This window comes from Lineus longissimus, chromosome 5, assembly GCF_910592395.1.
Source record: "Lineus longissimus chromosome 5, tnLinLong1.2, whole genome shotgun sequence".
Taxonomy (NCBI): domain Eukaryota; kingdom Metazoa; phylum Nemertea; class Pilidiophora; order Heteronemertea; family Lineidae; genus Lineus; species Lineus longissimus.
The window spans coordinates 19,408,471-19,530,264 of NC_088312.1; the positions used below are offsets into that span (position 1 = coordinate 19,408,471).

Consider the following 121,794-nt stretch of genomic DNA (forward strand, 5'->3'; position numbering starts at 1 on the left):
ATTGACCATGTTTTTACTACTTGAATTGAGATTTGCGAATGTTAAGTGGTTGAGCTTGAGGAGGACAATTTGAGTGATCATTTATATTTGAAATTCTCCTTTGTAGTATGTATCAAGCCTGACGCGGGTGACGTGGCAGTGAAGCGCAAAAGAATTGGAATGAGAATAGGTGACTTGTATGGGACAAGCCTGGTATTCGTGTTAGGTATTACCAAATTTTGCGGGAAAAACTGGCCGTGTTAGATGAGGCAGATGCTGTCTCTTTGAATGACCGTGATTCAGCTCAGCCGAATGCTAATAGATTGGTAGATGAGCTCAATGATGCTATTCACACTGCAGCTATTGAGTCTGGCTGTTCTCAGAAGTGTTGCCGTAGCCTAAGGCCCACTGGTGTGCTGGCCTCTACAGGCTCAGAGGTGCTATGCGGTTTTGGTGGCATCTCTGGGTTTGCAATGGCTGCCCTAGGACCGGAGTAGTTTTTGGGTGCTGGAAGTTCTTGAAGAGGCAATGTCGTAGAGTATCTCCACGCTCTTTGCACCAGGTTTTTTATAAGCCTATAACTAATCTCAGCCATTTTTTCAAAGCTGGCGACTGTAAAAAGTTCTGGAATACCCTGAAGAAGCATGCACCGGCCAATTATTCTATTTTGAGCACAAACAATTTCACCCAACATTTTCGTAACATTATATATGGTGCCGACGATCTGGATCCATTTCAGGCTTCTGTCAGTAGTCATGTTGGCTCTGTTTTTGAGTCTAATTGTGACAAGTACCTCGAAAGCTTTTATACGGCGGAAGACATCCGGTTGGCCATCTGTGTTCTGAAGAGGGGAAAAGCTGCTGGTGTCGATGGCATAACTACCGAGCATCTACAGGATGGTCTTTCCCCGCAGCTTTGTGATATATTCTGTAATTTATTTAATGTGATACTGAGTTGGCATGTTGTATGCCCTGAATTGTTGTTTGGTACTATCACACCAGTTCTAAAGAAGCCAACTCTGTTTCTTAATGACCCGTTTAGCTATAGACCGATTACCGTCAGTACAATTTATTCTAAGGTACTGGATTCTTTATTAATCCCAGAAACTACCATTCATAACTTTCAATTTGGATTCAGAGATGGCTTGGGCATTGATCACGCTTCTACTTTTTTACATAAACTTGTTAGATATTTTAATCAGAGGGGAAGTCCTGTTTACGTATGCAGCCTTGACGCTGAGAAGTGTTTTGACCGGGTATGCCACGCTGGTCTATCTTACAAGCTTTTACCAAGGATACATCTTAATCACTGGCTTATCTTATATGTGAGGTACACTAATCTTAAGGCTGTTGTTAAATGGAAGGGTGTCGTATTGCGAGAGACATCTTCAATGATATTGCCTATGCTGATGATATTTGCCTGCTTTCAGTAAGTGTACCTGGGTTGCAGGCCCTACTTGGCAAGTGTTGTCAATAGTGTATAACCTTTGGGAAGCGTATACTCTCCTGCTCACCGGTCTGGTGTCTTGGTTCTAACCGTATTATTAGTACCGTTTCTATTGACATACTTGGAACCACATTTACCTCTGATCTTTTGGCTAAGTCTTTGGCTAAGTATAGGGCCAATCTGCTTAACTGAATATTAGGACGCAATTCCCCATGTCGGAAGCTTTGTCTGAATGGATATATCCTGGCTCCATTCTTAGGGTACGGTGATTTTGAACATTTAGAAAGAAGGTTGTCATGACCCACTTGATCTAGCCTATGCTGTGTGGATTTGCCCGCAGGGTCGGCCGGGCGGGCGGTTATCTGCCCCCGAGAATGGGACCGTGGACTCCCTGAAGATCCTTATCTTCGGGGGCGATACGGCATAGCCGGCTCGGCGGAGCGAACTCTCACTGAATTATTGGTCAAGGTTTTTTAGCTTTTATTGGCTTTCGGTGTTTCTGATCAATGTACTTTTATGTAAATGTGATTGTAAATATGTATAATTAAATGTTTTATCGGCAAATGTGAAATGTGACTGAATGTTAATTCTCTAATTGAGTCCTTTTCAGGAGGTTTTAATAAATAAATGATAAATAATAAAAAGAAAATAATTTTTCGATTTGCAAAGAGGCTATCGCATCGCCACTAAGCCCACGAAAATGATTAGTGCCCTACGCTGCATTTATAGTTCTCAATAAAAACACCTTAAAAACCACCAGAAAGTGTCCGGTTTTATTTATAAAAATCATATTTTGTAATTTATTGATAAAATAAAGCGTTTTATGAGAGAATGTGGCACTAATTCGGCCTGAATGTGACTTGCAGTTGACGAAAGATTATGAAACACTTGAATCTCAGGTTGCCAATATCCAGATGGCGCAACTGATCAATTCCAGTGTCTCAAATTTTTCATTTTGGTACTGTGCGAGTATGACCGAGAAAACGATGCTTTTGCATGACCATTTTCTTTCTAGGGGCGATGGTGAAGTAATTTCTTTCGATGCTGTCCTGCAAATTATTTCAGGACTTCTAGTTGAGGTTCCTGTTGTGACTTCGCTATATTCATTCTCATATATGTTCTCGACATCTGAAAGTGTCTTGAAAAAGCGTGGATCGTCGCGGAGTCCTATCAAGGAACATGTACATGTATACCGACTAAGGATCATTTGCGTCAAGTTGAGTTTGAAACTACACATATAAGATCAATGTTGACCGAAGGTCTAAAGATGAACTATTCAAAGGATGGCGTCTCCACCGCAGCTGTACAGGACTCCACCCTGAGGTTGATATGCGATGTGCGAAGACTGCTGACCGAGCCAAACCTGATCCTCCTTTCGAAAGTCGATGCGTTTCTTTTGAACTACACATGGTGTTTCCTCATTCCATTATGTTATATAGGGAATGGACTAGCTCTGCTTGGTAGTCTTCCTAGAGCCAGTAAAAGCTCGGCGTATCTTTACATGACGGTGCTAGCCTGCAGTGAAACCATTTCCCTAACTAGAGTAGTATTAAGATTGTACAATTACTTTGGAATTGAACTCACTGATCTATTTTGCCAAATAGACATATACGTAGTAAATTTCCTGAATTATTTCCAGGCATACATTGTATTAATGCTGACCATTGAACGGGCTCTGGCTGTAAATATGCCACTAAGAGTAGCTGGGTTATTTTCGGTAAAGAAAGGAACGGTTGTGCTGTTTTTCATAATGGTGTTTTCCGCCATTGCGCCAATTTATAATCTCATTTACATTGTGAGTTATAATAGGCAGTGCCTATACTATGTAGAGGGTCCATCATGGGAGTCTATTTTAAACGGTATTTACCTGAAAGATAATATATTATTCGTGTACTTGCCATTTTCCGTACTTATGATCAGTAACGTAACAATCATCGTCGGTATGGAGAGATCAGCCAAGGCTCGGAAACAACAGGGAAGAACACAAGACCAGCGAGACTCTCAGATCGCCAAGGATCGTCAAATCACCGTCATCTGTCTATTGGTTTCGTTTGTTTACTTGATCCTTAATGCACCACTGTACATATTTCTGAGCTTCAAGGAAGAGACACTTGTATTGCGTGGTTGGGAATATAGATGGACTTGTGAACGCACCCTGACAACTTATATAATCCATGGGATATGTAATTTACTGGCTAATCTGAATTACTGCCTGAACGGATACCTCTACTGCCTCAGCGGTGCATCATTTCGGGTTGAAGTGAAGACGTCTGTTGTTCGATTAAGCAAGGCGATAAAGAAATGTTTTACTCGATATTATTGATCATAAGTAAAACATGGATGCAAAGCCTGGTCATTGGGCCACGTCGGGACAAAGGAGTCAAATGAATCAAGGGACTCGGGGTCTTCGGTTTCCTCCTATATTACGTTACACATAGCTCAATATTTTAGATGTAAAAGGAATCAGCTACCAAATTGGGGAAGTATCTATTCTAGCTGTGGGTATTTTATTTTGACTTGTATTGAAAATACTCTTTGGGATTCTGCGACCAATAAGAATAGATAATTAAAAACATTTGTTTTAAAAAAAATCATTGTTTTGCTTTCACATATTGGTGCTGTTCAGTTGACGCGTTTCGCATTGAAACGAGCAGATTATGCTGGATTTTCGCATTAGGCTCATTTCACCTCAGATCTATGCGCTAATGACCTATTTTACTTTCTTTCTGTTTCTGAATACCCCAGACCAAGCTGAAAAACATATCGCCACCTCATCAGACCTCGGCTTGTAACATCGATAGTTCGAGAATCCCGATATACAGTACGTCCAATAGAAAACGTATTAAAAAGAGAATGGTGGGGATGTCACTTCATCATTTCATATTCAGCAGATGAAGTCGCGATTGGCTGCCTCGGGAGCGCACTTTACATCTGTAAATCAGGTTTTGAAAGTTTCCTTCATTGTCAGTAGCGTATGGGGCAACCAATGGAAACCTTCACTAGTATGAATATTTGAACACCAAGTACATGACGACTTATTATTAGTAAGGTTCTGAAGAGACACAAGGCCTTTCAAATGTGTGCGGTTCGTCCTTAGAACACCCAATCCTATAGGACATTTTAAACCACTAGACCTGCTTGCCGCGCCCATCGTCGAAGCCCATGCTCGGAAAATCAATACATGTTTACGCGTGATATTCAATTGCATAATGTGCTTAATCTGGTAACTACCAGTATTTTGTTCCTGGATAGGTTAATTAGTGACAGTTACCTCGGGCGGTTCTGTCATTGGTCTGGTATGATGAAAACACGATGAGGATGTAGATAAGGGAGACTACTTGGTGTATTCCAGGGAGTGTATGACGAACCCACTGGACATATACGTGTAAATATAGGTAGGTACAGCTTTTGGTATGGATTACAATGCAATATTCAGGTTAAGATCTGGTGAGTAACTGGTGAACTTGAAGTGGTGATGACCACGGCAATTTTGTCAAAATACTGTTACCCGTGAGACACCAGCAAGACGAATAACAACTGACCAACTTTGTGTGCCGTAATATTGCCACATGAAAGGTACCGGGGTTTTAAAGCGGGCGTTCGTGGGGCAAACTCCTTGGCGCCAAAGAATATGTCTGCCATGTTGGAGAAAATGACGCGATACCATAGAAAACCCTAGACAGAGGGGTGATAGAGTCGCCGACGGTAGGGCACTAATCATTGCATGTGCGTCAAAGTAAGGAGCAGCCGCCTCCATGCATGGACCACATTCGACGTCACCTTCGCCGTCATCTCGGAACATCTCGGACATTTCCGGAAGGTCGTCGGAAGTAACCGGGATTTTCCGTGATGCCGATAATCAATCTTGACACGAGAGGCGCTGATTTCCGTCCTTACAATGCCTCTAGTACTGGTACGTTGCAACGATCTTGAAAAGCAGTACCGCGGGTCCACACCTGGATTGACCATGTTTTTACTACTTGAATTGAGATTTGTGAATGTTAAGTGGTTGAGCTTGAGGAGGATAATTTGAGTGATCATTTATATTTGAAATTCTCCTTTGGAGTATGTGTCAAGCCTGACGCAGGTGGCAGTGAAATGCATATATTGGAATGAGAATAGGCAACTTGTATGGGACAAGCCTGGTATTCATGTTAGGTATTACCAAATTTTGCAAGAAAAACTGGCCTTGTTAGATGTGGCAGATGCTGCCTCTTTGAATGACCGTGATTCAGCTCAGTCGTATGTTAATAGATTGGTAGATGGGCTCAATGATGCTATTCACACTGCAGCTATTGAGTCTGGCTGTTCTCAGAAGTGTTGCCGTAGCCTAAGGCCCACTGGTGTGCTGGCCTCTACAGGCTCAGAGGTGCTATGCGGTTTTGGTGGCATCTCTGGGTTTGCAATGGCTGCCCTAGGACCGGAGTTGTTTTTGGGTGCTGGAAGTTCTTGAAGAAGCAATTTCGTAGAGTATCTCGACGCTCTTTGCACCAGGTTTTTTATAAGCCTATAACTAATCTTAGCCATTTATTCAAAGCTGGCGACTGTAAAAAGTTCTGGAATACCCTGAAGAAGCATGCACCGACCAATTATTCTATTTTGAGTACAAACGATTTCACCAAACATTTTCGTAACATTATGTATGGTGTCGACGATCTGGATCCATTTCAGGCTTCTCTGAGTAGTCATGTTTTTGAGTCTAATTGTGACAAGTACCTCGAAAGCTATTATACGGCGGAAGACATCCGGTTGGCCATGTGTGCCCTGAAGAGGGGAAAGGCTGCTGGTGTCGATGACATAACTGCCGAGCATCTACAGGACGGTCTTTTCCCGCAGTGATATTTTCTGTAATTTATTTAATGTGATGCTGAGTTGGCATGTTGTATGCCCTGAATTGTTGTTTGGTACTATTACACCAGTTCTAAAGAAGCCAACTCTGTTCCTTAATGACCCGTTTAGCTATAGACCGATTACCGTCAGTAAAATTTATTCTGAGGGACTGGATTCCTTATTAATCCCAGAAACTACCATTCATAACTCTCAATTTGGATTCAGAGATGGCTTGGGCATTGATCACGCTTCTAGTTTTTTACATGAACTTGTTAGATATTTTAATCAGAGGGGAAGTCCTGTTTACCTATACAGCCTTGACGCTGAGAGTGAGAAGTGTTTTGGGTATGGCACGCTGGTTTATCTTACAATCTTTTTTTAAGAGGATACCCCTTAAAGGGAAGGGCCCGCCCAAAAATGGGGAGTTTTGGACGGCCCGGTCAAAACCTTAGGCGGGAATAAGGTTTCATTGATAAATATAAGGAGTTTCAAGGACCCCAAAACACTTGCAAGGTTTAAGAAATACTGGTCTGTCATTGGTTTACGTTTTCTTATCATCAACATACTCTCATCTTGAAAAATAAGACAATATTTACGACCGATGCGACCAATTTTTACATTCATTTTGCAACATTATCGTTAACGCGCCCCTTGTAGATTCGTAAGGTACTACATGTATTTGGATGTTTTGCGACAAACTGCCTAGTCTAGTTTCTTCGCTTGCGGATAAACGAATAAGTTACACTGCCGTTCCTTACTGTTGGAATCGAAGGAGAGGGGTATATTCATCTGATGTTGCTAAGTTCTTTTTTGGAGTCTTCAAGGCCTAGCCTTCCACTGTCAAATACAGTAAGCTATCCCGATGAAAACTGATGCGCCCAGGTATGTGTAACGTTACTCATGAAAGCATACATCACATACACGGCGTTTTGTCTGGTATCGCTATATATATCATGTTCGTATCGTAATCAGTCCTCTTTCTAAGGTTATTTGGTTTCCATCGTTTCCACGTCCCCACCCGACTCAAAGTCCATATATATGTAATACTATTTTTTGCATTCTCCATCTTTTCTTTGCTAAAACATCACTTCTATTACAATTGACGATGTAACATGTCCTAACTGCATTCCGCTATCATCGCCGACTTTATTTATATACCAGAAAACTGGCCTCTGTGTAGCCGATTATGTAACCCATAGTGGAAACAGCTGACAGCACCCAGGGGATCCACGTGCTGCTCGCGAATTTTCAACTCGTAGTAAACAAAAAGTTGTAAAGTTATGTAAATAAGCTTCCTTATATGGAACTAGTGACGTCACACAGTAGTTTGTAATTTCGCTACAGATGTCACTACTGCTTTCGGTTGTAAGACGATATCTTATATGTGAGGTACACTTATCTTCAGGCTGTTGTTAAATGGAAGGGCGTCTCAGGCACTCAGTTTGATGTTACATGGGGCATTCGACAGGGAAGCATCCTATCGCCTGTATTATCTAATATGTTTTACTTCAGGATCTTTCTAACTCTGAGTACGGGTGTCGTATTGCGAGATACATCTTCAATGATATTGCCTATGCTGATGATATTTGCCTGCTTTCAGTAAGTGTACCTGGGTTGCAGGCCCTACTTGGCAAGTGTTGTCAATAGTGTATAACCTTTGGGAAGCGTATACTCTCCTGCTCACCGGTCTGGTGTCTTTGTTCTAACCGTATTACTAGTACCGTTTCTATTGACATACTTGGAACCACATTTACCTCTGATCTTTTGGCTAAGTCTCATGTAGTAAAAGGGTCTCCTCTGCTAGACGGCGTGCCTTCAGTCTTATGAGTAATAGTTTTTCTTCTCCGGGGCTGTCTACTGAGGTTAAACGTTATCTCTTGAAAACGGCGTGTGTCCAATTTCAACATTTGGTCGTCATGCTATTGAACAGTCTACCTTGGAAAGTTTCAAGAGTAACATGATAAAACGTACCCTTCGGCTACCTAAGAGGAGCCACCATAGCCATCTGCTTAAAGCCCTGGATATAGTATATCTCGAGTTTCTGATCTTTTGTGTGAGTATAGGGCCAACCTGCTTAACTGAATATTTGGACGCGATTCCCCATGTCGGAAGCTTTGTCTGAATGGATATATCCTGGCTCCATTCTTAGGGTACGGTGATTTTGAACATTTCGAAAGACGGTTGTCATGACCCACTTGATCTATTCTATTCTGTGCGGATTTGCCCGCTGGGCCGGCCGGGCGGCCGGTTATCTGCCCCCGAGAATGGGATCGTGGACTCCCTGAAGACCGGCTCGGCGGAGCGAACTCTCACTGAATTATTGGTCAAGGCTTTTTTAGCTTTTATTGGCTTTCGGTGTTTCTGATCAATGTACTTTGATGTAAATGTGATTGTAAATATGTATTATTAAATGTTTTATCGGCAAATGTGAAATGTGACTGAATGTTGATTCTCTAATTGAGTCCTTATCAGGAGGTTTTAATAAATAAATGATAAAAAATAAAAAATAAAATAATGTTTCGATTTGCAAAGAGGCTATCGCATCACCACTAAGCCCACGAAAATGATTTCTGCCCTACGCTGCATTTATAGTTCTCAATAAAAACACCTTAAAACCCACCAGAAAGTGTCAGGTTTTATTGATAAAAATCATATTTTGTTACTTATTGATAAAATAAAACGTTTTATGAGAGAATGTGGCACTAATTCGGCCTGAATGTGACTTGCAGTCTTAACTGGTGACGTAAGATTATGAACACTTGAATCTCAGGTTGCCTATATCCAGATGGCGCAACTGATCAATTCCAGTGTCTCAATTTTTTATTTTGGTACTGTGCGAGTATGGCCGAGAAAATGATGCTTTTGCATGACCATTTTCTTTCTAGGGGCGATGGTGAAGTAATTTCTTTCGATGCTGTCTTGCAAATTATTTCAGGACTTCTGGTTGAGGTTCCTGTTGTGACTTCGCTATATTCATTCTCATACATGTTCTCGATATCTGAAAGTGTCTTGAAAAAGCGTGGATCGTCGCGAAGTCATATCAAGGAACATGTACATGTATACCGACTGATGGTCATTTGCGTCAAGTTAAGTTTGAAACTATAAGATCAATGTTGACCGAAGGTCTAATTAAGATGAACTATTCAAAGGATGGCGTCTCCACCGCAGCTGTACAGAACTCCACCCTGAGGTTGATATGCGATGTGCGAAGACTGCTGACCGAGCCAAACCTGATCCTCCTTTCTAAAGTCGCGGCGTTTCTTTTGAACTACACATGGTGTTTCCTCATTCCATTATGTTATATAGGGAATGGACTAGCTCTGCTTGGTAGTCTTCCTAGAGCCAGTAAAAGCTCAGCGTATCTTTACATGACGGTGCTAGCTTGCAGTGAAACCATTGCCCTAACTAGAGTAGCATTAAGATTTTACAGTTACTTTGGAATTGAAATCAGTGATCTATTTTGCCAAATAGACATATACGTAGTGACTTTTCTGAATTATTTCCAGGCATACATTGTATTAATGCTGACCTTTGAACGGGCTCTGGCTGTAAATATGCCACTCAGAGTAGCTGGGTTATTTTCGGTAAAGAAAGGAACGGTTGCTCTGTTTTTCACAATGGTGTTTTCCGCCATTGCGCCAGTTTATAATCTCATTTACACGGTGAGTTATAGTAGCCAGTGCCTATACTATGTAGAGGGTCCATCATGGGAGTCTATTTTAGATGGTATTTACCTGAAAGAAAATATATTCTTCGTGTACTTGCCATTTTCCGTACTAATGATCAGTAACGTAACAATTATCGTCGGTATGGCGAGATCGGCCAAGGCTCGGAAACAACAGGGAAGAACACAAGACCAGCGTGACTCTCAGATCGCCAGGGATCGTCAAATCACCGTCATCTGTCTATTAGTTTCGTTTGTTTACTTGATCCTTAATGCACCAATGAACATATTTCTGAGCTTCAAGGAAGAGACACTTGTATTGCCTGGTTGGGAATATAGATGGACTTGTGAACGCACCCTGACAACTCATATAATCCGTGGGATATGTGATTTACTGGCTAATCTGAATTACTGCCTGAACGGATACCTCTACTGCCTCAGCGGTGCATCATTTCGGGTTGAAGTGAAGACGTCTGTTGTTCGATTAAGCAAGGCGATAAAGAAATGTTTTACTCGCTGTGATTGATTATAAGTAAATATGGATGCAAAGCCTGGTCATTTGGCCACGTCAGGACAGAGGAGTCAAAGGAATCAAGGAACTCCGGGTCTACGGTTTCCTCCTATATTACGTTACATATAGCCAAAAATGTTAGAACTAAAAGGAATCAGCTACCAATTTGGGGAAGGATCTATCCGCTAATGACCTATTTTACTTACTGTTTCTGAATACCCCAGACCAGGCGGAAAAACATATGGCCACCTCATCAGACCACGGATTGTAACATCGAGAGTTCGAGAAGCCCGATATACGTCCAATAGAAAACGGATTAAAAAGCGAATGGTGGGGATGTCACTTCATCATTTCATATTCAGCAGATGAAGTCGCGATTGGCTGCCTCGGGAGCTCACTTTACATCTGTAAATCAGGTTTTGAAAGTCTCCTTCATTGTCAGTAGCGCATGGGGCAACCAATGGAAACCTTCACCAGTATGAATATTTGAACGCCAAATACATGAAGGTTCTGAAGAGACACATGGCCTTTCAAATGTGTGCGGTTCGTCCTAGAACATCCAATCCTATGGGACATTTTAAACTATTGAACCTGCTTGCTCATCGTCGAAGTCCATGCTCAGAAAATCAATATACGCGTAAAATGCAATCGCATTATTTGCTGATTCTGGTAACTACCAGGATTATGTTCCTGGATAGGCTAATTAGTGACATTACTTCGGGCGGATCTGTCTTTGGTCTGGTATGATGAAAACATGATGAGGATGCAGATATAGGGGACTACTTGGTGTATTCCAGGGAGTGTATGACGTACCCACTGGACATATACGTGTACATTAAAGTAGGTACAGCTCCGGGTATGGATTCCAATACGGTATTCAGGTTACTCTCTGGTAAGTAACTGGTGAACTTGAAGTGGTGATGACCACGGCAATTTCGACAAAATACTCTGTTGCCGTTGAGACACCGACACGCCCAATCACAACTGACTAAATTTCTGTGCCTCATTCATGGGCCAAAACAAGTAGGAGGACGTCATAGCACAGACGTGATCGAGTCGCCGATGGAAGGGCACTAATCACTGCATATGTATCGATGTAAAAAGTGGCCTCCACGGACCACATTTGACGTCATCTTCACCGTCATCTCGGAACATCCCGGTCATTTTCGGAAGGTCGACGGAAGTAATCAGGGTTTTTCGTGATGCCGAGAATAACGGCCTGAATATATAGGTTTACGCAATTGGGCGCACTACTCACATAGCTTTTTCGTAGATTGAATCCCCGCAGTGCACTGTGGGTACAGTTTGCACATAATATGAGAACATGAAAAGTTTATATATCATTTCTCTAAGATTGAGACAAAGTCAAAGAACGCATCAAAGCCGCGTCGTTTGTTAAACAAGACAATTGGGGGAAAAGGGAAATGTAATTGCTATAGAATACAGTACACAAGCTTTATTCTATCTAAAAGCAGAAGGATATATGAATACAATAAAGTTAACTTGATGCTACCTCTTCCTTTTTTTCTATTTGTTTTCGAAAATACAGAAGAGCAAAAATAGGTCGGGGTGGTACATACAGGCAGAGTCTTTTAAATAAAAGACTCTGATACAACAGTGCCAGACGTAGGGATAGAAAAGGAAGCCGCAATATGATGCTAGCATGGCCATTTTCTTTCTAGGAGCGATGGTAAAGTGATTTATTTCGATGCTGTCTTGCAAATTAATGTTGGAATTTCTAGTTGAAGTTCATGTTGTGACTTCGCTGTGTTCATTCTCATATATGTTCTCGGTTTCTGAAAGTGTCTTGAAAAAGCGTGGATCGTCGCGAGGTCATATCAAGGTATACCGACTAAGGATTATCTGCATCAAATCAACTTCAAGGCGATTAGATCAATGTTGACCGAAGGTCAAAGGATGACCAAATCAAACGATGGCGTCTCCACCGTAGCTGCACAGAACCCCACCCTGAGGTTGATATGAGGTTGATATGCGATGGTATCACAATGGTATTTTGCGCCATTGCGCCAATTGATAATCTCATTTCAGAGTGATGATAATCAGTGCATGTACTTAATTGATGGCTAATAAGGGGAGTCCATTTTTAATGATATTTACCTCAAAGAAAACATATTGCTTGTGTACTTGCCATTTTCCCTACTGATGATCATTAACGTAACAATCATCGTCGGTATGGCGAGATCAGCCAAGGCTCGGAAACAACAGGGAAGAACACAAGACCAACGTGACTCTCAGAATGCCAAGGATCGTCAAATTACCATCATCTGCTTGTTGGTTTCTTTGATATACTTGATCCTTAATGCACCACTGTACATATTTCTGAGCTTGAAGAACAAAAAAAAGTGTATTCCGAGTCACTGTCATCAGATTCTCCACCTTAAAGGAAGACGCGAGTTATGGTCTGACATGAAAGTAGTTTCGGTGAGAATTGCCGAATATGTCTTGCCAAGCTTACATGTACGGTAGACATATTCCCAAGTGCTTTATTCAATATCTTGGTTCTTTGTGTCATAAAACCCAAGAAATTAGGACAATACAAATGACACTTCTTTCTTGGGTTTAAAAGCTAATGTTGTATGTAAGATGGGCTTAAAAGCTAAAGTTGTACGCAAGATGTACAATACGAGATTTTCCTAGGCTATGCTGCTTATGCCCATTTCTCCCAAATGGCCGTTAGGGTGCGCAGGTGAGGTGAACTGAGATGGCGCTGGAGAGGAAACTCTGGACGCAGCCGATGGTGTTCTAGACCTAAACCCGTCCGGTCCGATCTGGGATTGAAGGAATTTCAAATCGTCATCACTGACGTAAAATACTGCATAAAGTTTCGGCACAAACAGCAAAATGAGCACAACGTACGAATTTACAATAATGGCCACGATCAGAAACAACACCTTTGAGAACTCGCTACTGGCTGTGAAATACGTTGGTATGAAAGCTAGCCATAGGATCAATGTTGTATACACGTTGAAGCTGATGAAACGTGTTTCGTTAAAGTTCTGCGGTACCTTCCGTGCCTTGACTGCGTAGAATGTGCAGGCCAGGACCAGACAGACGTTGTAGCCGAGGGAGGCGATCAGGCCCCATCGCGGCAGCGTGCAGCCTAGCTCCACGTAGGGTTTTGTCTCGTTCGGCATGTATTTCGTAGGCTGAGGCGTTTCCAAGATGGCGGAGACTACTGTCAGGATGATCTGAAATGAGATGAAGACAATGTGAAAGCCACCTTAGCAAAACTGCGGAGAAGAAATTAAAATTTTTTTTTATGAATGGCGTAGTGCTATTATCAAGCCGTCAGTCAGTCGGGCATGCGTGCTATGTGATACAGCCACCCGCAATTAAATTGCATTTGATCGATACGTATTCTAAAATTGCAGATGATTTAAGAGCATTATGCTTGGTATTCATCAAGCAATTATTTGGGCGTTGGGCGATATTTTTCAAAACCCACTCCAATCATTTTTGCCATAATGCGACATTTATAGCCAGTTCTCAACATGTCCAACAGCCGCAGGTCATCATATCAAACAGGGCTCCAGAATATCGGGGAGAGAAAGTCAATGCATTTATTTCAAGGGTGTGTAATTTGGGCGCTGAAGGCAAGTGGCAGCCAAGAGGTATGAAAGACAAAACGCCTTTGTCATCAGGATAATGATACCATATCATTTGACCAAGCACTGCACACGACAGATCATTGATTCAAACCGCTATTCTATAGTGATTATCGGATGTAATTTGCCATAAAAGATATACATGTACCATACTTTCACCGCTCTATGGCCCGAGGCCCCCTAAACTATTTTATCGTCACAGTTGTGATCAGCGTGACGTCGGTATCTGCACCAAGACGTCACAGGATAGATCCATGGCTCCAGGAGGCGCCTTGATAGTGCATCGTGCCACGTGGAAATTGTCGATGCGTGGAGAGCTAACTCGGCTCAAATCGGAGTCAACATCAGAAAAGCGCGATCATTCAGTCAGATTAGAATTTTTCCTTTTTTGGTGCAATTTGTTGTTGGAAACTATGTAAAATAGGAGGTGACTGGGCAGCCGACAGCTGGGTAATATTACCCTTAAAAATGCCAATGGTCCTAAGCACATTTAGTTCTATGCAATTAATTTGGAGAGACAATGGATAAGCGACATCAAGTTGTGTAAATAGTCATAAGAAATCCTGTTGATTTTCTCATTCTGTTAACCTAATGGATAGATGTGACAGCCGCAAGTGTATAGTAATTGTGGCATAATATTAAGGGTTAATGTCCGTTTCTTCGCCACTACACAACAGACGCAAACATCACTTCAGATTTCCTCAGGATACTGTTCCATTGATGTCGACCAGTACACGGCGTCGCGGACTAGATATGAGGATTTGAATGTGAACGACGGGCTGATTAGGCAAATGCATTGGAATAGGGCCAAGTGTAACTAATGATTTGTAGAAGTACTGGCCAGGGTATCTCTTGCGCGCCCTTCCGGATATGCATCAATAGGGATGGCAACTGTCCAATATGGATGGCGGCCATATATATCAATTGTAGATGTCGTGATTTGTCACTGATCTAATTTATTTTAAAGCGAAATTTCACCAAAAAGGTTTTGTTCAGAGGATTTAGTTAAAGTCTTAATAATAGAGAAAAGACAACAACATCCATTTGGGCATCATTAATCGAAGGGCGCGGTAGAGGCGTTCACCATTGGCTCATCTTTAAAAAAGAAAGAGACTGGTCAATTTACCGATGCCCTGAGCAGCAAGTATTGATTTCTCAGTCAACTCAACTTTAGGTTATTCGTATGCAATGAGATTATAAAATCATCCAAAACACCAAGGGTGCATGATTCATTTCCCCTTCTCAAAGTTTAATAGCCGATTTAACATGGTTCCGTACAATGTTTGTTTAATGTCCTATTGATGAGTCGTGCTGGTGCACCTGTGACCACACCCAGCTTTATGAGGTCGAAAACAATGCTGAATGGACATAAAATACGAAATCAATAATTATTGCACTGATGAGGCCAATTCTTTGACAATTTAAGGCTGATTATTGATTATTGTCAGTAACCATGGCTGTGATATATTGATAATGCCTGTAATCCGGTTTATCAGCAACAGGACATAACTTGTATGGATTATCTCATGAAAACGAATCGTACATGATCTAAATGAGCAGGAAATAATGCGGTCAATGAAAACGACAGTTTTGATATCATTTATCATTGCCGCATGGCCGCGGTAGGTCTCTCGTTTTACATAACGCCTGTTTCTGTAATACAGCATACAATTATGAGATGACTTTGGGTTCGATGAAGCATTTTTAACAACATGCCTGTGTTCTCGCAATCGCCTTCACTCGAAACCTCCCATAAGACACAAATAAAGAGGTGATTTGCTCTTATGTAAATGCAAAGCAAATGTTGGTATCTCCTCAATCAAACTTACCTGAAACCCGGTGAGTGTCCCACAAATAACAATCTGAGCAGTAAGATGGATGAATCGTGGTGGCACCTTAGACGTCCGCCCCGAGATAAAGATGGCGTATATCCTTCTCGTCTTCGCCAACAGAGGGCAGTACGTTATGGTGAAAGTTATGTTAAAGCCGAAATGCTGGATGTAACAAATGAGTTCAGAGGGTTTGGCGAGGAATATGAAGACTATGACCAGGCCTAGCGTAGACCCTGTTAAGATGAGATACATCAGCTCAATACTTGAAGCTTTGATGAGTTTATCACTCTTAATTTTGTAAAAGAGGACCATCACAACTAGGCAAATGATAATTCCAATTAAAGCTAGTAAAGACATAATAATAGCCAAGGAAGAGGTCCACTTGATGTAATCTGGTTCTATTTCGACGCATTTTCGAAAAGTTCGCTGTTCTGGCCACTCGAATATTTCACAGGGAATGCATTCAGTCGCTGATGAGTTTGTTATTTCGTTGGCACGGCATTTCCGGCAAGACCAGCAACATTTGTTCGATATTTGGATCCGCTGATACCCAGCAGCGCAAGGTTTACTGCAAACAGTCTCCGGAATCTTATCCGAACCTTCCACAAAGTTAGTAAAGTTCGGGTGCCACTGAATCAAATTTGTATCCACAGTCAATGTTTGCGATGCAGTGTCTAACTCAGCAACACGCCTTGAATCGAAGTGGCCGTTTTCAAAGTAAACATTCCTCACTTCATATTTCCCCATGATGTCACCATTTTTATCAAATTGTACCTTCCCCAGGCGTCCGTCGAATGAGACATTTTTCAAATATCCTAGCAGAGCATGTCCCTTGATGCATTCTCTTGCCTTGCCTGGGGCCACATTGGGGCACTCCGCCAGAATGAGTCTATGAAGGGCATGAGCAAAACTGTACACAGCGTCAATGACCATAGATGCTGGTCGATAGGAGAAGAATCCCTCATTTTCAGTCAATTTCAACCCAGTAGAACATCTATTGATGCTTCCTGTCATTTTACAGTTGAACTTATATTCCCAGAATTGTTCAAGTATAATGCTACCATTAACGTCTGCAGTTGAAAGTTGTTTAAAATAGTCATCAAACTTTGGAACAGAGTTGCTGTACTGCGTCACAACAAGGAGTCCATGAGTTAAACTCGCTTTTGTAGAATGTTTCGTATCTTGGACAAGCATTCCAAGTCCGTCTGACCCAACTAACACGAAGTCTCCTAGAACACCGATCTTATTCATTGCCTCCATAACAGCCGAAGCTTGCTCGAATAAACAATAAAATATGACGACGCGGGCATTTTTCTCCTCCACCAACGCCGTCACGATATCATCAATTTCACTGTGCGTTGACTTCGTGGAAATTGTTTTCACGACTGCAAAACAGACTCCGTATGGTTCGACATTTTTCCGCACCAATTCAATCCCATCACCATAACTTCCCTCTTGCCTCACAGCAGACAGATACGTCCAATTAAAGTGCTTGATAAGTTCTGCCAGCGCAAGAATCTGCCATCTATCCGGCGGGACAGTCCGTAAAAAGTACGGATGCCTTTCCTTTACACTCAGAACATCCGTAGTTGCGTAGGCGCTAATCTGAGGAATGTGGAAGAAGGACAAGAGGTGTGACTGAAGAACTCCGCCAGCGCTCATCTGTGGCCCAACTACACCGACAACATCAAAATAAGGATTTGCACACATCTCATTGAAAATTGTGCAGTCGGATTTTGGATTCTTATCCGGGACCATGTATAGCGTCTGCGCCAGTGTGTTACGATCTGAGAAACAACTGTCAAAGATGACATACCCAAGTTTTATATTCGGGAGGATATCACTCCGGGCATTAATCTCTTTGACAGCAAACGGCATTGCCTCTGCCAGCATTACTAATCCGAAATTTGTCACTTTTCTGGCATTGCAATCATCAGCAAGAGGAAATATACCCCCGAGCAACAGATCGCCTTTGCTGTATTGGTATCCTGTTTTTAAATCGGGCAGATATCCGCAGCTAACGTGAGAGATGATTAAAGAGAGCACGGTAACTTGAACAACTCTCTTCATGTTTTCGTATAGAAATCGAATCGTCAACATTGATCTTGTTTTCATGAAAGCATAGATGATATCAATGATAAGAGTTGCCTTTTGAAAGATCAATCGGCGCATTTAATCCTGTTATGAATAGAATCCTGAGGAATACGTGTTCATCTAATGGAAATTCGCCGAAACTTTCTCACTCGCGTACAGGTTACACAAATGTTGATCATATCCCAAATGCTTTTCCATTTTTTTTCTCCATTTCAACTTTTGGTCTTTCACTTCCTCCTCATACTCAGGTTGCCTATTGCACCAATGGATTGGTCCGTGAGTGGTCCTCCGAATTCTATTCTGCAGAAGTCCACTGAATCGATCCACGCGCGAAATGAATGCTATCTACACAGACAGCGGAAATCGACTATTTTTCAAACATGGCGAAAGCATTCTTGGCTCGTATCTCAGACCAACTCACAGGAAATCGTAAGGGGATGATGATAAGAAATTGCATTTACACATGATGGAAAGATGCGAGCTATTCGCTGCTTTATGTGAATTCTCCAGACTTTTAACATGAATTAGATGGTTGAATTCTTAATAGGATGGTACCTCTAGACAAGAGATAATGTGTTTTTTTGCTAATAACATTACAGTTAAACCTCATGCCGTCTTCCCTACAGTCTATCTTCATAAATCTGACGAACAAAAACTACACGAAATATGACGAAAACGTAACGATCGCAATTGAAGAGAATTAAACAAATGCTTCCGTAATGTAGCTTCTCTGTAATCCTCCTGTCGTCCACAACAAACCTAACGAGCATCAAGAGATAAAAGCCGATGATTTGTGCGTGACAGCGTGAAGCTTTCCTCGTACGGAATGATCAATAGCTGCTGATGTTATCACAGAGGAAACAAAGGAGACGGGCTCGGTCTGCAGCGGGTATTAATAAACAGAGAAACAGGGAAACGAAGAAATCGAGAACTTCCCTCATCGACTAGTTAGGCCTCGTCTCCCAATGCATTGCTACACAAAATCAGTACTTGTGTGCCAACAGCCATTTTGTTTTGTTCAAAATGAAGTAGCATCAATACTTGACTTGCCAAACTCAGCTCGACGCCGAACTGCAGCGCCACTCGCGGACAAAGATAGAACAACTCGACATTTTTTTCACCGGTTTTCTCGCTGCACATGCGTACCAGCGTCATCTTTTGTTGATTTCCGCTGGTACGCATGCGCAGCGAGAAAACCGGTGAAAAAAATGTCGAGTTGTTCTATCTTTGTCCGCGAGTGGCGCTGCAGTTGGGCGTCGAGCTGAGTTTGGCAAGTCAAGTATTCAAAACAATTAAGGGGCGTATAGCCATGTAGCAAATCCTGACCTAGTTTGACAGTTTTGACAGTGTATTAGGTTATTAAAACCAAGAAAACAACCACTAAAAACCAATCAACCAAGACTTTAGTTGGGCAATTTTAGACCTGGTAACCTCGTCCCTCCTGCTTGTTTGGTCCTGTGGACGAGGCTTGTTTCGCAAGGCGGGTAGCGTCTGGCAGGGCAACAGAGTCGAGAATATCGGAGATGAAATGCTTTATTTCTCACGTCGGACTACGATCTACTGTTACACCGGGTAGATCTAAAATACAGACTTTGCTAATTAAGACTGGACTATGCTGAATACTCAACAAGGCTGAAATGAGATATGAAGTGGGGGTGCAACTTCGCCGTGCCAGGTGTACATCGGTGCTTTGAGAAGGGACGCAGATGGGAACCATTTTACTGACACTTCTCTTAATAACTGAATGGTTTCATTCTCCTATCCAACCAGTAAATAAACGGTCTTAACTTCTGCACTGGACATATTATACACCTCCAGAAATGCACAATCACTCTGTCTGCAATGTGGAATTAGCATACTAGAAGGGCCTTCTGTGCTAGCATATTAGTCTATTTTCACGCCGTACATTATAGACATGGGTTTTAAGGCCTAACTACTCGATATGGGAAGTTCTCGATTTCTTCGTTTCTCTGTTTCTCTGTTTATTAGTACCCGTCTGCAGCCGGTATCTGTTACATGGGAACTCCCCGAACAAGCAACCTGCTTCTCAGGGCAGTGACATATCTGAATGTTACTACCCTTACGTTCTTGCTACAAAATACGCGCCGGGTGCAAAATACACGTCCATTTGGTATTCAAATGAAATCATTGCGACGATGAGCGAACATTGACCTAAATATACACTTTATACACCAGTACATGGACTAGTCTGGTAGTCAACTGTCAGTGAGTGCAGGTCGATCACTTAGCGACGGCTTGTATAGATTTGGAATACAAATCATGTTCGACTTGATGATAAATACGGAATGATAACCTCCTCAATGACATGATTTCATCTCCTTCCTTTCTTTCCTATGGCCTCTGCTTCGATCTGGTCATGGGTGATGATCAGGTAGTCCGTGCTTTGAAATTATCTCATGCCGGATCAATGTATGTCGATTCGCTTTCATTCTCATGCGCCTGATGAGTTACATTTATTTCCGCATCAACCTTATTCAGGACAGGAATATCAGCCTAATTGGCCTGGGTTAGCATAAGAGCCAGTTTGTAATGACTTTGAGGAGGATTTGTAAACAAGGTGTTTTAGAATGAATCACGTGTTGTAATCAAATTTATGAATTCATTCCTTGCCTAATCTATACTCATCCTTTAGTGTGTGTAAATTTCTTTTTGATATTGTCTTTTTGATATTGGTGTTCCAAGTAATATCAAATAAAATGTCAAATCACACTAGTGATGAATTGGTCCACCATCCTGCTTCTATATTTCCTTAAGCCTATCCTACCGTGCGCCAACTGACACGGACTGACGGAAATATTGTTTAAAACTGTCAAGAATAAAACCCAGATCCAATGATAAATATACATGTACTCCGTGGCACTTAATTGACGGGTACATCACCTGGGACACCTGCAGGCAACGTGTCGGGGACTACATTGGAATTTTTTTTCAAGTTTTCTTCAATTGACCAAAAACGCCTTCTGCACCAAATTTTCAGAATGGTTCGTCATGTCCAAGTGCCTTGTTTAGGCTCATGCGCATTGTCGGCTTGTTATGGACTTGTTCTGAACTTCTTCAATAGTAGGTAGCATCACGGACATGTGTTGTCGAGTACGCCGGGTGAACCTAATACAATACGAAAGTCATACAAACAACTGGCAAAATGACACTATTGTCTATGTTATAGTAAGTATTTTTATTGATCAGCACTTTCATGATATGTACAAAATAATGTAAATGGTTCAATAAAACGTACAACGAGCGAGAATCAAGAAATGTAATCTAACTCTCCTTTTTTATGATATGTGGAATAAAATGTAAAATAGCAAGAAGTGGAAGAGTCACAACTCCTCTTACAATTCTACAACTTGTCCGGCTCCGGGGTGGAGAACACGAAATTATTTATAGAAGTTGCATCTATAATGGTCGCCGCGCGATATAACAAAGGTCTCGACTTTTATTCATTCATGGTCGGACAGAAATCCATTCCACGTTTAAGCCTTTGGATGAGTAGGTCTGGGCACCAAGTGTTCATTAGATGGTGACTTATGCCCATCATTACAATTAATTACCAGAAATTGAACACTCTTCCAAGAAGAAATGCCGCTACCATGTATAGATAAAAATGTATGCCTTTTCTGATTGCGCGCGGCGGCCACTCGGTTTAACTTGTACATTGTGCAGGTGTTTCCTTACACTAATTGGCGTCCCGGAATGAAGCTATCGATAAATGTTCCGGTCTTCCTTCTTCCCTTTTAATTTTGTCAGCATAAAATCTAGTTTTACTTTCATTAGTGATCGCCTTAATCGCCTTAATTCACCTGGCAATAAGAGTGGCAGTCGTGTATGGTATTTCGTTCTGGAACACCATGTAGAAAAGATTTAGAAAGCACGTGAGCCTGTTCTATCTCCCTTGTACATGATGACCTATCATTTATAATTATCGAAAAATATACCAATAATCTAATTGATTGATATGCACATGTAAAACTACGCATCGTTTTCTTTTCGAATGACCTTTACGGAATATCACACCCACACCAAATCATTGTTTGATTGTGCCACTCCCTTTTCCCACACCTTGTACGCCAACGCAGACTCGTCGGCGCTAGCACCTAGTTCCCGATTCACATAATGTCGCTCCTTATTCTGCAACATTTTTCGTAAGTTCCTCATTGGGTTCGTCTAAAATGTCAATGCGTGGTTTGTGAATGTGTGGCTTCCACGCGGTTTTGAAGTGTTTCCTGACGAGTGCCATCGCGTGACTTGGAACGTTCTGTACAACCACCCGTTCGATTGGTTTGACAGTGTCAATGATTTCTTTCACAGGTGATGATGCCTGTTTCTTCAAAATGTTCTGCCTGCAAGGACAATATCAACAAATAAAGACATGTCAAGACAAGAAATATTCTGTAGACGTGACCATAGCCACGGAATTGGGACTTAGCAGCCTCCGAAACGACCGACCGTTCACCAAAAAAGGATTCCGGTTACACGGGTACCAATTGATCTCGGGTCTCATAAGCAAAACTGGTGGGGTGCCATGACTTTTACGCCACGATGTGCCGACTATACGCATGCCTAACACTGCGCCCTCGCTCATGACCCCCGGAGCAAATTCTTTGTAACACACTTCGAACGCTCTCGTGCAACATTGAAACTTGTTGTTTTGAGAACGACTACAACAAGAGCCGAAGACTCTCAAATGATTAGTTTTGAAATTGGTGAGTACTGAGTTCGGACAGCATACGTACCTAACCGTCGTCCTTATGCAGCACCTCCTGGACACGGCTTTACATTTCCTGCGGACCAGACCGTGCAGTCTGTTGCCAATGGCCTTGCTCTTCGCCACGCATGTCGCCCATCGGTGCGAGGTGGAATTCTGGGAAGCCCTCCTGCCGGCCCAACAACATTTCTTCAGGACCATTCGTCTCCGTGGTCTTCGGTGTCCAGCTGAAATAGGAAAACATCGGAGACCGATGAGACAGACGTATCGATTAACCTCACTGATATCAGAGTCTTTCAATACATTTATTGAAAGACTCTGCTGATAGGAATGGCTTGTGAAGCAAGCCGAGAACAATCACACACATTCTATTCAAATCATCATACACAAATAAAATGAAGTTATGGCTGGTGAAAGTGTCAATGAGCTTCAATTCCCAGTTGTCATGGTTGTGAGCCCGCAAAAGAATGATATCACGTAAGAGCACGTGTCACTCAAGGACTCCAGCAGTGTTGTTGACAATGCAATGTTGCTTAAACTTACGTCGTCGTTGACTTGTCTTCACATCAATCTCTTCATCAAGTTCCTCGTCGTCATCGTCCAAGTCTTCATCACTGTAGCGGAAGTCCTCATCGTCCAGGTCCTCGTCAGTGAGGTCCTGATCCAAGATCGCCTCTACCTCCTCCTTGAGTTCGCTGGGCCTGTCTATGAGACCGCGTCGCTTCCAAACGGGCATGGCTATGTCATCAATGAAATCTTTCTTCAATTCGATCTTGTCGGATGTGTCGTCCGGTGTTACTTCTAGTTCTACCTCTAGTTCAACCTCCGTAGGTGGATTTTGTTGCTTTGGCTAAAGAGATCAAATAAAGCTGTTTTTACTGCAGGGACTAGAGCAGAAGTCGGAGTAAGTCGGAACCACGGCGAGAGCTCGACTACACCGGACATTCTCTATATAATGCGTTTTTATTTACCAGTTATTTGTATTGTCTTGGAGATTCCTATTATTCCGATTGTACAACCGTGACAACATATTTCTGTCTTCCCGGCGCGGACTAGCACTAACATGACTAAGAAGGACTTCGACGGTGAAACATCGGTTCAAGAATCCAAAATTCTAAATAGGGTTTTGCAATGTATCCTCTCACCTTATAAGTTCCTATTTGGTGGTTGCCGAGTTCGTCTCTGTCATTATCGATTACAGTTTCCAACCAGTCACCGTCCTCCTCTTCTGAGTCCGATTGATCGTCTTCTACCGATTCAATAGGGCTGGCTGAAGGAGCTGCAGCGAAAGAATATACAGTATAGTTGTAGCGAATGGCGACGTGATGGAGTTCCTGTTCTTGTCCCTTTGTTCTTGACAGAGTGAAGCTATGTTCTTGTTTTTATTCTTGAAGCTTGTTCCCTTGAGTAAAGCTATGCATTTGACATCATGGCCCGATGGCCCGTTTGTCCCTAACGCTGGCGTTAACTTAACTTTCCAAAGGGCTTTACTGAAGGAGATAACGCCAGGTTAAATCAACTCCAACGAAAATGATAGCATTTTTGAACAACCAGAGCCAGATGAACTAACATTTATCTGGACATTCATTTTGTGGAACGTTGAACTAAGATGATGCACATTGCAAGCGTGTACATACCTTGTATATCATATTCCTCAACGCTCTCGCTCTCATCCTTCGGTATCACCGATGTCTCAGCCAGCTCGGCCTCCTTAGTTGGCGCTTGCGTGGTGTCTCTCGACAGTTCCGCGAGTTCTTTCAACTCGACCTGTTTCCCATTACCGTGACGTCCATGATTGAGCACTGGGTGGCCAGCGACAGGGTGGGTGGTCTGGTTGAAGCAGTCGTACCGTTCAATTCCTGCAATAGAAAAAATATGACATGATTGTCTTTCAATTCTTCCTTTTTGTTATGTTTTGTCTTGCTCTATTATCTATCTGATTTGATACCGTCAATCAGTGCCACGGACAACTCACAAGCCATATATCAGGAGCCACATCCCCTTAGGCGGGGACAGAATTTAAGGGCGAATCCGTGACAGGTCTACGGGGGTGTTAAGATAACTAGGTGAGAAACGGGAAAGGCAAACTCAAAAAGGAAGGGAACTGCCAGCTATGGGCGCACATGGTAAACACAAAACGAATGATTCGAATTTCCTTTGGGCGACTATGAATTTGCTTACTATAACTTTCAAAACATTCTGGGGCCTCTCACTGGCCAATCCAGGTTTCCCAATTTTGACTTTAAAATTTCTAGTCAACTACCTGAAAGAAGGGATTTTGGCTTACCTGTCATGCCACAGCACGTATCCCTGGCCTCGGCGATCTTCCATCGGACGAGAGTGGTGGACGGATTGGCGCAGAGGGGTACCTGGAAATCAGGAGCACACACCACGTCCATACGCTGACGGCGGATACAGGCATAACGGGATTCACCAGTCTGAAAAACGGATATATCGTAACCTTTTAAATTAAGACACTTATTATACTAATTATACACTTTTAAATGTATACATCTAAAACGAAAACTTTTGAATCAGAATACATCACGAATAGTGACGTGTCAGAAATCATCAACTGTCGACAGCTTTTGAATTTCGCCAAAGCTGAAAGTGTAATATTATGGCACTTGTGTTGGTTTTACAAGCATCGAAACACGTTCTAACATGTCAAAGGACGACCAATCGAAGTACAAATCGCTTATCAAGGTTTTAAAGGGCAAGCAACTTGAACTCAGCGTTGCACCTTAATTTACTCCCTCAAGATATCTCTAGCGCATTTCAATGATTCAAAGATTGTGACTGAGGTAAACATGAATTAACGGCAACCATCTTGCAACAACCGGTGTTTAAGTTTGAAATGTCCCAGGATATGACGTCAGGGAAACAAAGGATTCTATTGCGCGCTTTAAATCTCTAAGCAGTTGATGGCCAATACCTATAGAACCATTTGCGGTACCATAATTCGTCAGAATACCATAGGGTCAGACACCTTTTCCAGGGGGACATTTTTTACTTCTACACCGGGAGTTGCATGCTGGCGACAGGCGCTGATAATTTATCACATCGGTTCCGATACATACCTTCCCACAACAACTCTTGGTGTGCTGTTTGGTTTCGTGCCATCTCTTCCTAATCTCAGCGTTATCAAACTCCTCAATTCGTCTCTTTGCCTGCTCCTCCTCGTAGCCGGGTGGCCCCCTTTTGCGGAAGGTTGGCCTCTCATGGCCAGTCGAGTCGGGACATCCGAAGTGGGGCATCTGAAACGGCGGTGAGTTCATGCTGTCCTCGCCCTTGGTCTCGTCGAGAATTTTCTCAATTGTAAGGCAGAGTTGGTCGATAAGGAAGTTGGGTGGGCCCTGAAAGTGAAACGATGTTTTGAATCGAAATTACAGACCTTACATGAACAAATGTTCAGCAAACCATATCTAGATAACTAAGCATTCGTCTGCGCCGGAATTTTGAACAGGAAACGAGAAGCTACATTTTTTGGGTGGTGTCAACGTAAGCTAAAGAACTGAAGTAGGCTAACGAAAATGAGGAAGTTGAGAAGAGGATCCTAACCATTAGATGATGCCTGACGAGTCCGAGTGGGTTCTTCTTTCCCTTCAACAGCCCGAATCGCCTGCCTTGGAAGCCCATCTTTTGATCGATCGATTTCTGGATCTGTACTTTCTTTTTCTGTGCTGCAAAGCGGCTGATGACGTGTTGGGGTTTCTGAGGGGAGACATCGGTTTTACGCCAAGGGTGGTTGAAGCGGCCATTAACGCGAGCACCTGCGGGAGACTTCGGGGGCACTCTGTAGTTGAACCCTGGTCGCCTGAATCTTGGTGGAACTCTCCCGGCAATTGGTCGTCTCGGTATTTTGGGTCGGCCGAGATGTCCCCTGTGGGTCATCTTCCTTCCGGGCATTCGACCGCGGCCAACGACCCTCGACCACGGGCGTCTTCTAGCTGGGTACAGTGATTCCTCACTGCTCTCGAGCTCATCAGACTCAGATAAGTCTTTTTCGTATTCCTCACTTGAGCTGTCAAGGTCACTGGAATCGCTGGAATCAGACTCATCGGACTCGGATGAGTCTTCTTCGGATCCTTCACTTGAGCTGTCAATGTCACTAGAATCGCTGAAATCATCATCGTCAAAGTCAACCTCATCGTCATCATCGTCTTCTTCATCAATCTCACCAACATCAACAACAACTACATCATCCAAATCCTCATCGCTATCGTCGTCTACTTCATCCAAAAGTGCCTCATCAAGGTCATCAAATTCATCCTCGATGTCGTATTCATCAACCTCATCACTGCCTTCGTCAATAAGATCAATCAATGATGTTTTCATTGGTGCTTCCTCTTCATCGAAGGGGACTTTAGCGGTGACGACATCTTTTGGCTCGTATTCGACATGATGGACCATTTTCACCACTTGTTTCTTAGGTGGTGGAGGGTTGGTTGCTGGAAAAAGGTAACATCGTTTTGAGAACATTCGAACTTTGTACGACGCAAAACCAAATTTGTGTCAACCCGACGAAAGTCTGCTTGAATCAAGGCAAATGTGACTCGTTCAGTTCACCAGCAATCTCGAAGTGTCATCCTGGCCTTGGTAGAAATCGGCTGGAGATTATTCGGTGCACGTGGGACTTCTGTTTTTGAGGCATCAACTATGAACTGGGATAAGTGGATGGCAAATATATGCAGTGAGATTCAGTTGGAAACAAAATGGAAAAGTTCCTTGTCACACGTAGACCAGGGAAGTCAAAATTGTCAATCGATGTCATGGCAAATTTACTTGCTGAGCGAACATGAACATGAACTTCGTGTAGAAGTTTGAAACGTCTTAGGACAGAATGTCCAGGGAATAAATGGTTCTATTTTGCCCTTTATCATATACAGTAGAACCTCTCTATTAAGGACACCCTCGGGACTGACAAATGCTGTCCTTAATAGAGAGGTGTCCTGATAAGAGAGGTCAAATTGAATGGAAATAACCAATTTGGGACCAACACTAGTGTCCTTAATAGAGAGGTTGACCTTATTAGAGAAATGTCCGATAAGAGAGGTTCTACTGTACCATAATCCTTCAGATTACAATTGGGGCGCTTTATATAGGGTGACATTTTCTACTTGTCCACCGAGAAATGATACCGTACATGAACAAGTTTAAGAAGACAAATGGCGTACCTGGTTCCGGCCAGGGACACAGTGTCAGTGTAAGAGGTCCTTCAAACACACCGGCGGCGTCTACGTAGGCGATGTCGTGCATTGCAGCTATCACCGTAGCTCTGAAAAATACCGAACACCATCGCTTTAGAAAAAGTCCACTTGATGATACAATCGGTTTACATTGTAAGAAGTGTACTAAGAATGGTATGTTTACCACTGAAGATGATTGAGGAGGATGTGTCAACCAGGAAGTAATATGAGAGATGACTATTGTTATTTATAGCGAGGATTGTTTAGGGAGGCTTCAAAAACCACCGCGAAGCAAATTTGACTAGAACAAGTCATGTTCTGACAATTTGCGAACTGTCCAGATGCTGAAAGCATTTCGTAACCGTGGCAACATGTGTGGATCACCAGACTCACTTAATCATGACGCAGCCACATTCGGGCGCCCTGAAACCGAACGCCACTTCGTTCTTCCATTCGTTCATGGCGGACTCGATGACGTTTTGGCACCCAGGACGTATCTTGCCGGCCGAGCGCTGAGCCACCATCTGGCCGTTTCCACATCTTCCGTCAATGGATTTGGCTGTCACGAGGAAGCCTTTCATGGGGCGAGAGGCGACCAAACTGTGCAGGGACACTAAAGTTAGAAGGAGAATCGTTTAAAAAAGTTGTATTATCTATTTACAATGAATCCAACTGATAACTCAAGGTAGTACAATGTACTAGGTAAGGTACAATAAGGTTCTTGACATGGTGGCTCGGTGACTAGAAACCATGGTTCCATGTTACTTTTATCTCATATATATATATATCTTCCGATTATTTTGGCGGGGTGTGGGGGAATTTTCACTTATTTTTATTTGATTCGCTGTCACTATGACTGATAGTAGATGCAAAGATAAATTATTGTTTATTAATCGATACCAAAAGTCTTTTTTATTTGATATACACATTGTACTTACATGTGAGCTCCTGTCCCGGTTCATAGCCATCTCTGACGTCATTCTTCAACAACCTGAATAGAGGGCGCTGGGGGTCAGATTCTTTTAACTCTTCTGAGAAACGTTCATCAAAGTTACTGGGGCACACTGTTGACAAGGCTGAAAGGGACAAACGTATAGGAAATGTTAAAAATTCATATCGCAATGCGTACATCAATAAAAGAATTGAGCAGACGACAAACGCCAAGGGTATAGCCTAGGGACAGAAAGGAGTTTAGACGTTAAATATTCATGTACGAAAATTGTTTCTCAGCAGGTTCGTTACTTTTTTAAAACACGTGATTATTGTGATCATAAAACACGTGATCATTGGCTGTGGGGAATTACAAGTAGTCGAACAGAATATAGCAGTAGGCCTACAGAAAATACGCACTGGCAGTCATCATAACAGCACTGGCGTTTTTGCCAATGAAAAATATTCGCGATTTTTACTTTCGAGAATCTCGGTTATTCGTGAAATCCTCGAAAATGAAACGCCTGCGAAAATATGGTGGCATACACTATTGGCTAACTAGAGACCTCCAAATTGACCCCCTTATATTCCTTATGGTTCGCCTTTGATTGAGCTGTGAGAACATGTGATCCCCATGACATCAAAGTACATTGTACTTGTGATAAACATTTATGTAATATCTTGAGAATATCACGCTTGTCTTTGAAACCGTATTCTTCATGCGAACACGTAGTTCGTGCCCTTCAAATCAGTACATGTCTATAGGTGCTATTAAAAAGAACTTATCTCTGAACTTATGCTAAAGATAATGGTATGTCTTTCCAGTTCGACACTGGTCATTGTGCTCAGCTCGGCCTATTGTCATGATTGTTGAAGGGAAATGACAGAAAATGCCTGTGCTTGTGGAAGACTACTTGACCCTTTAATGGTGAGGGGGTAATATTTCCGGAGTTAGTAAACAAGGCAAATTTAATATCTATGATGGCGCTAAAAAGGGGGTATGGCTCAAATTTACTCTTGTCACAACTTGGGCATAGTGTTACACATAACGCCGACCCTTTGGTTTGAAAGTAACTTTACCGTGTACATTCCAGCTTGGAAAATCAGTTGCCAGTCATATGGTTAATGTCATGTGAAAACTAATATTTCATAATAGCTATCATGACCAGTCTGCTCTGGCTAAATATATTCATGAAGCTTTGCAATTGAGGGATGTTTGAGGAACCAGTTTGTCATCTTTATAATATTCATGGAAGAATTCTAACAGTTCCAATTCATATTGTTAATCAAAATCGTACAGGGTGAAAGTAGGATATTTTCAGTCCAAATTACAGGCAAAACATGTAACTTTGCAATTACTTTCACAAAGAATTCATGGGGCGTATTGTCATCGTTCTCTGTCCCTAGTTTGCCACTACTGCAGGTGTCCCATTTAGACGCCAGACTACAGCAAAACCAAGTGTCCTAAATTTAGAAAACAACATAAAGAAGCTAATTCTGAAGAAACTGTTTCCCTGCTATGTTATTGTCAGAGCTCTCTATTGAGGATACCCTTGGGAGCGACCTACGCGGCTGTCCCCGTGAGGTATTGTGGTTGTTTTGATTGGTTCGCATTTCGTTTCCTTGTTAAGGCGAGACATTTGGATGAATCCCTCTGTTTCCCTATATACCACGACTTTGGCTATTAAGTCAATATATTGTGAAGAAACACTGAAAAATGGGAAACAACCGAACTCTTACCACCGACCTGAATCTTCGACCGGCTGTTATTTTGATATCGACACTTTAATGATCTCGATCATACCCCAATGAAAGTGGATTTATACAGCCTTAATAATCAAACTTGTTGTTTACTTATCCAAGTTTGGCCTATTTCTACTACAACATGTAGTTAACGCGTTGTTAGTATAACTTAATGTTCCAGTGCGTAAAAGCACGTCATCAGCAGACCCTGGACAGGAAGAACGTTCCACTGGCCGAATTCTTTGCTGTATTGGGTGGACAAATGTACATTTTAATGCAACTGGTGTATAGCCGATTTAATGACGTATTCTGAAATACCCTTCCAAACTGTGATCAATGGACTCAGCTTGCCTTGGTCGATTGAACATTCTATCAAAATAAAACTGAGACCAATCCTAATCTCGACACAACACAAAAAAGGGGAGACCAAGCAATGTGTCATCAGTTGGCATACCGTATAGACTTAGACCATAGTAGACGTGGTTCATTGGGTTCGAATCAAGAAAGTTCAAATCAACTTACCGGACCTTGCCAGCAGAAGGCTCCCAAAAAGTATAAGACACGAGGTCTTCATGACTTCCAGTCGCTGCCGAAAGCCAAAATATTTCAACAATCCTTCAGAACTTTACCAAGAAAACTTCACGAAACTTTAGGCTGCGCGATCGTGTTGTCTTTTTATATCACAAAGGCAAATCTCACTATCAAAACCTTTGGCCTAAGTCACGCATTAGTTTTATTTGTACTATTGATAAGAGATCATCACGCACAAGCGATATATAATACTCTCAAAAGATAATGATATTTGCAAACTGTTTGGGTCGTTTATGACATCTTCCTATCTTAAGTATAAAGTATAAAACAATTGGGTAATTTTCATATCATTTGATGTTTGTTTTTGTGCATTGGAATCTTGGAAATGGAAGTTGGTGAATTTAGAATTATACCTAAGCTTTGAGAACCTGCTACTGAATTAGTTGCTTCCGCATCAATTTGTTTTAAATATGCTTTATGTTCTATATACATTCGTCCTCTTTGATCCGTGGAAATTGGAACGTCATGCACGGGTCCCATTTTAAGATTACCCGGAAATGTCAACAAGGCAAGCACATAGCTATTCATCTAATCTTTCCGGAAACGCTTGCTTCGTGACATTCGTTGAAGGCGTTTCTTAATCAGGGCCTATTTTAGTCCCTTCTTGATCATGGTCCATACTACATGAAGCAAGGCAGTCGCGATAATAGGAAAGGTTATGATATCGGGATCAAAAGATGAATGAGTTTCTATAAAGTGGGCGCAACAGATTGATGCATTTTTTTAATTGGCACATCCGTAAGTGGATGCAATATACAGGTTGGAGCTTAATTTTTCACGCGGAGTAATGTACCAACATTGTTGGAAGCGCTCTTTGGCACAATTAAAACACAATGAAATGTTTTTCAATGATATGAGTCATAGTACCACGATGCAACAGTTACAGTTATACGTCGCTTTCACAACTTTGACATTACAAGTTTTGTGATCATAATTAAGTAGAGCTGTCGTGAGAATTCAAGACGGTCACACATTAAACATCATTCTAATTTCGAAAAGAAACCAATAAAGCTGTCGTTCTCCAATAGCAGTCTATCCAACCACTGATGTTTTCATCAGCAAATAACACGATTTTATGTTATATCAAACCCGCCTACCATGAACAAATGAGCGGTGTCATGATTCAGTACTGTCTAAGACACATAGGAAAAAGAAAACCGTGCGATCAATGATTGCATAGTCCGTGACCTAGTATCAAAACACTTCATGTCCTGCTGGTCCCGGATTGAATGCGATCACAAAGGCAATTTCGTGCATGCATTCGCATACGATGCAAATGGACGACAAAGAGGGTTGGGGAACAACTTGTCCGAGTTCAATGGTGCTCTCATTTGGAGTGTAAAGAACGACGTGATCACCTGTATAGTTTAGTAATCTGCGATGTGAAATACATGTAAAAGAATGGTTTTTTTAATAGGTGTCTTAAATTTTTATATTTAGCACGTGAATGTCATGGACAATTTGGGTCGGTCAAAACGAACAAGAGTAAACGCTTTTAGGACAACAAACCATCCAGTGCCGGCCAGCGTTCTGTAACGATTTATAGGAGATTTGGTAAATGTCCAGAAACCTCTTGATATGTGATCGAGACTCGTTTATGTCCATCGTGAAATAAAGGGGGGTTCAACAAATCATAAAATTAGGCCGCCGATGACACTAATTATTGAGTTTGGTAAGTAGTTCTAATTCAGATGGCACTGGCGTTGATACCGCGGTTGGATCGATCAATGGACTTGGGTCATTTCCGCGCCTGAAATTTGGGTGACAGCCACAAACCCCCAAATTCAATTGAGCATGATTAGACAAATGACGATCGTTCAATCAATGGTGCAGAATAAAAAGTTATATCCGGTCATTCCTGATAATCAAGTATAATAAGTCATTGACAATCACTGACAGACGCATGTCAGCTTACGTTATCTCATTCAAAATCACCTTTCAAGTAGGCCTTGGTGAGGTGTCGTTCGAAGAAATTTTCAATACAAGTTATTTGTTTTTTTAATGCGTAATGACTTGTAACACAAAAAGACAGCGTATATGGCAAGCGGAATGTCCAGTAATTAAAAAAACCTAGATTTATTTAAAAAACCTGGTTTTTTACCTAATAAACTAAGTTTATTTGGAAAAAATATAGGTTTTTTTAAAACAACCTCGTTTATTGGCTAATAAACCGAGTTTCTTTAATAAAACCAAGTTTTTTACCTAATAAACCTTGTTTCTATCCACAAATGTCAAGTTTAACAAATAAACTTGGTTTTATTCCCGAAAATATAAGTTTTTCATCCAGTGGTAATAAACTTAGTTTTATAGCAAAGAATCTTGGTTTATTAACAATAACTGGACAAATGGCTAATAAACCTACCTTTTTACGTAAAAAACTTGGTTTTATACAAAACAACTTAGTTTTTTGCAATAAAACCTGGTTTTATTGTAAAAACGTAAGTTGTTTTGAATAACTGGACAAACGGCGTGCAAAAACCTACTTTCTATCGAGAAACTTGTATTTTCTACCTCGCCCCATGTACACAAATCCGCGATGTTATCTGGACGAGGATGGGAAACCTCGGCACCACGTGATACTACTGCCCTGTAGCCAATGCGATTCTTGCGCTAGCGGCAGCACATGTAGCATACAATCCGGTATCACTATTGAACCTCGTTCCTAGTCATCATGATCACCGCATTCATACATGGGAAAGTAGCTGCACTGCACTGCACTCTGTAAACTAGTTAGTGAGACCCTAACCTCATCCCAGATAACTCAATGTAGGTAGGATCGAGGTTTAAAAATGTAAGTTTTCGAATAAACCAGTTTTTTTTTTAAAAACTAGGTTTATTAGTAAAAAACTAAGTTTTTTAGGTAATAAACCAGGTTTTTTAGCATAAAATGTTAGTTTCTGTTAAAAAACCTACTTTATTAGGAAAGAAAGTAAAAAAACTTGGTTTTATTAAAGAAACTCGGTTTATTAGCTAATAAACAAGGTTGTTTTAAAAAAACTTATATTTTTTCCAAATAAACTTAGTTTATTAGGTAAATTGTTGAATAAAACTAGTTTTTTTTAATTAATGGACACTCCGCTTGCCGTACAGTTAACACGTTTTTAAAAGAATTTACTAAAAATCGATATTTCTTGTAAATAAATTCATATTAAAATTTTAGATGACTACTAAATAATGCTCCCTTGCGTGCGGCTGCAAGGCGGTAGTCAATTGTGGGTTTATGATGTCTTCCATTTAAAAGATGTGTTAAAAATGTACAAAGGCCTATTATTGGCCATGAAGTGAGTGAAATACACTAATTTCGAATAATGCAGCCATCTTGGTAATTATTTGTTCAGCTGATTTTTGACAAAATCCTCAAAAACATGCACCTCCTATAATAGATGACGAACTGAACATTTTAAATAAGGACGAGATCAAGGAAATTATTATGTTCCTTTGTGTCAATTAGCTTCATTATTTCCTGTAAATGTTGATATATTAGGTTTACTTTCAAGTACAGTGGTTGGTTTTCTAATCGGACGTACAAAATTGTATTAACTTCACTCTAATTTGCACCTTTTGCACCTTTTACACATTATCTGTACACAGCTTGCTATGGTACGAAATAAGTACATATGTATAATAGAACTTGGCCTTCAGAAACCTTTTCTGACTTTACTCAATTAAGAATTAGAAAATACAATGCATTGTGATCTTGTTATTTTTCGCTTTTGAGGAAAGGTACCCATGATGATAGACTTATCTGAAAAATTAAGGCTGGTTGTGACAATCTTGAGAAGTAACGCAAAAATTATTCAGGACCGCATTAGCGGTCAGTTACAGCACAAAGATAAACAGTCATCAATCTGCGCTTTCTCGATTTCAGAGGATGTGTTTGACATTGTGGAAGTCTGTTAATAAACCGTATAAACTTCATTATATAATGTCAGTTTTTGATGATACATGTACATGTAGTTGCAATATTGCTGAAACTGCCGATAGCAAGAACGCCCATTGTTACGTTTTTGAGTATTACACCGGCGTAAACATTTGTCATGGACCTAAGAGATTGTTTCGGAATGGTAAACCCGTGGATTCGAAACTACTCACAATTCGGAGAGGTAAATTTTATGGAAAGGTTAATTTCAAAAGTCTGATAAATACTGACGCAGACATACACATACATCAGCTGAATACTTACCACTGACGCACACATACACACACATCAGCTGCAGGAATATGTAGCATAAGAGAGGAAGTGTTGAATTCATTCCGGCGGTTTAGCGCGTCTAAGATATAAATCTCCGGTGTGATGTCCTCTAACAGATTGTCAGGTAGGTCCACTGAGCAAAGCAGGTAATGTCTTCGATACGGAAATCCTCTGGTGATGCGACAACGTGAAATTATATTTCAATCTGACATTGTACCAGGTGTTAATTTGTTTGTCGCTCTGTTTGCTTATCGAGGGATTGAACTAATCACGGTGATCAGAAGGCAGGTTAAGTAGTGAATTAATTCGCTAATTGTCCAATCAGTGATGAATTCAGTTAGTTGTCAAATGATCAATGAGTGAGCCAAATGTGTCGCATATGAGCTAATTAACTCTTCTGGACATTTTTACTCCGGTAATTAGAAACTAAGTTTACGAGGCAGGCTTCGCAAGCCACCGAATAATGTAAACGAAAACTTTTGAACGAGACAACATTTCCCCCATCTTTATTTTGGCAGATTACAAAATAATCCACGAAATCCGCAAAAACAACGGTTTATACAGTAGGCCATGGGCCATATCGAGAAGGTTTTCATTCGCGACGAGATTTCGGGGTCAAAGTAATTAAAAATGATGAATTAGGTGATTGTAGCGAGTTTTCACAAAAGGAGGTTCGAACATTTATGCTGTTTACTCGAAAAGTATCGATCTTAAAAAAAAACAGTTTTAAGGACGATGCTCATGACAAAGGGATCTTCTTGATGTATAACATACTTCAAAGTTGAGATATGAACATTTTACCAAGCCATGTCAAGGAATTGTCACAACTTTGGCCTTGCATGGTAGAAATTTGTACAATTCTAAACTCACGAATGTCAAAAATCTATTAATTTCTGCCGCTCTCCAGATTCTATCATATTGACTGGCACAAGGCTTGGTAGGTTAAATTTGATATCATTCTGACAGCAGTCAGTGTCATGCTGATATCAGTTGTGATGTCATGCTGATGTCAGCCGTTACTGATGGCACTGATTCTAGTGACTTCCCGAAAATAATGTTGTTCTGGCGTTTGCAACCTGATGTCAATCTGATATCAATCTGGTATCAAAACATACTTGGCGGCATGCACTTCCAAGTCGGATGGCCGTCCAAATTTGCCCAAGGCATTTCGAATGAAGCACTATCACGAATGAGAAATTCGATGGATGCACCTGAATTCTAATGCAACCGACTTCTTATTCTTTGGTTCAGAGAGCAGCCTCCCATCTTTTGAATTGGACTTCCCTTCATTTTGAAGGCGTTCTAAGGTATATTTTGCATACGAGTTTCAATTTTTTTGCCAAAATGGTAGTGCCAATGGTCAATCTTAAACTTTATTAAAGTTTATCGAGCCTTTAGTAGAATTTTATAGTACATGTACCCGCCTAGCTTTAAGACATTTTTAAAGTACTTTCATGAAAGGTTTTGTAATGTGGGTTCATAAGGGCCTAGCTTGCGCTATACATTGTATTATCAACCTTAACCTATATTTGGGCCCTATTACCAACCAAGCTTGGTGTGTTATAAGCGCCTAGTTTGGCTACTGGGTATGAGGATTGTACGACAGTATTTTGGTCACAAGTGTCTAGCACGAAGAAAACGTACTCTAATTCATGACCCTGTTGGGCAAAAACTGCTGATTAGTCGTGGTCTCACGTAACTGAATTAGTCACATCATAATCAATTCTTGGACCACAGGGCTAAGGTAAAAATGTGAATATCTACCACATATCGTTGCTGGCCTGGAAGAGTTTTGGTCTTATGAAACAGACTCGTGACGTCTGTTAGGTAAAGTGTAACCGGAAAGTATAAAATATAGGCCCATTCCGACTCTGATTCAGAATTGAACATTGGCGCCAAAGTAATATTAGAGGTCACACTGCCTCGATAAATAAAATTTGCGTTAAAAAAATGCCTATCAGTGATGAGATGGAGACTGGATATTCAAATATCGAGGACGTGAGTGGATTCGACTTGAATGGAAATGACAGGAAGAGAAAGGTAAGAATATTACTCTGTCCGGTTAGTGGTTAAGTAACCTCTCTTGTCGTGAAGCAGAAGGCCTCCGAGGCAGCAACGGTACACTCTTAGAAATAGCGGTTTTTCAGCCTTTAAAGACCTCTAAAAAATTTTGTTTGCCAAAACAATTACCCTGTAGGGGTATTTCAGCAAAGTGAACAATCCTACGAGGTGTTTCTCAGTCTCAAAAAAACATTGTTTTCATTTTTTTTACCAAAATACCTCTTCGGAGTGCATGACTTTCCAAAGTCACATTTAAAACTTGTGACCATTTGGTTAGGGATTATAATAAAACATGGACCTGATACATGCACGTGCTGTGATAAGGAAATACTTCGCAGTGCGTAGGAGCGACCATTCATGGAGCCACATCCACATATTATGAAAAGAAATGTTTGCCTCAAATTTGCTCACTTTTTTTTCATAAATGTCAAGCCCAGAGTGCGATTGACGTTATAGCGTTTATGACATTCCAGTAGTCGAAGGCTTATTTGGGGCAATTTCCGCATCTGGTCGTTAATTTTCATAAGCTATCTGTTACAAAATCAGTTGATCATCTGCCTGTCCCCATGGCTGTCATGGGAACGAATCTCCACTAGTAGGGGGTCGGTAGATTGACGGTTTGCTATTTGTTAATTGTGGGTAATCAATTAAGATGGTCGTGTAAAGAGTCGTAAATGAAAGTATTTTGAAACTGCTGACTCCGCGCAATAGGGCTCGGGGTTGATCGGAGGGTGAAGCCATGGCTAGGATTGCATTTCTTGCCTTTTATCGAACTAAATTTCCTGAGCGTTCACAGTCCTTCGAATGAGACTTCAAATCGAGTCCCTGTATCTGGTACCTATATGCCAGGGGAAATATAATACCCCACCAAGTGCGAAACATATTAGTAGCCTGCGACAGACTCGACCTCTGGCCAAAGGCGTAGTTACGACGAAAAAATAGGACATCCCAACCTGATAACGGACATGTACATGCAGTTTTATTCCATTAGTAAACGAAGAGCTTTCCAATTAAAGGGGGACTAAAGGTATAACATAGAGGGTGAAATTGGTGACCTCGAGGTGACTACGCGGTCATTTCAGGCCAGTTGAAAATACTGATTGGCACTTGTCGAGCCTCTCTCTAATCAAGGACCTTCCGATCACAAGGTGAACGGTACTCTTCCGTGCTGTCCAGTGTACTTCCTGATGTACTGTAAGATAGAACTTGATGTACTGTGTAATAGAAGAGACACCTATTGGCTATAGTTCGTATTACTACTTATTCTGGACAGTCTAACTCCTGCCTCCCTTTAAAGGTGAATTAATGGTCCGCAAACACACCCATACAGAATCTTTATAGCTGCGAAGTATTTTAAGAGGTCCCGTGTAGAATTTGTCAGTAATTGGTAAAGAACTTGTTGAATACTTGGTTCTCATAACCATAATTGGTTCTTATAACAGGCAGGTTTCGTAACCCCTGCGAACATACTCACCCTCACTGAGCTTTGGATCCACTTCGCCGACCCGAACTCTGTTACACCATGAGGGGAGGTAACGGACTGAGTACCTCTGATGCGAAGGACGAGGTGCGAATGTCTGCGTTCTCATCGAGACCCGTGTGAATTCTGGTCATTTACGAGACACTCGTCTTTCCTCGAAGAATCGGGTAACTCTTCAAACACCGCCGTCGATAACACACCTCTTGTTCTTTGTCGTCAGCTCTTAGCGTTTGGACACCAGCCCATTATTTCTCCGTTGACTCAGTAAAACTCAGTCAAATATATTGCTAAATTTGTATGTTCATGTCCGTTGCATTCCACTCTCTAGGTGAAATATACGAAGCGCCGGCATTCAGGTTTCGCAACCCTGCTGCAACACTTACAAGAACAAATTTTGAAGGTTTGTGGATGTCGCCCAGTCCTGCACGCACACTCAATGATGTGACCATTGTAAATCATCTTTACTCTCAAATTTTGGATCGACTCCACCGACCCGGACTCCGTTACACCAACGAAGGGAGGTTACGGACGGAGTACTTTCCTGGTGGTTCAGAGTGTTGAGAATCGGCTTTCATACTGTTTCGATTAGTAATAACTATAGAGAACTTTTGATATAGTATAACTACGAGAAATAGGCCACATCTATAAACTGATCGTCAATAAAAGACTTCATACAAATTCATACTACGTTTAGCTTTTCGTAAAATTGCGAGATATGCCAAATGTGTTTCTCTCTGTACGAAGCACATTGTATAGTACACATAGGTTACTGTATATTTAGACTTTGTAGGCCTTTGAAGCCTATAACATGGTCATCCATCCGAACGGTCTCGTTTTGGTGAGACAACCGAATCAATGCCGACAGTGAGGTATACATTTCTATTCTAAAATATCTCAAATTAAATAATGAAAAATGTGGTTTTAAGTGCTTTTTGACGGCTTCCACATTTTGCACTAACCAAAGCGGTTATGGTTGCCCGACCATAACCGCTGAATTCAAAACGAGGCTTTGTTTGCGCATAGTGCATTTGCACTGTAAAGTGCGGTTCGTTCGAAATCCGGGTATTTTAGAATAAACACTCGCATACTTCGTGGTTTGTTGCTCTTCATAAGGGTTGGGACAACTGACTATAATATTTCGGACACCAATGACAATACACAGCACTATGATGTAATTGAACAACTAATTAACTTAACGAGACAAGAATGCCTGTCGAACACCTGTTCAGAACAAAAAAAGCAATCATACATCATCCTCGTAAAACAATGTCAAATCATAATTTGGTGTCCGTATCATCAGCATACCTATTCATCCCCCTCCCCGACACAGGACATAACAAACTATCCCGTGATTCTCATCGATTTGCTTCATGACGATTTGATAACTGACGCTTACCAAACCGATGAATATTTAACGCGTGATCCCGGTGATATCGGGGGACTGATGCGATCATGTTAGTCAGTTTGTTGGACCGTCGGGACGGGAGTAGATCACACTGCCTCAACTTAGTTTTGGTTTTAAGGAATAACTAAGTAATACGATGGACCCCAAAAGTCAAGTGAGTGTTTTGTTTGATTATGGGTATTTTTGCTTTTTAATATCTTCCTTGAAAACTTTTTGTCAGTTTTTTTCTAACGATTTGGTTTTGAGAAGTTGACTGGTTGCCTTTCTTTTTGGATTGAAGCCAACTTTTTCATATTTACTAACTAGCCGAATAACATTAATCAGAGGAATGTCATTACATATCATATTTACTGTATATCGTAATTAGCCTGCTGTTTTAATTGTTGATTTTGACAATATTGTCTGAATGGGGGACATTTTTTTCACTAATAAGATCAAAGACTTGATGTAATTTACTAATAATGAACCACTTTCCTCATTGGGTTGGTGGTCAAAGGTAAACTTTTATATTCCAGCATAATCATCAGAATTCTTCCTCAATCATTATCATTCCATACCCGACCCCTGAATCGGTTCCCTTTTTGCACAATGGACACAATTTAATTGAAGTCGTTTCTATTTTTAAAAAAAACATTTTGGTATCGACACTTTCGTTATACGTACATGTATATACCATAAACCACTGAATTTTGGCGGTCATTTTTTTCTGCAGACATGCGAATAATATCGATTCGCAAAGACTAAAATCGCGAAAATTAAATCTTTTATTGTAGAAACCAGCTATGGAAGTCGACAAAACAAATATCTTATCTTAGTATGTTTAAAAAATTATTTAGAAATTTTCGCAATCGACAAAATTTGATAGGCGCTAAAAAGCGGTAGACAATATCAAAATGTGCCTGATGTGTATGAGCGAAATTATAGGTACTTGGCCTACTAGTTCGCTTGGATGTGACTGTATCTCTTAATTATCACAATCGCTGGTGTCCCAATAATTCTACAAAAAAGTTTCTCTGCTAATTTCCCGCAAACGTCCCAATTGACATCCTTACAAAACAACAAAGTTTCATAACTTATACTATTTCATAAGAATCGTGGTTGAATAATAGGCAGGTTTCGCAATCTGTGGACGAACGACGAAGTTCGAAGGTCTGTGGTGTCATCAACTCCAGTGTGTTCGATACTCGTAGTTCTTTTATACTATAGAACGAATCGGGAAGTCGCATTTGCGAAGTTGGTCGTAGCTCTTCGTAAGACTTTCGAAACCTGCCGCGCCGACATGACGAAGCCATTTAGATTGTTTCTGCGTTTATTTAATTCTAATCAGCTCTTCACATGTGATCTGGTAGGTGACCGAATATTCACCTACCGGTATTGGAATTGGTTCCTCAATTTGTCATTATCAAATCGAAGTTGACCCATAATCATGAAAATGCTGAAAAATTAATCTACATGTATAACATGTAAGTGCATAAACTATGGGGCATGGATACATTATAAGGACGTCCAATGGTAACGTTTTCGAACTTGTTTTCCGAGAAAGAGGATATTTTAATCATTTAAAACTCCATCAAATTATTCAGCTTATTGATGGATAATTTTCATCAGGGTTTCTGCATTCGAATGCTGGACTGAATTCATGACATGACATGACGAGGCGCCATATTTTTGTCAGAATGTGCGGCCTAAAAATATGCAATATCAATTTAACTATACATGTAGTTTGTTTATAGTTTGGGCCCGAAGAGTAGCGATACTTTCACGGGCCTCTCTTGAAAGCTGCATGTCAATTAAGGTTCACAGCGGCTGAGATTTCTCTCAGAAACCTTGACAAACCAAACTTGGTTATGATAAGTGTCTTTTGTAGGTCAGACAAGTTACACAAGTTACAGGTACAGTCGTGGGAAACGCACTTTTTACCGGAAAACTCGCAAAACACAAATATTTATAAACTTTCACCGGTTCACTGGGAGATATTTGCTATTGGAAATCGTTTAAATTATCACCGAATCGACTCTCTGGTTTTCTCTATTGTATTCAAATATTGATTATGGGTAACAATCACCAATGTTACATCGGTGTAAACGTTTGAAATGTCTTGGGATAGAGTGTCATGGGACGAAGGACTATTAGTGCATTCTTACGCGATGTCATCTCTGAGGTACAATGTGCATGTATTGAGGTTCATGGTTCTTTTTATTTTCTATTTCCCTGACCCGTGAAATTAGAAATCTTAGAAAGTCTTGAGGAATAATGGCTGTCAAATGGAGTCCAATAAGTTATGAATATGTCTCTTGTTTTTTTTGTTCCAGAGTTCACCAGTGACGTCATGTATTTTCTCTCTGAAAGATGGAATCGGGGATCTGGTAAAAGCACTGCAGGTTCTTCAGGTAAACATGTTACTTGTACATCTGCCGATTCTTCTAGGTGGAGACCACCGGTAACCTCACGCCGGTGTTCGACGTTAGGGGACGCCATAACGAGACTTTCTTCTCGGTGGCTATAAACACTTTGATTAGCAGAAAAAAACAAGAAAAAAATCCAAAGTCGGCGAAACCATTGCACTTATTCATGGAAAAGAATCTCTGGCCGCGCTGGCGTTCAATAACGAAAATGGCAGCTGATTTCTTTGCAAATCGCTACATCAAGCCTTTTTTCCCGCAGTTATAAAGTTTTGTATTCCCTGAAACTCAGTATCGGGGAGTGAAGACAACAGCAGTGTTTACACCAGTTAGACCACTACCGCAATCTCTGTCACCAAATTACGGCGGGTCTCCCCAATTTGCATATAGAGCGCTTGTCAGTGTGATAACCATCGAATAGCGACATTACAGCGGTGAAGGATCAATTTCTCATCAAGATCGAGACAAACATAACGGAGGACTTAAGCTAGAAATCCCCAGTCATTTTATGGTAACTCTCGATTAGTTGGTTATGCGGGAAATCGGATACCAATAGTTGATCCTTGCTGATTGCTGTCGGGAGGGTTGGGCAGACTAATGCGGAGATGTCGCACCTATAAGGCTATCAATACGGCTTTCTGGGTTTGTTTAATGTTTTAGATTCGTGTCAAACGTGAGCGAGACACAGATATGTCATATTTACATGTAGGCTGTAGTTTTGGATTTGCTTGCTATTTTTATGGGTCCTGAATGGCTAGGCAGATCCATGGTTGTGACTTGCAAATTTGACGCTTGAACTTTGACACGGTGGAGTCGACGATAGAATGTTTGAAACTACTAATGTTGCAAGTAAAACGTTATTGCAGGTGATATATTGACACCCAGGGTTTTGACTTAAACTATACATGAAGATTCCAAGCTTGATACGTGATGCATAACAGTTCATTTTATTAATGGGCAGACTCAAGTTTCCCTTCTTTAAACTTTTCAGAACAGCAAATTAAACATCAAACATATCGAGACAAGGCCCTCAAAAAAATCCACCTCGCAACTGGAGTATTACGTGGAGTTCGAGACTCAAAATGGCGGCCTGAATGATGTCAAGACGCTGCTGAAGGAACAGGTCGCCGATCTAACCATTCCGGAGAATATTACGCCACCGGCCAAAACCCCGAAAGGTGAGTATGATCAAGAATAGTCTTCATAATTTTCGGTACAATGAGGTACTGAAACGGACAATCGATCTCGATGATATAATATCAGGTGACTGTATATGTATTTTGTCTAATAATTACCTCTTTTTCTTCTATCTCGTAGTACTTATCTTAGCTGGTTGGACACGATGAGGAGGTGTTACCCAACCTCCTATGCCAGTTCTAGATATTTATCAAGTTTCTTTTTCAAAAAGTTACATGTACATGTAAAAAATACGCACTTCAAAGATGTGCAATGGGAAACTTGACATATGAAGTGTCATATTTAAACAAAGCGCCCCCCCCGTCAGAAGGTGGCGTTTACCCCTCCCTCTCTCCCATGACCAATGACCAAAATCGTACATAATGACCCTGGTGAGTAGTACACTAAATTCCGTCCGCAGTAACCACTTTCCTTTTCAGCAACATTCAGGATCTCCTGTCGCATTGGCCAATCAAAAGTTTCCAATCCTGCAGTAGTGGCACAGTGTTCAGATTTAAACCAATCACAACACAGAAATGTTGCAATAGTTTGTACCTTACTGAGTTTACCGGTCTCAATAGATAAATTCATCCTTTTCTCTTATTGACATTGCACCCATGTTTGGAATAGTACCGGCAGAGCATTGGCCTTCAACCAAAGGTAAAAAACACAATTTTGAGGTCCTCCCCGTCGAAAATATCGATAGGATTCTTATAAGATTATTACACGTTGTCATATCAGTTAAGGTTGTGTACATTTTCGTATACATATGCAGTTTTTACGATATTTATAAGATTCTTATAATATTCTCAGTTTAAAGTGACAACTCGGGCGTGGGATTCACCTGACCGAGAGGAAAGTAACCCTTGCCACCATGCGGAGCCACTTGTAGTATCACACCAATGCTGATCTCTATGATTTTCTCCAGCGTTACGTGCATTACAGTTTCGGACAAGGCTTGTGAATTTCAGATAGGCTCATGGTTACACCCCATTCTAGTGCATTGTTCATTGCGTGCAGTTCAACGATAAAGTAATTGATGTACATGTATCTTCAAGTCATACGCAAGTTTCTGAATTGAACCCTATGGCATGCTCTGTTGTCTACATGTTCATCAGGCCAATTCAAGCTCACTGATTTGCGCCAGACCTTTCAACAGGAAATGAGAAGGTGCCGACATTTTCACCGCCCGGGAAAGTGTGAAAAGTGGGCTGAATGGCTGGTTGGTGAGAAATCCCCGTTAACTGAGAATCGTACAAGAACCCTGTATAGAAAATTTGATACAATATCAGATAACAATCTTATAAGATCCGATCGGGATTATTTATCAGGTCATCCCCGACTCGTTGTTGAGTTGTCCTCGTTTCATAACTCATCCGCATCGATGTATTACTTTTGTGATTGTTTTGGGATCGTAAGCAAAAAGTGTTAAATTTTACAAAACGTACCGAATTTGATATCTTTCTATATACATGTATTTCTTTAATGAGAATTCTGTCCATCTAGTAAGTTGCATTCATGTAAATACATACAGTGAAAAACAAGTTGATCCTGAAAATATCTGAAATACGAATACTTTTTAATGAAAAATAGTTATTGTACTCTACAAATGTACTCAACTCATTTGATCACGACAGAAAACACTCTCAGCGCTTTTTAATCAGCAACCGACACGAATATGACCTCAAACGACCATACTTATCATCCGAAAATTTGAAATCGTTAAATTTCAAATTTTGAGGTGAATTTCAGATGTTTCTGAAATTTTACAATAGTCCTTGTTTCCGATCCCGTTGTTTTATTTTTAAATTTCTTTTTTAACATTTTGTGTTTTTTCTTTCAATTCCTAATATTTCTTCTTATTTTTTGAACACCTCATTGTATATTGTGCAGTTGTCAAGAAATTGCATATGTAACGCCAATTTAACTTGGTAATAGGATCACATAAGCACTCCAATCCGCTTACAACAAAGTAATGTAGATATAGTATTCTATGTTTTATTACATGTGTTCATCAACAATTTACATGTAGTAAGAATGTGGGATTCGATTTGGTTACGATGTCACTGTATGTAGTTGGATTTCGCGTGATCATACGGGATTTCAGTTAAGTCTTTACACGTATTACATAAACATAGTAATTAATGATTACGTAATCGACAATACCTCTGATGAGTCTGCATTCCAAAGCAAGTCATACGTCACCAGCATTGATGACTCCAGAGAGATATGATTGTGGACAATGACTATATTAGTAATTATCTTATTAATTTGATTTGAGGTATTCTCTGTAACGATTTTATAGCTTAGAATATATATCAAGACCTCTGGCCAGGTGAGGATAGTGAGAAATTGGCCGTTATGCGGCACTAATCTAGCGCTACACAACTGCGGTTGCGTATCTCATCGACTCACATGCACTTACATTTGAATATTCTCTTAACGTGTTACAGAAGTTACAGTAGAAAAAGGGGACACATACCAGCTTATAATATAATGATAAACAAAATATGTCAAACTTGTCACGACATGTATCTTTTTACACATTCTTACATGTTTATTGTATTTCCAGATGAATGTCCCTGGTTCCCTAAGAGTGTATCGGAACTGGATCAGACTTCAAATCGTGTTCTTATGTACGGTGCCGATCTTGATGCTGAGCACCCGGTGAGCAGGATACCTCTTTCCCTTTTGTAAATTTGGAAGCAAAATAAGCAGTGGCCTAAAACCCGGAGGGTCTAACCCATGATACTTAAAGGGCAATCGATATTCTCCTCAGAAGACTTAGAAAAGAATGTCCAAGTTGCTATATGTATATAGATGCAGATGTTTCAATTTTATTGGAAGTGCTCAGTCAAAGCAGAGTCTATGACCGTTTGCCTGCGGTCTTCAGCCAAATAGGCCTACTTGTAAATTGTGAGTTATCTCCGGTGTCTTCCGTGATTTGATACAAGGCACGGGGGGGGGGGGGAGGGGGCTATTAACCAACACTTCGAGAACAACTGGCATCGTCGTCGATACAATGTGATCACTGGAAAAGAATACCGAAGTTGATATAGATACTTGAGGCTTCTATTCTATGGAAAAGGCTCAGTCATATAACATAATCAATGACCATTTGCCAGTCTTCACCCAAAGATTTATTGTTCTGGGACTTGCATATCAATGAGACTAGTGTTTTACTTTACAACCAGTGTGGTTTGTTATCTCTGGTGTCTTCCGAAATTAGATTCAATGGCAACATATTGCATATTTAGAGCTGGCCAACTTTATCATACTCATAACCTTTTTCCAATCACAGGGTTTCAAAGACGAAGTATACAGGAAACGACGGATATTATTCGCCGAAATTGCATTTAACTTTAAACAGTGAGTGATTTTTTCATAAAAGTTAACAAGAGTATTTCTTTATTATCTATTTCTTTTGTAAAGAACTATTGGTCCGAAGTTTGACTCTCCTAGGCCAATTATTGAGGAAACAAGGGGGTATCCTTTTCATAGCCCAAAGCCTAGACTATCGTGGAACATACTTGGTGGAACAAGAAATCACTTTAAACACTTCAGCAACAAGGCAAGCATTTTAAAGTCCTGTCAACTCTGTTGCTTGCACTCTGATCCTTGAAAACGCTGTTTGGAATCAGAAACATGGGCGAGTTGCTAATGGAACACCTCAATTTAAGCTGGCATTTCTTTTTTCTAGCGGTCATCCAATCCCAAGGGTGGAATACACAGAGGAAGAAAACCGAACATGGTAAGCTCCTTATGAGGGTAAACGCCCCAAGGGAAAATCCCTGAACGCCCAACACATCGGTTCCAGATCGTTATGTGACCCGGTGTAACATCTGTGGTTGTTTCCCATGTGTCAGTGTTTCCAAACAATAGGCAGCTAGAGAGACCATGACTTTTCAATAGGGGGAAACACAGAAAAACTTGTCAATCTATCTTTTAGCGTTCCCAAACAATGAGGGGAAACACTCAAAAATAGAAACACTCAAAAACATTACACCGGCCGAAGGACCTTTGCAGGGGCAATCAACTTTTGCTATGTAATTCTGAAATACAGCAATGCTCCTACATGTAAACCAACATCTCGTTACATGCAAACTGATCGATGTAATTTCAGGAGCACCATCTACCGGGAGCTAAGGGAACTTTACAAGACTCATGCTTGCCGACAACAAAGAGAAAATCTGCCGTTGCTGGAGCAAAACTGTGGATACGGGTAAGTCATGATCAGTTACTTTTCGGTAGAATATTTCTCGACTCCCGCACAGTCGCGTATTCACTACGTCATTTAATACATGACTGCCAACACAGGTTGCCATTTTGGATATGATACTCCACAATTCATGGCGTAGATCACAGGTGTTTGGAGATACCAGATTCAGCGGTCGATTAGCCCAGAATACACATAACCTAACTGCACTGCTCTTTTATAGCAATCTATATGTGCGAGGATGTATAGCATACATGTGCATATGTAGCAAATATGCGCTACACACCCGTGATATGTTTATGGTGACTGATCGATCGCTGATTGATCTGTTTATTCAGATAATGTCACGCACCGGTGACACATCCGGAACCTCATGGCTTAGTGAAACTCCGTGTTGGCAGAGAGAATATCATTCCATCTACTTGAAGAATGGGTAATTTCACGAAACTGTGACGATGTTAATGTTATCTGATAATTACGAGGATGCATTTTTCAGTGAAAGGGCATGGGTCGGATCACCCTTGGTCCTGAGGCAGAGAAAGCATTCATTATTCTTTTTTGTATGCGTATTTCAGTGACAAGGCCATCCCACAACTCGACGACGTCTCCCGCTTCTTGCAAAAACGAACGGGGTTTCAACTTCGCCCTGTGGCTGGCTATCTCTCGTCACGTGACTTTCTAGCCGGGTTGGCATTTCGAGTTTTCCACTGTACACAATATATCAGGCACAGTAGTGATCCGTTCTATACTCCCGAACCGTAAGTGTACAAAAGAGCAATAGAGAGCTGCAGGGGCAGCGGGTATATGCGTATTTTTCAAGCATAAAATAGAACAAAAAGCAGTGTAAATTGGAATGATGCAAACTCTGCATTTTGCCAGTTACAACAAGGTCGCGGCGCAGTACATGTTTTCTTCCCTCTTCATCGAGTTTTGAATATGTACTGCAAGACATCTCAAAAACTTAATTGGTCGAGTATTTTTTCAGGGATTGTTGCCACGAACTCCTTGGCCACATGCCCCTGTTGGCGGACAAGACGTTTGCCCAGTTCGCCCAGGAGATTGGTCTTGCTTCATTAGGTGCTTCCGATGAGGAAGTGGCGAGACTGGCCACGGTAGGTACAATCATTAGTGGACTGCTGCGCAGTCCATCGCATTTTACGGATAACCACGACATCATACTACTAATCCAAAACTGAGAATGAACAAGTAAATGTATACGAAGCTGATGATAGGACCACATTTTCAAGAGATTCAGCGCTGTGGTTTTTTCAATATTACTATGATATCGACACGGAGTATTTGTCTTTTTCTTCATTTCAGTGTTTTTTCTTCACCATTGAGTTCGGTTTATGTAAGGAGAACAGTGAGATGCGGGTGTACGGTGCAGGGCTCCTTTCCTCTGTTGGCGAATTACGGGTGAGTTAACTGTAAATGTAGTATCGAATTGCTTTACCGATTCTGATTGTGCAGACGCTCCTATATAAAATCACCTAAAATGACGGACGGTAGTTTCAAAATCAACTTTTGTAGCAGCGAGGAGTCATGCAAAGAAAATTGCAAACTGCACTCTGGCATAATTGTAATGTGATCAATAACGCGGCTGGGAGTGGCGCTATGATCGAACTCCTGAGGTGAAAATGATTGGCATTGTCTTACCCTTGTACACTTCCAGCACGTTCTCTCCGACAAGGCAGTGGTGAAGCAATTTGAACCAGAAGTGACATCCAAGCAAGAATGCAAAATCACAACATACCAAGACTGTTACTTTTCCACGGGAAGCTTCGAGGAAGCCACGTTCAAAATGAGGTAGGGAAGTTAGTGATACATTTGCATTAATGTCAAATGAATCTTAGCCCATTGAAAGGAAGTAGGTGATGGACGATATCAAACTTTACGATAACACCACCTGTAGCCACTCATCTAAACTCGTCTTAGAAATATGGCTTGTTCTCAAGCATGTATATACACGGGATACAGTCTATAGATAGAGAATAGACCCAATGAGAGTTTGTTCATAGGGTATTTGTTTATTTTTGTCCTGAATGCTTTGGGCTCTGCGGTGCAAACTACGTGTCGGATGTATTTGAAGTTTAGTTTTCATGGATTTGTGCATTGCGACAGAACAGGAGTTTATTGGTTCTTTAACCCCTTTTCTGTTTTCAGGGAGTACGCGAAGTCAATCAAGCGGCCTTTCGAGCTGAAATACGATCCTTACACCAACAGTGTCGAAGTCTTGGACACTGCTGCCAGCCTCAAAAGGGCAGTGGAGGAGGTACAGGAAACCCTGTTAGTGATATCGAGTGCTTTGAGCAAGATTACACACTAAAAATACAAAAAGTATTCAACGCGAGCTATACGAGCAACAGAGTTGACCCTCCCGGTCTTCCTCTTCTTGCTGGGCGCCGGTGTAAAAGAAATGCAAGTCCCCCCCCCCCAAAAAAAATAAGTCCGGTCCTTTTGTTAAAGTGAATAGAGTCGCCTAGTTCCTTTGTTGAATATTATGTAGCTAACCCTAAACAAACCATTAACTACATTCGTTGACAATACACAGCTATTGTATGGGGTCATGCTTTCCTAGGACGTCCATTCCTTTTACACCGGTTAAGTGATTCTACCAAGTGTTGTTTATCCCGGAGATATATTGAACTCTTAGGTCTCAAAAGAAACCTGCCTTATAATGATGATAATTATTGTACTAAGTTTTTATCCTAATGAATCTACCATGTATAATGATAATCATGGTAATGTGTTCTACCAAGTGCATGGTACGGCATGTTACATAATTATATTCATTTTAGATACCATTATTTATATTACAAAGTAAGTATATTGTACGCGCATATACGTGAATATTAACTGTTATATTTCATGTTTAATCCATTTGTCATATCGAGAAACGATTTATTCGTGTTACTGCTTACTGTAAAGTATCATATCGAATAAAGTCTATATATTGTTGAAGAGTTGGCATTATTGCTTTTTTCTTGATAACTGACAATAGAAGCACAATGGCGCCTTGCATGGTAGACCCTAGCAGGATTAATAGGTGAAATCATCTCACCACGAAGACCAAATCGATACAACCACTTTTGGGTTTGAACTGAAAAAGGATTCTAGTGCGCTTTAATCTAAACTAATATATTGACCGTTATTGCATTAATAGAACCATAATACCGTTAAACGCCGAGTACCTGGGCCGGACATTTTTTTTTTTTTTTTTTTTCTTAAATTTTTTAAAATTTTTATTTATTTTTTTATTTATTTTTTTATTTATTTTATTTACACCAGCTACAAGACCTAATTTAAGGATGGTTCGGCTGCAATTCTAGGTGCGGCTACATTTCTTGGCAGAGAAAAATTTCAAAATGAAGCCAGTGATAGGGAGCAGCAATGAATAGTTAAGCCTGTTGATTATAGGTAGCAGAGCTGTTCTACGAGGCATTATTGGCTTTTCAGAGCCTAGGAGAGTAGGCTACCAGTGAATATGCCTGAAAAAACATAAAGGAGGGTCACAGATACCCAACAAATGATGAATTAAGATACAAATGGAGGGTTCTTGTCATCGAGAAACGAAAAAAACTTTGAATTCCAAAGGGAAATGATGTGATCTGTCGTCATATGCAATGGAACCTCCCTTAGCGGACACCTCTCTATCAAAGGACAGCCTCTCTATTAAGGACACTGCATTTGGTCCCAAGTTTCTTTTACATTCAATTTGACCTCTGTAATCAGGACACCTCTCAAGTAAGGACAACATTTGTCATTCCAAAATGTGTCCCTAATAGAGAGGTTCCACTGTTTAAATATAACTGATTGAGTCAGCCATGCAAAATAACTCCATATTCAGGCGGAAAATAGGTCGCGCGGCGTATTGTGTTTCTGGCCTGGAGTCTCTGGTGAATCAAAACGATGAACACTGAGAACAGTCAATCAGTCTGGGAGATCTGCGCCTCAAAACCCATCTGCCGTTTACACAGGCTGTACATGAGTCAATGAGAGGTGAGATTCAGTCTCGGGATTTATCAGTCAAAAATATAGTTGTATCAGGTAAGAGGTTGATTTGATTATTCTGGACTCTTTTAAGACGATGATTATTCTTATTTTTTGCTTGGACGATGTACGTGTATGATGTACATAGTACATACATACACTGGTATTTTCCTTGCTCGAAGCTCGTACATTGCTTTGTTTGTTTTCCTCATATTCACGCCAAGTCGCCTTGACAAGGGAGTGCCTAATCTGAGAGCCACGAGCCGAAGAGCCCAAGATCCGAAGAGCCCAAGAGCCACGAGCCAGGAAGGACTTCCTTGCAAATTTCGTGCACCTCATTGTAATTTTAGGCTTAGGCTTAAAGGGACAGTTATGAGTTAGTCATTCACAAGAGCCTGCTGTGAGCCTATTCAACTTTTTCGCCGGGGGGGGGGGGGGGGCAAAAGATCTTTGGAGGGGCTGGGGGCAGTAGCAAGTTTAAAATCAGGCTTTCGCAGGCTAGGCATGCCATTTTCCTCGGTCTACTCTAAACAAGACAGTAGCTCAAATGCATGGAGAATCTAGCACCTCCTCCTCCATTGTTATGTAGGTGATGAGAACCGAAAGGGATTCAGGAAATCAAGACTTCCTATGCAAAGTATGGGTGGGAGAGGAGACCAGTCATAATTTCACATCTATTAATTCCAGGCGGTGAAGAGCGATGACATATTACGTTGTGACTCGTGGCTCTTGGGCTCTTGGCTCTCAGATTAGGCACTCCCTCTTGACAACGGCACTGGCTCGTCCAGTTATATATCGTCAGTCATCCAATCGTTATTGTTCGAGCATCGCCAGGGCTACAGCCTTGGATTTGTGTCTTTCAGTCAAATGTTAATTTTACAACTCTTCAGCCAATCAGAAATAGGATCTGCGTCATGTGATCTACCTGAGGTCATGTGACTTGAACAAGCGGCTGGTATAGCAACTCTCAAGTGAGTGTCTTGCTTCGTAATGGGTGGTGAAACCTTTTCAAGAAGTTTCATCCATTCGTGGGAAGTTTAGGTTTACGTCATAATGTGCTGTTCCATCCAATTTGACACAACCCTTATACCTGGTCATAAATTTGACGGAGTTAGTAATTTTTAAACTCTGCTACGATATGAGGTAAGTGGGATTCTCTCGTATCTACGGTGGATCATTCACATCTTCTTCCCTCAATTCTTGAACTAAAGTGCTATAAGCACCGAATCCAGAGTTTGACCCAGCACTTCCTATTATCCCACCTTATTCTTCGGCTCTGTTGTCTCGAAATATACGCAAAAAGAAATGTGGCAAATGCCCTTCTCTTCCTCTGGACAAGCTCTGTCAGCATATCAACAGTAGCCATCTTTGTATTTTCCCTCCAGAATCAGCAAGGTCATGGTGATTTTATTCTTGGGTAGCCGACCGCAGATGCATGGATTCAATTAAAACAGAGAGTTAGATGTTTAGTCTGTCTGTGCACTGTTTAGATACTTGACCAACTTGGCCACATCTGCCTTCAATGGTAGGTGATAAAGCTTGGAAACAGTGAAACCTTGGAACCAGTGATAAACCTTGGAATCAGTCCTAAAAATGCATAAAAACATTGGAACCTGAGGTGGTTACGAATCAATATTTGGAGCTTATTTTTACATGATCAGATCGGAATTTGACGGTAGTTTAGAAATCAGTCGCATCAGTCTACGATCGATGCCAGGAAGATGTAATTGATATCAGTTCCCGCCTTATCTGATGGCGTCGGTTTGGTATACTGAGTGGCATATATCCGCTGCAAGCAGGTCAGACTCTAATTAGGACACGCTCAATATATATGGGCCGTGAAAACCGCAAAAAATCTGTACATGTTTTTGTAAGCGGTCGTCGCTCGCGCAAACTTGTCTTGCATGTTTTTGTGAAAGAGGACGTCGAAGAACGCGGTCGTATATCAAAACAGACGTTGGGTGACGCTCGCGCAAACTTCCCTCACATGTTTTTGTGAAAGAGGACGTCGAAGAACGCGGTCGTATAAAAAAACAGACGTTGGGTGGCGCTCGCGCAAACTTCCCTCACATGTTTTTGTGAAAGAGGACGTCGAAGAACGCGGTCGTATAAAAAAACAGACGTTGGGTGGCGCTCGCGCAAACTTCCCTCACATGTTTTTGTGAAAGAGGACGTCGAAGAACGCGGTCGTATAAAAAAACAGACGTTGGGTGGCGCTCGCGCAAACTTCCCTCACATGTTTTTGTGAAAGAGGACGTCGAAGAACGCGGTCGTATAAAAAAACAGACGTTGGGTGGCGCTCGAGACGGGTCATCCTATTTAGCGTCCAGTGGCGACCAGTGGCGTCCAACGCGAAATAATAGGGTGTACACGTATATGGTTAAAAATGTTTTCAAGCTCCTAAAACACTTTTAATAAACAAGATTTAGAAGTTTGGTGGAGTTTTGAATAATCATCACCAGAAAACGATCTTAGTATGCCAACCTGATGCCAGATCCCGATTCCGCTTTTTCTATAAACCCAAGGAACGGCAGCTAAAACAAACATGGCGTCCAGTACTTTAGCTGGACGCATACTAAGATCGTTTTCTGGTGATAATTATTCAAAAACTAGGTTTGCAAACTCCACCAAACTTCTAAATCTTGTTTATTGAAAGTGTTTTAGGAGCTTGAAAACATTTTTAACCATATACGTGTACACCCTATTATTTCGCGTTGGACGCCACTGGTCGCCACTGGACGCTAAATAGGATGACCCGTCTCGAGCGCCACCCAACATCTGTTTTTTTATACGACCGCGTTCTTCGACGTCCTCTTTCACAAAAACATGTGAGGGAAGTTTGCGCGAGCGCCACCCAACGTCTGTTTTGATATACGACCGCGTTCTTCGACGTCCTCTTTCACAAAAACATGCAAGACAAGTTTGCGCGAGCGACGACCGCTTACAAAAACATGTACAGATTTTTTGCGGTTTTCACGGCCCATAAATATAGCCATAAACTATTTCCGGGATAGAGAGGCATCCGTGATTGACTGGATAGCAATCCAAAAGAAACAACCCCAAGCATGTTGTCTGTTGAACAACTAACTAGCTACTAGCTCATGCTGACAACAAGGGCTCCATCAATCCATGGGTGAAAGATCGAAAAATTTCATAAATATTATAAACCTATGGAGCTATGCTAAATAATCTAAGTGGACATTTGGGGATATATATGATCAATATGGTATATGTAGTAGTTACTTCAAACTCTACAATGAACTAACTTAACAAATTGTGAAAATGCCCTAGCCATAGCTACCACTACACCAACGCCTAACTGATGCATGCATACTAGTGCAGGGTATACAGAATGTGCATCCAGAAGTATTAAGGTAGTAGGAAGGGTTGGGCGTTTGTGGTTTCTGAGTCTGAGGGGGTTGGTGTCTGTTGACTGTGCTTTAAGAGAGACTAAGCATGGCGCCAGTCTTTCTTAAAGCACAGTCAACAGGCATTTGGTCTCAGTATTTGGGTAAGTACAGAATCAAGCCTGCTCAGAGAGCAATGATTGAACGATGCTGTGGACAAGTCCAACGATACTGCATCAGTCACGACCAACTTCTTATCAGAAAGCGTCACCACCAGCATATTCAATCTTCAGTCCAACCTGTACCAGTCCAATGCACGCCTGTAATGGTCAGCAGTGGTCAGCTTAGCGCGATATGGAACATTCTTCTGAAACTCAAGCGAGGGAAGTCTGCCTATTAGCATATCTCGCGCACTGCTCCTTCTGGTCAAACATCGTAGTGAAATCGTAATGGAAAACGTCTGGCTTTGCGCCAGACTAATAAGTGAAGAACTAATAGGTAAAGAACTTCTACTCGCGCGAGACTGCTGTGATGGAATTATCATTTGCATTTTCATCTGATTTGCAAAATGAGCACTATTTTACATCATGTGTGGTATATTTCAGTTTAAGATGACTATTTTTTGATACGTTAGGACATTATGTACCCATGGATATCATACATCAACTGTCTTGAACTCTAAGCCTCACAGAACATGGCACCCAACATGTGTCTCTCAGCATGTTTGACCGCATCTATCAAGCCACTGTTCATTTGGAGATTTCTCAGAACTATGTTAATTTCAAGTCATCAGACCGCTTGCATCTGAAAGAAGGCATCATTATGTGCCAAGATGTGCATCGATGCTGAGCTGATTGGCTCAGACCACGCTAAGACGACAGCTTTTTTCTGTTGATTAGCATTTTAGAACCCTGCCCCTCATGGCTATAACCAATAATATAGCAGAGACCAGTTGAGATATGAAATCAACATTTTGCATACCATTAGTCAAGATATCAAGAGAGAGGCCTAGAGGATATTTCACCCTCAATGCCCTTTAAGCCTCCCAGAACACGCCCAAAAAAGGCAGCCACACCCTTCAGGATTATTTAGGATTATTAATCTGTCTACAATCTGTCTACTGGAACTGAATAGGATAATATGTTTGAGGATAAATATTATAAACAGTCAGTGAGTAACATATTCTTTCAATATCAGCAAGATTGAAGCAGATGTGGGTGACTGTATGGTCACAGGGGACACTTTTAGAGGCACATAATCATTTGGGTACTCTCTATCAGACAGGTAGTACATTGCAGTACCAATGCACTATCATGCATTGGTACCAAAACGAGGCTGAGTTTTAGCAGATAAGGATATAATATGGCCTAGATTGCAGACTGCATATCTGATCATGTAAAAATAAGCTCCAAATATTGATTCGTAACCACCTTAGGTTCAAATGGCATTATTTCATGTTTTTATGCATTTTTAGGACTGATTCCAAGGTTTATCACTGATTCCAAGGTTTCACTGGTTCCAAGCTTTATCACCTACCATCATGAATGATTCAAGTGTATGAATGTAACGAGGAGCGATGAATGTAAAATTGACATTTGGGTCAAGAATTAAGCATGTTTCATGATTATGTATGCACAAGCGAATGCTGCACGTTAGATACAATTCGTTCTTCCTGCAAGCTACAATTCCGGCATTCATTTGACTTTGACTAGATGAGATATATCCAGTGGAACCTCCTTTGCAGTCACCTCTCTGTTAACTTCGCCCCCTCTCTGGTAAGGACAGATTCGTTCCAAATTTCCAAAGATTTCCGTTAAATATGACACCTCACTATAAACGGCATCATCTGTTGGTGTTAATTTCAGCACTACTATGGCGAGTATTTTCCGCAAAAACCTAAGGTAGCGGTTTTAACTTTGAAATACTTGTTTTCCAGTATTTTCACCGGCTACACTACCACAGTGTAGAATACTATAAATACCACGTTTCAGCAATTTCGTATGCACAGTATGCACAGTGTATAATTGGATTTCTGTAATGGCGTACCCCATTATTACTCGCGGACTCAATAGAAAATTTATGTTGGATGCGCATGCTGCATACGCTATCAAGCACACACGGTCATTCACGATCGATACATTCACATGATTGTATAATGTACAAATGTGACGGATTGGTGCGTGAGAGTCTGTGGCCTCCCTGCACATGAACCACAGAGCGCGTGCACCTGCATGCAGAACATGTCGAAGCGTTGCAATGTTTCGTCGTCGATGTACTAAATTCTCATTGCTGATCCCTCATAGTATGTCGTCCATCTTCTTTGAAGGATTTTGGGTAAAAGTTTGTATTCGACTCCCTATTTTTCGCCTATCGCAGACACTTTATGCCAAGGACGTGAAACATGCTCTTGATTCGTGAATGCAATCTCTACTCGCGATTATTGTAAATTAGTGTGGGTCAACCTACGGCATGCCGAGATTTTTAAACGTTTCTTCTTTAATCACAAATATTTATTCGCCTGTCAAATTTCTCCTTATTTTTGCTAAGATGGTCAGAATTACTTATACATGTACAGTCCTACCAGAGAGTAAATGTCCACCGGTTTTTTTAATACCACAGTGATAAAATAAGATAACTGAAGCTGGAGGTGACAATAATGTTTAAGGAGATCACGAGAAACCGGTTGAAAGCAGTGAAGAGGATGGAGATTTAGAACAACATGTTGGAAAAGTTGGAGAACTCATTGTTGATTTGCTGGGAGCGATTCCACTTGTTGAAGATGTTGAGCAGAATGATGTTAACCCCTTAGAGGCTGATCAGAATGTAGCAGACCCCAATGCTGCCCCAGTCATCCCACCTGTGGCTGGTGTTATGGAATGCCAGGAGCGCTCTTGTTCTCCATGTGTGCTTCAGTTCCCTCAAGGAACACCCACCGCATGCTAGGAATACTGCAATTTGTAAAAAGAAGTTCAAGTTATTCTTGAGGATGCTTGATCAAAGAGGGGCAGGGGAGACGGCGGATATATTTATAAGAAATGGCAGCGGGCAAGGGATGCAAACTTTACTGTCTGGAGTCGGAGGGAAATAATGCCAGATTGTGTAATTGACTTTGTCAGAGGATTGTATCCAAATTTGCCTGGGAGGCCATATACATGGGCAACAGATGAGGAAATATGTATTAAAATGATCTGTATATTTATTTGGATTACATGTGTTTTACTGGACTACATATAGCTGACAGGACAGAAGTTACTGTTGACGTGTGGAGTATTATCACAATGGCTCATGTTTTTTTATATCGATAATACTTTGTGATGATCCTATGACTGATTTGTGGATAGACTTTGGATAAAAACTTTTATCTATAAATGATTTGGATACAAAGTTGGATTTAAGGGTCAGGAAATGAAGGATTTATGTAGGAAATAGATGTTTTAATCATGCTCTCTTGCTAAGCATGGCCTACCGGTATCTAAGTAAGAGAAGAACAATAACAATGTCACATGACATTTTATGTCAATCAAATTTCCAACTGATCTTTGAATTTGCTTATTTTTCTCAAACTAGCGTTATTTTTGAACAATAGGAAATCTTACAACAATTCTTTTTTGGCTATACATTGTACATACTCTAGATATTCACGGAAAAAAGGGGATTGTATAAAATTTTACATATGGTAATAATTACTGAGAAACCCACGAAAAACGTCACAAATTATACAGGAGCTCTGTTTTTAAATTTCCCGACATGTGTAGGTCTATCTGAGTTCCCCTTCTTCTTCTTCGTATAAAAAAGGGCCAATTGCTACTGAGGTAAGAGATATACTCATCAAAGAAAGTTAAGGACCACTTTTTATATTTAACATATTTTTTAACAGCACATACTAAGGACCAGAAAATGCCTAAATATGAATGTCCTGTATGACCTCCAAGACACAGTAATCAATTTCACATGTGGTTTGTTCCAGTTGTTGCATAACTTCTTTCTAAACTTGTCACAACCTGAAAATGGGTGTTTTTGGTGTGTCAGCTGACCACATAAAGTGGTACAAAAGTCCATGCAAGTGCTTTTCCTTGCATTTCCCACCAAGCTCAGGCAGCATTCTGACAAGAGAGATGCCTAGACGCCACTTGAGTGAAGTAGAGGTTGCACGAGCCATAGGGATGCTGGAAGCTGGCTTCAGTCAGTGACGAGTAGCTGAGATGATGGGTGTGTCTCACAGTGTCATCAGTCGTGCTAACCAACGACACCGGGAGACAGGGCGATACTCAGAGAGACCCCGTACTGGCCGACCATCAGCAACAACTGCGAGGGATGACCGCTACTTAGTGACTCTTTGTCATCGCAACCGCTTCAGTAGTGCTCGCAGACTCAATAACCAATTCACTGCTGCAACTGGGGTGACTTGTTTCAAACCAAACCATCCGTAACCGACTTCACAGAACCAACATGCATGCCAGGAGGCCACTGCAATGCATCCCATTAACCCCTGCTCACAGAAGAATCCGTCTCAATTGGGCTCGTGATCATGTGGGATGGACCCACCAGCAATGGCGCCATGTTCTGTTCTCAGATGAGAGCAGATTCAGCCTGGACCACAATGATGGACGTGTTAGAGTCTGGAGACAACAGGGAGAGAGATTTGCAGAGGCCTGCATCGCTGAACATGACCGCTATGGTGGAGGCAGCATCATGGTGTGGGGCGGAATCAGCTACGGTCAACGCACTCGCCTCTATGTGGTCCCAGGGGGAATAATTACAGGTGTGAGGTACAGAGTTGAAATCGTGGAACCTTTTGTGGTTCCGTTTGCAGAAAACGCTGGGGAAAATTTCATTTTCATGGACGACAACGCCCGTCCCCACACAGCGAGGGTGGCGACACAGTACCTGGCGGATCATGGAATTGAGCGTATGGACTGGCCAGCAAAATCCCCGGACTTGAATCCGATAGAACATGTCTGGGACATGATGGGAAGGAGTATTGGAGCGCTTGAGGTGCAGCCAAATGGGTTGCAGCAGCTTGGTGTGGCCTTGGAGGCTGCATGGGATGCAATTGATGTCAGGGATGTTAATCGTCTGATAAACTCAATGAGACAGCGGTGTCAGGCTGTTATTGCAGCAGGGGGAGGCCATACTCGCTACTGACCATGCTGACATTGATGACAAGACATTTAGGCTAAAATTGTAAAAAAGTTGACACACCAAAACACCCATTTTCAGGTTGTGACAAGTTTAGAAAGAAGTTATGCAACAACTGGAACAAACCACAAATGAAATTGATTACTGTGTCTTGGAGGTCATACAGGACATTCATATTTAGGCATTTTCTGGTCCTTAATATGTGCTGTGAAAAAAATATGTTAAAAATAAAAAGTGGTCCTTAACTTTCTTTGATGAGTATATGTTGACAATGCCACATCCTCTCTATCAAACCAATTAATATACTTTTATATGCAAGCAACAGCACAGGGTCCGCAGTGTTCTCGCCAGGATTTCAATCAAACGGGGCGCAGCTGGCTAAAGGCCAGCTCCGATATGCGCCGCAGGCGCATTTTTGGCGGGGGGTCCAAAAATTTGAAACCTAGATGCTCGGAGGTGCAATTTCAGGCCTAATTCTGATGATATAAAACGACATTGAAGCGTTAGTATCGTAGGCAAAACATTTTGCTTCACGGCAATTTGCGGCATCACGTCGGTCGGCGGGAGGGACGCATTGCGGGGTCACTGAAGGTGACGACAAAATTTTCCCACATGTGCACATCAGCAACGAAACATCATATAGGCCTACCTGATCTCTGCGCCGAAATATAGTAATCCACATAAATACTAGTATTCAAACGGCCCGCTCGCTCCCCGGGCCGCCCCCCGACATCGTCAAAGCACATGTGGTATTTTGTAACCAGATAGCGGCGCCAAATATACATGCGCAGTAGCCAACTGCGCATCCCGCAGCCTGCGGATGCGCAGTAACCAACTGCGCAAGCCCTGTGCTTCTTCATGATGACATGATGATGATCGACGATTCCATACATGTACATGATTCTATACATGTACTCACAGGTTTTTATTAGGGTGAACAGCCCTGCACACGCAGTTAGAATTCCAATACGTCGACGAACACAATGGGTGATATGAATAAAGACTATAGCATATGATTTTATCTAGAACTCCATGTACATTAACACCAGGCCTTTCTGTACAAAACTGAAGTAAAAGAATTTGCTAGTTTTTATTCATATCACCAGATGTCTACGCCACGTGTGCTGTACAGACGATTGCCGCCAAGCCGAACTCGTTGTTATACAGTTACAGCCGGCATAATAGCAGTCACCAGCGTGGGGCTCGATACGGGCATCCCCAATAAGGAATCGTGACTTCGCACGCTTTTATTTTCGTTGGTCTTACCGAACGATGCAACAGAATTAGTTGGATTATCGTCCTAATTCATGTAGGATGGCATGCTGAAACTGTTGCAGTCCGTCATAATACCTTTAATGAGGCAGATAAAAGAGCGAAGTGGCTAGTTTGTACGACATAGGAATGGATTTATTTCTGAACAAAATTATAACATATTATAAGGGATTATGTACTGTACAATTTACAGGTGAGTGGTCGATTGAGATTCATCTTCTTCTCTGTATACGGGTCTCTCCGTACTGCCGTGTGTCTTGCTTCTGAGCTCAGAGTACTGTATGCCTGAAAAATTAAACATGCACATATGAAATGACTAGTGATAATTGGTTTAAAGTCACAGCGTAAATCATGAATTCCGTCTATATATTACGAGTCATGTAGTTTGTCAGTCACTAACCTTGATTTTATCCCAGGATAATGCGACGGGGCGCTTTTCTATACCATCTTTCCACTGCCATATCGAAGTCGAAGCTCTTTAGCTCCGGTCCTTCAACTGAGATTGTGAGGAGGCAGTTCAAAATTCTGTTTGACAGCCGGTTTCGTAGCGGCGACTTCACACGTTTAAGTGCCGAGAACCCCCTTTCACAATCTGACCGGGACTGATAAGTTTTGTCTGAAAAGTATTCTAAACAATTTAAAGTCAGCACCTGTACACTCTTACCAGCAGTTGACATCGGCAGAATCAGAGCGATTGCGGCCAGTTTCGCCAGCTCAGACCAGACAGTGTTGAAAGTCGTAGTGACCTCTCCAAGCACCTCCGTCATGGTTTGCCTTGGCTCTCTGCTTCAGTTTTCTTCCTAAGGACCCATTCCCTCATCAGATGGAAGTCACGCTTTGCTTCTTCTTCATCCATTATGTCGCCGTAGTGGTCAAGGTGTTTTCTGCTGAATTGAGATCGGCCACTGTCTGCTCCAATCGATTCATATTGTCTCCAGGCGTCCTGGCCAGGCGCTCTAACATTGAGATTGTCATTTCAACGGTGGGCTCAACCAGAGAAAAGTTCAGTTCCCGTGTCTGAAAAGTAATTGATTTGACATCGATTAGCATGAAGGACACTACTTAAAATTTAGTTGGTGAACCTAAACATCTTCAATTTAAACAGTTTTCTCGAGTATTTTAAACCATAGTATGACGTATTACATTGATTTATAAACTGAAATTAGTCTTCGTATTTACCTGAAATATTGCCGATAATCTAGTGAGGATCGGCAATATGTCCGACAGCATCATTAGTGATGCCAAGAAGTCGTACTTTTGGCAAAACTTTACCAATCCAACGGCCGTCGCATTTGACCTCTCCGAAGCTTCCCTATCAAGAGAAATGAGTACACTACGAATACACTTTCTCACGACTGTCACCGCCCTGTCCAGTGACATCCGTCTTGTATCGGCAGTTCTCTTGATCGTAAGCTTCGGATCATCAACGACATCTTGAATTTCCTTTAGGCCAGCTGTCCTTACAGTCACTCCGGGTCTGTGGACAATTGGTTTAATTTGTCTCTTCGATATGGCCCCTTCGATATTGCATTAGTTTTATTGCAGTTCAATCCTTCGCCCCATGCAATTCAAGGTATGGCCCATTTCAACCTGCCTGCGTAACTGGTATAATACTAGTGGTATGTAACACTGGAATTCAATTAAGATCTCAATGATGCTTTTGATTTGATTTGATTTTCAAAAAAGAAAAATTTTTATTTTGACACTCAGTATACATAGTATATACTGATCAATACTCTTACCACCACGTAATCTAATTTATTTTTCAGGTGAGTACTCAGAATCGAATGCACTAGCACCATCAGTGAGACAAAATTGGCGGAGGTCTTCCTGAGTAGAGCATTTGATTCTTTAATTCTGCCGACTGCACCGATGGATTTAAACACTTCTGATTGGACAAAACGACAGAACGTCTGACTATTTTTTTAGTCTGCTGACGAGAATCCTCGAAAGGCTGGGCTTTCGTGCAGCGCAATGAAAGGAGTGACGTCTTCTCGCCCTCGCAATTACTGCATCCTGCTATTCGTATTCATCATAATTCTCTGCGGCATATACGTGGTGTACAAACCAGGCATACATTTGAATGGTTACAGTTTCCATAGGCATCATCTCCCTGTGGTTTATCTTGACAAGGACATGACAAATTTAGAGAGTACACTGCGAGGGAACGTTACTAAAATCCCTCGCATCATTCACCAGACATGGAAGACGTACGAAGTGCCTCAAGAATTCTCCGAGTACACCAAAACCTGGTTGAAGCTCAATCCTGGCTGGCAATATTGGTTCTGGACGGATAAAGACGCGGAAAAGTTTGTAAAGTTCAAATATCCAAAATATTATGATATGTTTAAAAATTACCCCGAGCCGATTCATAGGGCGGATGCAATGCGGTACTTTATTCTTTACGAATTCGGTGGATGGTACGCAGATTTAGATATGGAGGATCTGAAACCTTTAGACGATTTTGGTAAAATACACAACTGCATCATATCGCAGGAACCCTGGGGACACGTTTTGTTTATTTGGCACCGGACTCGTCTCGCTTGCAATGCATTAATGGCGGCGAGACCGAAGCACCCCTATTTCAAATATGTCGTAGAACAATTGCCAAAGAACGCACCAAAGAATGGGAAAACTAATGCAATGGCGACAACAGGGCCTATAATGATTGACAGCACGCTGTATCAGTATGAAAAAATTATGAAACAAAACAAAACTTTCAAACAAAACGAAACCGTGTACCTCGCTAACCCGGACTACTTTTTGCCGATACTTGCTGGTAACGGGTTACCGTTTGTTAAAAGAGCATGCGCGCAATTACCAAACACTGCCTCAGAGCTCGAGAAATCCGTTTGTGCCAGGTATGAAAAGGAAAAGTGGTCGAATAAACCTCCACAAGAGTCTTATACAAATCATGTGTGGATACACACATATTACCACGCAGACATTGGTAAGAAAACAAATACGTCTATTTTTGAGTTGGTGCCCGGGACAGTTAATGTGACAAATGTTTTGATTAATCTGGAGAAAAAGGCAACGATCACCCAAAATTAAGGTTGCTCAAATAGCAACAACATATTGTGTAAGAGTAATGTATTGGTTAGAGAAATATGATGTAATTATTATTAGAACCCTCAGCCGTCTTCCTCTCACCTGTTTAGATCATCAGCTGAGCTAGCTCAGGTATCAATGGCAACAGGTAGCCAAACCAAAATTTGGAAGCAGTTGACCAGCTGACCTGATACTGGAAGGGTGATTTGGGAACAGGCGAGGAGTTGAAAAAGGATACCGAGAGTATGATGGTGTGCTGATCTGTTAAAAGTTAAAAGGAGGTATATCCCCAAAAACAGTGTGTTCAGACATTATTTCACTACTTTTTGCCGACGCTTTCGGGCACAAACGGTTTACCAAGTATTTCACTTATCGCAGCCTAGATCATATGGAACCTTTAATGTGAAACTTTAACAACCGTGTTCCAAACGATCACCAGATCCGAATGCACAAGTTGCATTCGAACTTCCTCGCGTCTTTGAAGGAGAAGGGAGCGCTGTTTTCCTAGAGTTAGAAACTTGCGCAAAATTATGATATAGACTGTTGAAAATTGCGTGTGCGTTATAAGTCCGCCCTTCATCAGGCTTTTTCGCGGTATCCTAAAATGTGGAATTGCACGTGGGCGATGTTCCCGCATTGACCCAACCGGAAAATGCAAGGTTTATTTGGTACATCAAAACAGAGTCTTCCAAATAAATCTATTTGAAATACTCTGATCAAAAGAAATACGGTTCAACACTGCTGAATGGTATATCAAGGGAGATCAACACGCTTGTTACCTAAAACAAAATTCTTACCTAAATGTTGAATTATTCTGGTTTCAAAATGCTATGCATCAGGTGCACGCGACGGATAAGATGCTGGTTGTTGCATTTTACAGCAGCTTAATTTTGGTTTACTGCTCTTTAGATGTTCCTGTCACACTCCCCGCTGGGGAATTTAGCATGTAGAGGCCGAAACGACCCAAAATGAAGCAAGCCAAATAACTAAAAGAACCAAATGAACATTCCTAATATGAAATTGAATATCATATTGACATTGTAATATGATTTGTAAGCCTTAGGTTTATATTTGCAAGAAGTAAAAATGCAATATTATTCACACATATGGCTGGTGTCAATCGGTTTAATATCAGGTGATCTGCATTACGTTGAGTAACCATGGTAACGATGCAAATCAACCAGTGTATCAATGTTGTAGGAGATGCTGGACGACACCAAGTAATTGATCGGTAGGATCATATACGTTGGGGATTTTTGATGAAGCAAATCATTGGCTATAGTCGTTTATCAGAAGTAAATATCCACGTCCATTTTGGCTATACTTATCCAAAGTGTGGAACATCAAATCCATCAAATACTTTCATCTGGGGAGATGGTGCACTGCTCATAGGAGAAATGATTTAAGGCGTGTTGATTATTTAGTACGGTGTGTTTGTTCTTCTTCTTTTTACTAAACTATATTTAGCTCAGCTGACGAAGTCAGCAAAGCTGGTAATATTACTAAAGGAATGGTGTATGTCCTTCCTTCCGTGTCACTTTTGGGCATTTGTAACCGCAAGGCCTTGGCACTTCGTTGACGCTGCTAAATTAGTCGGATCTTTATTCGTCCGATCTTTACCATATTTTGATGGTAGACAAAGCTAACATAGATACACGATATATCACCCGGGTTTTTAGTTTCATTCATTTTTCTGCCCTATAGGGGGCGCTTCCTGAAAATCATGAAAATTCCCTTCCGCTCTGTAACTTCTGAACGACAAAATATTTTGGATTGAAATTTGGTGTGCTGATAGAGGGCAGGACAAAGGTGTGTCGCGTTGAAAAATCGGCCGAGTTTGATTCTTGATTTGGCCACCAGGGGGGCCAAAACAAAAAACACATAAAGTGTTAGAACTCGCTTAATATTTCTCCGATCTTTACCAAATCTTTATGGTAGACTAGGCTAACAAAGGTACACGATATATCTCTCGAGTTTTTAGTTTCATCCATTTTTCTGCCCCATAGGGGGCACTTCCTGAAAATCATGAAAATTCCCTTCCGCTCTGTAACTTCTGAACGACAAAATATTTTGGCTTGAAATTTGGTGTGTCACGTTACTGGGACACCCAACTGAATCATAAACTTCAGTCAATGACAGCCAACAACACCACACGGATTCAAACTACACATTTTTCAAAAAACACCCAACAGCGACGGGGGACATTCAACGCTATGCTTGTTTTCACATCTGGCTGAATATTTTTTGATAATTTTTCATTTTTACTTGTAATGGAATTAGTTTAGTTTTCACCGCCAGTTGGCGCTACAGGCACATTTAACTGAATTTTTGTCGATTCAAAAGCCCGGGCTATGACGTTTAGTTGCGCAGTTGTATTCTGCACATGGAATTGGCCAAGGAACCAGGCTATATTTCAGCATACCCACTGTGACCAGTCTAAAGATGGAAGATTGATTTTGCAACACGGTAACCAATTTTCTGCTAAAAAGAACTCAAGTAGGCGATATTATCACTAGTTCCTTTCAGTGAGTAGTCATAAGGTCTTTAGGGACTACTTTCAGAAATTAGTTATTGAAAATTTGGCCACAATTCTGTGAAAACGATATTAGAAGTGCACGCTCTGTTCGCGAATTATTTTGAAGTGGAGAATGCCCACAGTATGTGCAGTGAATCGGCATGATTCTGTTTGCATTTTAGTTTTTAGTTCTACGATTCTCACATGAGTAAAAAAGTAGACATTCGAAGCAACACAATAATGTTACTCCCATAAAAATTGATTCAAAATTGACGGAGCTACGGCATTCTGTTAGGCAATTGGCAGCGCTGATAAAATACATTGCATGCTAATGCATGCCAAATGGCACACTTTAAAAAGCACTCATTGGACAACGTAGGGAATCACCAGAAATGAAGTCATCGCTGGTCTAAATAAAAAAATAGATGGGTTCCCGATCGACTCACTAGGGATACGCAGTAGAGCACAATGTCATAAAACGACCCTTTGTAAATTCCAATCACCTGCAGGACAGGTCAATTTCTCTCAATATAATTAATTTTGTTGACTCCTGTAATCTCTACCTTATTAAAAAAAAGAAGACAGTGGTGTTAGTCCCAAACTGGTCATTTCTATTTATTTTGACCTCTGTTATCATGATACCTCTCGATTACAGACAGCATTTTGTATCCTTGGTTGTGCTGTACCACCCAGCCTGGACATACTACAGTTGTCCAGGGAGAAGTCACATCCTCTCTGACACTTCTTGTCTGTAAAGCTACCGATACAACATACTGAACTAGGGATATCTTCCGTTGTCTCCTGTAATACATGTACATGTACATGTATTTACATACCATGGATGATTAGTTCAATCATATTTCATCCAGCTGGCAGCTCTGCATTGGAAATTTTAGTGGTATAACGTGTTCTCTTTACCTTCAAACAGTAGTATAAAGCCGATATTTACTACTTTACACCCCCAGTCCTGTGTTATTAGGTCATCCAGCTGAGCGCCAGGCCCTTGGGCCTCTTGTTCTGGAAGTTTTTTTTCCCATTTTATCCAACATACACAGGTGATTTATACAGTTTATGAAATGGTTTAAGGGTGGGTCCTTGAGGATTTTGGAGAAAGTGACCTTCACATTTACAAAGGTATATATATAATCGTTGGGGGTCAATTAAATATTGTGGATTTGGGCATGCAGCCTCATGCGATTGCCTTTGATACTTGGGCGTGGCCTGCGGGTTAGCCAGAACAAACTCTGCTGAATATATGTATATCTGGTTCAGGAGCAACTACTTTTTTCTCTCCTTTCGAGTGAAGTAAGCAACGTACTTACCACGATAAGAGCAACTTTGCCCCCCCCCCCCCCCCCACCCCACACACGCACACGCACACATTTCATCACGTCTTGAAAATATAAGGCACTTTTTTGTAGGCACCTGAAATGAGTAGGAGACATTAAGTAGACTACTGATGCCAACCAGTAGCACAGACGCCAATGCACAGGCCATGGCGATTTAGCGGATTCTGCGGAATCTGGTCTGCAGTGGATTGGTATCCGGTCGTTTCGCTCCCTGACGTTTTCGCCCACAGCATTTTCGCCCCCAAACTTAGCCTAAAACCATTAGGCCCCACGTGGTGGCACTGAAGGTGGCCGCTGCCGTGATGTAATGTAATCAAGCTAAATCAAGAGAGTGTCTGAGAGTCCTTACAGTATGTCAGTGTTGATTCAGCAGTTGTTTTGGCAAAGACATGTTTTTTTGGAGTTTCTGAAACCTAGAGCGCTGCTCATAGGCGGCTAACAAGAAACTACGCATTTATACTGTTGTTGCCGACGTATGTGTACACTGAACTTGGGATGTGCGTCGGCCCCGTGTTGAAATGCCGTCCAGTGCCAGTTGGTGCGTTTTTCGCTGATTTGTGCAAAATTCAACATATCTCAATAGTTCAATGGTTGACCCTCGATTTTTTTTTTGATTTTTGTGTAGCGTAAGCAACTGTCTTTCATGGGAGAATGGTCGCTGTAAGAATTATTCAGGAAGAAATGTATAATATTTGGGGGTTTTCGTGATTGTCCGGCCCAATTGGCAATATTGCCATTTGGGATGGTGAACAGAGCTAGGAGCAAATGTGACGCTTATGATTTATTTAAAGAAATAAAATGCCCGATTTAACATGCTGCAGAATCAGGGGAATCGGGCGTTTCCAGTGATATACGACACAAATGGGTTGTCCTCATGCATTCACTTTGGAAACGCATTTTAAAATAGATGTTACGTCCTGTTAATGGGGCACGTCATCATCGCGTACATTTGGGAAAAACTCCCCAACGAGACCAATGTGGAAATCGTCCGATAATAGAATGCAGACATTTTTTTCATGCATGTTGGGGTTTTTCCGAAATGCTTGATAATCTTAGCGGTTTAGACAATTTAAAGGTCAAATGCTGAGCTATTATGGAATATTACAGATATTTATTATAAGGATAATTTATCATAATATCGGTATTCTCGAGCTGTTTTTATGCTGATTCCGCCCAGATTCCGCAGGTTCCGCAGAATCCGCAGGATCCGCTAAATCGCCATGCCCCAATGCACACTCTACAAAACTATAACCTCCACCAGGGTGGGAGAAAAATTCTGGCCCGCCCATCGTCGCCGTTGGTGAGGATCATAGCAAGACCACAGGCATGGGAAATTAAGAGCTCACAACAAGATACGGGATATTTATGTATTGTGGCTTTCGCAAGTTAAGCATACATGTATAGCCTATAGACTAATCTATTTTGGGCGAGATTGAGAACCTATTTTTAGTACAGCAGGTATCCCTGGGTGGGGTGAAAACTTCTGGTTGAGTGGATATTCCGAGGAACGATGTGATGAGCACGTCTGAGCTTGGCAACTTTGTCAATGCGCATGGCAACCATAAATGAAGTCAATAAACGAAGTTAATGATATCTTCTTTATCTTCAATGAAATACAGCTACAATTGCGGTGGCGGCGATTAACTGTAAATACATAAACAAAAACGACCTAAGAATTCCCTCAAAGAATAATGCAGTTCAGCTTTAAGGATAAATTTAAATAATAGCTGTAGAGAATCACAAATTTAGTGTAGTGATCCAATAAAAGAGGGCAGCACTGCTGATAGCATAGCAATCAATAATGCTAGCATCACAACGTTATACAAGCATATGCTCTATACAAAACAGCCAAAGACCAAAATACATTCAGGTCAGCTATACCAGCAGACTTCATACTACTTGACGCAAGGGCCCAAAGCGCCGCAGAGCGGCAAAAAAGCGAAGCTGGCGAAACATTTATAACGGGTCACCGTCACTTATTATTGGACTTATAGCGCATTTACGGGGTTGCAACTATTTTGCTTTATAGTGTCATCAGGAAAGAAAAGCATGCGACCTAACGCCGATCTATTTGTATAAAGTGATAATTGGAAGGTTTATAGTTGGAAATATCAATAAAATAATCATTCCATGTCGTCTTTTGAGGGCATTTTTGATTGTAAAAAATATATGTGTACGTCACCGGAGTCTCTGCAATGATCATTTTATCACAGCAGTCTCGCGCAAGTAGAAGTTCTTTACCTATTAGTTCTTCACTTATTAGTCTCAATGTCTGGCGCAAAGCCAGACGTTTTCCATTACGATTTCACTACGATGTTTGACAAGAAGGAGCAGTGCGCGAGATATGCTAATGAGCAGACTTCCCTCGCTTGAGTTTCGGAAGAATGTTCCATATCGCGCTAAGCTGACCACTGCTGACTATGACAGGCGTGCATTGGACTGGTACAGGTTGGAACTGAACATTGAATATGCTGGTGGTGACGCTTTCTGATGAGAAGTTGGTCGTGACTGATGCAGTATCCTTGGACTTGTCCACAGCATCGTTCAATCATTGCTCTCTGAGCTGGCTTGATTCTGTACTTACCCAAATACTGAGACCAAATGCCTGTTGACTGTGCTTTAAGAGAGACTGGCGCCATGCCTAGTCTCTCTTAAAGCACAGTCAACAGACACCAACCCCCTCAGACTCAGAAACCACAAACGCCCAACCCTTCCTGCTACCTTAATACTTCTGGATACTGGTGTTGGCAAAAGTAGATAATAACAAAGTCCAGAATCCCGAGCAGTCGATAAACAATGATACGCCCCCAGTCTCACTAGCGCAACGCACTTTAGAACAACAAACTAATATGATACAAATGTATACCAAGTCCCAAAGCAGCCGAGAATAAAAGCGGTAATAAACTCCGAAATAAGTCCAAGGCCTAACCAACCAATTTAACCTCTGCTTCTACCGTAATTAAACTCTCATAAACTGAACGACTGCGTGCTTTGTTTGAGACTACGCCCGTATACTGGGTCATTGTATTTCTTTGCTTCTCGCCGGACATAGTTAGTAAGGTCACTAAACTTCACTGCAGACTTCCTTTCTCTGGCTTCATATGCAATGTTTCTCCATTTATGATGCATATGATAAGGAAGTTTCTTCACGAGCTTTATCAAATTGTCTGGGTATTCTAAAACTTTAATTGACTCGATACTTCTGACTGCGTTTCACATTCTTTCAGGAAAATGCTGTTATCATCTAGGGCTTTGGTATTATCGGCTTCAATGCTAGGCCAGTGTAAAGCCTTTCTGATGTAGGCCTGGGCAATGTTGTCGTTGTCTCCATATCTTTCCTTCAGCTCCTCCAGTGCAGCGGGGTAACCTGTACTTGCTTCCAGGCAGCTGTAACCAAGGACTATTCTATGGGCTTCCCCACCTGTATACTGCTCAAGGTAATTAATGCGTTCCTCATCGCTAGTTCGCTGGTTCAAACGCTTTGATTCTTTTCCCTCTTCGGAAGTAGTCCGTGTGACTTGGTGTTGACTCATAAGCAAGTTAGGATCGAGTTCTTGTGCTCTGGCATTCACAGGGGCATGCCTGATAGGCAGATGTTCAGGCTGTACAACGCTGTGGGCAGGCTTCTCACCCATTCTAAGGGGTTCATAACTACCCCCATCCTCAAGACGATCTAGTATTAATTTTCTTCCACTGGCAATTGCTATTTGGGTAGACAATTCCAACTCTTCTTCCCTCATTTTGATCTTTGCCTTTTCCATGGCAAGCTTTAGCTTTGCCTCTTCTATGACCTCACGTTCTTTCAGGGCAGCTGATCTTGCTGTAAGTTCCAGCACCCTTTGTTCCTCTTTTGCTCTGGCACTTGCTATTGAGCTAACCTTACTCTGTCACGATTTTGAGGAAGAAGAAACATCATCATGAACTATTCCGTCATGCTCGCTTACCAGGGACTGCTGTTTCACCCACTCTTTCACGCTAGACTTGTGAAAGGCTCCCTTCGCCCTCTGCTGCGTTCTTTCTCGCAAAGCTTGGACATACTCAAGCCCCCTTTCGGTTGGCTGTGCGACTCGCTTCGATCTTGTTGAGGGCATTATTTACTCTTACTTTTCTTGTAAAATGCTAAGAATATATCTATACATACCAGTTATCTTTTCCTAATTCAACTTGCCATCTTACCATGTAGGCATTTCGTTAATGATGTGATGACCACGTCTGAGCTTGGCAACTTTGTCAATGCGCATCATCATCATCATCATCATCATATCCCGCAGCCATGCGGCCTTTGGGGCGACCCTGTTTTATCGACGATTCGGGACCATATGGTTCTGTCTTCCGCGAGGCGGATCAGGTCACTGGTCTTCCTTCCGGTCCAGTCCTTCACATCGTCCATCCAAATTCTCTTTGGTCGGCCGCGTCGTCGGTTCCCCTCTACTGTGCCCTGCCGGATGGTATTGGCTAGCGTTCCCTTGGCTCTGGTGACGTGGCCGAACCACCTCAGCTTTCTCTTCTTGGCAATGGTTGGGAGGCTATCATGGCGCCCGATGTACTGGATGACCAGCTCTCTTACTCGGATGTTGGTGGTGTGGGTGGTATAGTGTATGCCGAGCAGTCTCCTGTAACAGTTCATTTCAAACGCGTTGATCCGCTTCTCGATCTCGCTGTTCATGGTCCAGGATTCTGCCGCATACAAGAAGACTGAGATCACCAAGGATCTTAGAAGGTGGAGTTTTGACGTCATTGCGATGTTTCTGTCGCGCCAAATTATCTTCAGTCTGGCTAAGGCAGCTGCAGCTTTGGCTATGCGTGTCTTCACCTCCTTGACGGACATACCGTCCTCTGTTTGTGTGGCTCCTAGATAGATGAACTCTGCCACTTGTTCAAGGTGGTAGTCTCTGAGGCACACGTCAATCGGTTCACCTCCGCTGGATGCCATTTTCTTTGTCTTCTCTAGGCTAATTTCCATGCCATATCTACCACTGGTTTTGTCAACCTTCTGTGAGTGGTGGATTTGGTCACTTGCTGAGCCGTGTAGGAGATCGATGTCATCGGCGAACCTCAGATCGCTGATCGTTCGACCCGATATCGTCAAAGGTGACTCCGGTTCGACGTGCATGGCAACCATAAATGAAGTCAATAAACGAAGTCAATGATATCTTCTTTATCTTTAATGAAATACAGCTACAATTGCGGTGGCGGCGATTAACTGTAAATACATAAACAAAAACGACCTAAGAATTCCCTCAAAGAATAATGCAGTTCAGCTTTAAGGATAAATTTAAATAATAGCTATAGAGAATCACAAATTTAGTGTAGTGATCCAATAAAAGAGGGCAGCACTGCTGATAGCATAGCAACCAATAATGCTAGCATCACAACGTTATACAAGCATACGCTCTATACAAAACAGCCAAAGACCAAAATAATTCAGGTCAGCTATACCAGCAGACTTCATACTACTTGATACTAGTATTGGCAAAAGTAGATAATAACGAAGTCCAGAATCCCGAGCAGTCGATAAACAATGATACGCCCCCAGTCTCACTAGCGCAACGCACTTTAGAACAACAAACTAATATGATACAAATGTATACCAAGTCCCAAAGCAGCCGAGAATAAAAGCGGTAATAAACTCCGAAATAAGTCCAAGGCCTAACCAACCAATTTAACCTCTGCTTCTACCGTAATTAAACTCTCATAAACTAAACGACTGCGTGCTTTGTTTGAGACTACGACAGACACTACAAGCCGGTAATGTATACTCTGTACATCTTCTTAGCGTCGATGCTGCATCAAATGAATCAATATTAAAGTCCAATAACTGGGGCGAAACTAATAGGAATAATAAATGCAAGTGCATTTTCGCTTACCGAAATGTTTGCCTCCTTTGGGATCATCACTTAATTTCTTGCGTTGGCGTTAAAAACGGAAAAATTGCTTATATCAAAGATAACTAGCTGGATAGCGTATTGTATGCTGCGAGATGTTGATGCAGTGACCTAGATACGCCCCACACGCTAACTAGTGCGCAAACTCCATCAGGTAGCACTGCTAGCGCCAATGTAAACAAGTTTCATTGCGGGATAATTCAGAACTGATAACTTTCATAGGTTTGGCCGTAACATCCATGATAGGGGCATTGTTTAAGGGTACTGTGTTAGCCTTAGGCTAGCCCTTGATTGTGAAGGGAATTTCAAATGAAGGTGACCATGGTCTGTCTGAAGTGCTCTACCACAACTTTCAATACTTGACGTATGTGAAGAGGCACTCTTGGCATGGCATATCAAGGAGCTGTTCACGGTGCTGAACCTCTAGCTTGCCCATTGACAAAGTGCCTTGCCCAAGACCGTGGAGGAGCACGCATAAAGTTATAGATTTGTATTGATATTGTAACTGGTTCGAACCATTGGGCAGCCGACATGTGTATGCATATCTGAGTTCTTCCTCTCCGTATAAAAGAGCGGCCTAGTGCTGACTTAGGTAAGAGGCATGTTGACATTGCCTCATCATCTCTATCGGACCAAGTAATATGCTTTTATAATATGCAACCAACAACACAGGGTCCGGGTCTGTGGACAATTGGTTTAATTTGTCTCTTCGATATGGCCCCCGTGATATTGCATTAGATTTCCATTGCAATTCAATCTTTCGGCCCATGCAATTCAAGTTACCTGCCTGCGACACGTGTATATGATATTTTGTAATATACGTATTTTATAACGCATTTATTTTGCTGTTAGTGTTATATGATTTCTCTGTAGACTCTAACGCTTTTTTATTATTATTTGTACATGTAGTCACATCACCTCCGCACGCTGATGGTCAGGGTACATTTCCTAAGACAGATCCCTGCCTGTTTTACTTTCCTCTGCTTCTTCTCTCTATCCCGCACCAGTTTATTGTATTTTCTAAACCTATATGAATGTAGTATTCATCTGGCTCAATAAACTGCTTTGAATTTGAATTTGAAATATATGATACTGGAATTCGCTTAAGAGATCTCAATGATGCTTTTGATTTTATTTGATTTTACAAAATGCATCATATTTATTTTTGACACCCAGTATACATAATATATACTGATTACTCTTAACACTATGGAATCTTTTTATTTTTCAGATGAGTATTCAGAATCTTATGCACCAGAACCATCAGTGAAAGAAAAATTGGCGGAGGTCTTCTTGGGAAGAGCATTTGATTCGTTAATTTCTGCCGACTGCGCCGTTGGAATTGAACACTTCTGATTGGACAAAACGACAGGACGTCTGCCTATTTTTTAGTCTGCTGACGAGAATCCTCGAAAGGCTGGGCTTTCGTGCAACGCAATGAAAGGAGTAACGTCTTCTCGCCCTCGCAATTACTGCATCCTGCTAATCGTATTCATCATTATTCTCTGCGGCATATACTCGGTGTACAAACCAGGCATACATTTGAATGGTTACAGTTTCCATAGGCATCATCTCCCTGTGGTTTATCTTGACAAGGACATGAACAGTTTTGAGAGTACACTGCGAGGGAACGTTACTAAAATCCCTCGCATCATTCACCAGACATGGAAGACGTACGAAGTGCCTCAAGAATTCGCCGAGTACACCAAAACCTGGCTGAAGCTCAATCCTGGCTGGCAATATTGGTTCTGGACGGATAAAGACGCGGAAAAGTTTGTAAAGTTCAAATATCCAAAATATTATGATATGTTTAAAAATTACCCCGAACCGATTCATAGGGCGGATGCGATGCGGTACTTTATTCTTTACGAATTCGGTGGATGGTACGCAGATTTAGATATGGAGGATCTGAAACCTTTAGACGATTTTGGTAAAATACACAACTGCATCATATCGCAGGAACCCTGGGGACATGTTTTGTTTATTTGGCACCGGACTCGTCTCGCTTGCAATGCATTAATGGCGGCGAGACCGAAGCACCCCTATTTCAAATATGTCGTAGAACAATTGCCAAAGAACGCACCAAAGAATGGGAAAACTAATGCAATGGCGACAACAGGGCCTATAATGATTGACAGCACGCTGTATCAGTATGAAAAAATTATGAAACAAAGCAACACTTTCAAACAAAACGAAACCGTGTACCTCGCCAACCCGGACTACTTTCTGCCGATACTTGCTGATAACGGGTTACCAGCTGTTAAAAAAGCATGCGCGCATTTACCAAATACTTCTTCAGAGCTCAAGAAATATGTTTGTGTCAGGTATGAAAAGGAAAACTGGTCAAATAAACCTCTACCCGAGTCTTATACAAATCATGTGTGGATACACACATATTACCACGCAGACATTGGTAATAAAACAAATGCGTCTATTTTTGAGTTGGTGCCCGGGACAGTTAATGTTACAAATGTTTTGATTAATCTGGAGAAAGAGGCAACAACCACGTGATTTCTTTTTCATTGGTGGACGTATAGGAGGAGACACTAGTTCAGAGATAAACTTAAGCCATGTCAGAAAGAATTCCTCTCACCTGTTCAGATCAGCTGAGTCAGCTCAGGTATCAAGGGCAACAGGTAGCCACACCAAAATTTGGAAGGAGCTGACCAGCCGACCAGCTGACCTGATGCTGGAAGGGTGTATCCCCAAAAACAGAGCCAGGTGTTCAGGCATTATTTCACTATTTTTTTGCCGACGCTTTCGGGCAGCGGTTTACCAAGTACAGTGGAACCGCCCTTAGCAGACACCTCTCTATCAAGGCCAACCTCTCTATCAAGGACACTAGTTTTGGTCCCAAATTGGTTGTTTCCATTCAATTTCGACCTCTATTACACCAGGACACCTCTCTATTGAGGACAGCACCTATCAGTCCCGAGGGTGTCCTTGATAGAGAGGTTCTACTGTATTTCACTTATCGCAGCCTAGATCATATGGAACCTTTAATGTGAAACTTTCACAACCGTGTTCCAAAAGATCACCAGATCAAAATGCGCAAGTTAAATTCGAACTTCATCGCGTCTTAGAAGGAGAAGGGAGCGCTGTTTTCCTAGACACACAATCGAGGGACTCGGAATACGAGATGAATCGGAGGCTGGATTTGGCATGTAATGCGTGGAGTTCAGGATTTTAATTCTCCAGGATGAACACGGCCCGAAAGACCGCAACAATCATGGCGTCATGTTCAGATGATTTCACACTTACGGCAGCCAATCAAACGCAAATAATGCCACGTGGTCTTAGATTTTCATCAATTAGCGAGAGCATATCGCCGGATGGCAGCTCTATAGTGATTTTTGTTCAACTACTTGTGCCTTGCGCAGCTACTCGCTCAACCCATGTGTTTTGATAAAGAGGGCATGAACAGTCTTGTTTAAAAGTAAAATGACACCAAAATACACAAGAATATCGCCCATAGAACAATGCTATTTGGATAAGTTTTGGAGTCAAAAGTTGGAGGAATGGCAAATAATGCACCTCCCTTTCTTTTATTTACGCAGCAACATTTCAGCTGTCATCTAATCAAACATCCAACGGTTGCAACGCACTGCCAAGGTATTCTCTTACAACCTGAATTTTAGGTTTATGCCTGTTTCGCCTATTCCTGTTTCGCCTATTCCTGTTCGGCCTATTCCTGTTAGGCCTATTCCTGTTTGGCCTATTTCCTGTTTGGCCTATTTCCTGTTTCGCCTATTCCTGTTTCGCCTACTTCCTGTTTCGCCTACTTTCCAGTACCCCTACAATAAATCGACTCTCCCACGGGGAACCTTAGGGTGCATGTCCATTTTATGGGGAAAATGTGAGGGGACAATTGGATGATGTTAACGATGTGATGACAATTTGACTAATCAAATGCCATCAACTTTGTTAACAAACCATGCCATGACCGTTTTGAAAGAGTCACCTTGAAACCGGGGACAGTCCGGGACTTATTTGACCATAGGACCATACTGACACACAGTAAAAACTATAGATTAAGTAGAGTAAAGCTGTCGTTTATTTTATAAAAACAGGCATTCATGAGTTTTTGATAAAAATACATAATACTGTACATTCTCATAATCATTTGATCAAAATCAGCTGTAAAACCCATGTCATAATATACATGTAGGTACAGCACATATCAAGTCAAACAAGGTTGAAAATACATATCATGATATATGATTTCACGTGCAGCTTATGACGATATCGTCATTCATCAGACCAATTATTGTCGCACCGAAGGGCATAGTACAGTGACAAATAGAACAAAACTTAAGGATTATCATTCGAATTAGTGAATTCATTAGGACAGTACATATCCACGTACTATCAATATGAACCACATATAAATCTTGCTCTTCGACTATAGTAAGGGACGGTTCATATTCCTACGTCTGTGGGGAGGTTAGCAATACATTTGAATAGGCGAAACAGGAATAGGCGAAACAGGAATTAGGCGAAACAGGAATTAGGCGAAACAGGAAGTAGGCGAATCAGGAATAGGCGAATAAGGAATTAGGCGAAACAGGAATAGGCGGAACAGGAATAGGCGGAACAGGAATAGTTGAAACAGGAATACAGCTAATTTTAATATGTTCATCAGATAATCTCTGTTTGTTTTTTACTATACGTATGTATATTGCATATCAAAATTTATGTATCCCTTCCACACATCCTCTGGAACTCTTGTAATATGGTCACATTCCCCAAGACAGATCCTTTATACACCACTTTCTTCTTTTTCTCTAATCTATTTACACCAAGTTTATTGTAACTCCATCCAAAATAAATTTATTTTAAACAATAAACTATTTGATATCTGATATTTGACTAAATGCAGACCAGATGGCCCAATGTTCTGAATAAGCTTTGACAACACATAAAATCGCATGAAATCTGGTGTGAATTTTGAAATCAGAGTGGAATATACAAAAGAAAAAGCTTGTTTTGGGTGGCAGTTCAATTAATTTCCTTTAAAATCCACTTCAGTCGTATGGAACACGATTATGTAATAGACTTGGCGCCGATTGATGACGATGACAGCATAGAAGCAAGAATAACCTGCAATGGGTTTCGTATTCAGCTGAGGCCCGCGTATAAGAATTGTTCCTTAATTATGCAAATTAGTTATTTCAGTCGTGAAACAACTGCAAGAGCATTTTTATCCAGGCTGGAAGATTCGTCTTATGTACAACTTATGATGGGAATCAGTCCCATATTTGATGACGTATTTGGCAAAAACGTATACGTATAAGTTTTGCTATAAGTTGCCGATATCAAACGCTCTATTAATCCTCTAACACAGATGATACTTCCCAGTGATGGCGGATCCAGAAATTTTTAAAGGGGGGAGGGGGCAGCTCAGTACTGAACGTGTGCGAGGGGAGGAGGGTACGACTGCTTCTGGATTTTCGAGGATGAAAAATTACAGCCGTCCTGCGGCCAAAAGAACTTCGATAGTGGGCCGTATGCATAAAAATGAAGCAAATACTTCCAGCATAAGACGGTAGTAAAAAGCATTTACAGTACAACCTCTCTATTGCGGACACCCAGGGGACTGGGCGTTGGTGTCCGTGATGTAGAGGTGTCCTTTATAAGGAGGTTATGCCATTATTGTCCAAAAGGTGAAGTCATGTTTATGAACACGGGAGTCGTCGTAAAGCCTGCATATTCCATATTCCATTTAGTTTGTCAAAAAAATGGATTCATGTGTATGAACATGGGGGTCGTGAAGCCTACATATCACATATCCATTTAGTTGTATAAATATTAACTGCTTCAAATAATTTGATGCCATTTATATGCGAACTTGAAAGTAGTTTATCGGCATTTCTAGTGGAGGTAATATTAATTTGCCAACATTGATATATGCAGGTTGTGTTCGCACGCTACATATTACATAAAAAGCGTACATCCTTATAGTAATACTTGTAATTAGAGCACAAGGGGACAAACAACTCAATGGACTGCAATTAATGTTACAATATACAGTAGCTTGGCAATGTGATGCACAGTCGAAGAAGAAGACTTCTTTTATACATATAGTTTATTTATCGTACTCTTGTACATTTTACAGTATTGTGCATTGTGCGCTTACAAGAAAAGGTGCATTGAACAAGACAAGAACGTAAAAACAAAATACATGTATCAAAGTCTATTTATGAAAGAAAAATTCTCATGGATCCTCTGCCGAGGGGGGGGGGCAAAGGTCAACTTATCATTCGCATGCTAGATGCGTAATAGCATCTGACAGCTCATCTCTATCAAAGAGGTGATAGTCACCCCTGTCTCTCATCAGTATAAGATCCCTGATCACACTGCCTATGTCATTCGTTTCGATATCACCACCTTTGTCACCCCTTCTAATAAGGTTGTCCCTATCGGTCCCTATCTTCTCACATAGTACATTGATGTTTCCCCCGACGGAGGAACTACTTCCGTAAATGACTAATTTCGCAGACAGTTCAACCAGTTCATTATTACTTCTCAGAGCAGTCTTAAAAAAATTTAAAAACCTGCTGTGCATCTGAAATTCCGGATTGATATCCCGGCATATAGTAGGCAACAAATTTGAGTGTGTCCGATACGGTAATTTGAATAGTTTCCTTATACATTTCCTCCAGGTCGTAAGCAGTCTATCCATGTGCCTAGAAGAAAAATCCCACAGTACGCTGCCGTATAAACACATGACATATGTTTTGAACAGGCGATATTTTACATCAATGTCGCAATGACCAAATGCAGAGACAAGTGCATTAGTTCGGGCAATCATGTTTCCAATAGCTTGATCAATAAGTGTCTGCTCGGCGTGGGGGCCTATGATATGGCCCAGGTGATTTGCTATATCTTCTACCTCAAGTCTGTTGTTTTGCCACCTTAAAAAAGTATCGGCTGCTTCTTTTCCAAACAATAGGAAGTGTGTTTTAATGACATTGAACAATAATCTATACTCCTCGGAATATCTATCACAAATCTTAAGCATTTCCTGCATGCCATGTCTAGTGGGGCACAATAGAACTACATCATCGGCGTACGCCAATGCCCCTACAAATTGTTGGCCAATATAACATCCGTAACTCGACTGTTTCAAGTCCAGTAGCATTTCATCCGAGTAAATGCAGAATAAAATAGGGGACATTACTCCACCCTGCTTTATACCATTTTTTACATTAATTACCCTACTTAGAGTGTCCTTCCATTTTACTTGGACATATTGACACGTGTACAGCGTTGCCAGAAATTTCACAATCAGTGGACAACATTTCTTTTTTACTAACAAGTTGAACAGCCTGGTGTATTCAATCCTGTCGAATGCACGACTGGCATCTAATAACGTCACGTAAACATTACTTCCATGCGAGAGATAATAATCAAGTTCCAATAATCAATAACTTCTTTGAGCACAAATGTACACTGGGTGGTAGAACTCTTTGCAGATCAGATGTGCAAAAAACCTGAGGGCATTTTTCCATAATGATGTGGTCTAACACCGTACATAAGACACTGTATGTATAAGGCCCATTGTGTCTTTCAAAAGGAATGACTAATCTTTCATGAAGCGGCTCGACCACAAAATAGCCATTCAGAATAACATGTCTGAGCGAGCCTGCTATAATAGGGGTATTGTTCAGCTGCAGATGTCTACTTTATACACACCGCGTACACTTCGCAGTAGACCTACAGACAGAGTCAAACCAATTCATGTGTAATTGATCCACTTAGGGAGTTAGGATCGCCAATCAAGTAGTCTTCACTTTAAACCGACCCAATATATTCCATTACACATCATGTATTTCTGTCATTCCACGGAACAGGACAAGAAGAAGGGTAAGTCCCCTCATTATAGGTCTTCGCCAAAGGGTTGACCATAGGCACTGTCATTTTGGCTAGACATCCAAGTCCTAAAGCAATAAGAACTCTTTCAATGCTCATTTCAAGGGCTGGAGTCTGTTCTTTGTTTTACAGAGAACAGCCCTATGGGTTTTTTAATTAGTATTCACTACGTTTTGAAGGAGTTCTGATTGCTTTATGATTTCAAGTTCTGGTCAAAATAGTAAACCCTTAAACTGACGCGCGGGGATGCCCCGCATACAGCTGTTGGAGCTACTGCGTAACGCTACATGTATTTATCCGGTTGAGGGGCGTTTGTATGAAAGGCCTATATATAACATATTGCGTGTTCCATGAACAGCACCCTTGACACAGCACCTACATAGAGGTGCGCGTATTAAATTTTTCTCTCCCAAATTGGACATTTTTATTGTGGTTGTGTTGCTGTACACATAGCCTCTATACATGTATTCAGGGGCGCAGCTAGAGGTAAGTGACACTTTACAAAAATGTTCGGCCTAAATCAAAACACTTGTTTGGTGACCGTTGGGGGCATTCCCCCCCCCCCCCCCCGCCCCCTCCACATCCCTTTACCTCATCAGCTTTGAAGTAATTCGTTTTTGATGAAAACCATGAGAAATTTGCATTGTATATTCAGAAACATATGCTTACCAGGTTGATTTTTCAACCCTCACCACCGGGTCACCTAAACTGCTGTTTCGAGTCAACTGCCGTTTGGACATTAGGCCCACACTTTTCAAAGACACCATTTACTTCTGACATGGAGATACTACATTTAATTATACTAAAACTTCCTTGGTTTTTATGATGGGGAAAAGGGTTACGGCCGTTATTAATAGCTCATTTGAAAATTATGTAAGGTTTAAAGAACATAGATGAAGGTTTACAGGATCAATTTAACCCGTTGTGGAGTGATATTGCCACGTGGCGAGAGATTTACTGGCCATTCACCCTTTTTCCTATCAATCTACCCGGAAGGGGATGGGACATCCGTGTCCCGGTAAAAGCCGGCAAATGGTGGTTATCCAGCGCGGGAGATCCTCAGTTGTACTCAATGGAGCTTTGCCTGCAAAAGCCCATGGAATTGCCGAACCAACCTTCTGCTACATCAATCTTTACTAAAAACACAACGTTGCCGCCAAGGAAAAGCGGGAAAGCCCCGATTTGAAACATAAACAACCCGGCCTACTTGCAAATGGTTATTGCTGTCGCGGGGCAGATTAAAATTCCTCATCCCGCTCGGAAAGGGGTGTGGATTCTGGTATGGATTAAGCTTCCTGGGCCCTATTTACCGGGCCATATGTCCAGTCAAATTCCAAGTAAAGCAATGCTCTCTATCCGTTGCAGGTAAAAGTACAGGTATGCGGAAGTCGAAGGTGTTCTTCCGGACTGTGCTTCTTGTGGCCGGCACTTTATGCGTCCTCTACATGCTCAACTCGGACACTCTAAAGTTTCGGAGGGCTCCATCGATGCTGATCAAAACGGTGACCGCGGAAGAGCGCCTGGTGCAATACGGCGCGGGTGAAGTTGCCTTTATTGACAAATACAGGCACGGCCTGGGGCCGAAACGGTTAGCAAGCGAAGGACCGACCCGAGGATATTTCGACACGACCGTGAAAGAGATGGTAGATTGGGGTGAAATAACGAATCCAACACCAACCCCAACTCTAGGTAGAAGCATACTCGTACAAAAATCGACAACAACTGAACCTGCGGAGATCACACTAACATCACCAGCTCCACATCTCCCTGTGGTTTATTTTGATGCCGATATAAAGCGCTCAGGTGGGTTTAAGTATGGCTTAGGAGGGAATATCACTAGGATCCCGCGGATTATCCATCAGACATGGAAGACGCATGATGTTCCGAAACAGTTCACAGATTTCGCCAAAACCTGGGTACAGCACAACCCCGGTTGGGAATATTGGTTCTGGTCTGATGCCGAGGCCGAGAGGTTCATAAAATTCAAATATCCTCAATATTACGATATGTATAGAAATTATCCGCAAAATATTCAAAGGGCGGATGCGATGCGGTACTTTGTTCTTTACGAATTCGGTGGATGGTACGCAGATTTGGATGTGGAGGATCTCAAACCTTTGGACGATTTAGGTAAACAGCACAACTGCATCATATCGCAGGAACCCTGGGGACATGTTTTGTTTATTTGGCACCGGACTCGTCTGGCTTGTAATGCGCTAATGGCGGCGAGACCGAAGCACCCCTATTTCAAATATGTCGTAGAACAGTTGCCGAAAAATGCTCGTAAAAACAAGAATGACCCAATGACGACAACAGGGCCTAAGATGATTGACGACACGCTGTATGAGTATGAAAAAAATATGAAACAGAACAACACTTTCATACAAAACGAAACCGTGTACCTCGCTAACCCGGACTACTTTTTGCCGATACTTTCTGGTAACGGGTTACCGGATGTTAAAAGAGCATGCGCGCATTTACCAAACACTACCTCAGAGCTCAAGAAATTTGTTTGTGCCAGGTATGAAAAGGAAAAGTGGTCAAATAAACCTCTACCCGAGTCCTATACAAATCATGTGTGGATACACACATATTACCACGCAGACATTGGTAAGAAAACAAATACGTCTATTTTTGAGTTGGTGCCTGGGACAGTTAATGTTACAAATGTTTTGATTAATATGGAGAACAAGTACAAAAAACAAGTACCAGAATCGATAACGTCTCAACCTGCGTGGTCAACACCACCATCAACAGCGCCACGTCTCCCTGTGGTTTATTTTGACGCCGACATAAAGCGCTCAGGTGGGTTAAAGAATGACTTGGGAGGGAAAAACGCTAGGATCCCGCGGATTATCCATCAGACGTGGAAGACGCATGATGTTCCAAAACAGTTCACAGAGTACGCCAAAACCTGGGTACAGCACAACCCCGGTTGGGAATATTGGTTCTGGTCTGATGCCGAGGCCGAGAGGTTCATAAAATTCAAATATCCTCAATATTACGATATGTATAGAAATTATCCGCAAAATATTCATAGAGCGGATGCGATGCGATATTTCATTCTTTACGAATTCGGTGGATGGTACGCAGATTTGGATGTGGAGGATCTCAAACCTTTGGACGATTTAGGTAAACAGCACAACTGCATCATATCGCAGGAACCCTGGGGACACGTTTTGTTTATTTGGCACCGGACTCGTCTGGCTTGTAATGCGCTAATGGCGGCGAGACCGAAGCACCCCTATTTCAAATATGTCGTAGAACAGTTGCCAAAGAACGCACCTAAAAAGAAGGATGGTCCAATGGCGACAACAGGGCCTATAATGATTGACCGCACACTGTACGAGTATGAAGAAATTATGAAACAAAACAACACTTTTAAACAAAACGAAACCGTGTATCTCGCGAACCCGGACTACTTTCTGCCGAAACTTTCGGGCAACGGGTTACCAGATGTTAAAAAAGCATGCGCGCGTTTGCCAAACACAACCTCAGAGCTCAAGAAGTCTGTTTGTGCCAGGTATGAGATGGAAAACTGGTCAAATAAACCTCTACCCGAGTCTTATACAAATCATGTGTGGATACACACATATTACCACGCAGACATTGGTAAGAAAACAAATACGTCTATTTTTGAGTTGGTGCCCGGGACAGTTAATGTTACAAATGTTTTGATTAATCTGGAGAAAGAGGCAACGACCACGTGATTTCTATTTTATTGATTGACGTATAGGAGGAGACACTAGTTCCACGCCATTATGAGAGATACACTTAAGCTTCGGGGGGGGGGGCTGGACCCTCCGGCCAGAGATCCAACTTTCAAGGCTGGTTTATACATTGAATTGACTTTGATCAAGGCGTGAGGCGGAAGATCGATCAATGGGACAGGTGTTCACGTTTGCATTTCGGGGGATTTACGAAAACTCCCTACTTATGCTAAGCCCTCGAAACGCCGACGAGGACGCGGCGATGTCATACATTGTTCGGCGTTTTTATTGTGTTTTAATAGGCCAAACAAAAAGAAATCAAAAAATATCAAAGATTTTTCATTGTGCAATAACGGTGATGGGATGTTACGGGTTAAATCCTTTCACAGTGCTACGACATGTACATGTAGGTTTAATACTCACCATTCTATGATTTAATTGTATGCACTTGGAATTGAACTAAACAAATTGACTATTTAACCAGCACGGCTGTGCATTCTCTACGTGAACATATCGACTCGAAAGTTTATACATGTCCTTCCGGGCTTTCAACGAAGCAATTAAAAATGCATAATGTGTATTCATCTTGCTATTGGTTCATTAATCGAAACTTGTGTTCTTTCATGTTGAATTATTTCTTTTCCATGCCAGGTAAAAAAAAATTGAAACTTTGCTTGGAATGGCATGCACTTGCAACAACCTGCCCGAAGGGGTTCCGGCGCTTTCACAGCACCGTTCGGATGAAACTATGTCGTCATTTTCCTCCTTTTCTTTGGAGAATCATGAACCGAAAGCTTGAAAGAAATAAAATCCTGTGCCAATTGAATTTGTCAAGAAAACATCATTAGAGCAAGAATCTGACCAAATATTGATGAGTGAAGACAACTTCATCGCAATATCCTTTAAATCCCTCCCCACGTCACTCGGCGACCCAAGAAATGATCAGACATGGCACAGTTCGGTGTAGCCGAAATCCAGTGCTGCCATCTGCAACCCAGTGGTCAAACTAAAGAAATCCTGCCAAATTGAAGTTGTTTGCTTATTTCTATGCTCGATTTTTCCAAATTCCCAATTGTGGGTCGGTTTGGTTGGGTTAAACACAGCCCGTGCTATTGGCGTATTGGCCGCTCGTCAGTCAGTGCTAAGACTGAAATCAGTCCGAGTACTGATTGGATGACTTTCAGTCCTGATGATGTCACAAGACTGAAATAAGTCCGAGTACTGATTGGATGACTTTCAGTCCTGATGATGTCATCTGTTGATATGGACTGAAATCAGTCCAGGCTGAATTGACTGATTTCAATCCTGATCATTTTGATGATGTCATCAGTCATTTAGATTGATATCAGTCCTGACACCCTGGACTGATTTCAATCTCCAATTTTCTGATTGAAATCAATCCTTAATAATGGACTCAAATAATCCCTATGCCAAATCAGTGCTCTATTCCCTTTAGAGTCTGACACCCCACATGTCCCTGCGTTCCAAAAAAGGTGCCACCAGTCACATAAGTCCAACAAGACTGACACCCCATAAGTATTTGGGCGATATCTAAAATTAATAGCGGCAGAGAACAAGCCTCACAATAAACATGATAAACCTGACAGACATGACAAAGGCGTTGTCACAACAGTCAGCTGATCAGAACACACTGTCAGGATGTCAGAGAGCTGGCACAAGCTGTGCTAATTATTCAACCTACATCATGTACACGTACACCAGAAACAGGCTTAGAGTAATATACAAATGTAATATATACTGTATTTCCACTCCTTACCGGCATGCAGTAGATACCCTTCGAAATCTAGGATCATTCATAGATAAAGTAGTACCTCCCTAACCTGCTAACCAAGCAAGCAAACACTCATCATCAAGGAAAATGTGTTTTGAATGCTGGCGGTGTTGGTATTTGATAAAGCTTGGAATCAGTGAAACCTTGGAACCAGTGATAAACCTTGGAATCAGTCCTAAAAATGCATAAAAACATGAAATAATGCCATTGGAACCTACGGTGGTTACGAATCAATATTTGGAGATTATTTTTACATGATCAGATCGGAATTTGACGGTAGTTTAGAAATCAGTCGCATATCCGATTCAACAATCTATATTTTAGAACAACCCAGTCATACCTCGCCTCCAGTGCACATTACTGATCTCCCAAATATGGGCATTCACGTCACGACACGCCCACCACACACCCATAATATGGACCAATCAGTGCTCCGCTTACTACGCCACCACACGGGGCCTATTTGAGCTACGGAGCGGTGTGATCATACAGGGTGATACAGAGAAGATTGACTACATCATGCAGTACCGGCTGGCACTTATCCGTACATCACCTTATACATGACAAGAAACGTAGATGAAGGTTTATTACCGAAGGTTTTGGAAGGGTTTGGAGATGAAAAATGTGAACAAATTCCTTCGCTGTGAGCGATTTCGTACATCTTCATGTAGGCCTGCACATCGAGGGATGTAGATATCTTTTCGTGATGTCACCAGTTCTAAGCGGTTTTTTTTATTCACGTGTGTGTTTGTCCTATGATCTCGTGCATCTAGTACCGAGCATAATACTTTATCGTCTATGGAATACAAAACAATCATAAAAACTAATTTTTGCTTCCATTTAAGAGAAATAAAATATTTTAACGACCACAGCGCATTGCCAATTGATGACGTTATCCTCCACATTAAAAATGTTGGCTTCTGAACTATATGGCAAATTGCTATCAATAAAGTCAGCTGGGACGAGACTGTCAGTTGGGAGGGTATAAATCGTGGAAGGAACGCACCCGATTTCCCGCGCTATTTGCACAGTGATTCCATGGTTTACATTGAATATTACAAGGTTTATCAGTGTTTCCAAGGTTTCACTAATTCCATACTTTATCAACTACCGGCGGTGTTAATCTGAAAAGTGGCAAATTCATGAGTCACCCAATCATGCCAATGAAGTTGTTGGAAGATGTCAATGTTATTGGCAATTCCCCAATGTGTAGGCCTACATGTATAGGCTACTTACTTACTTTCTTTCTCAGAAATGCCTCACTGAGAGGGGCTTTATGTGACGAGGAATCGCCAACAACATTTACATCTTCCAACAACTTCCGCTGGGTTTGGCGAAGATTTATGGCTGGAAATATATCCTTGATGATGTGTGGTTGTTTGGTGGGTGAGGGAGGTACCATATCTGGTGTAGTAGCTCGCTGCTCCATCAACACATCATTTAGTTTCCTCTTTTTACCACAGTGGCCCTGATTCACGACGTCCATGACAGAATCTTTCGACGAATGAAGTGAGATACAATAACCCTGGTGGTCAAGATGGAGTGGTGGTAGTGTTATATTGCAACAAAATAACATAGTTTATGATACCTCTGGCCGCAATACAGTTGGTGAAGATGACACTGAATGACTGGAGATCAAGCTAGACCATGGAATAGATGGGGCTTCTATGTACATTGCATATTACATCAGTAATGACCAGACACTGCATCATCAGAGTAATTCATCACATCATAATAGAAAGGGTTCTCTTCAAGTGTAAAATGCTGAGGACCATGAATTCTGATGCACCATTCGAAGTGGGGATCCAAGTCAGTAAGTGATAGACACCCAACTGGTTTCACTCGCTCAGCACACACTGGTCCGAGCTGCAGCTATTGGCCTACAGCGTACATTCACTCGACATAACATGTATTACCATGGCAACGGGAGATGTGCGTGGTGTTGAATGCACGTGGTGAAATCGGCGAAAAACAGGAAGAAAATTACCGTTTGCCTTCGTTTCTTTACTATGAGGCTTCGCTCAGGTTTCGGCGTAGTAAAATCATGCTGGGTAGCCGTACCTGTGAGGTCGACGAAGCCGCACAGTGTTAGAACCAATGAAAGCCTTTCTTACTTCAGGTACTTCTTTTCAGATCGATTGGCGAATCAAAACACTGCTTATATTCTTGATAATTCAAGGCAATGGCCGCCTCCATCAGATGGTTTTACCGGTGGAATTCGATGCGTTTGAGGCCGATTATACACTTTCATGCAGCATTTTGCAGGATTTTTTGTGTGGCAGCAGACCGAAGATCGTGATGAGTAGTTACTGCCGCGGGTTTTGCATGGTAAGAAAAACAAGTAAAAGTGTTAGGCCTAATTTCTCCAAGATAGCATGTATGCCAATTACGACTTACGTGTACATCGTGTACATAGCCTACATAAATTGTACATGTAGGCCTAGGCCTACATCATTTTGATTATGACATCATAAATGAATAATACCATAAATGGTCAACTCAATTCGGCCTGAATTGAATATCCTTCACCCAGAGAAAGTAATTCCTTACGCTGATTATTTTACTGAGTAAATCGGTCCAATCCGAAGTCTTGTTTTGTTAGGCCACCGGCACATCTAACAATTTCTGCCCTGGCGGTTTTTGGAAGAACTATGCCGTTTCCCTACTACCGGCACCGGCACATCGGCAGTGAGAAGGTTACGGCCTGCGGAAAGGAGGGTGAGCAGGTTGTTAGGGGTCAGGTTAAATTTAGGGCCTGCGTAAAGGAGAGTGAGCAGGCTAGGGCCTGCGGAAAGGAGGGTGAGCAGGTTAGTGGAGATGCCGATGTGCCGGTGGCTTGGCGCACCCGCACCTCCAGTCCCGGACCAATCCTGAACATTTCCGATCTCTTCCGAAGACTTTGTCGTTGAGATGCTGATGTGCCGGTGGCGAAGCGCAGGGGCACCTCCGTTCCTCTCAAACATTTAAATTCTACTTAATCTTTATTAATTAAACAATATCTTAACACCTTCGGTGCTATATGACGGAGGTCTCTGCGACCCCATCACGTATACGCTTGGGCGCTATATGACGGAGATCTCCGCCAAGATTCAAATCTCCCGCCCAGTGATGACGAAAGCAATCTCCCCTCCACTGTGTCATCTGCTACGGTTCCACCGAGATCACACAATAGGCTGGAGTTATTTTTAGCCCCGCAGACGATCCATGTGATCTATAGAATTGAATACAATGGCGAGCAAGTGGGGAACGTAAAGAAACTCGATATTTTTGCAAAAAGTGCCAAGTTCCACTACACAAGGGAAAATGCTTTGAGGCCTACCACTCAAACAGACAATACTTTGATTAGGACTAAGGACAGAAGAAACAACACAGAAAGTTTCAGGTAGATATCTTTATTATTTCTATTTTTATTAATTCTTTGAAAAACGGTAAAAAGTGGCGTAACCTTAGCAAACGGGCGAAAATTAGGAAAAACGCTCAGCACCCAAGGTGTTAATTAATTCCTATCTTTCACATCAGATTCACGATTTCTTTAGAGCGCTCTACGAACAGGAATAAAGTAGTTCCATTCATTTGAATCTAAGGTATGCCACATACAGCAGCTGGGGGCTGCCACATAAGGCAACGGGATGCCTTTAACGGCAGCGTTGCCGTTCTTTGTCGTTTCCCATAATCATCAGAATTTTTAGTGCCGAATTTCTTCCAAACTTCGTTCCACGATAAAAATTTAGCACAGTAAGTACTTTATTGAAGTCTTAGATTAAACTTGACTAGTTGGTTGGACGAAAAAAGATTGTTTTGATATAGCATTCAGCTGACAAACTTTTGACAGCTCGGTGACATTCACATCAGTGCGAGAATTGTACACAGTGACGCTATTATGGGCCGGTCCATTTGATCGGTATTTTATCACGTGATGGTGATTCTCTTTTCTGATTGGACGTAGCCTACTATCAGTTCAGTGATTTATTGTAAAAGGGGTTGAAGCCTGCAATTCGTAAATATTGATTTTTGAAGGGGTTTTCCTCTGCAGGCTTTCTGGTGGCCCTAAAAATCCTTGCTGAAATAAATTGCTTTCCCTAAAAAAATCCTAAATTCAATCAAAATTTGCTCTTTTCCCCCTAAATATTCCAAATTTTCTCTTTTTCTGGTGATCAAGCATGCTCAAGTAAATGTCATACAGGATACCAGGAAATCGCATCTTAGGGGTTTCTGTCATAAAAATAATTTCGTGGGGAGGACCCCCATACCCCCCTACACCTTGACGCCGAGGGTGCTAGCATAACTCGGCATATTTTGGTTTGGTATGGTTATCAGAAGTGGATTCAGCGTGTGAATGTAGAATGTTGTCAGGATGCCAGGAAATCGCATTTAAGGGTGTTCCGTCCCCCCATACCTGGACCACCATACCCACCCTACACCGTGACACCGGGGGCGCTCGCATCATGCACCTATTATGCATTGGGCTCCGCCATCAGTGAGGGAATTAGAGAATTAGGTCCCCTTTCTTCAAAGGTTGCACCCCTCCTTCAAAACCCTGGATCCACCCCTGGTTATCTCATCGTGAACGAATCCATCACACAAACAGTGGAGGGGTGCTAAGCACACCCGGCAAGTATTTTGTGAGTGTGTGCGTGAAGGCCAGGTGTGAGTACTAATATTTATTGCAACAGATTTTCATGAGTAATAAACCCTAAATCGCCCTGAAACGACTACAAACACCCCTAAAAATCCCTAAATGTCGAGTTAAAATGCCCTAAAAAAACCCTTGAATGTTCTTATAGTTGGCCAGAAAGCCTGCTTCTGTCAAATCATCGACATCCTTTCACTTGAGGAATATCAGTCTTGTGCGAAAACGTCTGACTGTACAGGCAACGATATTGCTTGTGCAGTCGTTGGTAATCACAAGACTGGATTATTGTATCAGTCTACTTGCCGGCATCGACGAGAACCTAATGCGCAAGTTACAACTAGTCCAAAATCGTGCTGCGAGGATCATCACTCGTACGCCTCACAGGGACCACATTACGCCAGTCCTTAGAGACCTTCATTGGCTTCCTGTCCGATCCAGAATCGATTTCAAGCTCCTTCTCCTTGTATATAAAACCAGAATCGGCACAGCACCAGGATACATTATCTGAACTTCTTCCTTAATAGACACCACGGCGCAGCCTAAGATCCGATAGTCTAGGTCTTCTTATCACCCCTAGATTCTGTCTGGACAGTTTTGGTGGCAAGACTTTCTCAGTATACGCCTCCAAATTGTGGAATACATTGGACTACGGTATTAAGGATGCATGTATTTGATGCATTGACATGACATGACACACTGCACTAAGCCTATAGGGCCCATGTACAATAGTTCATTATCAGTTCTCAAAAGTGTGTTTGTAGAGATACTATACTTATAGGCCTAGGCCTACCCGGCACTTAGTTTTATCTAATATGGCCTATCACTATGTAATTTAATTTGTTTCTTTTCACTTCCAGTGAATACTGCTTCCAGTTTTGCTGTCCAGACTCCATGGTACCAAAGGAGGTCGCTGAGTGTGGCAATACAACCATCCGCCAGATTGTCCATAAGCTGTCCTACGTGATGTCCGACAGAGCAGCCAACGAGAAACTGTCAAACCACCAGATTTCGGAATGGAAGAACAATTTGATGGCCGACTTCCCCGAAGAGTCTACAACTGTGAAATCTTTCTTTTGTATGATTCACGTCCTGCTAGGTTTCCACTCATACGGGGTAAAGCACATCAGCAGCGTACAGAAAGAGCTAGAAGAGGAGGGGATCAAATTCGGGAGGGACGGCCATGTTCCATACAGGCGCGAGGTGGCTGGCCAGCGCACGGTCTAGTTCATAGCGGAGTTACTTGGTCCTATTCTGGATGAAAAGAATGGACAACGTGATAGGTGGATGGCTTACTGCAGACTCAACGACAAAACCGCGTCGCTTTGAATGTGTCCCATTTTTAGCAAACTTTTCCCCAAAAATTCAATGTTCCGATCTTGACTGTACGTTGTTTACTACACTAAGGATAATAAATGAAGCACTGTCATAATCATTTGGCAATTTTCATTCTGTTAGTTAATGTCCGTTTTTGGTACAAATCAAGCAAAATCAGTCAGTTTTAAGCCGTTTGAAAAATGGTAGGGTGTAAATTTATGTATACTGCGTTCAGATCTATAGGCCTATTTTTGTTAATGTTGGGCCTACCGGAGTTGAATCCCATAGACCCATATCATAGTTCCTTGTGACGACCATGAGAATATTTGCTCAAATTCCCTTCCGGGACGAACTAGGCGAAACAATAGCTTTCACGGTACACTGACCCTAGACAATGGGTCGAGAGGCACTTTATATCATTTCCAAATATAATACCCTTGCAATAGAATTCATGAATTAACATTCATAATGACTCCCTTATAGGAGGATAATGGCATAACCTCCTGATTAAGGACACCTCTCTAATAAGGGATTAAGCGGAGTAATGGTTAGAGCGCCAGGCGCATAACCAAAAGGTCGCAGGTTCGCCCCATTGTCTAGAACCTCGAGACTGATTCAGTGTCCCTGGTAAGACATTTAACCCTGCAGTTGCTTCTCTCCACCTGGGTAAAAATGGGTACCAGTTGGAATGATCAGTAAGACAATGGCGCTGGATTGACGGCAGCCTTTCTGAGTTCTACTGAAAGGTTTCAGGAGAGACCACGGAATGATTGTGAGGCGCTTTGAGACTCTGTTATACAATGTCAAGTGTTAACTGTGCCCGTCCCATGGGTGTCTGCAATAGAGGTTGTTAACCTGTTAGGCAAAAACGCTACTTGTAAGTCACGTACGTCTTACATTCCTAATGCAGTGGGTTTTCAAAATCAGTCACATATGACGGGATGTCCTCCCTTTATCAATTGAATTTATCCACGATGTTTCGGCTCCAACACTGCAAAATGCACGAATTCTGGATCACCCATGGGGATATACAGAATTCTGGATCACCCTACTCGCTCGACCTTGTATCACCCGCTCTATGGTTTTGTCTTTCCTCTCAATACAAGCCGAGGGATTGTTACAAAAAATTTCCACAGGCAAGTTCATTAGGGGACAACCTATTGATTACGTTCGTTGGCCGAGTTTCGACTTGTTTTTTCCGAGAAAATTGGCAATGTCAGGTTCACGATCCCATTTAGGGACCATCTCAAAGGAGGGGGTCAGGCCATTTGAGGGGCTCTGTTCTTCTTTAAATTATTTTTGGCTTCATTTGTGATAAAAAGTGATGCCAAAGTTATGTTTTTTTTAGTCTTTTAGGGGGGGAGGGTGTCCACAGAGAGAAGAACAAAGTTCTTCTTTTTTGGCATCAATGAATTTTGAGATGGTCCCTTATCATATAGGCCTACCCGACTCAGTGTGATCTGGGATCGTGAACCTGAAATTGCCGTTTTTCTCAGAAAAAACAAGTCAAAACTCGGCCAAACGAACGTAATCAAAAGGTTGTCCCCTAATGATTGCCTGTGGAAATTTTTGTAACAATCCCTCAACTGGTATTGAGAGGAAAGACAGAACCATCGAGCAGGTGATACAAGGTCGAGCGAGTAGAGTGATCCAGAATTCTATATATCCCAATGGGAAATCCAGAATACGTGCATTTTGCATTGTTGGGGCCGAAACGTCATTGACGTCACTCCGCGGGGATCTCCCGGCGATCGCGGTATGACGTCATTAATATCGCGTCATTTCCACGGCCATGTCCCTCTTGCGCTCTGACGTAGAACGTCAGCGACGTCACGGTGATCTGAGAATTTTCAGTCAAAAATTGCCAAAAATTATCATTTATTTTAATCCCATTTTTTGGTATATGATAAATGTAAAACGACCCTCGTGTGATTTCCAAGATAGCAGATCACATGATTGAGTGGTCCAAAGACCAATCACGATAATAACATGTACGGTACTCTATGTTTCTCACTTGTTGGTGACTAGTCTCAATTTTTACTTACCCTGGTATAGACACTACGTTGTAAATGTACATTTTTGATGATGACTTACAGCTAACTCGTCATAAGGACGAGTTACATGCATTTCTATTACACAGGACTGTAAGATTAGTGCCGATACGCACAGTGCAAGGTTATACGATGCGGCCTTACGCCAGTTCTACTGTATATTCTAATTCCAGCCATCACAATCCGTATTGAAGTTATTGCTCGCCATACCTATGTTGTCGGTGACAGCCATGTGTCGACACCTCTCCACATGTCTTGTCTGTTCATGCCGCCGGCCCTCACCATCTCTCCTGAAAGAAGGGATGCGTCGTCATCGTATGAGAGAGGCCTACTGGACGAGAGTTTGCCATCGAAGAAGATATCATTCTTTACAGGTATGGTTATTCTGTCTCTGGTGAAGGCAGTCCAATTGAAGGAAATGTCCTTTTACAGATCCTTCAACCCCAAACTTAGCAAGTTATTAGCTCATGCTCTGGAGCTTAGCAAACTGTATGTGGAAACTTGGTTAAAAAATAACTATGGTAAATATTGAACACGATGCTTCTCTTCTAGTCTGTTTGCAGACAATTAAAGATCGACCCTAACGAAGACAACATGAACTGTTGGAGCAAAGGCGACCATTCCAACTCCCTGCAGATCACGTGCCTGCACCAAGGATTGATCGGGATTGAGAGCATCGATACCACGTGGCAAACACCAGATGTTGGGAGTCTGGGCATCAAGGATGTTGAAATCGGTGAGAAGGTCACCCTACAGCTGGTTGCGCAAACAGATCATCCGGTTGGCCGACATTCATAGCAGGATTGGATGATGTTCCTCGATATGGGTTCTGACGTTGATGAATCAAGTGCTTGATGAGGTGATGCATTCAGGTTTGTAACCTTTCCTTGTTCTGATTGGCATTTCAAACTCATGATCCCAAATTGCCAGGGGATTGTCTTCTGGGGTCTTCTCAAATGAGCACATTTCTTGGTGTCTGACTGTCCATCCTAGGTTTAAATTGAGTCTTGCCATGCTCTGTCCTCCACAGGTCCCCCTCATAGTCCAGTCAATATACGGCAAAAAGAGCCAAACCAAGAACAAATTGCAACATGGGTTTTTATGGTTGTTTCTTGTACTATGGATTATTGAGAACAACATATCAAAAGTCGAGGGAAATTGAATTTGGGGAAAGTCGTTAAAACGTTACCATGGCAACCTCACCACATTTTTGGCTCACCGTAAGGGGAGTCAATACGATAGCCATGTGTCCGTCGTCATCGTCGTATCCTGTGGCACGTTTCTTAACCGCTTGTGCTATGAACCTGAAACTTGGTACACATCTTGCCCAAGGTCATATCTACCCTGACACTGAATTTCGGTCCGGTCTGATTTCTGACTTGACAACCAGGGGGCTAAAACCCAAAACTTAAAAAGTGCGGTATCTCTCTCATTACTGATTTGTTTTTGCTTAAACCTTTATGGTGGGTACCCCTAGCTAGGATACATAACATATCATACGGGTTTTTGACTCGACCTACTTGTCATGGTCACAGAGGTCAAACTCTAAAAATTCATCGATAGTGGCACGTTTTGTCATTATTTGTTGTACAGTCTTCAAATTTGGTATGTAGACACCTATTGGGCAGCTCTATATGTTGACGAAAATTCAGGACGATGTGGCGTATTGTTCAAGGTCGTAGAGGTCAACCTCTGAAATTTCACCGAAAGTGGCACGTTTTGTCATTATTTGTCCTGTTGTCTTTTAATTTGTTAGGTAGCATATCAGTACCCGTGTCATACACTTATTTAGGTATCTTCATATGTTTATTATAAAAAGTCAGATCGGTCAATTGAAATAAATTGTCTGTTAGTGTTGGTCTGTGAACATGGTAAACTAAGCATGTTCCTGTGTACTTAGGATGTATACGGTGAGCACAATGGCCGCTGGCCGTTTCATTACGAAAAAATCTATGTTTCCCTTGCAATTCCGCCAAAACTTAATGTTTTCAAACGAAAATTTATTAAATTCATAGACACCTCTTATGTCGTATTTTTCTTAATGCAAAAACAGTTACTCTTCAGGCGTAACTAGTTACCATGGAAACCATTAATATTCGCATAAAATTTTCAATTGTCTTAACATAGATTCCATCTCCGAAACAACCTAAACCAATAGCAATGTGGGATTTTTTAGCATTGATTTGTACTTTTGACTATGGAGAACAACATACATAAAATTGAACAAAATCGGATCACCGGAAACGCCAAAAAACGTTAATTCAAAAATCCTTCATTAATTTCCATTTGCAAAACAATGCGTCTTTCTCGTCATTCTACTATGAATCCAAGGGTGCATGTACTACTAACTTTTTTCTCGTCGGTTTTAGACCCTATAAATGTGTTACCAATGGATAGGAATAATGGTACCTCTGAATCTAATAAGCATGTTCGCAACAATGTATGACGTCACTGTGACGTAGAAATATACTCAATCACGACGTTAGACGGCGCGCATGACGCAGGCCATTCGGTGCGTCTTTTCGCCGCCGCATTCCGTGGCGGCGCCACATGACTGGACATTGTTCAGCTTCGCGTCGTTTTCTCTCTCTTTTTGCAGTTAATTTTACTCTCACATTTCACTTAATTTCTTAATACTTACTAAACGTGTGTTGAATTTTTCAGGTCACATTTGTAGTTTACATCGAGTCGATCCCGTATAACAGCAAGCGGTCGAAAAAAAATCCACCTGGTCAGTCATTTTTCGACCTCACCAGCGAGGCGCTTGCTGGGGGGGGGGGGCTTATGTTGCAGGACACCTTTCCTTGTTAGGTCTGATTAATATGCCGTAGTGAAATACATATTAGCCTGTCCCAACCAGAGGACAATCAACATTAAGAGAACTCTTCACAATCACTGATCTTAACCAGTATGGTGATAACATGGTGACCTGGTGACAGTCTCAACCGCCTTACACTACTAGTCAGTGGACAGGACTATCGATCCAGCATCAACTGGTGTCTGAAAGAAGACGGCATATAAATTAGACCTAACAAAGAAAGGTGCCCGAGGTGAGTGAACTAGGGTCTCAATGATACCCGATGGTAACACTGACGCCTCGCCGGTGAAGTCGAAAAAGGACAGACCTGGTGGAATTTTTTCGACCCTTTTGTTATACGGGATCAACTTGATGTAAACTACAAATGTGACTTGAAAAATTGAACACATTTTCAGTGTGTATTAAGAAATTAAGTGAAATGTGAGAGTAAAATTAACTGCAAAAAGAGAGAGAAAACGACGCGAAGCTGAACAATGTCCAGTCATGTGGCGCCGCCACGCGCGCGGCGACGTAAAGAACCACTGCGACACGCGCAACGTCTAACGGAGGAATATGGTCTATTGAAATCTTTTTGCCGTTTCTACCAGAAAAATTTCCTATCGATGGTAATAATAGGCTTATCTGATGTGAGTGTCATAGAATCACTATTTTGAAGTGTTCCAGAGTTGGTGGGTTGTTACTGCTGATTAGACGAAAGGTATTGAGTTCCGAAAACCTCTCTGATTTACATGTATGAGTTAATTTAGTCTAATGTTTGTATCTTTGTCTCTTCCTCAGCCTGAGATCGTCTCTGCCCACATCTGGTGGTGCCCGCCTGGCAGCTACCTAGAGACATAGTGGCCAGGTAGCAAGCCCAAGGACAAGATCAACAGTTATTATACGTCAGACGACCATCTGCTCAGCAGAGGCCTCATCTATGCGGTCATCTTTGAGGCGAGAAACTACTGAAATGTTCAAATACAAGAGGGTAAGTGATCAAGTAGAGAGGTGATGAGGTCTTAGCTTGTAGGTTGGACTAAGGGTATGGGATCATAGGCGCTACACCTAGTCTCTGTAAAATGCCACTTTGTTAAAGTTAGGCACCAGTTGGGTTATTGGTCACTCCCGGGTAGTAAGCTTTGCTTCTTAGAGAGGTTAGGACAACGGAATGGTCGTAGATCAGATTGAGGTGTCAAGTACTCTAGAAACCAAAGCAATATGCTCTGGAAACAACAGTGATTATCCCAACTTTTCTTTGTTTACAGAAGAGGGCACCTTTCCACAAGCGCTTGCCAGACAGACCTTCATCCTAAGTCACCACCAGACTTTCAACCTGGTTGTCAACTCTACCACATGCCATAGCATCCAAGTAGCCTGGTACTTGCCTAGAGAAGATGGACTCCATGTCGATTGACTCCAGTCTCTCAGACGCATCGCAATCTGCCGTTCTCGCAATACCTGATGTCAGATGTGACAGAGTCAAAAGTGGATGAGTTGTGCGAATGCACAGAGAATAGTCGGAAATTCTGATAGCCCAAAGGTGCTCAAACAAACTTAAATTCCAATACTGTTGATCTGAGGCACCACGCTTTTGACGTTAGCCGTGGGGAAGTTGTGTGAAGTTTTAGCATTGAACTGATTATAGATTCAGTCGTGTGATATACATTTCAAGGTCCCATAGGGCAAATTGCGTGTATGCACTGATAAGCTTGTTGAATGTTGTATTTTGTATTTATTTTACATCAATAATATGAGGCAAAATTATGAATTGTTTTGAATAAATTGGTTATAACATATATTTCGTTGTTCAACTTACGGATGAAGTAATGGTCATACAATTGACACACCCTCTGGCATGGTATTCACCACACCATTGAGAAACCAGACTAAAGCTATCAGTCATTGGATGTAAGACGAATCTCGAGACCAGTGGCATAATTGCTCACAATGAGGAGGTGGAAGGTTCACCGGTTGCAATGACAATAACCTCTGGCGTTGTCTCGGTAACATCATTGGGAGGAGGAGGACATCACACAAAGATCCCATGGGCCTCGACTCAAAAGGGAATAAGTGCCGATATCTGAGCTAAAATAAAGAATGCCTTGAAAAACCACTGAAACCCTATCCAAATTGTATCATTTTAACACATTTTGTTAACAGTACATAGATCTTATAATTAGACAACATTCGGTGCCAATCGACTAATTAGAAGTGTTTAAACGAAGTGTTTTTGTTTTAGGGGGTACCCATTTTTGCTATTTTTTCACAATTTTTTTGTTTTTTTTTAATAAATTTACCATGCACTTGACTTAAATAACTGTTTTTTATGCATATATCATTGTTTTCTAGAATTTTCACCAAAAAAAAATCATTTTACTGTATTCGCCGGTTAATTCATGTGTTAAAGGTAACAGCTGAACAAGACTTAGAGCTGGAGTTCACAAAAATTGCTAAATTTTTAATATTGATATGTTTACTGCTGATTTGGGTAGGAGAGGGTTGTAAATGATAAAATATGATAAAACAAAGAGATCTGGTGTGATTTAAAAAAAAAAGGAGAGTTTGCCCAAAGACAGTGGTCACTATTAAAGACTGTCTCGTCCTGTCACAACCAAGCCAATGATTGTCTCCTCCTGTTGAGACAAACTCTATAGATCACCCTGAGGTCATGAAGACCAATCAGACTGACACAGTGGTCACTAAGACCGTCTCGTCTTGTCACAACCAAGCCAATGATTGTCTCCTCCTGTTGAGACAAACTCTATAGATCACCCTGAGGTCATGAAGACCAATCAGACTGACACAGTGGTCACTAAGACCGTCTCGTCTTGTCACAACCAAGCCAATGATTGTCTCCTCCTGTTGAGACAAACTCTATAGATCACCCTGAGGTCACGAAGACCAATCAGACTGACACTGGGGTAACTAAGACCGTCTCATCTTGTCACAACCAAGCCAATGATTGTCTCCTCCTGTTGAGACAAACTCTATAGATCACCCTGAGGTCATGAAGACCAATCAGACTGACACAGTGGTCACTAAGACCGTCTCGTCTTGTCACAACTAAGCCAATGATTGTCTCCTCCTGTTGAGACAAACTCTATAGATCACCCTGAGGTCATGAAGACCAATCAGACTGACACAGTGGTCACTAAGACCGTCTCGTCTTGTCACAACCAAGCCAATGATTGTCTCCTCCTGTTGAGACAAACTCTATAGATCACCCTGAGGTCATGAAGACCAATCAGACTGACACAGTGGTCACTAAGACCGTCTCGTCTTGTCACAACTAAGCCAATGATTGTCTCCTCCTGTTGAGACAAACTCTATAGATCACCCTGAGGTCATGAAGACCAATCAGACTGACACAGTGGTCACTAAGACCGTCTCGTCTTGTCATAACCAAGCCAATGATTGTCTCCTCCTGTTGAGACAAACTCTATAGATCACCCTGAGGTCATGAAGACCAATCAGACTGACACAGTGGTCACTAAGACCGTCTCGTCTTATCACAACCAAGCCAATGATTGTCTCCTCCTGTTGAGACAAACTCTATAGATCACCCTGAGGTCATGAAGACCAATCAGACTGACACAGTGGTCACTAAGACCGTCTCGTCTTATCACAACCAAGCCAATGATTGTCTCCTCCTGTTGAGACAAACTCTATAGATCACCCTGAGGTCATGAAGACCAATCAGACTGACACAGTGGTCACGACCACAAGCCTAAGATAATATAATTCGAGGAGAAAACACTTTATAGCAACATTTAAACTTTATTTCTGCAAATCTTAACTAATACTGCACTTGCACAATGAACAAGGGGTGAGAAAATTTACAGAGCACTTAAAAGGCTTGATTTGTTACATAAAATGCATTTGAAATTTAAAAACGAATTGAAAATGAATTTAACATTCAAACTAATTGAATAAGCATTGAACATATTTTACAGTGCTGGGATATCAACTGATATAAATTTTTTGTGGCTATAAAGCAATTGAGATCTCACATCATAATGAACACAGAAGCGAAACCTTGCACAACAAGAACAAGTCAACATCATAACAAAATATTCACAATACATGTTTATCGAACTCGTATTTACAAAAGTACCGTACCAAAGAAAGAAACTCTCTAGTGCCTTTCATGCTATTATCATAAAGGCCACACAAAATTCAGTTTTATCAAAATGTCTTGTATTTAATGCTAAACTATAAAACATGAATCAGCGTATCCCTCTTACAAAACCTAAATTTTTATACTCCACCAAAACAAGTGTCACACAAAAAACAACACACTATTAAAATGGCTAGTACAGGGTATACTCTGACCTTAGACATTCAAAAGGAAGAGTTACTCTTACCCTTTCCTAAGACAGTGAGATCATTTATATGATCATTATTAAGATTGAATGAGTTTTCATTGTATTATTATATTTATTATGCAAATGATCATAAAATACCACTTACACAAATTTAATGCTGTCCACCATATAATTGAGATACATCTAACTTCTCTGTGCTATTATGGATAGAAAACCAAGTTATGGGTTTGTAAACCCATGGTTAATTGCAAAGCCAAAATATCTTATAAATCACTCTGTTGCTACATCCTCTACGAATTAGTGCAAGCAGGTTTTTGGCCCTGTTTTAACAGGGCCAAAAACCTGCTTGCACTAATTAAAAAAAACATTGACTGCTGTGCAAGCCGTGGAGGATCCCCATAGTTGCCTATCAAACAGAAAGAGTCACTTAACATGAACATATAACAGTTACTCCTACTACATGACTTCCAACAATACACCCATATTACAGTGAGCCTTTTAAAAAGTGTGTAGTTTTTTTGTGAGACACCATGTTGTACGCGAATGTCCTGAAACTTATTATATACTTATGTAACTTTTCACACAACATCTGAATTTTGTACAATCTAATCATTACAACCGGTACCAATTTATACACCTGGGTTTTGTGGTTCTAGCCAGATTCGAACCCACGACCTTTCGGTTATGGCCCCGGCCCTCTAACCATTACTCCGCTGATCCCCTACATATTGCCCATTGTGATCCCAAGACACAGATCTAAGATCATTGCCATGTGATACCTTGACGAATATTAAGAATTTTTGTTCAAAAAATGATAACTTTACCCTGTATACCATTCTCCAATTTAGTCCAAGTCCATGCACGACCTAGTCGTACTTAGAATATAAAAACACACCTTAACCTATACATGTAGCAGCTAACATTACTATTGACTACTGGTGAAGCCGTGTCATAAAGTGACACACAAGATTCAACTGATCAAAGGGAAATAATAAAAAATAATAAATGCAGAAAATCAGACCAATATCTCACTTTCATGACAATGCATATTGACATCCCTAAACGACAATCTAAAGTCATTTCATCACCATTTACATATTTATGTATGACCTGGTCTTTCATTGAAGTATGCCATGAAGCATATCAAATAACAATGAAATTTCAAGTAGAGTAAAATGCTGCAATGAGACTTCACCAAATATTAATCATTAAAGAAGGATCACATGTTTTATCGCCATGACAATGATCTTAGGTTAGTGATGTGCGATCAGCACCAATATTGTACGTACATAGTACCATAATAGTGATAACACTAGAGGGAAGGACTTTACAGAATGTACATTTTGTTTCTAACACGACTTTCAACCATATGTGACCCACACTGGCTAAAGGTTCCACTAGGATTAATGGAGAAAAGTAATCTACTCAGATTTAGCAAAAGGTAGACAATAGTGAAATAAATGGAAGAGACAGGGGCCACTGTGCTCACCAATCAATGTGTAGCAGAAGAAATGGACATACTAAGTATGGTTCACTAAGTATACAGCGCAACATGCTAAAAGGCAACTAACGCTAGGTCACCTGAACCTAATTTATAATCAACGTACAGATGCTGAATAATAGTTTCAAAACACCAAATTAAAAGACTGTATGAGCGACATTATCTGGATCCTTTAGCTAGAGTGACTCCCAAATACTAGTCATAAGAATCGGTCTCAAGAGCTACATAGTCACAGGTCAAGTCTTGGGGTAGAGAAAGTGTCGGAAAAGTGTTAGAGGCCTAAGCTGAGCAACAACACTTGGTTACAAGTAAAATACCTTTTCAGACCAGCATTACACAGCTACAGAGCTACATTGGTAGGGTTGTTTTACAAGATACAAGTTAGTCAATCAGCCAGGCCTATAACACTTTCCCAACACTTTATTTACCCCCAGACTTGACCTCACCCAAAAATACTAGAACCGACTCCTGTCATTCATGTACATGTAAAATCATATAAATCATTAATCGTATTTTAAGATGAAAGCATGTGTCTGTGAACAAGTAACCAGTCCATGGCAATCATAAGGCAGCAAGTTACCCCAGGCAAGCTGAGCGTAGTAACCGGACATAAGGCAACCTGTCCCATAACATACTTTCAACATTGATTAACTGGCAAAGGAAATAACTGATAGTATTGTAACCACCTAGTCTAGCCGGGCCCAAAACAACATATCAAGCTATAGTCCAAAGCCAGCCTTTAGATACTTCACTCACACTCACAAACAAAACACTAAGAAATCCAGTTGACACTGTACTGACCAACTATGACATCACTCTCTTATTATTATTGACAGTCAATACACATGAAGCATAATCAGCTTAGTCACTCCCAGCCTTTGCAATATTGACCTTCTTCATAAAGGCATCTGTTTTCCTCCTGTTCCACATGAAAATTAAAAACTGGATAAAGAAACAAAAGTGAGACTGCGACAGATGCATGCCAGTGTATTTGATACACTGAAGAAAACTATTGAACTGTTCACAAATTTCTGTATTGTACCCAGTGAAAGTACTGAGTCGCCGAGATCTAAAATTCTTCCCACAGGTGTGGGTTATTCCGTGAAACACATCATGCCATATCCTTGTATGAATAAAAAAATCTGGTTCCCTGTTTAGGCTGTATTCGCTCAGGGAACATGCAAAATCATAAAAGACCTCCTTTGGAGGCTCTGGCATATATCTATAAATAGATGCAAAGGGGTCTTTCCTCCCCTCTGCACCCTGTATGACATGGAAACCGTAACAATGGCCATGGATGGGGCAAAACCAAAGAAAAAGATACGACCAGCCACCAACAGAAACTTTGCCAAAACTTTTATGACATCTTTCCTCCTCACATGGCAAATCATCATGGTTGCTAGATGCAGATTTTATTGCATATCCAGGCAGCTCCCTTAATATATTGCCATGTGGGGAGAAATAATATGCTACACCAGATTCTGGATTATAAGTGTGATCCTTAGGGGTTGGGGGTGAATACATATGATCATTGCGATGGATTTCCTGGATGAAATCAACAAGATATGAAATAAATGCATTAAATAGAACAGACTTGTGGTGAATTGAAGATATATACAAAGCATGGCCCAATTCAGGGCAAAATGTTCGAACAAACTTAGGGTCTAAATCTGGGGATGTGGCCAAGATTTCCCCAATAAACCTATGCGGAATGACAGTACTGACAGCAGCAACCTCTGAATTTAATAGAATAAGAACCTCTGCCCAAGCTTGCTTTAAATCAGCTGGTAGTACATCAGAAAGAAATGAGGTAAGGATATCCTTACAACCTGGAGCCTGGGGACAAACTGACAGGAGATTCTCATCCTCCAAGGCTCTATCGACATCAGAAATAATAACAGCATCTTTGCAAGATAAATAAATTTTGGCAGTGTTTTTGAGATGTTTACGAGCTTTTCTTACCAAATCATCATCTGTGCCTGGACGGTAAGGCAAAAAGACCCTGTCAAAACGTTTATGGTTGGGCTTACTTATATGTGGGGTGTCTGGTTTTTCAACAGGGGAAATATTTACATTACGGAAAGGCATACCAATGTGAGTGCCATCGCCAGCAATGGACTTAGGATTAAATTTACACCAGGGGTCAATATGAGTACGAAAGTCAATCTGCATTCGACCACACCAAGAAAAAAACCATGAAACAAAAGTAGACTTATTCATGAATGGGGCGGATGCAGGGTGGATGGATTGATAAATACGAGACATGTCATCGCAGAAAGAGGAAAAAGAAATTTTGGATGATAAAATACGATTGAGAAAATCCCAGCCAACCTCATCACATGCTGCCACTTGCTTGGACCATAGAAATACGTTGTCGCTAGCACCACTGTATAAAACACGTTCCTCACATCTCTGAAGGCATTCTCGAAAGAACACTTTAGCTCTTATAGGACTCTGCAATAGAAGATGATTGTAAGACAAAATGCTTAACATGTTGTTAACCACCATACACACCATGTTTATGTGCATTCTCAAAAACATTCAAAACCCAAGCAACTCAAGGAGTACCTAGTAGTTATTCAGTACGAACTCCAATATATTCCAATAAAGGGACATGATACTCACCTGTCTCATGTATAAGGTACAAGTGAAGTGCTCGGTCGGAGGCAAGCCGTTAGGATGATCTGTATCTGTATATGCGGACTGAAAGAGAAGAATTAACCCTGAGATTAACTGAAGGACCAATGACATAAATTAACAGATTATTGCAAAGGTTCTGGCTAACCAGTTGCAGTTTCCTTCATTGAAAATAACCTAGATATATGAAGAAAGTGTAGAAAATTCTTTACATTACCAATCTCTAGCCTTTTAGCAATACCTGATAAAAACATGATATTATTATTAACAGGAAAGACACATACACGTATAACCTACTCACCCCACATTTGCACCTTCTATCTGGTATCTCTGGGATTAAATCTAGACCTTCGAAACAACCTGTTGTTGTGTTGCGGTGAAACCTCTCACTCCCGTCATGGACTGCTGTGCGTGCTCGTGTGTTCCTGAGAGTGAAAACAGAATTTACGAAAGATAAAATGCAAATTCAGAACAAAGATAACATTAAAGGCTTTTTAATCAAATAAGATGGCCTACTGGGGACGCGATTGATTTGAAGGTACGTGTACATGTATAATGGTATATCTTAACCTGAATTCATGCAATGTTGCAAATGCAATGAATTTGTTATTGTCATTTAATTTTGAAAAGTGATGAGGCAAGTCAATTACTAGTGTGATTCATTTAAATAGTCGATATCAAAATAACAATTACCTTATCGCATTGATATCTTTTTCTTCCACAGAAGGCTTGTGCACACTGTAGCCTCCAAAGTCCCACTTTCCAGTGATCTTATTGAAATTTGCAGGCTTTGATGGCTTATCAGGCTGAAATCAAATTATGAATTTTGTTATAACAGGCAACTAATTGAAATTAGAAGAGAGCAGACTTTGGAATTTGAGGAGAACTGACTATTGTAGTATGAATACCACTGACTCAGTGAGTGAATGATTAGTATACATACTACTTGTTCATAAACTGGTGGATTTCCAGCTGGCTCATCAATCACATCTGCTTCTTCTTCCTCTTCAAAACTTGGGGCGTTTTGAGGGGCCCAGACCTCCTGGTTGGCATTCATAGTAGCAAGATGTTCACATAAGGTCGAGGCTTCCTCCAGCTCCATTAGCCTTTTCACTGATCTTTTGTGTTTGGAGGAAGCCTGACAAGCACCATTCGTACAAAAAACCATTATTCCTGTTGAGGATACATTGATAATTGAACATGAATAGTGTGATCTTACAGAGTATTTAGTTGTGCCAAATATGGGGGCACTGAGGCGGACGACAGGATCATTGAGGTGTTTTTTACATTCATTTATACGAGCTTGGATAGCAGAAGAGACAGTAGAAGAAGAATCAGTGCCAGCACTGTCTTCGAGTAATAAATTAAGGTGAGGCTTTATCTCCTCTTTAACAAAACGACAATGCATACAAAGGAGGCCATCAGGGATTATATCATTATCGTGATCCAGGTTAGCAATTGTAGCAATGATTCTATATATATCACAAGAGCAGCGAACAATGTCATCTTCAACAGTAACGGAACAGAAAGAATTAGGAACAATTTCACCATCTTCACCATACTCATTCAAAATAAAACAGTCCTCTTCGGGAGAATGATATCGCCAAAATATAGCACCGAGTTCTACGAGTTTTAATTTAAAGTTCAAATATGGATGGAAATTCAAAATGGCAGTAGTAGGCGCACAAACAGCAAGTTGGTGTTGAAGTGTCTGTTGTGTTATTTTTACAATACGTTGGGTAATCTTCCTGGTTTTCTTTAGTGGGACAATGTCAGGGAAATATAACTCTTCGTTTGGTACAGGTAATTGACTAGATACAGGGTGGAAAAAATGTTTAAGAGTTGAGTTTCTCATGATGGCTTGACCTTTCATTTCAAAATATATATAACGATTTCGTGGGGATGATGGCAGCTGTAGTGGGACGGTAGTTTCTTCAGTAATAATAGTGGATGGAACATATGATAAGTAGCGGAGGTAGCCGATTCTGGATGTTGATTTGCTAAGGATGGATGGATTTCGAGATGTTGGGTATGGTAGACTGTGATCATTTGATATAAGACATAGGACATCCAGTTCATGTTGGAGGGAGAGAGGTCGTGGCATGTTATCCATATCCTCAATGCGTGTGATCCTGTGACGTGGCTGGCCATCGAGGCGGAAAGATTGTAGCTCTTCTTCTAGTTGCACTTGGGTTGTCATGTCAACACCGAAAGAATGGACATAGCTGTAAAACAATGCAGGGAACAATAAGACTTTAAAACATGTTAAAAAAAGGAATACTATACCTACTTTTCAATCACTACTTTCAATATTGCTGTCTTCATGTGAGATAAATAAAGTGGAATGGATGTTGCAATGAAAAGTGTCTTCGCCAAACTCTGATGAAATGGAATAAAATTAACACTGAAGATGCTGAATAAAAGTATAAAAGCAGAACATTCAATAGAAAATGTACAAAAATGAACGAAACTGTTAAAGGAAACACATGAGGTAATGAGATGCACAATTAGTATTTCACATGCATGTACTCAGGAGAAAGATTAATTCATTCATATCAGTTACAAAGCAGGCAACAACTTTCCTTATTTGCTAAAAGTAATTACAAGCCCCAAATCACATGTCAAACATTCTCTACTGTACTAGTAATGCCAAGTATGTGTCTTCTGCTCTGTCGTCTGAACTTTTTACCTGTGAGCCAAATAAATGCATTGATATTGATGCTGATGGTTCACTCTTTGCAGGTGGACTGAGTAGGTTGATCCTTCATGCATACATTCTGTTAGAGAAAACTATTAAAAGTAAAGATAACAAAATATTGTTAGTTCAAAACAGGCAACTACGGGCAGATAACTTATTCTTACTTATGGTCTGGTTTATTACGATGTGCATCACGTCGAACAACATGTACAAACAAGGACAGCTTTAAATCACTATCACCCTGGGTCACTTCAGTGGACGCTTGTTTCAAAACCTAAACAACAAAAAACACAGCAGACGTTTTGCCAAATCAGTGATGTAGGAGAATTTTTTTTAAAATAAACAATAAAACATGTAAAGTGTTGGTCAAATGTATGATGTAAAACTTTTTAACTTGCGATTCTAGCTGCAACAACTTGCCTCTATATGTCTCTTGATTGCAGCCAGTTTGCGGTTGTATATTTCGCCAACACGATTTTTAGCTAAGGAAACGAAAGAAAAAAAATGATTAAAGGGCTGGGCTGGGGCCATTAGTATGGAGCTACCATCACCATATATGAAGTGGTTGTGTAGATTTCAAAGTAATCAGAGGTGTATACGATATATGTAGACGAGCACAGTACAAGTACAGTCACTTACTGGGTGCCTTTATTGGTGGTTGGCCGATCTGACTTGCAGGGCGCTTCTTCACCGAGATGCTGTCTCTTCTCGTGGCCAGATAGTCTGCCTTCGACTTGATATCATCAGCAGTGTAAATTCGATATCCATCTCCTTCAAACATGTAAAATGGGTAGAACAAAATGGTAAAGAGACCATGATCTGAACATAGGCCCCTAATGACCAAAAATGGTTCTATCAGATTTTGTTATACGTGCACATTTAAAAACTGAACGGTAACTAAATTTTTTACTCACCAAAATGATGATGTTTGTGGTGGAAAAAGTCGCTAAAGCTACCACTCTCAAAAAAACGAACCAACTGTCTCCCGCCACTTTCGATCTTTAGAGCGTAATAAACGCCTTGGGAGACATTGGCATATGCCCCAATCTCAAGCAAATCCTTCTCCAACTCGATGAGGGATGTGCGATCCTGGCCTACAACACCATTATCGAATAAGACCTCCTCCATTCCATACACAAGGTCTGTTGCCCTTCCAATCCGGTCCAGAATTCCAGGGTAGGCTAAATAAAAGGAATTTACCAAAATGTAATATATTTATATATCAAACAAGCCAGGTCAGCTCTTATAATAAACCAGGATACATGAAAGATTTCAACTTTTGTTTGACCGAAACCAGTTAAACTGACAAGTTCACTCTTCTCCATTAATTAGTATGCTCATTTACCATCATATTTTTTCTTAGATTGCCACAACTGGTAGGAATGTTTGAGATCACAGCAACATTACATTGGCAAGTGTCACTGAGTATGAATTCTTGTTGAATATAGCTTTGAAGGATGCACACTGCCTTCACTAAGTCAGTCAGACCTCTTCTTCCTGTTTTGGCATTAAGGCAAACTGTAATTTGCTGTAAGTTGACTTACATTGTGGTCCCAATATGATACAATAAAATAAAATACTAGCTGATACTTTGATTCAGTGGTATTTATTAAATAAAAGTTGATCAGCCTTCATTGTAATTGAACAACCACGGTGCTAGCGTCAGGCACCAGAATATTTGAATCAAGCACTAACGTTTCTCCGCGACATGACTCCACTCCCTTACTAAATCAATAACGAAAGTCCAAGTGAATAATGTCTCAGCTCTAATCTAACTTAGGTATTGGGAGGGTTGACTTGAACTTTAAAGAGAGCATATTAAAACAAACTTAAATGCCCGGGACCAGGTAAATCTGGGACAGTAGGTCAGTAATGCTAAAATGCATTGCAAATGACTTCTCAGCGGTGGTACCAGATGGCCCCATGACTTTAAAACTCGAAATAGTCCATGGTAGTCACTGTCTGTTTCAAGATTGTCCAACATTATAACATTCACTAAAAGTCAAGAGGACAGAGTCAACTTATATAATGCACTTCACTCAAACCCAAATAAGTGGGGAAACAAATGAGCGAGAACAGCGATCCGCCTGCATCCTGCCTAATTTGTTTGTTTAGAATAATAATAAATAAAAGCAGGATAGAGATTAGGGACTTTTTACAGATTAGTTAGAACAGCGATCCGCCTACATTCTTACTAATCTGCATCATGTTTAGGACAGAACATAGTCCTGACACCGAGGGGGTGGGTTCTAGCATAGTGGCCTTTGCTGTTCTACAACTGGCATTTTCTAGATATCTGTTGGTTTTGCCTCAAGAAGACAGTGTTTCTGGACCGACGTGGTGTTGTTGTTGTTTGCTGCTCCTTAGCCCGTATAGGTTCCAGTTCCTCCATGATTCCAATTCCATCAACGATCATAACGTCAGGAGTATTGTAGCGCTTCACAAACACAAAATTGTGATCGGAACATACACCAGCCAGTGCCCACAGCTTTGCACCTCAGGTGACTTGTCTTTAGAATGACGGTGTACAGTTCTGTTTGTTCATTCGATCCTGCTTGACCAATCTCCCACCATCATGCTTGGTTCCAATGCGTTCTTACAGCTTTGCACTCCCTCTCTGCTCAGCCTCTCAATGTTGTGTTGCCATCCTTTATCCTCAAATCTTAGCTGAACAGGAGCTAAGCTGGGCTTTTTCCAGTTGATGGGTATGGGTTTGCTGGATAGGCTGCGATTAAAATTAACAACAAACATGCAATAAAACAAACAAACAACAAATAAATGACAGTAGTATGTACATGTATATGCAGCATACACGATCAAGAACTAAGTAAATTACTAATCATGCAAATATATTCTAGGGAATAAAATCAGTTTTAGTAAATACCTTCAGCTGGCGGACGGACAGCATATTCATGCCTCTGGAGCGGCGCTGTGCCAAGCTCCGGCCGGCTCGACGAGGGAGCAGCTACAAACTGAAATAGATAGAAGATAAATGAAGAGTACATGAACATGAACTAGAAATTGGTGGTTTTATCTATCCTGCATAGTTCATTGAAGTTTACATTGTAAAATATATCGGTATGTGTGATCGTCACACATAACATGTTTGACTCATGTGTTTGACTTAAAGTTACCAAAAGTAACAAAACTTTGCTCTTCATGAAATAAATTGACTTGCCTGCACTGGATCCCTTGAAGAACGCATCCTTAATTAATAATCAATATGAGATCTGAAATATAAAAAACGAATTATCATAAATTTCACATTTTATGTTTGTATTTGGGAAACTACCTGAGCAGCCATCCGCATAAATCATTGGTCTCCTAATGGAACTGTAACTAACATAGCAGTATACAGTGCGGCTGAATCAGTAGTAGCAAAGATGAGCCTCGGGAAGAGAACACAAATTTATCTGGTGTTGTTTGCGTTCACTCCGCACGGGGTGTCCCAAGTAATGAGAGTATTCTTCCTGCAAGAAGGGATGAGCATAATTGTTCGGAACTACGTGTATGCACCAATTGGCGATTTCAGCAAAGTGAGAGGAGGAGTCAATCGCAAGCCACCGTCAACTTGGGTGGGGGTATTTAAATTGCCCAACCATTAGCACCAGGTACAAAGAATGTCGGTTCGCTGCTTATTTCCTAGGCAGGGCATAACTCGTCATTGCACCTTCACTATGGTGAATTAGCAGCAGCGCCATACGAAACGACTTATAGATAGGCCTAGGCCCCTACCACCAGATCACACCCCCATGTCTACATTTAGGGATACCTAACCTTGATCGAGAAACTTAATTCCCCTTAACACGCCCCGAATGCACAGGCTATGTAGGCAGGCCTAGAGAGTGAACTGGCCAAGTCCTATGCATGAGAGGCCTGCATCAGTAGGCCCTACATGTATCATAATATTAGAGATCACCATGCATCATTTGCATGTACAGTGTACCTGTGTACTGTAGGGCCTATGTCAATATCAATATGATGAACAAAAGTACCCAAGTTACAAGCCTGGGGTTACAAACAAGGGCAAATGTTTCTACAATAATCTGCTCTTTACCGTATTGTATGCACAATATCTTGATCAACAAAATCAAAAACGGCGCGAAAGCAAAAGGAAATTGTAACCAGTGCCTTTGCCTACACATAGAGGCTGACATCTTGGATTATACAGAGAATGGCTCTGATTGGCTGCTTCTGCACGCGGCCCAAACTCATTTGTAAAACGCACTGTGGTGGCATCTAACGTTATGCGGCATCGCCGTGGTGCTGTACCGGGAGAAGGAGTAGCGCCGGCGGGAGACTGGAGAGAAAACGTGGAAGTCGCAGGCGTTCCATGAGTTGGTCGGGCTGGCAGTCTGGACATAGATGGGATCGCATCGTCTGTACGTGACCAATTGAATTTCTTTTCCGGTCGCATCTTCCTCATCATGTTTATTTTGAAGCGGTATGTCACGTTGTCTTCGAAATGATCGGAACACACGAACGAAGAGTTTTCGCCGTACACGAAGTCGGCTCTTGTGGAGTTCACAACTCGGGCCCATGCCGCATAGAGCTCCGGGTTTTTATTTGGATTTGGAAATGAGAAGACCCCAACTCTTGGAGTTAGAATACCAACGTCAGTGCTTTTTGGCTCACCGTTAGGGGAGTCTATACGATAGCCCTGTGTCCGTCGTCGTCCGTCGTCGTCCGTATCCTGTGTGGCACGTTTCTTAACCGCTTGACCCAGAAAGTTCATACTTGGTGTGTGGGTACCCCTAGGCAAGACCTTCCTTCAGAATGAAAATCAGCGCAATTTGACCGCTGGTCTGCCATATAGGGGGCGCTCTTTGAAAACCTATTTTTGTCATTTTGAAGCTTATGGTTAAAGCAGAGCGATGAAAATTTTATGGTGGGTGTATCTAATAAAGGTACATCACATATCACACGGGTTTTTGATTTGACCTTCATTTCAAGGTCACAGAGGTCGAACTCTAAAATTTCTTTGATCATGGCACGTTTTTTTGCTATTGGTCATAGACTCTCTAAATTTGATATGTAGACACCTATTGGGCATCTCTACATGTTGACACAGATTTAGGTCAGTGTGACCTACTATTCAGGTATAAGTAGGTCCAGGTTAAAAAAGCCCATTTTCTTTATTCCAGCAGATTGAAGTTTGAAATGAAGTTTTAGAGGTCGGCCTGATATAGAGGTTTCGATATTAAATAGATTAATTTCGTTTCATATAACTAGGTGGCGGTATTGTGCAAAAATGTCAGTTGGCACATTGCCAGCAGTTTTGAATTTCGCGGTTCGAGGCAATCCGTCGGGTATCCCAGATGCGCAGTGTTGTACTGCGCCACTAGATCTGCATACTACAAGTATGGAAGACAGCCATTTTATGAATTTGAAGCGAGACGAAGAAGGAATTAAATCACCTTGAATCAATGCTAAAACTTAATCATTCGCTCTTCGGATGAGGTCGTATGTGTTGATTACATTCTTGTGATTGGTTTGAGATTATTAGTTTGTCCTCATTGCCGGTTGTTTTAGAAAATTTTGACTGTGATTGGAAGGTAAAATGAGAAACTTGTCACACTGTTCTTCGGCTTGGAATGGGGATAGTCAACGCAGAGCCAGTTGGTACAAGCTGCTTGCGAATCGGGGTGGCGTAATAATACTGTGAAAGAACAATAAAATGATGAATTGTAGCAGTGTGTGTCAGAAATTATGTGATTTCCATTGCATTTGACGATCCCAAAGTTTCGAGAGTATGGCAAAATGGCGGCTGGGCGATTAGCGTCAAGCCGGAACCTTTCGTTACAATGTGGGCTTTTAAACACAAGTTAATGGTTTATAATCACCCAGACGCTACTCATTAGGTAAACCTCTACTAAAAACACTTGCTTTAATTTTTGTAAACATGTCACGAGTGCTTAAAAAGAACCATTTTTGTGATCGTTTTTCGTCGCTGTAGAAATGTACACAGTCAGAGTCAGTCAGTGTGTCAACACAACAACGGTGTTGGTTAGTATACACATGAATCCATGATACACGGAGACACGAATGTAAACATTTGCCTGTTGGGTCGGAAGGAGTTCACCGTTACCGATCACTGCCCCAAGAAAGGTCATCTGAGCTGGTTGACTAAAGTAGATGATGATAATGATGAAAGTGTGGCACAGCTGTCATCAGTGCTTTTATAGTTAGGCCTATAGTCGGATTCATAAGTAAATGTCACTGACACTGCCCTTAATTGGGTCGCTGTGCAAAAACTATTGGGCCGATTTCTTCAAAGTTTGGTTTTTCTTGAATCTTTGTATTTTGCACATGACAAGATGTAATCAGAGTATTGCCTTAACCCTTTCACTGCGGAACCCAAAATTTCTATTGTTCTCTACCATTCTAATTCCATGGAGGACCACTAATAAATGAAACACTATTGACATCTATCAGACATTTACAGAACTGCATATCAGTCTATAACACATAGGAATCAAAATAGGCGAATTCGTCAACCGGCCTACGGCCGCACGATAGACATTTTTATTTGAGTCGCCAGTTGGCGTACACCCGCAGCGAAAGGGTTAATAGCGAAGTCCTCTGTTAGCAAGACACCCTCCCTGACACTGATTTTAGTCTTAAATAGGCTATTTCCATTCATTATGACCTCTGTAATCAGGCCACCACTCTATTAAGGACGGCATTTGTCACTTCCAAGTGTGTCCCTAATACAAGAGTCCGTCCGTCGTTGTCCGTTAGCAATTCACGTTTTGTAACTGCTGGAGCTATCGACTTGAAACTTGGTACATGTTCCCCTATGTAATGATACCTAGGAGACGGATCCGATTCAATTCCTGATTTTACCACCAGGTAACCCTATTTTATGACGTACACAATTATGTAATTTCTACATCTGGACTTGTGCCTAGTTCTTCAAGCCACCAGCAGATGTCAACCCTATAGAATTTGATGCCCACAATGTGCACAGCATGACTGGTGGGCTGAATCTTTTTACCTACTTTTCAAGGTCCTTTGACACAGGTGAGCACATGGTCCCTGGACCATTTCATTTCAGTTGTATTTCCGCATCCATACACAGCACATCGTTTTCCTTGATTTTTGCGTTTTCTTATACGTTTCCCGGCTTGCTTCTTACGCCGAGGTGGCTGATCTGTTTCGTCGGAATCGCTAGAAATATTTTCCACCTTTCAAAATATGTGTAATCTACTGCTGATGATAGCTGTATCCAATCTTGAACTCGTCTGAGGCTAACCATGCTTAGGTTATTTATATATATTGGCCCAGGATACCATTGTTCTAGTTTCCTGCAATTACAGCAGGCTTATCGCAGCTGTCAAAACACGCATGGACAAGCTATCAAAACAACACTGGCACATCCTTTTACGTCACCACCGGTGGTGGCGCGCAGTGTTTATTTTAGGATCTGCATTTAGCAGACGATGTTTTGAGAGGAATATCAGTGATTATAAATGGCCATTATTTTATTGTGGTGAACCTGGATAACATTATTTCCACATTAACTTTATTAGAGAAGAACTACAAACACATTTATAAGATGAAACATGTACATGTATATTTAAGCGTAGTGGTATCTCTTTAAGCATCACTCGGTCTCGCTTTAAATGTTTGTCCACATGCGCAAGAAGATACAGGTACATGTAAAAACGCCAGTATAACTGACACTACACTGATCATAGTGCTTTTAGGATCGAGTGTTGTCAGTTGGAATTGTGGTTTGAGTGACTTATTACGGACCCTTATACGTATATGGATCGAAATGTACTCAAAACCGGCCCTCTTTCTACAAAGACTTTTTCCGTAAACCCATAGACATCCTTAATAAGTTGCTGTTCTCAACCTCCCAAACCTGGATCTTCATGCCGGTTCGCCTGCTGAGCTAAGCATTGGATGGTATAGGCAGGTTTCGCAACCCCGACGGCGAAGTACGCAAATTACGAAGGTCTGTCTTGTCATCAAGTCCTGCACAAATTAATTATCGTTACACTAGTAAACATCTTTATACTTCGTTGTACGAGGAATCATGTACAGGAATTCTTTTTTTGAGGTTGGCGATAAAATACAATTTCATTTTCTTCTTACTTCTTCGTTCGTTGTTCTCATTACATTTACCAAATCTTGCTTTATTTGAGTTTTTTGTATTTCTTGTACATTTACCTCCACATCAATGTACAGCAAATAGTGACCTCTTCAGTACCAATTTTTTGGGGAAAAAAAGGCAACATTACCCACATGTTTTTTCAGGTATTCGACGAAGCCTGGAACTGATGCTAAACGCGTATCACTTGAATTTTACAAAAACAGACGAACTGAGTTGGATTCGAACTGACGACTTCTCGCTCCGGATCATCTGTCCGACTTGAGCTACCGCAGCGGGAAAGGACTCGATCTGGTGAAAGGATAACCTGACGACCTGACGAACTGACGAAAAGATTCGAACTGACGACCTCTCTCTCAAGATCATCTTTCCACCTTCAGCCACCGCCGCGCTAACCATATTCAGGGCGCCGCGTCGGTCCGTGGATACATACCCCACGGCAATTACCATTCGAAAGATGACAATATCCGTCTGTGTCAACAGCGACTTGACTTGGCTATGGCCTCATGATTTCATAGGACAACTAATGGTTGTCTTAGATACCGCCCCCGGGCGTTCCTCGATAGTTCTCCCGTCACGCGCAAAATGTTGTTGTTACACCTGTGACGTATGTGACTGTTTCTCACCCTTTTAACTTCTCGGTAATTATACGATGTCTCGCGAGATGCGATTTGACAAAGTTCGATTGAGGGAATTCATTAGTCGTGGTTGCAGCTTGCGACTTGCTTGAACTTTAAAGAATTAAGATGATTCTAAACTATTGAGTACCTATTCCCTGTAACCTCAATCTGTCTCGGGAATCGTATAGCCGGAGTCAGTTTGACAATTTACGATTTAGACTAGCGTGTATAAATGGAAGAAATTGCTGTTGGGTATGTTTTGGGGAATATTACCAGCAAGTGATGTTGGTTTTAGGAGAACAACATTCACAACTCACGCGTAAAGTTGTATTTAGTGCATTGGATCGGCTGCCATACTGCTTCTCCCGTGAAGCAGTATCGGGAGTTGCATCCTATGATTGGACAAAAGGACGGTACAAACCGATTGCTACATCAGGGCCGGCCTGGTCGCATAATAGGTTATCTCACTAACGTGACATTTAACTTGGCGTAATATCCTTCCTAATGTCCATAGCCTTAACGCCAAGTTGGTGATTAACTTTTTTCTGAACAACCGGGCACAGTCATCCAGGCTGTAGCGCAACGCAAACACACGACGAGGCCAGAATTTGTCCCAACACCGCATAATTCAAAACCACCTGATACAAAACCAACGAAACTTCGCAACCTCTTGGTCGCTTAAGCTAACAACAAATTGACAACAAAGTTGACAGGGCGTGAGTAGCGGTCCTTAAGTTGAAACCACTGAGAGTAATTAACAAAACAAATAAAGATAATCTTACAACGCTTCGTCATGAATCATGCCGCCTATGCCTTCAAGTGGCACATCCAAACCCTCAGGTACTCTCAACAGCCTCGCCGGGCCCCCGGGCAGCTCACCTTACGCCCAGGCCTCAGGTATCCGCCTCAATCCTCGCTTCAATCACCGATGAAAGTTTGTTTAATTTCTTGTTCTCCTGACGGTGAAGCTATTCTAAGTCCACTTCAGCTATTCCATTACCTAGCGCCGCCCATTAGTGCAGACAACTGAAAACATCGCATGAAAACTTAATGTCATTTGGATTGAATCGATCATCCGCGATTTGTCTTGATGACAGCGAAAGAAAAACAGTCACGTGATCATTGCGGGACGATTTCTGCTGATTTGGTACATATCAAGTCAGAGTTAGGTCATCAAACTTGGCCCCGATGACTCTCAGATGAAACATATATTAAGATATCACCTGATCGGGCCCAATTCTAGTCTCATCAGATGACACCCATGTTGGCAACTATCCATTCAATAGAGGCCCCCACAAAGCGACATTCTGACATGAAGTCACGTGTATTACATGTGCATGCAAATAATCCGGGTTACATAGCGATAGTGCAATGGTAAGGATTCCAGACTGACTATGTGCCTTGTACGCAACAGTCGAAACGGCGGATGTGAAGGGAGAAATCCCGGGGAGAAATTATTACTCGTTTGGGCGACACCTTGCCTGACTGCTAACAGAGTTCAAATTAGAAGGCTAACAGGATCGACGGTTTGGGGCTTCGGGTTTATTTGACACTTGACGTGAGAAATTTCCATCAAGTTTTCAATCACAAGGCGTCCTTCTTTATGCATTCAAATTCGGTGATTTTTCAGGACCAGTTAACTGACCATAGCGGAAAATATTGAAGGTATGAATAAATTCATTTTCTATTACTCAACATAGTAGAAAATATCGTAAAGTCTTACATAATAAAACGTTTTTTGTGCCGCTACAGTTGCGTGATGGAAGAAAATGGAATATGTTATGAGTTGAGTGAAAATCGCCCAAACTTATGGAAAAGGTCGCCATCTTTAATTCATTTCGATAATACGAAAATATGAAATTTACTCGGAGTTGTATCATTCCTGTACGCAACATTGCATTTTCTAGTTTCTGTAATCATTGAATAATTTCTGGAGAACCACAAGCAATCGCTCGGCCTAGCGTATTACACATCTTTTTTTCGGTTTTTTTTGCTTCTTCTGATAACCATGATTTTCGAACACGATTTCATTTTCAGCCAATATAGAGAGGATACGATCTGCTGAGATGAGACAACTTCTACGTATGACGTCATCAATTCATGGGTACATCCTTCCGCTTTCTTATCTTACCCTAGATTAAATTACGACAGCATTGGCTCTGTTAATCTGGACGATTATACACGGGGATGTAGACTTTCAATGCACCGTGCGATACGTTTTTTTCATCATGGCGATAGAATCCGCATAATTTTTGGCCGCAGTGCGGAAGTTTATATATAGGTGAGGAATCTGTAAGCCCTTCTGCCAAGAAATTTGAAGGGAAAATCATCAATATAATATTGTGGGGCATTTATGGATTGACAGGCAGGACCGAGGATCGGACACTTTTTCTGTCCTATCCTGTAGAAGATTGGCTGGGAGATATCGGTACACTCTTGACGCTATTGGGATAAAGTTTGTGGCACCAATGATGTCAGCAATGGCGGATTTGCACTAAAGTTCGAGTCGATTCTCTTGGAGTCAAGTCTGAATACTTTGTTTATCGTATTGATATAGCTCACTGATTTAGAGGGGGAGAACTTGGGTGTGGGATTTATGTGACCAGGAGGATAATGTACCTATTCGCCTCTTTTCTATCCTGTAGTAGAATGGCTGGGATAGTTTATCGTATTGATAAAGCTCACTGTGATTTAGAGGGAAACTTGTGTGAAGGATTTAGGTGACCAGGAGGATAATGTACCTATTCGCCTCTTTTCTATCCTGTAGTAGAATGGCTGGGATAGTTTATCGTATTGATAAAGCTCACTGTGACTAAGAGGGAAACTTGGGTGTAGGATTTAGGTGACCAGGAGGATAATGCATATATTCGCCTCCATACGCCTCCTCGATGTATGCTGATCAACGATTTCCGCAAGTGTTGTGAGGCGGTTTTGGACATGTCTTTGGACATTCAATAGTTACATTCAGTTTTGTTGAGATCTTCGTTGCAGTCTAAAATCAGTGTGTGTTCTTCAGTTTGTAAAGTTTGGGTTCAGGGGGTTTCAAGATAAAAATCATATTGATAATAATGATGATAATAATGA

At 41.4% G+C, this 121,794-nt stretch overlaps 6 protein-coding genes and 1 long non-coding RNA gene across 21 annotated transcripts; 4 read left to right on the forward strand and 3 right to left on the reverse strand.

Moving 5' to 3' along the window:
- Positions 1 to 12,527: 12,527 nt before the first annotated feature.
- On the reverse strand, positions 12,528 to 17,097 carry LOC135488370 (metabotropic glutamate receptor 3-like). Its single transcript, XM_064772959.1, has 2 exons — positions 15,886 to 17,097; positions 12,528 to 13,639 (listed from the first exon to the last, which is right to left on the reverse strand). Exons 1-2 carry the CDS (start codon positions 17,080 to 17,082, stop codon positions 13,085 to 13,087), a joined length of 1,752 nt encoding a protein of 583 aa, XP_064629029.1. The 5' UTR covers positions 17,083 to 17,097; the 3' UTR covers positions 12,528 to 13,084.
- Positions 17,098 to 21,154: 4,057 nt separating this feature from the next.
- Positions 21,155 to 31,279, reverse strand: LOC135488101 (uncharacterized). Its single transcript, XM_064772540.1, has 12 exons — positions 31,093 to 31,279; positions 28,836 to 28,973; positions 28,291 to 28,510; positions 27,886 to 27,986; positions 26,270 to 27,159; positions 25,789 to 26,064; positions 24,996 to 25,146; positions 24,346 to 24,567; positions 23,854 to 23,987; positions 23,252 to 23,558; positions 22,737 to 22,935; positions 21,155 to 22,343 (listed from the first exon to the last, which is right to left on the reverse strand). Exons 1-12 carry the CDS (start codon positions 31,142 to 31,144, stop codon positions 22,127 to 22,129), a joined length of 2,907 nt encoding a protein of 968 aa, XP_064628610.1. The 5' UTR covers positions 31,145 to 31,279; the 3' UTR covers positions 21,155 to 22,126.
- A 5,863-nt stretch (positions 31,280 to 37,142) lies between these two features.
- LOC135487474 (tryptophan 5-hydroxylase 1-like) lies at positions 37,143 to 51,054 on the forward strand. Of its 3 annotated transcripts, none has more exons than XM_064771155.1 (13): positions 37,143 to 37,393; positions 42,612 to 42,689; positions 43,693 to 43,879; positions 44,508 to 44,537; positions 46,450 to 46,544; positions 47,179 to 47,246; positions 47,578 to 47,628; positions 48,001 to 48,099; positions 48,669 to 48,851; positions 49,079 to 49,205; positions 49,414 to 49,509; positions 49,766 to 49,899; positions 50,257 to 51,054. In XM_064771155.1, the coding sequence occupies exons 1-13, from the start codon at positions 37,304 to 37,306 to the stop codon at positions 50,417 to 50,419; spliced, it is 1,401 nt and encodes a 466-aa protein (XP_064627225.1). In that variant the 5' UTR covers positions 37,143 to 37,303; the 3' UTR covers positions 50,420 to 51,054. The 3 variants fall into 3 exon arrangements, with proteins under 3 accessions (XP_064627225.1, XP_064627226.1, XP_064627227.1); XM_064771157.1 differs by lacking the exon at positions 37,143 to 37,393 and adding an exon at positions 40,347 to 40,453; XM_064771156.1 differs by lacking the exon at positions 44,508 to 44,537.
- An 897-nt stretch (positions 51,055 to 51,951) lies between these two features.
- On the forward strand, positions 51,952 to 80,460 carry LOC135487611 (uncharacterized). 8 transcript variants are annotated; one of them, XM_064771562.1, is made up of 3 exons: positions 51,952 to 52,140; positions 63,611 to 64,791; positions 75,873 to 80,460. In XM_064771562.1, the coding sequence occupies exons 2-3, from the start codon at positions 63,816 to 63,818 to the stop codon at positions 75,995 to 75,997; spliced, it is 1,101 nt and encodes a 366-aa protein (XP_064627632.1). In that variant the 5' UTR covers positions 51,952 to 52,140; positions 63,611 to 63,815; the 3' UTR covers positions 75,998 to 80,460. The 8 variants fall into 8 exon arrangements, with proteins under 8 accessions (XP_064627632.1, XP_064627633.1, XP_064627635.1 ...); XM_064771563.1 differs by having other exon boundaries at positions 51,952 to 52,092; XM_064771565.1 differs by having other exon boundaries at positions 63,611 to 64,150; positions 75,873 to 80,459.
- A 1,879-nt stretch (positions 80,461 to 82,339) lies between these two features.
- Positions 82,340 to 86,824, forward strand: LOC135488728 (uncharacterized). The gene is made up of 2 exons (XM_064773485.1): positions 82,340 to 82,507; positions 83,879 to 86,824. Exons 1-2 carry the CDS (start codon positions 82,468 to 82,470, stop codon positions 86,221 to 86,223), a joined length of 2,385 nt encoding a protein of 794 aa, XP_064629555.1. The 5' UTR covers positions 82,340 to 82,467; the 3' UTR covers positions 86,224 to 86,824.
- A 3,328-nt stretch (positions 86,825 to 90,152) lies between these two features.
- Positions 90,153 to 100,587, forward strand: LOC135488238 (uncharacterized). The gene is made up of 5 exons (XR_010446944.1): positions 90,153 to 90,343; positions 96,187 to 96,387; positions 96,566 to 96,885; positions 99,609 to 99,798; positions 100,076 to 100,587. It is a non-coding gene; the product is annotated as an uncharacterized LOC135488238 (long non-coding RNA).
- Positions 100,588 to 102,579: 1,992 nt separating this feature from the next.
- Positions 102,580 to 114,145, reverse strand: LOC135487619 (uncharacterized). 6 transcript variants are annotated; one of them, XM_064771591.1, is made up of 12 exons: positions 114,029 to 114,145; positions 113,150 to 113,201; positions 112,856 to 112,943; positions 110,886 to 111,152; positions 110,611 to 110,742; positions 110,392 to 110,453; positions 109,963 to 110,063; positions 108,217 to 109,498; positions 107,967 to 108,079; positions 107,575 to 107,698; positions 107,262 to 107,339; positions 102,580 to 107,090 (listed from the first exon to the last, which is right to left on the reverse strand). In XM_064771591.1, exons 2-12 carry the CDS (start codon positions 113,174 to 113,176, stop codon positions 105,498 to 105,500), a joined length of 3,867 nt encoding a protein of 1,288 aa, XP_064627661.1. In that variant the 5' UTR covers positions 113,177 to 113,201; positions 114,029 to 114,145; the 3' UTR covers positions 102,580 to 105,497. The 6 variants fall into 6 exon arrangements, with proteins under 6 accessions (XP_064627661.1, XP_064627662.1, XP_064627663.1 ...); XM_064771592.1 differs by lacking the exon at positions 110,611 to 110,742; XM_064771593.1 differs by lacking the exons at positions 113,150 to 113,201; positions 114,029 to 114,145 and having other exon boundaries at positions 110,886 to 112,696; positions 112,856 to 112,946.
- Between the last annotated feature and the right edge of the window lie 7,649 nt (positions 114,146 to 121,794).

What these genes read in the sequence shown, in the direction of transcription:
- LOC135488370 (XM_064772959.1), bottom strand. Translation starts at nt 17,082, where the DNA reads ATGCTTGTCCAAGATACGAAACATTCTACAAAAGCGAGTTTAACTCAT. An exon ending in GGACACTCACCGGGTTTCAG is followed by an intron (nt 13,640 to 15,885) that starts GTAAGTTTGATT and finishes ATCTCATTTCAG; the next exon opens with ATCATCCTGACAGTAGTCTC.
- LOC135488101 (XM_064772540.1), bottom strand. Translation starts at nt 31,144, where the DNA reads ATGAAGACCTCGTGTCTTATACTTTTTGGGAGCCTTCTGCTGGCAAGG. An exon ending in TCGTCAGGCATCATCTAATG is followed by an intron (nt 26,065 to 26,269) that starts GTTAGGATCCTC and finishes TTTCACTTTCAG; the next exon opens with GGCCCACCCAACTTCCTTAT. An exon ending in TGCATAAGGACGACGGTTAG is followed by an intron (nt 22,344 to 22,736) that starts GTACGTATGCTG and finishes TTGTCCTTGCAG; the next exon opens with GCAGAACATTTTGAAGAAAC.
- LOC135487474 (XM_064771155.1), top strand. Translation starts at nt 37,304, where the DNA reads ATGCCTATCAGTGATGAGATGGAGACTGGATATTCAAATATCGAGGAC. An exon ending in AAGCACTGCAGGTTCTTCAG is followed by an intron (nt 42,690 to 43,692) that starts GTAAACATGTTA and finishes TAAACTTTTCAG; the next exon opens with AACAGCAAATTAAACATCAA. An exon ending in CCGTTCTATACTCCCGAACC is followed by an intron (nt 48,852 to 49,078) that starts GTAAGTGTACAA and finishes GTATTTTTTCAG; the next exon opens with GGATTGTTGCCACGAACTCC.
- LOC135487611 (XM_064771562.1), top strand. Translation starts at nt 63,816, where the DNA reads ATGAAAGGAGTGACGTCTTCTCGCCCTCGCAATTACTGCATCCTGCTA. An exon ending in ATATTACCACGCAGACATTG is followed by an intron (nt 64,792 to 75,872) that starts GTAAGAAAACAA and finishes TTTATTTTTCAG; the next exon opens with ATGAGTATTCAGAATCTTAT.
- LOC135488728 (XM_064773485.1), top strand. Translation starts at nt 82,468, where the DNA reads ATGTATTTCTGTCATTCCACGGAACAGGACAAGAAGAAGG. An exon ending in GGAACAGGACAAGAAGAAGG is followed by an intron (nt 82,508 to 83,878) that starts GTAAGTCCCCTC and finishes TATCCGTTGCAG; the next exon opens with GTAAAAGTACAGGTATGCGG.
- LOC135487619 (XM_064771591.1), bottom strand. Translation starts at nt 113,176, where the DNA reads ATGCGTTCTTCAAGGGATCCAGTGCAG. An exon ending in AAAGATATCAATGCGATAAG is followed by an intron (nt 107,699 to 107,966) that starts GTAATTGTTATT and finishes TTTCACTCTCAG; the next exon opens with GAACACACGAGCACGCACAG. An exon ending in GTACCTTATACATGAGACAG is followed by an intron (nt 107,091 to 107,261) that starts GTGAGTATCATG and finishes CTTCTATTGCAG; the next exon opens with AGTCCTATAAGAGCTAAAGT.